Raw genomic sequence first — 144,179 nt, forward strand, 5'->3', positions numbered from 1 at the left:
AGCCACTACTTCACATGCCAGGAACTTGTATAAACTAGCAATCATTGCTGTGTTTCTACAGAGCAAGCGCGGACAAGTTGCAAGTGGCCATGGTGAGGATCTGTGTTGCTCGTAATGTTCATGGCAATATTGTGAGCTTAAGATGCCCGCAGAGACTGCTGCTTTCATCGTTTCCCCTCATCCAAGTGGCGCTTTTTCATTGATTGGTCGATACCTCATGGATGCCAAATGCAAGCAGTGTTTTATTTTTCGTATGCAAAAATCGCAATATATTTGTGGTATGGGAATCGCTTTGATGTTACCCTGGGGCGAAACAAGTTTTTGGCCAATAGCGTAGTGTACAGTTAGTAAAAGGTAAAAGGGCCTTGCGACGGATTTTAGTCAACACCCCCCTACCTGTTAACATTTTCATCACGTTATGTATTGAAGCGACTTCAACGTGTTTAAGGTACTGGAAGTGTAATGGAAGCTGGGAGGTTGTCAGCCTACCTGTTCTGTGGCTCTGATAAATGTTTTTACTCCAATATTTAGTTGAAGGACACGTTTCTTGTTTACATCGGAAAATAGAGGTGGGGTATTCTTTTATTTAAGGATTGGTTGTACCAATGTATTGTTGTGATCATCCGCAGTATGCGTGGCTGGTGAGTCTTTTGCTGTTGTTGCAGAACCGTGTCCAGTTTTGAAGGAAGTGTGTGAAACCTAAAATGTACTCTTTAGTCTTGTGAAAATGGTAAAGGACCCCCAGACCCCCCAGCTCCCATGTGTGAAGGAAGTGCAGCAGAATGTTTACTCATCGCCTTGTATGTTATCTGCTGTTTAGTTGCTTCACCTGTGTTCTTGGTCCCCACTGAGAACGTTACCCAGGCAGGACCTGCACCCCTGCACGTAAGGGTAGATTATATGGTTCACTCCTTATCCCGTCTCCTTCCCAGGTTCTCCATGCTGGCAATCGAAGCAGGAAAGAAAGGCAGAAGTCTGCCAAGGGGAGTGCATTTTGGGCTGTCGAAATTGCCCCTGATGCAGTAACCCTGTTAATGGAATGAGCAATATATAGGATTAGGTGTGCAAGAGGGGTGCAGTCCACGAAGAGTTGAAAGTAGTGCCTGCGACGGCAATGCTAACGCATGCTGCACAGCTGTTACTTTATAGAGATGGTGCTGTGCTTTTCATGGGGGGGGAGAGGGGGAGGGGTTGTCTTCTAAAGCACCCATTTGCTGAGCAAAACACAACTGATGACACGTAGAACCTCGAGTATTGTATACCACTACACAACATGTAAAAATGCATGTGTTTGTGTTACTGTGTATTATGGTCCCATAATGCCATGGGGCGTTGGTGGTGACGAGCCCCCACCCCCTAGAGTATTGTACCATAATGCACATGACCATTTATGTATTTGTTTTGTATGAAATGTATAAAAAAAAGTTTGCTTCAACTCATTGATTGAGTTGTATAATTCACAGGAATGATGTCATTCCTGTGCATTATTCAAAATAAGTCACAGGGATGACCTCATTCCTGCGAATTGTAGGCTTTGAAAACCACTGCTGTTTGTGCAATAACCATAGCCAAACATGTAACATATATAAATAAGCACACACTCATTTCTTATTAAACCACTTTTTTAGTATTTGCTATGTCAACCTTTTTTGTGATTACGTCTGTATGCTCACATGTGTCGCACTAGAGATAATGCCTTAACTACGTAAATAGCAAATGACAACAGACACGATGAAATGATTGTTTTTTTATACCACATAAACATCAAAATCTGTGACACTGGTTTGTAAATAAATGTCACATGTTTTATTTTACATTGAGATTAAAAAACGTACAAAATAAAAAAAAATATTGTATTGAGTGCCATGTGAAATCCATTGTTTCTTATTTGTGTAATTGATGTTTATGTTGTAATTAATTGTGCTTTCTTCTTTTCCCAGCGTGAAGGACTCTTGAATCTTGATTTTCTTCTAAACCTTTTTTTGTTAGGTTTTAGTAACATCTGCATTCCTGCACTAGCAACGCATTTGCACACAATACAGCAAAACCTCACCAGTGGTTCAAAAACAATTCTAAAATCAGGGTAGCGTACATTGGGCCTCATTACGAGTTTGAATTTCTGATACCGCCACTTAGTCCGACAGTATTACCACAGGAGATATTACCTTCAGCGATACCACCTGGTTACAAAGTGGCGGTTTTCTGGTATAAATCCCAATTTTAAATGGAGTCTATGGAACTGCATTGTGTATGTTTGTTGGTATTACCATCTGGTAATACCAACAGAGGTAATACCGGCAAACTTGTTGTTTGGCAGTGTGGGAAAAATGGAGGTAAATGGCATTACCTCCACTTTTTTCCCACACCGCCAAACTCGTAATGAGCCCCATTGTCTATTCACATAACATTTCTATTGTGCCTTAATGCCCACCCACTCCTTTTTGTAGATAAGAGACGGGTGGTGCTGCAGGGGAGGGGCAGATAACATACAACCGACAACCAGTTCCATTGAAAGGAAACCCTCATAAGAGGCAAATTGCTCTATTACCGCTTGCAGGTCCCCTTCATGTTAGGTGTACTTAGAAGGGGCCAGCTATTTTTACATGAGCAAAAATATATGTTCGTTCTCATGTGTGTATTTACGTTTGCGACACTCCTCTGTGCTTTTCAACCACCAAGATGGTTACTGGTGCTGTATAAAAAAAATAACATAATCCATTGTTGAAGGAAAGCTTCGACGCAGGGAGTCTCCACATTTTTCTGATGCTGAAAATGGGCCTCCGCTGTTACCAACATTTCTGGCTCAATTGCCAGTATAGCCATATTTTGCACTGCCATAGCCTACCACTGCCACCTTCAGCAAAACAGCTCAGCCCCCTTCAGAGCCGCTGTTATTAAGCCTCCCTTCTCTCCCCACCAGCTGAGCCCTTCAAATGCTCCAATGAATGCTTTCAGCACATTAGCACATGTAAGACGTCTCCAAATGCATCTTCTCATTTTAAAAGTTCACGAAAGCGTGATGTTCAACTTCGTCCCTTTCCACCAAGGACCACAGTTTGTACCTTGGCCCCTACCTTAAGTCTGTCCATCTTCTTTTGGAGAGGCATATCATCTCACTGCACACTGCTGAAAATCCAAGGATGTGGTCTCTTTTCTCGTTTCTGGGTTGTCTCCTCTTTTTATCCTTGGTGCCACATGTGAGACCCAGGAGGCAAAAGATGCCAAGTACTTCCATTGTCAATACTTGTGCCTTGATTGGGTCAGTCATTGCATAGCGAATGCACAGAGTATGTCAAATGAGTTCACCCACAAACTTATCTGGAATCGTGCCTTGAGTCCCTGGTTTTTCATATGCCAGTCTCTTTTTTGTTGTTCCAATGTGGTAAGGACAACCATGGCGTACACAATCTCCTGCAGAAGACTGTTGTCCTTTCTTTTTCTCCCTTTCCCTCTTCACCTCCCTCCTATCCATTTGACCAATGTGCATGGTCTTGATCTGAAATGGGGCATTGCCACATATTATACAAGAAATTGCCTTGGAAAACCTTCAAATGTCACTTCCCCGGCTCAACCTTTATGCTAGCTTGTCAACCAATGACTACTCAAAATATCTTAAATATTGAATCAAAAACATTAAATATACAACTAAATGATCGAATTTCAATTTCCATTTGTAATTAGTATTTTAGACACTGAAATAACATTCTAAATCGGTGTTTAGACAAAAGTATCAACATACGTGTCAAAACAAAGTTCACAGTACATTTTTAAACTTCAGTAAACCATCAAAAAAGTAATGAAAACATTCAATAAGATATTCATCTTCCATTTAATGTGACCTCTAGAGATTTTCTGTCTCAGGACATTTCAGATCTGATCAGATCTTCAACTACCCCAGAAGCTCTCTTACATTTGGAAATAGAGGCTGGGCTTCAGCTTTGCTACTTCTCAACTATGGCAATCCTTGTTTTCTTGCTTGCTGGTTGAAAAGAAATCGAAAATATCAAAATAAATGACACACTCATCCACCCTCGGGTGAATTTCATATACTGCCTCTAATTGCTCAACATAGCTTTTTCCCTATGGAAGATTAGGCCTATTTTTAATATCACTGAACACCCCAGGGTGCAGAATTTCCAATTCAAGCCTGTGCCTTTACTAGCCTGGTAAATAACTAACACGGTACACGTGTCCCTATTGGCTCTGGATCCTAGCACATTATGTTTCAGTGCACAGTGAACGCTATATGGTGCAACAATGTATTCAGTTGTATCTTCGAATTTCTGTCCAGAATTTAGCTATAGCCAGGCAGGCCCAAAATAAATGGTGTACCAGATTTGCATATGCTGAGTGATACCTTGAGCAGGCCCATGAAATAATCTTGGGCAAAGGGGTTTATTATACCTCTGTAGTTTTAAATTGGATCTTATATAATTAGATTGTCAGTTCAAAATTGTGTGATATCTTAAATCGTTATCCATGACAGATGCATTACACTAGCAGAGGACTAATCCTGTCCAGGATCGATTACTGCAGCACTCTCTTCACAGGCTCAACCACGCATAGTATCAAAAAGCTCCAAGTAATACAAAATAAGAGCAGTCTTGAACATTCCCAAAAGGCAACACATCTCGTCCGCCAGACGGAATGCCTACTGGCTTCCATTCCAAGACTGCATAATGTTTAAAACTCTTTCACCCACCCACAAATGTCTGTCTAGCACTGCTCCACTTTACCTATCAAGCAAAATTAACAAATCCCAATCCAACAGACCGACCCGGGCTGCCTACTCAGACCTACTCCCTGTCCCCAGATGTAAGCAGTCAAAGGCAGGGGGCTGTAGCTTTCCTGTGGTAGCTGCCAAACACTGGAATGCACTTCCACTAACGCTTACATCAGAATCATCACTTTGGACCGTCTGAAAAAGCCTCAAAACCTGGTTATTCACGCAAAACCCATAATCTATCAGGCAGGGCAATCGAAAACCCATTCAACTGATTTGCACACACATGTGTAACCAGCAACCAGACACATGTACAATCTGTTCATTCGTGATCTTGTCCTGAATGTAGCCAGCGCACAAATGCCTCTAGGCTTGGAGTGCTCTTCAAATACTAAAAAAATACAAAAATAAATCTCCTTAGTCCTTTATTCTCTGATTACCTCAATGGCGATTGCTTCTGTGCAGATAAGTACGCCATTTTCAGAGGTTATTGTATTCTCTTGGAAGAGCAGTTTGAGTACATGTTGTGACAAAAACACAGACCTTCATGATGCTACCCCTACATAAGAAAAGGACGTATATCTGAAAATGCTAGCTGGTCAAGACAAATTGCTTAGACCGCAAGCTATGTAATGTTCATCAATATATCAAGAAAAACAAATCAGGACACAATTGCTTCTGAAGACTCTGTACACAATACACAACGGTCAACTTGACTGCAATTAGATAATGCCAGGCATGTTTCTTCCCTTATCACATCTAGGGAATTCAGTTCGTAGCCAACATTTGAGCACAAAAAACATACAGTCACAATTAACAGTGTTGGTGATGGACACTGGTACATATAATCGGTAGTCGACACTACTGTGTTTCGGCCAAAATGATCAGCCTTGTAATGAAGCTGTCATGTAGGAGACCTTCATCAGGATGGAAGAGCAGGTGGAGAGAGAGGATGTCCTGTTGATCTCTGTCAAAGCAATGACAAGAGATAACATGGTTTAGAAGGTATGTGGTTTAAAGATCAATTTACATTATTTACAGAAGCTAATTATGCTCTAAACTTAAATTGATAGTGATAATCTTGTGGGACATATCACTTTGCTTACCGAATGATGGATATCGCAACGGTGGGTGCTATTGCCTATGGTTGGACAAAACGATACCCAAAAGGACTGTTAGTCTAGTTGTCGGACTATGTATTAAAAAACACACGTGCCCACCTGATGGTGTGGTGCTGAATGTGGTAACGTAATTCTTACCAAAAAATGCAATTCACTTTGCTCAAGGTCACTGGATCCTGTTGGTAGGGCAGTGGATCCTGTGGTGTCAAATCTACTGAGCTGTGAAGTGAAATGTGGGTTAAAAATGTATTAAATCCCCTCTTGGTTGGTATCACTGAGATCGTGAGTGCCTGACAAACTTGCATGCATAGGGGCCTGTGAAGTGAGTGGGCTACATGTGGGAAGCTAGATGGTAAAGTACTGGCTGGGTCCAAAAAACACTGCAGTCGCTGAGCGGAAAAAGTTCTTTTATATAAATAGATCACTCCCAGAGTGCTCTGAAACGGACTACCGTGCCGCTGTGATCGGTTTCAAGTCGGAGTAGCTCTAAAAATAAAGACAATTGGGATATTGTGATTGTGGCCACCCCGCGTGTAGAATCTAAATGGGCAATTCAAGCGTATGTGGAATGCGGACCACGTGGCTGGTGAACAAAGAAGGCGATCGTATGCGCTTGGGTGGTTGAATATACATATAGCGTTTGCTTACCGTTGAGAGCCGCCAAGGCTCTTATTCAACCTGAAAACGGAGAATGTCTACTTCTCAGGTTGACCCAGAGGTCTGTCTTTCAGCATCTGGGTTAGCGATGCCATGCAGTGTTGCCTAGGGGACCTGACTTAAAAGAATGTGGCGGCCATTTTGGAATTTGTTTATGGTAGTGACACCGATGTTACCATGGAAACGTTCCATGGCGTGTAACGTGAGTTATAAAACTCGTAAAAAGGGGGGATGCTGTTGGTATGAGTTATGTGTGCATAAACTATGCAAAAGTATTTATTTTGGCGGCAGACAAAATGAATCAGTGTGTATAGACGTGTGGGTGTTGCTGATGCTGTTACAACTTCATTGGTGTACGGCCTTGTAACCACAAGCATAGCGTGCGTGACAATGAACATATCATGCATGAATTAGAGGCAAAACACATACATATCCATAGGTGACATATGTAAATTATGGTAACATAGTGGCCACTCTTTGATTATTCAAAATGCTTGTAACTCTCTGTAGAGCTTTTACATAGGGGTAGCATCTTGAAGGTTTGTGTTTTTTAGTCACCCTGGTCATTGTGTTATTATAAAATTGTATACCCGCCTGGGTAGATCAGGACCTAGCCAGGAGCCCCTCTTTTTGAACCATGTTGTGACAAAGACACTTTGTAGAAGATATCTCCCTGGGAATGTACTCTATTCCTAGTCCTGTATGGTGTACAGTACATCACAGAAATGCAAGGACCTTCAGTGGGGTCACTAGGTTGTAACACACACTCAGAAAAGAGGTACATATGGAATACAGCAAGTGCAGCTCATGAGTCACTGTTCACGGAACTACACACACACACACACACACACACGCACACTGCATAGCACCCAGAACAGAAATCAAATATACAGGGGGGTGGGGACAGGTGCACAAACATGGTTCATGGGGTGCACCACCAGGTATCGCTGCATCTACTCACTCAGTCTGCTTGTCAAAAGAGGAATCAAATATGCGAAGAAGCATAACCACGGCATACACCAGCACCACCACATGGGATTCGGCATCCGTGGAAGCAGGGCAGTCTGTGTCCAAGGAGGTGGACCCGCACTTTTGTGCCTTCAGTAGACCGAACAGTAGCCCGAAAGTCAGTACATGTGAATTTGCACGGGGGAATTTCATTTAATTTAATCCTCCTCAGATAAGAAGGCCCACTGCCGATTGATGCCCAGCTGCAACAGAATTCCTGCTCAGAATCCCCATTACAATCCGGGGAGTGGTATAAAAGAGAGCCAGACCAAGAGGGTTCTGCGGAAGTTAGAAGATTGGTTCTGAATATGGAGCAAGAGAAGTGGAAGGCGGAGGAAAAAGGGAGAGGACTGAGTGGTGCACGGTGCAGAGGAGGAGGTGGAACATCTAGGGAGAGCAGATGAGGAATGTGAGGAGAGAGAGAACCAGAAGGGCAGAGCAGGAGTATCAGGGTGAGGGAAGAGGAGGTGGAACAAACATACAGAGAGGCGGGGGAGTAGGTGAGGGACTACCAAGAGAGCATGGGGGAGGTCGAGCATCCATACAGAGAGAGAGAGAGAGAGAGAGAGAGAGAGAGAGAGAGAGAGAGGTGGGGAGAAGAAGAAACATGAACAGAGAGAAGAGGAGCTAGCAAAACCTCAAATGAGAAGTCAAGGGGTAGATGGTGGAAAAACACTGCAAGAGAGAAAAGACTGGAGTGTTGAGATGACAATGAGGTAACCATACTAAGAGTAGAAAGAGAGTACAAGAGGGCTGAATGGAGGAAAGAGAGCTCCAGGAGGAAGTGGTGAAAAGGAAAGCTAACAAACTGGCAAGGGGGTGGGGAGTACTGCAGAGCTAATGGAGCAAGTGACAGCTGAGGGGCCAGAATCCAATAGTAGGGGCATGCTAGTGGAGGCAAACTGTTCGTACAGACCTGCGAGTTAGGAGCTTGAGTGATAAACTGCATGGAGAGAGTAACAGCCAAAACTGAAGCTGAGTTTACGAGGTGCAGTTGGAAGACTTAACAGGAGGGGAAGATCGAAGTACCCTGGGGGATCACCTGGCCCCCATCACCGACCTACGGGTGACAGGGGGTGAGGGCCCTTAGCAGTAGTGCCGGATGACCAGCGCAACATCCTCACAAGCCCCCTACACTAGCCAAAGACCTGTTAGGGAGCACTATACATTCCCAGAGACTGTAAGTGACTCATTTGAAGCGCACAGGGTGGTGACCCTGACCTAGAAAGTGTCACAAAGCTGAGCGAGGCTAACACAAGACCGAATTGGAGGAAGATGAAACAAAAGTTTACTAATGGTAGTTGCAATGTTATACAAAGTAAACACAGCTCACAGCTAATTTCCAGTTCCAGGGAGCTTCTATTAAGTCACTAACACTAAGATCCAATAAAATAGGTTTTGCAAAACCCATTTAAATACCCTGATAGCTTCTCTGTTAGCAACAAGCCTCATGACTCTGTCACCCTCAACACGAACTGGGATAGCTAAGAAAAATGGAACAGAAAATCAGGATATCTTTTTCCAGGCCCTCAAACAGGACACGTCTCAGGGTTTAATAGATTTGTCTGGATTTAACAAATGCCTCGAGCTTTGCATAATCTTAATCTGGTGTTCCCTTTGATGCATATAGCCCTGCTTCTCAATCACTTAGGTCTTGGGGTTTTTGAGTGGTCCCATACTTCATTCTTGGCTCCTTGTTATGTAGTCTCAGGTCCTCTGCTTCTCCTCCTCAAACCCTAAAGAGACCCCTCTCTGGGATTTAAACTCTACATGCGCTGAAGTGCTAGGCCTAGATGATGGAGGAAGTGGGAGTTCAGTGATACCTGGACCACATGCTAACAATTCCACCAGTAGCCTGGCTACTTGAGTTTCCATCCAGTGTGGATTAGGGTGTCTTCTCTACCTCCGTGTCCTGGTTCTAGCAACCAACATCTCATGCTAGTCTTTCTCCTCAACAAGCTGTAATGGTTTTGTGCCTAAGGGACCCTCTTCTACAGGTATTTTCCACACCTCTGTCTTTCTCACTCCAACCTCCATCTTGCTTGCTCCTACCTCCACTCATCCTCTGATAATATACCACAGTACTACGTTGTCTCTGCTTCTCGAGATCTTCCATCATGCCTTCTCCTCTCCCTTAGTCTTTTAGTCCTCCTTAACACATCCTCCACTTAATCTTTGCCGGAAGCTCTAAACTCCTCCTTAACACGTTTACATCCTGCATTGCTACTTTATGTATGTGAATCAGACCAGCAAAGGTTTCTTTGTGTGCCGCTCCCTGCGCACATTTTTAGAATGTGGGATGTGGCACTTCCACCCTGGCTGCTGTGTTTTTCAGATTCTCGTGCTTCTGGTGCTTGGCAGATCCCGCGTCCCTGTATTACGTAGCCCAGGGTTCATTTATGCTAGGCAACAACGCTCGAGGGAGATGCAGATCAACTGTCTTTTGCATTTAACGACTATTGGTGTGGAGTCCAGGAGTTGTAATTGTTGTACCTGGACTTACAACCTGTCTTAAAGAACTTGGACATGTTCCGGAGCAATGTGAGGAACCCCCGGCAAAAGGCTGTGGCATAGTGAAGTTAGCAATCTTACATTGGCTAAACCCACTAGGGGCTAACCCACCTTCCTACTATGTGGGAAACTCACATTTATCACAAACCAAAGGAAGGGTAACAAACAAGTATCAAGAATTCTAACCTCATTGAGAACAGGAGGCCTTTAGCAAATATAAGACCTTAAATCCATCTTTAAATTATACACAATATTTCTCAATTGTATTACAGAGAGACAATGTTAAAACAGCATGAAACACAAAAACCACGTGCTAAAAACCAAATTAAACAATTCATCATATATTATTATTACAAAACATTGCACAACTATCACACTGTACATCATTTTCTCACAGTGTCTAAATGATCGAATTCACACCAGTGTTGGTTGACTACACACTATTCACACATTGGGTGAAACCCATGTGTTCTCAATGAGGTTAACATCCTTGATACTTGTTTGTTAACCTTCCTTTGGTTTGTCATAATAGTGAGGTTAGCCACAGAATCCTGCCTGTACTGCACCCGGTCCGAGCATCACGTATCGAGTGGCAGCAGCCAGCCTGCGTGTCCACCCCACACTTCACCCCAAGAGTCAGGCAGGGGATTATGTGACATTATAGATTGAAAGGCTAAGAGTCACCGCCCTAAAGGGAGTGAAGAACTAGATAAGAATGCCAGTCCATTGTGGATTTCATTCAGAGCTTGCCATTATGGGTTTGCAATGCCTAACTCGCATGGTAACGACAACATTTCTTTTAAAAAAACAGAATTGCTTTAAAGTAATCTCTTGACCCCTTCTGCCATTACAGCATACAGCACATGAAGGCTCAGACTTTATATCTTAAGTATTCAGAAATGATCTAAGCTATGGCATTGTCATTTGGGATAGGAGTTTTGAAAATTTTACCATAACTGTAGTAGACCAGATATCCCCAAATGATTGTACCCCAAAAGAGTTCAACTTACCATTGGTATAGGGGGTTCATTACAAGTTCAACAGTATAGTAAAACAGTGCCAGTCATTCCGTTATAGCACCTTTTTGGCATCTATGTAATTACATCACTTGGATCACACCGCCAAATTATAGTATTGGCATTGAGGTGGGGGTTTTGCTGTCATCAAGATGCTGCAGTTAAGTCCTCCACATCAAGGTAAAAAAAAATGCAGATTTTCTGCAGTGGAAATGCCACTCACAGGGAATCTGAAACCATTCTGATGGGGTCCTGTGGACTCCAAAATGGGTATTAAGGCCATTTACCACTACTCGCAATTCGGCAAGAACTCGGACGGATCCGGTGACAGTAACTGTAAACAAGTTGGGTGATAATAACATGGAAATACCGCAAAAATACCACCTAACACATTATGACGCCCATTAGTTGTTAGTGTATGAGAAAGTTGGGGTTGTACCAAAGTACGGTATATTTAGAGGTCCGAGATACCCTGCCAAATATGGGGATATCTCGTGTCCGGAGGCCCCTTTGTAATGCACAAAAGCCTCGGTTCAGGAAGTCTTGTTCAAGGAGTTTATTGCCGAATATACTACTAGGACGTAAGGTACAAGATGACACAAAGGGCATATTATACGTGTTGCCTTAAATCAAAAAATATGCTTGGTCTCAATTAGAGCATAAAGATTTTAGCTGCTTCCCATGGCAACGCTATTGGCCTAGCGATTGTCCCTCCTAAACCCAACAACAGACTTGAAAATGAGTGATTGAACTATGAAGAGGATCTCACCCACTTGCACATTAAAATTCAGCCAATCATACCACGGACAAGGAAGATGAACAACTGTGCCACTTGTGCTAACCACAACATGAAGGTTGGCCAATCCTTCATCAGAAATGAAGAGGGGCTTTGTAGATTTGGATACAAACATTCTCAGAAGCAACATGAATTTACTCAAGTCTAAACCAGACAAAACAGTCTTCAGCAAATCCAGGAAAGACCCGTTTAGTTTAGAACACACTCACCAATGAATAAGAAACATGCACATGTTCATTCTAGTGGTTTTAGCGGTTTAGAGACACTTATAACATTTGGTCCCAGTCGACAAATCGTTATGAAACTTTCCAGTAAAATATACAGCCAACTTTGAATGTATTTTGTAACATTTTGCGGGATGGATTAAGGGGAGAGAAAGTTGTAAGGAGCGGGGGACCCCTAATGTATTTTTTCTCATCAATTTCTCATCAGAGAAAGTTTGTTCTCACCTATAGCCCAAAAGGCCGGATATGTATGTGTTGACATTCTGTGAGGAGTAGTAGTGTGGTCCTGAAAGTGGCCTTTCATAAGTGTGGTGCAAATCTGTCCAACTTCTTCTTTTAAATCTAGGCCTAGTTGGCAGAGGAACAGCTACTGACATCTGGATCAGTTCAAAACAATCTGTGGACCCACCTACCACTTTCTAGTTTTGAGGTTGAACTATGTTTACGAGACTTGGATCAAGGTCCCTGCAGACCCAGACTGATTCTCTGGAGGCAATTAAAGAGAGCCATTGTGGCTAGTGAACTAGAGTGCAACCATTTTTACAGGACTATCATTGTGGTGCTCAATCCTTAGGCCAGAAAGAAATGCCAAACCCTTGAATATATTGCATCCTTCTTGAAGTCTCTCTGAGACAAGAGAGTGGGGGCAGTATTGCCTAAAAAGTGAACAAAGGCCTTTTTCTGGGCCACCATGCAGGTCAGTGGGCTACACCTGGGTCACAGACAGGCTTCGGGCCAGTATAGCAAGGTGGCTGCCCACAAATATTCAACAGGGTTAGCGTGGCCACTGGCCACCTTCTGCAGCATTGTGGTCTCTCAAGCATGGCATAAATGGGCATGCCCACATGTCTTAACCAATGGCCACTTCAGGGTGCACATAGTTAATGGCATGGTCAGTGACCCACATGGGTCAGTTTGGGAGACTGAGACCATGGCCAGTGGGCATTTTGAGGATCTGTCCTTTTCGGGGGGTGGGATTGCATGCCTGAATCCATGTCCCATACATGGAGACCATTGGATAATTCTATAGACCATTTGCAGTAGGCAATTCAGGAGGAAAATGGACCACTGGCCTTGGATGTCGGCCAAGGACAGAGGCTACTATGGAGTTTGGGGGGGGTACTTCTCTAGGGAAAGTGATGTCTGGACATTGGCCACAATGACCTCCAGCCATGCCCTTTGCCACCTACTCCCCATAATTGATATTCAACCAAGTTTGATCTCTTAAATAGGAATCTAAAACATCACCTTCCACTGACTCAAAGGATATTCTGTCAAGATAAAGACCTACTGAGTCTGTCAGAAGTCTCACAAGTCCCACCATGACACCTCAGATGAACTATAGCTCTTCTACTCTCACTACCCACTTGAACGATCACCCGATGGATGTTGTCTCAACTGGCTGTCCTATTGAAATGGTCTGCCTGCTCTACTGTAATACTGGTTGCTGAATTATTTATATTCGAATTGCTTAAGAAATTAATTTGTAGTAACAGGAATTCATGGTAACTAATGTGCACAGCACAGAAGCAAGTCCTAAACAGCTTTTCTTGTGTTCTGGATAATTCTGGCCTGGATTCTCCATTAGGCAGTTTAGGTGTCTGCCTATGGGTCTAAGATCTCAGGGTGCACCTCGTGCTGTATGAAGGGGTGTGGCCTGCATAGAGACCGCAGCTACTTCTGGTGCAAGACCTGTAAGCATAGGATTTCTTGGTATTTCTGTGAAGTATGTAATGGCTAACTGGGGCCAACAAACAAATGAGGGACTCCAAGCGGAAAAATATGCACCGTCGTGCTTGGGAGAAACAATTATATATATAAAGCAACTAGGAGACCGAGGTATAGGAACTTGTTTAGGTGAACAGGCAAGATTAGACCATAAATAGCACAGGTGGTCAAGAATACAAATGAATCGGTACAGACCACATCACAAAATAGGAGACGAAAAAATTCAATTCACATCCTAAATTTAATACAACATTTTCTTTTATTGAATAAAGTATCTCATAAGAATTGTAAAAACTCCTAATGTTTCATGTAACATTGAAGTAATAAAATGTAATCCATGAAAGAAATTAATTCATGGATGTCCAGAGAATCGCTCGGAACAATGTACAACACACCCAGACCCATACAATTCACCAATCACTTCATTCATACTAAAACTCATACACATCTAAAATTCATACTTCAAATACAATGGTGAAACACACCAAAAATACATTAACACAAGAGGACTGATTGCACAAGATATTGTAGCACCATATTCAAATTCCAGTCAGTGGCAAGCACTGAATTACCAGAGGGAATGTCCTGGAATTAGAAACGTTCAAGAGTCATATCATTTGACAATTTGGGCCACACCAAGAGTGGACCACTTAGATAACCGACATGTTTCTTTCCATATTCACAGTTATATTAATTATGTGGAAATTCATCAGGGTGACAGAAGTCATCAATGATTGATGGTGCTGGGGTGTTGTAAACCTCCATAAGCCAGTCTTGTCCTGGCACCTAAACAAGAAAAGAACAGACATTACTGACCTCTAATAAAATAAATTCGTGAGTTCAGTATAAATCTGAGAAACGCTCTATCAATGAGCATAAATACAAGGTCACATGACTTGGCAAGAGGACACATGACCTGTTCAAATAACACCTACAGAAGGTCACAAACAGCAAATGAGAGGACCAACAGGGTAAAGAAACTAAATATATTAGGTTCTAACCCAATGTGCAGTGCAAGAGAGTGCAAGTAATCGGAGAAACTGAATAATAAAGGCTCTGAGGACAGACAATTACATGAGAATAATTGTACCATCTCTGGAAATGCTCTGAATGCAGGAATGGGCAAAAATGTTCAAAATAACCAAGAAAAAGCACCAAGTGGCTCGAGATTGGTAATGGCATTACATAGATAATCTCATATGTGAATTGTTAATTCAGTAACTCTGTAACTGAGGTAAAGAGTGACACTTACTCTGCCGTTGGCCAAAACACGGCATGCGCATCAATAGTTGGATCAGACAAATGGAAACGGGCACAGTATGACCAAACGACAATCCTGGGAAAGTATCCCCTAGGAAAGATGAAACAGGTAGAGGAAAGTGACAAATGTCAGATCAGGTGGTGGATATGTAAACTTGTAATATTATCCAATATATGGGAATCTAGCACAGATAGATGAAGAAAGCATAAAATGAACACTCGAAAAACTTACTAGAATTCCTCAATGCCAGCTGAAGCTAGGTTAGCAGTTAAGCTGTAGCATACGCCATCACGTTACTGGAGCAACGTTCCCAATTGCAGAGCTGGTCACAATAAATGTGTCTCAACAAGGGCCATTCGACAGTTCTGACAAAAAACAATAAATACAAACACTATTAATGCATATTTTAACCTGTCTTGTGCGCATGCCGTTTGAATACATGATGTCATGGACACAAGTGAAACCCCACACCGTATGATGAAGAGATTATATTGTGAACGGCACATGATGGAAGAAATGGGGAAAAAAAGGAAAAAAGGAAAAAAACGGCATGCGTCCGACAAGCAAAGGTTGCATCCTTAAGATTTGTCAGAACGGCATCATGAAACTAACTCGTCCCGTGACTACATATAAGTCAGGCTGGAGCAGAGAAAACCTGACTAACCCAAGCCATCCGGGTCTCCAGATGTAATCTGGCAACTCCGCTGACGGAAAGGACAACAAACAAAAAGGCAGGGCTCCAAAGAACAAAACTGTGAAACAACGGCGGGTGCACTCGTATGCAGCCGGTGTGCATATGCCCATAAATCATAGAATTGTGTGCTTACCAAGGGCAGGGGCCTCCATCTGATGTCCAGTATGAAAACTAGCGTGGTCTCACGGGAAAATGAAGACAGGAACGCAAAGTGAAACTGACGGCTCAATATATACTGAAGAGCGTCACGTTACTGATCACGTGTAAATGCAGGTTTCCAAAGAAATAAGTGCGGCCATATTACAAGGGGGCTAACCATTCCGTAACGCTGATAAGAACCTCAATGAAAAAAGCATAACACACCAGAAAGACCGCATATCACACAGAATGCGGACAGTTATACAGGGTAATAAGAGCAGGTGACAGGTGAAAAGAGTTACATCATGCAGTCTGGATTTTACCCGAAAAGGATGATATAACAGACATCCAGAGAAAACAATTTAGAAAACGAGATCCAATTGTTCATTGAGACCGATTAAATGGCTCTTAGTAAGAAACACCAACCTCATCTCCTCCTTTATCAAAATACTTCTGCTTGTATTACTACCATTGGCAGTGCGCACCTTTTTTAAAACTGTCCATTTCAGATCTTTACAGTCATGATTATTTGTCAGAAAATGACCAACCATAGGGGCTGTGATGTTTTTGTTCCTGATGCAGCTCTTGTGTTCAGTGACGCGGATCTTTATTTTGCGTTCTGTTTGGCCAATGTACAATTTTGGGCACGGGCACCAGATGGCATATATAACCCCACTCGTATTACAGTTGGTAAAGGTGCGTTGTTGCCAGGGTTTAGTCAAGCCTATATCCACCATTGTAGTCCGTTTGGTGGAAGAGCAGCATTTACAGCTACCACAAGGAGCGTGACCACTCGGTCTTGTTAAGCCCCGTTGTTCAGTAATGGTAAGCTGAGAAGTAGAATGGTCACCAATGTCATTCCTGGTAACCAGTTCTTTAAGGTTACGTCCGTGTTTGAACGCACATCTAGGTGCCGGGACCGGATTGCTGTTTTTGGATAACAAGTGCCAGTACTTTTTAATAATGCTGACAATTTTGTGTGACAACGAATTGTAAGTACTGACAAAAACTATACCATCCGGGTCAGGTGTAGAAGATTTTCGTTTGTACTCAAGGAGAGCTTGTCGATGATTATTAGAGGCCCTTTTAAAAGAACGTTTTACAATTTGTCGAGGATAACCTCTTTGTGTAAGGTTGTTGCTCAAAATCCCAGCTTCTTCCTTAAAGGTATTGATGTTAGTGCTATTACGCTTCAACCTAAGAAATTGGCTAACTGGGGCTACACATGCCCCAACACAGAGGCGGGCCTAATCGCTGCATGGGGTCACAGTGAATACCTCCACAAGGAGCACAGCGGCGGGTAACACTAAAACCAGTACATATTCTATCAGTCACAGCTTTGCCACGGAATGGTTCAATATGGGGGTACATAGTTTTCTCTTTACAAAGGGCATTTTGAAACAAAGGAAGAACTCGGCACAATTCTAAAGTGCTAATTTATATTTTTATGACCCAATGTGTTTTTTTTTCTTATCCACCACGGACTATCCCTCACAATTCATCCTCTTTTGGAGGGTGCCAGCCGAGATGGTCTCATTTACACTCTCACGAGTATCCCCATGCCTTCCGTAGACATCAGTGGGATCCCCTTCCCAGCAAACCTTCCACAACCTCAAAAAAAGTGAATCAGTATTGGCTAAAATGGGATCTGGATTAAAAAAACATTTGCTTTCACCCTCGCCAGAGACTCAACAGTTTGAGAGGAATTCCTGTGACGGATTCCATTCCATTTTACTGGGATATTGTGCTGCCTGCCACAGCTGTCCTCCTTTTGGGTCAAGGTCTCCTACTGATCCCTCATGTGCCATTTATGACTTCTGAAGTAAGCGAGAGAAGAGAAGGAAACTACAGAAGCCCCCATTTGTATTTCTTCTCATTTTGAGGGGGAGAAAGGAGGGTAGGAATTACAGGGGCTCTACTGGATAGGTTCAATTTTTTTCTTGCAGAACAGACTCCTCCTTCGGCACTGCCCTGCAGTGTCCCTCAGGGGTTGGCTGTGTTCCCTCTGTCGTTTAATTTGTATTTGCATCCACTGGCAGACCTTATCCCAGAGTCTGGAGTTTTGTTTTACACCTATGCCGATGAGACACAATTAGTGTTTTGGTTGAACTCCCCTTCGACCGAACCTCCTGCCAAACTCAGAAATTGTCTCTCTACCATAGGCAAGTGGATGCCTGCCAATTGTCTAAAACCTAATGGGGAAATAACGGAAGCACTGGTGTATGGCCCCCCAATCAGCTAGCAGTTCTTGGAGCTCTCAGTTCTGGCCCGGCTCACTTGGTCCTTGTCCAGCGCCAAGTACATCTGTAAAATGCTTAGGGGTGAGGCTTCTGTCTAGTGGCTCTCGTTAAGCCCAGATTACAGCTATTTGTAATGCTGGTTTCGACAAACTTAGAGTCTTGAGAAAGATGTTGCCATTGTTACCATCTGATAGTTGGACCAAGATGGTTACCTCAACAGTAACGGGATCTCTGGATTACTGCAACGGAATCTGTCTGGGGCCGCCAAAATACCAAATACAACGGTTGCAAGTACTTCAAAATTCAGCAGCCAGACCGGCTCTGAATGCTCCTCGATTGGCCCCGTCTGCCATTCAGCTGCCCCAACTGTACTGACTCCCAGTGGCAGCTTGTATTGAGCTCAGGACTCTTTGTGTCACTCATCGGGCTCTCCACGATGCTGGTGCTAGCTATCTTGAAAGTAAAATAGTTTGTTACCACCCCAATAGGCACCTGCGTTTTTCCACTCTGGCGCTCCTTAGAGTGCCAAGACATCAGCGAGCGCGGTCAGGAGGGCGCTTCTCAGTGCTAGCACCTACTTCATGAAATAGGCTTCCGTTATCTTTGAGAGTCATTGAGGAGTATCCTCCCTTTCATAAGGCACTAGAAACCCATCTATTCTAACTGGTTTGCTTTTTTTTTTACACTGCTAGTGCTCTTCCTTCCTAGTGACCTGCCTGTGATTAGCACCTTGATGCCTCTGGGCCTTAGTTGCGCTTCATACATCTTTGTTACTTACTAGTCACTCTATTTCTTTATTTATTTATTTAGGTACCTGCACTGAAGGTCAAATAGTGACAAACCCATGTCTTGGCTGTAGGAAAACTGTAATGGTGGCAACACTGAGGGCTGCATAATGAGTGTGGTGGGAACAGTAAAACCATGTGGTATTTTAAATATCTCTATTCTATAAATGCCACCAAGTGATTAGGGATCGCATGGGTTATTTACCTCACGGGGTATATACAACGTTCTGTATGGGGGATATGTTTAGTTATTTACCCGATGCAGTACTTTTTATGTAACCCCGGTGCTAAATATCACATCCAATTCCAAGTCATAATGGGGTGGTATTTTAAACATAGGAGCCGTTGAAAATACTGCCCCTTTTTTACCCTTCTTGCCATATTCTTAACATGCCCTAAGGGGCTGCGGTTGGATCAGAGGCAGGCTTGAACCGACCTACTCTACATTAGGGTAATGCCTGAATGGTGGGCCTGGCATGCTACCGTGTGCTTTATTATTTATTTATTTATTTTGCATTTGTAGAGCGCGCTGCAGCCCACGGGCATAGAGGCGCTGTCAAGGATACTTAAGAAGGCTTGCTTGAGGGTTACAATAAGCGGCCCAAAAAGTGTATAACGTTAGCTTTGGTTGGTACAGTTACATAACAGTATTATACAATGCATCATTCAGTGCGGGAGCATATGTCAGGGATCATACATGGGGAAGCCCTCTAGACAAAAAGCCTAGTTTTTAATGCCTTGCGGAAGGCAGCATGGGATTCGATTGATCTGATCTCATTTGGGAGGTTGTTCCAGAGAGAGGCTGCCATTGATGGGAAGCTCGAGCCCCAGCATGCACTCTACGCGAGTGAGGAGTCAGGATGCGATTGGCATAGGCGTCTCTGGAGGGTCTGGACGCTGTTTGTTTGTGAATCCTTTGTTCAAGATAGGGGGGTGCGAGTCCATGAAGACATTTGTGAGTTAGGGCAAGGGTTTTGAATATCACCCTTTCTTTGATGGGTAGCAGTGTGCCTCTCTCCTGACCAAAGAGATGTGTTCTCTTCGTGAAATGCCTGTTGCGGCCCTTAAGGCGTTGTTCTGGGCAATTTGGAGTTTGGCCAGGTTTCATTGGGAGGTACCAACGAAGAGGGCATTTCAATAGTCAAGTCTGGAGCCAATGATAGCTCTGGCTATGGTAATGCAGTTCTGTTGGGTGAGGAATGGCCTGATAGCATTGATCAGTTTGGAATGGTACGCTGCTGAAGAGGCTATAGCATTGACCTGCCTATCCATGGTCATGCTAGGTTCTAGGTATACGCCCAGTGTCCTAATGGTTTGTGATACTGCGATGGGGGTGTTGTCTATATTGAAGGCCTGTCAAATTTGCTCAGTGTGACAGGGGACCCGATCAGCAGGAGTTCGGTTTTTTCACTATTTAGACAAAGCCAGTTATCTGCCATCCAGGATTGAATGGTGGAGTAGATGATGTTGAGGGTATCTGTATCAGTGCGATAGTCTCCCGATAGGGGTATGAGCACCTGGGTGTCATTTGCATAGTTGGTATATTAGATGCCCAGTGAGTCCAGAATATGGAACAGGGGTCTGGTGTAGAGCTTATATAGAGTGGGGGCAATGCAGGAGCCCTGGGGGACTCCACATTTGATCAGACTAGGTATGGCGTTGGAGGATTCTGAGAAAACCTTCATTACTCTCTCCTGCAAGAACGAGTTGATCCAAGCACAAGCCTTTGGGGAGAAGTTCGCAGTGGTTGCGAGGTGATGGCATAGGGTTTTGTGCTCTACTAAGTCGAAGGCCGCAGAGAGGTCTAGGAGCAGAAGGAGCGCCGGTTTGCCTGAGTCTCTGATGTCGTCTATTTGATTTTTTTAGGTCAAGTAGCGCAGTTTCAATGCCATGACGAGGGCGAAATCCAGATTGGCGCAGGCCAAGATGGTTTTTATCCGCAATGAATTTCTGAGCTTGCAGATGTCCAAGATCTTTAAGAGGAAGGGGACCGTAGTAATGGGTCTGTAGTTGCCAGGTATCAGCGGGTCGAGAGATTTTTTTTTAGTAGAGGTCGGACCCAGGCTTCTTTAAGGGAGCTGGGTATAGTGGAAGATTGGAAGGAGGAGTTAATGAAAGCAGTCACAAAGGGGGCGATGATTGGCGCACAATCTTTAATAATGTGAGCTGGGCAGGCGTCTCCCTTACAGTTAGAAGGCTTAACAGACTTAATGAGTGCAATGACTTCTGATTCGCTCATGGGAGAGAAATCAAATTTGGGTGCCTGGTTGAGTGTGTCCAGTGTAGGGTGTGCTATTTGGGCTGCTAGTAAGGAGGAGACAGCCTTTTGATGGGCTAGGATTTTGGTGTGAAGGGAGTCAAGTTTGTCGAGCATAGCTTTTTGAATTTGGTTACACCAGGCCTCGTCTTTGACAATGCTGGGCGGTGGGGTTGAGGGGGATTCAAGTTCCCTGAAAATAGCAAAGATTTCTTTAGTCCCGGAATCCGCATTATTAATTCTTGTGTTGTAGGATTCAGCTTTGGCCTGAGTAATAGCAATTTTGTATTCTCTGGCAATGGCCTTGAAGGCGGTTTTGTTCGGTTCAGTGGGTTTCTTTTCCATTTGACAAGTGAGGCCCTTTTTTTGGATCTAAGATCCATGAGCGCTTGGGTGAACCAGGCATTGGAATGCTTAGTTTTCTTGGCTTTTTTGGCTGTCAATGGAGCAATAGTATCTACTGCAGTGGTTATGATATGGTTGAAGGTGTTGGCTAATATTACAGGATCATTGGGGAAAGGTGGTTGCACGGCTAGAACCTGTAGGTGTGGGAGGAGGGTATCTTTAGTTAGTTTCTTAGAGCTCCTGGATAGTGTCGCGGGGAGCAGGATAGTGGGTTTCGATGGTTCAGTAGAGATGTCTTTGTGAAAGTTAATGCAGGAATGGTCTGACCAAGGGATAGGGGATATGGTGGACTGGAGAATGGGGCAATTATGTTGCGCAACCCAGTCAAGGGTCCGACCTTTAGTGTGTGTGGGCTCAGTGATGGCTTGGACAAACCCTAAGGTGGTTAGTCCTTTTTGAAGGGCAGTGGCGTTGGCGTCTTGGGGGTCGTTAAGCCCTAGGTTGAAGTCACCCAGTACTACTACTTTGGTGGTTTTTTTCAGATTGTGGGACAGAGAATGGATGAGGGTTTCTTGGAAGTCGGTGGGAGGGCCTGGTGGGCGATACACGAGGTGAAAGGCAATGGTGGAATTGGGAGACGGTTTGAGTTTGATGAGGAGGTACTCGGCGTTGTGCCCTAGTTACCCCTGGATTCTTCTGATGTCAAGGTGATGGCCACTTCCCCCCCCCCTTTGGCCTATCCGATCCTGCCTGAATATGGTGTAACCAGATGGGATGGCGAGCGAAAGTGCAGGTCCAGAGGTGTCTTGTAACCAGGTCTCACAGACAAAAAGAATGTCGAGATCATCCCTGCTGATGAGATCATGTACATCAAGTGTGTGAGCTGGAATTGAGCGGGCGTTAACCAAGGCGCAAGTCAGGAGTTTGGATGGAGGACTACAGGAGGAGGTTGAGGTAGATTTTTGGTTGGGGGTTGTGGTGGGTACAGGTTTGGTGGTGTGGGGAGCATAAACCTGCCTGTCATTGGCAATAAAGGCAGTGGGGGCATCATCGACCAACGGGGCAGCGGGGGAATCAACATTGCAGAGAATGTCAGTGGGGGCATCAACATTGCAGAGAATGGCAGTGGGGGCATCAACATTGCATGTAATAGCAGTGAGGGCATCAACATTGCATGTAATAGCAGAGGGGGCACCATTGACCAACAGGGCAGTGGGGGCATCAACATTGCATGTAATAGCAGAGGGGCACCATTGACCAACAGGGCAGTGGGGGCATCAACATTGCATATACTGGCAGTGGGGGAACCATTGACCAACAGGGCAGTGGGGGCAACAACATTGCATATACTGGCAGGGGTAGTACCATTGCATAACAAAGCGGCGTGAGCAAGAGGAACATTTAAGTTTGTGCACAATGTACTTACATGTGTGCTGCAGATAGTGCATCTGTAGGAAGCTCCAAGTCCTGAGCTCTTATGACCGCAAGGGGCGGTGGATCTGCACAGGCGGATGTCGTGGGGCGTGCCTTGCATGTGCGATCAGCTCTACTAGCTTGATGGCATATGACGACGGTGGCATTCCGCGCAGCTGCGTAAGCCATACGGCACTGGGCATTATGAGGGTTATGGACAGATTGTGGGCTGTGTCGGGCAACCCAGCAGGACTTTACAGTGAGGCAGCTGATGAGAGCGCTTGCACGGCGGTGTAAGCGGCTTTGTGCCGCGTATCTGGAGCGTAGGCGAGCATTCCTCAGTGCGAGACTGGGCTGGTAGGCGGTGGGGTTCCGTGTGCCAGTGCGCAGCGAGAGGTTTCCATTTCTCCCTCTGAGGTCTGGTGGGAGGGCCATGGTAGCTGTGGAGCAGCCATTATTGGGGGCGCAGGCATGGATTCCTGCAGCTAGCAGCGGAGAGCTGCAGAGAGGGGTGACGGACTTTCCTGTTGGCCTTCCCTCGGCGGCTTCGCCTCGCGGCGCGCCTCTCCTCCATTTAAAGCAGGAGGGGAGGTCGGCACGAGGTGTGGGACCCAATCGGGTTGGGCAGACTTTATTGTTGCTGTGGTTTCCATGGCGACGGTTACGGCGGCGCCCATCTTAGAGATCATACGCTCCTCGTGGCGTGTAGTGGGCACAGAGAGTGCACGGGCCGGCATCCGGAGGCTATGGAGCAGCTCTGGTGTTGCAGGCGCGACACCTGTGACTCCTTGCATACCCCCTCGCAGCAGAGCTGCAGAGAGGGGCGACGGCCTTTCCTGTTGGCCTTCCCTCGGCGGCTTGAAAGTAGGCCAGTTTCAGGAGTTAACGCACTGTGCAGATGGTAATTTTGACAAATATTGCTGATGTTCAATTGTGGGCTTATGTTACCCTGCTACAGAGCTCTGTAAGGCTAAACCCGACCCTGGCAAATGTGTATTCATTAATAAGGGACCTTACCACTAGTCTGGCACGATTTGTACTGGAAATACCACCAAACTGTACTGTTCCTGCTTCTCGGCCTGATGAATGCCTCCGTTTCTTTCTGGACAGAAGCAGAAGAGATGTCTCCATCCAAGTGTTGAACGTACCGTACGTCTCCGCTTGCCACGAAGCAAAGAATTTGATGTGCGTAAAAGTAGCAGTGAAGGAATTATTGACACTTTACCACCATTTTTTTCCCCGTGCTGCCGAACTCGGAGTGAGACCCAAAATGTACGCAGGCGTTCTAAACGCAATGTGAGCACCACACAAACACGAAACAAATGCAAGATGTTCAAAATAATTGAAAAGTTCAAAACAAATTCTAAAGGTGAAACTCCACTTTCTTTTAAAATGTTGGTGCCTTCTGTCAGTGGGGAAGTGAAAAATAGCCCAGGGCCGCTGCGAAATGTACTGTAATGTTTGATATTTACAGCCGCTAGTTATGTGGCCTAACCTTTTAAGCCCGCTAAGTGAGTTGTTGATTACACTTTACAGACATATTAAAGCTGTGCAAGGAATGGCGCACATACATATTTTCTAAGGAGCATTTCTATTTATAAAATGAATTGTAATTACATTTTTGGATTTGGCCTTCAAGTGACGTCTTACAACAAAAAAAATGGCATGTTTGGCGCGTGTGTGTTCGCTATGAATACGCCTCAAAGCAGCAGGAAAAACCACACGAAATGGCGGTCCAGCGGGGGTCCATATGCTAAACTGTTAAACCTCCCAGCAAATGCGTTTTTTAACAACATACCGCGGGAGTGCACAGTTCTTAATTCTAAGCACATTTCTGGTTGACCTTCGGGTAAGAGTGGTGTTTGTCCTTTAAAAAAAAGTAGTGATATTGTAAAAAATCATATATCGCAAGCAGCAACATAGGAATACAAATTGCAACCCCCTAACTTTGTATCTATATATAATTTATTTATTGAGTAATAGACTCTGCTTCAATGCGCTACAACAGCCACAATAAATGTATAAGGAAACTGCATATGCAAAGAAAACTCACTGCAGAAGAAAAGTGAGTAACATATTTCAGTTCAAGACATACAAAATAAGATGCAGGTGTCCGTGGGTTGTCACCATCCATCTTTTTACTGTGGATTGTTTACTATGTTTTCACTTGTTGGAGATATTTATGCGGCAACAATCGATACAGGGAATTCTTTCCTTCCCCGATCAAAAAAAAACACACCAATATTCCTTTTATGCTTTATGTTGAGCAATAGGTAAGCCAAGAATCAGGCTAGTAAGTAGAAAGAATATATATATATATATATATATATATATAGGAAAATGAATATTTGTACAAAATCACACAAATCACGCCACATCACTCTGTGGCCCATTTGCTTTTGCTTTCCGACCAATTCTCTTTTTACAGAAATTGAAAACACTAGTTGATTTAGGATAACACGGATCACAAACTCTTCAACCCGACAACATGTACAGTCCAAATACTTTGCAGGAGTTTCACTTTTAATAACACGTAGCACCTTGAAACTTGGCAGATCGCAAGCTTGACACTCTACTTTATATGAAGTTTAATTTATATGATATGCAACACTTTTCTATTTGCAAAAACAATTTCACACATGCAACACTCTGCATTTATTTCATCTCCCTGCGCACTAGGCAATGCTAGCAGTGTTTGAGCACAACAGACTTTATAAACAAAATGCTTTTCTATATATAGAGGGAGAGGCTCTGTCTTCCTTCACCAGAATGCAACAAAGAATCTCTCTTCTGTCTTAAGTCACTTTCTCACTCTCTGTAGAGAGTGTGTTTTTCAAATCAGGGACTTCACTTTATGTAATTTTGCAAGACACTTTTCTGCCCCAGCACAGACAACCCAGACATTCAGTTTACACTCACCAATATGTTTGTGTGTTTGTTTGTTTATTTATATTGTGCACCAGACCCAAGGGTATTCGGGCGCGAAGGCAGAAAGAGGGTTGTTCAACTAGGTTACATGTTACAAATAAACAGGGGTACAGCTACGGTTACAATGCTGTAGACATGTAGTGTCAAAAAATCACAGAAGTATGTACAGTGAGTTAACAAGAATGCAGATGTGACAGATAAATAGAGCAGAGCAAATATACAAAATATACATGAGATCCCAAATGACAGTAGGGCGAAGTTAAGCAGATAGCAGATGTATTCACGTGAATGCATGGGAGCTTGACAGAGGAATGATGAGTTCAGTCGAGAATGGCTTCCAGCATGAATCCTTTTCGATTTGCCTCTTCTGGTATGGATCCTAGCCAGCTTCTGGTATTTTCCAGGTCTCCTCTGGTAATAAGCAGTTCCAACTCAGACGATATCAGACCACTCTTCTTTGTCCCTCTTGTGTAAGAACTTATAAAACGATAATCGCACCCCAAATTATTAAAATTAGGATGTGACAGCTTATTGGCTCTTGATTTGGATTGGACTTCTATTGTGACTCCCATTGCAATGATTTGTTTCTGAAGTTACAAAGCAACATCTGTTTGAATGTATGACTCCACCCATCTGGGATGACATTTTCACACATTTCAGTTTTGCACCTAAAAACTACAGTGTGGCCGAAAACTTACATTTCTAAATAAACCTAGTAATGCATGTATTTTTGAGTTCTTCTCATCATGCCAGACTTATTTACATGGGAAATTTTGTCCCATGTCGGCACATGGTTAGAGGTTCGATTGGTTGATTTTCATAATTTATTAACAAAGTATAACAGTTATAACAGTTGGGATAAGAATGAACATGGTAGCAACCTGATTATACTGAAATTATATAAAGAAGTATCTTTCTGGTATTCAACCACAATGGAAATTAGACCATATTTGAAAGAATTCCCATCTCGGGATATGAGGACTTGGTACATGAAATTCAGTTTTAATTGTTTACCAACTTTAGAAGTTGTGGGACCTAAATGGGGTATCTCAAAGGAAATGAGATCATATAGATTATGTAATAGAAACTGTCTAGAGACTGTATACCCTGTTGTAATGGAATGTCCATTTTTAATAAGTCAGAGGATTCTGTTTTTTGGAGAACACGTGCACTTGTTATCCTCTGTAGTTTTAGTGAGTCTGTGGGAAAAGATTTATGAATGGTACACAACTCTCTGTTATAATTGCTCTGGTAAGATTTTTGAAGGACATTTTTAAGGAATTGGCATTCTTGGAACGATGTTGGGGTGATCAGGTACGGTCCCACGAGCATGAGGCATTAATGATGTGCATGCCATATTAATGACTGGGAGTGCAACGAACTGCAGCGCAGTATTGCAATTTCATATGTATCAAGTGTAGTTAATAATGGATGGGATATGTTACTTTTAGTGTTACTTTTTTAATTACAACTAATACATATTAGATTCACACGCACACAGAAAGATAAAATGTTTAAACCGCCAAATGAAATATAAACGCGATTCAGACATAATCTACTATGGAGTCGCCAGAAGTAGCCAATGAGGGTTTTTTTTAATATGCATGCGAGAAAGGGGGCCTGTCCTGCAAGATTCCACTGTAAAGGAAAGATGGTATTTACCAGACATGCATGCACACTGAGCAAACATATAAAGGGGATTTATGATTCTACATGAAATGGGCTTTTTATAACCATATTGAAATATGTTAGTCAGGGTTTGACTTTCACAAACGCGTTCTGCAGGGTTTCAAAGGCCAGAGGATGGGTGAAGAAGTAACTCCAACCTTAGCAATGGTCAACTCAGCTGATGGAGCCGGTCAAAGTTTTTATGGTCTGATAAGTATCACAGATAGCAGATGTAATCTCGTGAATGCATGGGAGCTTGACAGAGGAATGATGAGTCATCCAGTAGAAGGTCAGCTGGCAAATAGGACACAGTGGTTTATGGCTTAACACTTCCGCAAGGAACAGATGGAATCGTGCCCATTGCATTGAAGTTGCACAGATGGGTTGGCCATTTGCTTGCCCTGGCAATAAAGGTGAGATATCATGGCGCCCGGGCCATGGTGTCCGGTGGTCAATTGTTTTCTCGAGGTAGAACTATAGGACATACATGCTGGAGTGGTAGTCTCACAAATTAGAATCACTTAAGTGGAGCCAGTAAACTAGGGCAGACGAGATAATCATCATTAGTTCAAAGAGAGTCTGTTTGCTCAGCTTTTCCTCATGTTTCTAAGATATCCGTGCAGACCATGTGCAATCACACTTAAGTTGCTACTAGTAATGAATTATGTTTTGAATGTGAATGTTTTATTATGTCATGATGTCAAAACCTACCACTGACCAATTCCCAGCAAAGGTGGACTTCGAATGTGATCTGAAGATGTTAGTAAAGATTGTCAATGACCAATGAGAAGGAGCGAAATGGAAAAAGATGAAACTTCTTTGTATATGTTTTGTCCAATCATGTCTGAGGGTGGGTTGTAATAAAGTATCTGGAAGAGTTTTAACTGTTGAAAAAATGTATAACATGTTTTAACTGATGTGGTCTGTTGAGACTTGTGTTAGTTTGGTCCTGCGGTACCATCTAACTGCTCCCCGGACAATGGTACAAAAAAAACCTGCTTTACTTACAAAACATGCACTCATTCCACACATGGTGGGCCCGCTTGGATTGAGGTTATTAGGGGTCCAGCACCACAAATACATTGGTATGATATTTTAAAAACAGTTTTATGAGGTTATTTTATTTATTTAATAATCAATTGATGTGTGTTAGATTTTGAGGGCAATTGTATGTAAAGATGGTGATAATGTAATGTACTGTATTTGTTACAAACTGTGTAAGGTATGATATAAACAAAACACAGAATAAAGGAAACATTCCTCCTGATGTACATGTTATGCAGCATCACACACACAAGCACCATCTTCCCAACCTTCTCTGAACTGTACATGAGTGCCCCTCCAGTCTGGTGGAGGCACCGGAATCTACCTTTCAAGAGTCCAAAAGTGCATTCTATGCATTCCCTGGTCCTTGTGTGTGGCTCCTTGTAGGCAATTTAATGTGTCGCACCTCAGGGTTTCTTGTTGGGGTCATGAGCCATGGTAGTACTGGGCAGCCAGAGTCACCTGCAAGTGGAATTAAACTGTTAATTTGAAATAGTTAATGGTCCTGACTAAGTGGTGCCTGTTTTTCACTTCTATGGAGTTATTTGAACACATGTCAGTGCCATTGGGGTGTGTTGCCCTTGCATTTGACAATGCACAATGACTTGTGCCCATTCTGCTCTGCAGCATATGCATGTGCCCCTATAGTCTGGATTCCCCAATTGTCCCTGCACATCCTAATGGTTACTTTGAATGTTGCAGCCTCTGCTGCCTTTTACTTGACTGTTGTGCTGTATTTGATGTTCCTGTGCCAGTGTGTTTGCTTGGTGTTTTGAGTGTCTCTGGACTGGGTCGTGCTACAGGGTACGGTGGGGTATTTTCCTTTCTGCTACCATGGGTGGCCACCTGGGCCCAGAATCATTAATGAGAGGTAGAGGAACTACCACAAAAATGCATTTTCATTTATGGTGTGCTGTGCATTCTGAAACTTGTGGTCCCTTTAGCCCAGGTGCTTTAATGCGGAGGGGCATAGCATGTGGTGTTTGCGAGGACATAACGATCATGCCCCAGGTTACTTTGTGCTACATGTGCATCTTTGTCCCCTCTTCAATTCCACATTCAGCCTTGTGGATACAATCCAAGAGTTCTGTCCTCTGTGGGTCTCTGTGTAAGCAGGAAGGGTGCTGCTTCATAGGGCCATGGCGTCATGATTTGAACCTGGGAAATGGGTGCAGCAGTGGGGTCACAGTGGGGTCTGCGTCGCCTGTACATTGCATATTCAGGGAATGGTACTGTTTCATGTTTCGAAAAAGAAATGCTGTGATACCTACGGTGTCACCAATGCCACCTGTGTGCAGTTCCGAGCTGCTATTAACTTGGGGAAGTGGGCACTGGTGTAAAATCTGGCCTTTGTGACATGGACCTCTGCAAAGGGTGCTGGGCAGAGAGATGTGCTGGTACTCCTGTTTCAGTAGTGCAGGTTGGTTGGGACATTCCATGCAGCATGCCAACGGTGTGCTGATATGTACCTGTGGCACAGAAGTGCAGTACTGATACCAGCTTCAGCAGCAGTGGTATGGCTGTTTTCATCTAGATGGTGCTTTCCATGTCCCGCTCGATAAGGGTGAGGAGGTCTGCAATTGTTTGGCGGTTGAGGCGATGTAGTGTGATCAACTGTGCATCTGTCAGTGTCAGGGCGATGATCTGACTCTTGGTATGGGTGCCCTTCTTCTCCTGCCTTTTGGCCCTGGTGGCTTCCGTTGTTGGTGTTGGTGTGCTTTCTTCTGTAGGTCAATATATAGTAGGGGTCCTTTGCTATCATAGTTATATTGCCATTAGAATGATCTTAATTAGTACGTACAAATCACTGATTTATTTCAAAAGAACTGTGGGATTGCTTTCTCCACTGACCTTTTTGATTTGATGTTCAATTTTATATTTGAATATATTTATTTTGGGCAATATTTGTACGCACGTTCATTATATTGTAATACATCTGTTAAAGTGCAATGTACTTCTTTTGATTGCATGTATGATTACTCATTTGGGTCGGTTAGGTTACTCTTTTAATTAAATGGGTCCCGCCTCTTTTAAAGATGTATTAGCTCATTGGGATTTGAGGCTGTGTTAGGCCCTTTTAGGCCCTGCCCCAAATATTGTATCACAATGTGTTAGAGCCCCCTCGATTTCTCATCCCACTTAAAGCTCTGGCTGAAGATTATGTATGTTTTCTGGGTATCCCTACATATTATCCCCACCAAAAATATCGCCGTACATATGGTAGTTTCTCACCATAGGCGATATTTTTGGGGGGGATAATTTGTGGGAGCAGGGGTTGCAGGGGTATTCCCCGCACATTTTAAAATAATGGAGGGTTGCGAGGGGTGTCCCCCGCAGGGTCCATGGCTCAATATCGCCGCAAAAATATGGTGATATTTTTGTATTGAGATATTTTTGCTGGGATATTTACACATGGAACCGTTTTCTGTGGCAGGCCCGTACCAGAGTCTACACATCACAAGTAATCAGGTACAACCCTTAATCAGAGCCACCTGGTGCTGGGGGATAATCTGGGGTAGAGACGGTCAATGAGGCCAAGATAGTAGTGGGCACTTTTTACAGGATAGGACGAAAATACTGAACTCTTTTAATGCATACTCAAAAATGTATGCTTGTTTCTTGGCAAATTGTTGTACTTTTTTGCACAAATATAGATGGTAAGTGGGGATGGGTATTAATTGGGAATGGAGAATGTGGAAGGGTTCTCCCCTGCGTTTACTTGTGCAAAATACTAGAAAAGAAAGTTCAGATTTTTGGGATTCACTGTAAAGGATTCCGTATTTTCACTTAGATCCCTTTTTACAATGGTATTGATCGGTGGTAGAAATGAAAGAGTTGAATCAAACGTAACACCCAACGGCTTCTAAATGATACCCATGGTCTTTGGCAGTTGATGAATGCATCCATCTCCCGGGTAACTTACCTGCCCACAGGAACACAGTACCTACGGCCCAAGCTACTTGGCAACATATAAAAAAACACATCTGGCATCCCATGTATGCTGCAGCTTAAGAGCTCCTGACACCAAGACACGCTGGCAATGTCAAGAAGCAGTTCATGCCTCATCAATCATTCGCTGGATGCAAGTCCAAAATGTGGAACTAAAACCCAGTTACAATGAGCTCAAGCCCTGGCTGCACTCGCTTCATAAAAGAAACCAGCACTACCCTCATCGGGAAGAACCCATGCGACTAAGGATTAAAGCTCTCAGTCTGTGCGTGAGTAGGGTTTATGCATTGGGTTGCTGAAGGAGCACAATTTTGCTCATATCACCCTGATCCAATTTCTGAAAAACACCCAAAACTGTGAAATCACAGATAAATCCCTATTGGACCACCACAGCAAGGCCACTAATAAGTGACTTGTGCAGTAGCTAAATCCTGATCATGTGATCACCTTGCTTTGGGTCCCATCACATGCGTGATACAAACATCAGTGACATCACACCTGAAGCTCCTTTGGGTCACCAGACTGAGGATAGTTCAAAGGGATTGGTGGTGGCGCACAGCCATACTTTAGCCTGACACCAAGGGGTGCCTTGCACTTTAAGCAAAGATCAGATTAAATCAAGTGCACATTTTTGTTAATCCCTTTGTGATCCTATCAACGCCTGGATAGAACCAGATTCCTGCTTCACCCTCACCAAGTAAGATGGCACCAAGTAAAACATTAAACACTCCTAAAACTAACCATACCATCACCCACACATGCAACCATCTTTCCCAAACTGATCACTGAAGCACCCTTAACCCTATTGACCACATACATAACAGATTCATCAACCGAACAGACCACCCAGTGCTTGCCAACACACACAGCATCATGGCCATTACTCTCTAGGAAACCTGAAGTCAATGGATCTCCTCACGTCCCAGTTTTCACACATGTTCATACAGCAACTGTCCATCTACAACAAGTAAAGTACAGCTGAAGCACCAAAAAGGTTAACAAACATGTGAGGAATTCCACTATCCGCACCGTGGGAGTGTGCTCGCCTGAGCTTTTTGAAATGTTTATTTAAATGGTATCATGGTAGACCAACATCAGGAAAATGTGTGAGGCTAATCCACACACATTTTCCTATGCTCACACCATGACAAATACATAGACCCGTGTACACTGGGTGGACACAGCCTACAAGAACAGTACACCATGTCATATTTAGTTGGGATATATTACAGTCTGGAGTACACTATGTCATCTCCAGAAAGGGGGAGGAACAGCCTCCCCCTGCCATGATTAACTAACAAAGGCTCGATGGATCCACCCTGGTCTTTTGTTGGGCTCTGGAGCTGGTGGCAACGATTGGCATACCAATTAAAGGGCATTTCAAATGGGCCCACATGGGGCCTGGCTGCAGAGGTTAACAAAGTAGACGGGAAACCCCAACAACTGTTCAAATATTACTGTGTTATCCAGAAGCCAGCCCCTGCCCTCAGTATCTATGACACTGAGCTGTCATGTCTGGGACTGCGTGTTTACAGTAGGCAACCCAGCAGGAGGACCCTATTCATAAGGTATGATAATGTGTTTTGCAGGAGCCAGAGAGTCTGGTCTCACCACAGTTTCAAGTCAGACCTGCCCCTAAAATCAGGAACCACAGAAAGATGCATTAACCAGAGAGATTCTTTGTTCCACAACAGACGGGAGGATGGGTGTCACTGGGTTTCATCACTTAGCCTTCCTGTTGGAAAGCACTCTCTTTATGAGCTTGTGCATACAGGAGATTGTTGGTAGTGAGCCATAGGATTGGTTCATTATAGCCTACACCAATCACTGTGACCCATTTGGCTTGAAAAGAGGGCCAAGCCCCTCTTTTGGCAGATCATCTGAAGACTTCACTTGAAGTAACAAAGAAGAACTCAACCTTGGACCCTGACTGAAGGTAGAGCCTGCCTTACCGCTTCCACCAGTGAAGGAAGGCTGAGATTTCAAAGAGGGAAGCAAGATCCCTCCCCTAAACATCTCACAGGGAACAGGGAGATGAAGAACTCGGAGAACCCTCCAGCTGCTCCATAACTGGCACCCAGCCAGCACACAGCGTGCCCCGCTAGTGTGAGAAACCAGAAGGTATCTCACTGGGTAGTCCACGGGGATCTGTCATTCAGGTGACCAGGACACGGCCATCGCTTTTGGATCCAGGGTGGACCCGTGTGGGAGGATCACCTGAATGAGGGGACTTTGGGGAGTGGGAGTAGGACACTGGATGGTGAGACATGTTATCCCCTTTCCTCTAGATAAGATTAGATTAAATCGTGGAGAATCCCCCCCTTAAAATGGGGGAACGTATCAAAAATACTGTATCTCTCTGGATCAATAGCAAATCCCTGCAAGAACTGATAGCTATGATTACATTGGAACAGTTCACCAATTCCTTGCCCCCTTTTCTGCAAACTGCTGTATTACAGTTCAATCGACCTACCCTAGCCATGGCCATTGAACCTGCACAAATCTACTTGGATGCATCCAAACACTTCCACTTGGTATATCGAGGTGAGGAATGAAAAGATTACAAACCTACCCACCGGCCCCAACCTCAGGGAGTAGACAAACAAAGAGGGTCATATGAAATCAAGGAATGGATACCGAAGGAAAGAATAGAAGCCAACAGATCTGACCCTAGATGCAGAGAAGAAAGTAAAATGAAGGAACTGAAAGGAAGCAAACCACCTCCCCTTATCAGCTTTTCTTGTAGAGAAACTGGGCATTTGGCCAGGCATTGTCCACATTTTTTTAACGATGAACCTATGGAAATAGGCTGTTTAAAAGGAGAAGAGTGGTAAGAACCTGAAGATCATCTAGAGACCTTCAGTTTATGTTTATGTCAGTGTTCTGCTGACTTCACCACTGAAAAAGCCTGGGTAAAAGGGAAGCAAGTGAAGTCGTTAATTGGCTCAGGCAGTAAGCAAACCGCCATAAGAGCTGACCTGGTCACGACAACGGACCTTGAGAATGCTACCCCAATGAAATATACCTGTCCACATTAGCATCAGGGGCGAGCCATGTTTAATATCTTCCGCCATCATTCCTGGTCATTGTGGGTGGGGATTTCCCTACATTTTCCACTCTTTTGAAGGAACCCACCTCCCCTTAGAGTTTTCACCCGAGGACCGCCAGCACTCTAATTATTATTCCTAAAACGCTCCAATATGGGATTGGGAAAAGGGAGTATCCCATGAACCTCCCAGCAGATATAAAGAACCCATAAAACTAGAATCACCCCCTAGAGACTAGTGTGTTGATTGTTGTTGAGAAACCAATAACACCACCTCGCCTCTACCTACACTGTCAAAAATAATCAGTGGAATATGTGCAAGTCCTTGGATATATCTCATCCCTGTTCTTTCCCAGGTCTTAAAGATGAAGAACCTGGACAAAGACCAGTCATATCCACCTTGCATAGGGCAAGGGTATGTGAGAAACAAGAAGGTGTCTCACCGTTAGTCGCTGGGGATCTTTCATCCAGGAAGCCAGGACATGGCCATTGCTTTTGGATCCAGTTCCTGGGGATGGACCTCTGCAGGAGTATCACCTGGATGAGGGGTCTTCAGGGAGTGGCAATGGGACACTGAATGGTGAGACGCAATATCTCCTTTCCTCTAACACCTTTTTCCCCATTCAACCTACCAGGTAGGATACTTAGGAATGCAACCCCCACCCCTTTCCTGACACAAACACTTTCTCACAGACAGCTGACTGTGAGAGAAAATGGACCAACACCCGAGCCATATACCTTTTTTTTTTTTGTATGCATTTATTGGTTTAATAACATGAGGTAAACAAGAAAGAAAACAAATATCATTGATGATTGGCCAAGCATATCGAGGAAATGCCCAGAACTCCCCCCGCCCTCCTCCCCACCCCCAAGACCACGGTGAGTTCACTGTTCCTCTCTAGTCCGTGCCTGCGTCCGGGCAACTCTCTCCACTCCGCTCCGTACTATCCACCTCAGGGTGGAGCAAGGGCACCGTCAGGGCCACCCAACGGTGTAGTTCCTCACTTGAATCTAGTCTTTGCACATGGATAGCCGTATCCCACGCCGCGGTTTCAGCTATGATCCACTTCATAAGGTCTCCCCACCATAGGGGCATATGTGGACCTCTGGGGCTTTTCCACCCCATGGCAATGCGTCTTTTGGCTGTTATGTATATAAGGTCAGTGAGCTTGGTTAGGGGTTTGTTCTTCCTGTCTCGCCTATATCTGCCCAGGATACAGGCCGTAGGCTCGTCCACCTCAACTTCGATGTCTGCGCCGGCCACTCTGTCCCTCACTTGTGACCAGAACTCCCTGATTACTGGGCAGCCCCAGAATATGTGAGTCATTCCTGCCCTGGGTTCACTGCATTTGGGGCATAATTGGTTTCCAGCACCTGTGAATCTTGATATGGCTTCAGGTGTGAGATACGCTCTATTGGTGATGTACAGCTGGATAAGCTGCAAGCAGGCATTCCTGGAAACATTCTTATGGTAGCGGGTTATGTCACCCCAATCTTTGTCTTCAAAAACAAGGCCCAGTTCAGTTTCCCACTTACTCCTGCATTTAAGGTCTCCCCGGTCGTACCCCACAACAGGGCCTCGTAGATTCGTGAGGTTTCATGACCCCCCCTCGGCGGAGTTCAGTATCGTTTCGATGCATTCATTTTCCTCTGTCAGGTCTGCAGCGACCGTCCATCTCTTGTGCAAGGCCTGTACGACCACCCTGTGTAACAGGAACTGTCCTGCCGGGAGGCCCGTGGCCTCACAGAGTTCCAAGAAAGTAAGGATTTTCTGTTCTTGAATCAAGTTTCCAAGCGTGGCCACCCCGAGGGGCTCCCATTTTGTACGTGTTTCAAGTTGCCCCCAAGAGTGATTAACCATAAGTGCAGCAATGGGGATCTGTGGGGAGAACGGGTCGTCCGAGCCAACCAGCTTGCAGGCCCTTTTCCAAAGCCGGATTCCGAGCTTGGCGAGGTAAGGGCAGTGTCTCGTAGCACCCTGCCCGGGCCCACAGTATGTCTCTTAGTAACAACCGGGGGAGGGCTGGCTGGCAAGGAAGTACAGCTCAAAGTTGGGGATCTTAAGTCCGCCCCTATCGTATGGTCTTTGGAGAGTCTCCAACGCCACCCTATGCCTACCTCCCTGCCAGAGGAAGCCCCTACAGAGTTTGTTGAGATCTTTGAAGAATGATGGGGGGGTGTTGAAGGGGACGTTAGTGAAGTTATGTAGTAGGCGGGGAAGGGCGACCATTTTAAGGAGACCAGCCCTCCCGGCCATCGAATGCGGGAGCCGACCCCAGAATTCCATGGATTTCATGAGAGAGTCTTTGGCCCTTACGGTATTAAGGATGTGTTCTGTGCCAGGGTTGCGGTGTATGGTTATCCCCAAGTATTTGAAAGAAGTTGCCTGCCATTCAAGATCTAGAGGGGGAGGGATCTGTATTCATCAGTGTAAAGTGCTGCGAGGGGGTAAAGGCAAGACTTGCTCCTATTAATCTGGATCCCGGTGAGCTTGTGGAAGCAGTCCAGGGTTTCCAAGATGTAGGGTAGGAGGTGCTCAGGGTCTTGAAGGTACAAAAGGGTGTCGTAAGCGTACATAGAGATGAGGTGGGTCACCCCGTCTATCTTAATGCCTCCCTCCCCAAATTCCTGTCTCAGGTAGGCCGCCACTGGTTCCGCGGCAAGAATGTATAACATGGGGGACAGAAGGCACCCCTGACGGGTGCCCCTGTGTAGGGACCATTTAGCGGAATAGGTTTTGTTGGTGCGTACTCTCGCAGTGGGGTTAGCATAAACTAGCTGGTTCCACTTTAGGAATACCGGTCCTATTCCCATTTTGGCCATGGTGGCATACGACCAGTCCCACCTCACGGAATCAAAAGCTTTGGTGGCATCTAGTGACGCCACCACAAGTTTCTGCGGCCTTCCCTCAGTGCTATAAATGACATGATGTAACCTGCGCAGGTTGTCGGTGATGGAGCGCCCCGGGACGTATCCAGTTTGGTCTTGATGGATCAACAGAGGGATAACTCTGCGCAGTCTATTCGCAAGCAGGGCAGTAAGGATCTTGCAGTGTACATTAAGCATAGAGAGGGGCCTGTATTAACCACAATCTGCCCCGTCCCTCCCCGGTTTAGGTAAGGGTATAATCACGGCCTCACTCATGGAGTCCTGGAGGGTACCACGCTCGAAGGCCTTGTTAAAGACCTGGGCCAATATTGGGGCGAGTGTTTCCTCATAAGTCTTGTAAAATTCCCCCAGGAGACCATCCGAACCCAGGGTTTTCCCAGCTGGTAGCAATCTAACTACCACCTTGACCTCGTCGTTGGTGACGGGCTCGTCAAGGGTCTCAGCCAATTGCGAGTCTAATTTAGGTAGGTCAATGACGTCAAGGGCGTCTTCGATCCTGGTGTCAGAGGGGTGCGGGGCTTCGGAGTACAGGCTACGGTAGAAGTCGGTAAAGACCGAATTGATTTCTTGTTGGGTATGCACGGCGGTGCCGTCAGGTGTGAGTATGTGGCAGATAGGTGGCCTGGGGGTCTCCCTTTTATAGAGCCAAGCTAAGAGTTTCCCCGGCTTATCTCCCAGAGCATGGATTCTCTCTGTGTGCTTGGCGTAACTCAATTTCCCGAGGGATTCCCAATGAGTTAGGCAGGTTTGTCTAAGTACGGCCATTTTTTATAATTGGTCAGGGGATGGGTCAGCCCTGCCTTCGAGCATACTCAGGTCCCTCTCTGCACGCTCAAGCGTGGATGTAATGGATCTCTGGGCTCCCCCAACTGCTGCAATCATCTCGCCCCTCATGACCACCTTCTATGCTTCCCAGGTTGTGCTCAAGTATCTAATGCTATGCAAGTTATTTTGCCAATATTCATCAGTACTATCTTTTGTGCGTTCCTTGAATACAGAGTTGAGTAGGGCCTCAGCCCTCAGCCTCCATGTGGGTGTAGGGGGTTTAGGCGGGAACACCTCCCAGGTTACCAGTAGGGGAGAGTGATCAGACAGCACCCTAGGCAGGTAGCGCGCGTCAACAAAAATGGACTGTTGTGTTAGGCTACGAAAAATGTAGTCCAGCCTGGTGTGTACAGCGTAAGGTGGGGAGTAGAAGGAATACTCAAGTTGCTCAGGGTGCTGGGCCCTCAATAGGTCACTGAGTTGCAACTGTTGGATTAGTTTGGAAAGTATTTTGGCTGGAGGGGAGGGTCGATCGTGTTTATCTGATCTGTCTAGTAGAGGGTCAAGGGTACAGTTGTGGTCACCCCCCATATCATAATTCTGTCCACATACGGGCTGAGTCACGTATAAAGGGAATGGAAGAAGGCAGTCGCGTCATGGTTGGGTGCGTAAGTGCTGACCAGGCATACCTCTTTGCCCTCGATGGTGCCGCACACCACCACCATCCTACCTTTGTTGTCTGTTTTAGTGCAAGTGAGTTTAAGCCGAACCTATTGGGGTACCACGCCAAGTTTTGCCCAGGGCTTCCAGGTTCTTGGCAGTTAAGTGAGTTTCTTGCAGCATGGCGATTCCGACCTTGCATCTTTTCAGGTAGGTTTGGACACGCCGTTGTTTAACGAAGCTGTTCAGGCCTCTGACGTTCCAAGTAACGACCCTTATTGTGTCAGCCAAGCGTAGTGTGGTTTATCGTATGTAACAGGTGGAGCTCGAGGTCTTGATGGTGCTGCGTTGCAAGTGAATTGTTCCCGTGGTCTCGATATGTCCCAGTGTATGTCCCCAACTTGTGCAAAAACTCCCCTATCCCCCCCACCTAACAGTGAAATCCCCAAACATAGAACTGGCCCAGCGAGGTTACCCTCGTTATGCCTGTCCCGTTTCTGCTCCGTTGGACCGTGCATTGGTCTCCAGGTGCCCTACGGGCAGGCATATATACCCAAAAGGAAGAAACAATCAGGGGGTGGAGTGAACTTGGACTCTGGGTCTCTAAGGAGGATCCATTCAGCTGTGTGAAGGTTCAAACAAAAATATAGTTCCCACCATGATGACAGGAGGATCGTAATCTTGGTCTCCGCTTCCTTTCCTCAATATCAGGGATCTGTAAACCGCCCATCCAGTCCCTGGCCTGAGCCGGAGTGTCGAACAAGTGCGCCTTATTGTTATGCAGCACTTTAAGCCTAGAAGGATACAGGAGCATATAACGCAGCCCGGCGGCTTTCAATCTGGCCTTCGTGTGTATGAACTGCGCTCTGTTCATTTGGACCTGAAAGGTGTAATCGGGGTATATGGCGATTTCAGCAGAGTCCCGTTGGATTTGGCCGCCAGCTCGGGAAAAGGCCAGAATAACTTCATGATCCCTGTAGTTGAGAACTTTAGCTATCACCGGCCTGGGTGGGGCCCCCGGCAGTGGTTTCTTAGCCAGGGATCTGTGGGCCCTCTCGACGGTGAAGCCCTGGGAGAGTTTGCCAGCTCCCACCTCGTGTAGCAGGAGGTTCTCTATGTAGTTAGTGGGGTCGGAGCCTTCGGAACCCTCCGGCAGCCCGAGGAGATGTATATTATTCCGGCCAGCCCTCCCTTCCGCCTCCTCGGCTCTCTCCTCCAAGTTCTTGACCCTTTGCTGAAGCTCATCGACGTCTCGAAGGAGGTGAGTTTTGGATTCAGTGTTTTCCTAGACTTGTGTTTCAAGCGCCTCGTCCCTGCCGGCCAGAGAACGGACATCTTGACGCAGGAGGCCCAGGTCTGTGGCAACAGCGTCGATTTTGTTTTCCATCGTTGCCTGGAAAAGCTTGATGGCTTCGAGTATCTGGGTGTTACTAGGCTCTGTAGCCGCAACTACCGTGGGGTTAGATTGAGCCTCCGAGGCTGCCTTGATTGTGCCCTCAGAATTTGGGGATACGCAGGCTGCGAAGGTGTCCATCGTGGTCTGGCGCTGCTGCTTGGGCCTGCTGCTTCTGCCGGACATGTCGTCAACACAGGGCCTCGCCGCACCGAGAATGCCGGGGGTGCAATCGGGAGGCCGCTAGCAGCAGCTGCGGAGGGGAGACTCTTGTTACCGCCGCAGGGCCGACAGGGCAATGATATGAACCTGCGGGGCGGCAGGCCAATTTGGGGAAGCAACGGGTGTCTCAGTTCCAGCGGGTGCACTCTGCGCCTGGCAGCCCCCCCCCTGTTGTCGGCTGTGGAGTGGTGGGGGCCCTAAGAGTGGGCCTCACAGTCCGCCGGAGCGTCAGTCTGCAGGCAGGGGCCAGGTGTTTTCGCCCACACCTCCCCCCGATGAGGGTTCATTTAGGCAGGGGAAAAAAAGACAGCCGGGGTCTCAGCGCCTCAGGGAGGCAAGCCCAAGTTCTTGTGTTGCTACCAGCGGCGAAGTCAGGTGCAGGGGGGTAGAATGATGTGCGGCCACGGGCCCCACGCACCCAGCCGCCAATGTAGATGTCCGGGCTGGTCCTCTGCCGCGCCCGCCTACCTCTGCGGCACCGGTCGGCCACCGCTCATGCCGGAGGCCCGCGCGACCATCCAGGGCACACCTCAGCCCAGTCGCATGCCGCGGGCAGGGCGCAGATCGGCAGGGGCGTCAGGGTCAGTCCTCTCAATCGATGAGTGCAGCTGTTCAGCCCCCTCCTCCAGGCCCGACACAGGTCGGCAGTCCAAGATCTTCTTCCACCACCGGCAGGCAGCGTCGTCACTGGTGAGAGTGCGCTCCAGCCTTTCGTGGGATCAGGGTGCGGGAGCCGCCATTTTGAATCCGCTCACCAACACTTTTCGCACGCTGGGTAGAGGTGTTAGCCGTCTCTTCTCCACCTGGGAGACGGTACAAAAGTTGCTGAAGAGGTTCTGCGGCAAATGGTGCAACTTCTAGGGTTCCGGAGCACTTTAAAGTCACTTAAAACAGCTTATCATGGCACATCAGCACGGAGCTCTCAGGAGACACGTCCGCTCTACATGGCTGTTAGCCACACCCCCCCCCCCCGAGCCATATACCTGACATGTTCCAAAACAAGGGTCAGGCAGAGTCAGGCAATTACTGATAATTGCACACACCTGACCATCACACTTCCCCACATGGATAAAAGGCCGAGCACAAAAGCACACTGTGAGCAAGGCAGAACACATGAGGATGCAGCAGTTCCAAAATGGCAGTTTAATATGAGGAAAAAGACGGCAAGACCAGAGAGGGCTGCAAGGAGGGAAGTGCCCATGAACTTTCTTCGGAGCAGGACCAATACTTTGAAGAGCCTTCGAGAATAAGAAACATAAGACCGAGAATTAAAGCTGAAGTAAGGAGCAGTGTGTGTCTAAGGTACCTTGGCCATTCTGCATTGATAGCCAAGGTGGGGAGCAGTGATTACTGCTGTGGTAGTGTCCTTGGCTACTAGAACAAAGCAGCACCAGTAAAGTCAGCACAGCTGGTGAGCCGAAGAGACTGATAGCGGACCGGTCTGTGTTAAAACCAAGGTATCAAGCTGCAACATTGTATGAAGAAATCTGCAAAGAACAGACTGTGAGGCGTATGTGATGAGCAATGCAAATATAATGGAATATCCAAGGAGTGACTAAACTTTTGAAACCAAGATAAATACCATTTACAGCGTGGTATGGCAACACGTGAGTGCTCATTCGAAGGTCTCTGTTAGGTATCTAACTGAGAGTGGAACATTGTGAACTGTGAAACTGAAGTGGTCCTGCAACAGATCAAGCTAAACCCTGTGCACATTCAATGGTCTTTGATAGTTATTACGAACTGCAATTGGTCCGAGCCCGGCTGAGGGAGACTAATTGTGTAAAAGGGATCTGAGCCTGGCTGATGGAGATCCGGGGTGAACCGCGAGGCGCTCAAGAAAAGATATTCTATAAGCATTGGAGAAGAGGATCTGAGCCCGGAAGAGATCCAAACCAAAGATTGTAATATAGAAAGGGTCTTAGCCCAGCTGACGGGGATCCAGGGTGAAGAGTGACTCACCTGACTTGATTATTTGTAAAGAAACTTTTCATTTGTTTTGGTACATCAGGCCCTCTGAATCAAGAGACTTTGGTAACTTAAGAGACTTGGGCACAGAATGTTGTTAATGGAACTGTGTCCTCATGCCAAAGAAGCCAGAGAGTGTGCTATGCTTGAGTGAACCGCCTTGTCCCATGCTGAAAACATGGGGAAGGGAGGCCATTATCATTTTGTGAACACTTCTTTATTTTTCATGAACATTATCTCACACTATTTGTAATAGTGGTAAGGATTGGCAATGGGTGTTTTAGTATAGGCCCTTTTTATTTTGATGAGACTCCACTAGGACTGCGTTATTAGTTTTTAATTTTAGCTTGCTTCCATCTTTAGATTAAGGATTAGATAGGCATTCATCACAACTTTGTTAAAGTTCAATAAACACCCTTAAACTGTGGTCAGTTGTGTCTGTTTTACCCTGGTACCATGCCTTCTTTACACTAGGCTCTGCAGGGAACTTCCTGGATAGGAAGTTCCAGAAGGTCTCTGAACCTACAACAAAGGACAAAGAAGCTGCCTGCAACATACTCCAAAGCTGTGGGCTTTTGCCCTTTAAGGAAGACACAAGCCCAGAGAAGACGCTGGGAGAAGTACCTCGACGAACATCTACCGACGTCCTTCTTAAAGGACATCTTCAAGCCAGTCGAGTTCCCCGATCTGCAACCGACTGCAACGCTGACCGTTGTCAAGCTGCAATTGCTTAAAGACATCCAAGTCATCTCGACTAGTGCTTCAGAACCGCCAATCAGTACTCAGACAACGATTCTTGACCCTGAGCCACTGTGTAGGCCAGCCTGCAGCCGTTAGTCCAGCTTTGCTCGCTGCACCATCTTGCTTCCTGCTCCGGCAGCTGACTCCCATCTTGAACTCTGTCACAGAAGCCTGCAAAGCACCCTGAAGACGACTTGACCCTGTCGACCACCAAGGTACATTATGGTTCTGTCCCCCTGGTCCTGTCTAGAAGTCCCATAGAGACATTTTAAGATCCATTGCTATCTTTGTGCTAGGAAACCTTAAACTGTTGTGGTAATTAGCCATACCGACCGAGTGCATCCCTTTTCATTTGTTGAAACTGTCCTCTGCATTCCTTTACATGGTGGGTGGTATTTGTAGTGTTGCTAGAACTGTGTGTTGTGTATAAATATAGTAGATACTTTCTGATACAACCTTGACTGGACAGTCCCTTCTATCATTGAGTAATAATTGTATTCTCGCTGTATTGCAACTAACCAACAATCCACAACCTTTCTGACATAAACCTGCCATTCAGTCCACATTACCAAAATTGGACAAGGAAATTTATAATTTGTTTGTTATCCCAATCTGGGTGGATCCCTTCTGGCCTATTAGAGGTGTGTGGCTGATTGATGATTTAGAAACCGATATTCCCCCCCTGGACCGCTGGTACGCTGAAAGTTGATTTTTCACAAACCCACTGCAAGCCCCGAGCAGGGGGGGCATCACCACTTCAGGTAATGCCCCAGGGCCCATAGGTACAGGCCTGAGTGAAGCGAAGTCCTTAACGAAGGCCCCATGGAATTACCTGAAGTGGTAATGCCCCCTGTGAGGGACCTGTTGCTATTAATACCCCGGCCCGTAAGACCGGGGTACTTGGAGCATTTCCTTTCTCTTCCGAAACACCAGAGCCTTTCAAACAAAAAGAAAATTAAAAAATGACCATACATTTCGCTACCTGCTTAACGCAGCTGAAGTTGTGTTGTACATGTAATCCAAGGTAATCACAACCATCCACCTGCTCCAGTTTAAGATCACCTATAAAAACAGAGCAGGATTTATTGCAGCAATGTTCATTCGGTGTGAAAGTCATTGTTTTAGATTTCTAAATATTAATTCTTAGGTCTTTTTCCCCAGAACTAGTCATGAATGCAGTTAATTGTTTTTGGAGAACCGATGGGAGTCTTTGAAATCAGAACAGCATTGTCTGCATAAAGGGGAGTACCCCATTTATTCCACCCAATAGCGGGGCGTCGGCCTCCAGGTTTTTTACACCTTCTGCAATGTGATTTATAAATTTGGAGAACAAAAGGGGAGCCACCAAACACCCCTGGGTCACCCCTTTTGGGATGGGAAATTGGGAAGTACACTCCCATGGATTTTTATAATGGTCTGAGCAGGTGTCCTCCCGTCTCTTGGTCATTGGTGAAACCCAGTTGAAGCTACTCAGAGAAAATCAGAGCCAATCATGCTTCCAAGTGATGCTAGATTTTTTTTCCTCCTCCTTTTTTGACCAGTCGATCACTTGTTTCTGAGAGAAATATGTGTCCCCTTTTTTACCTGCTTATTTTCCAGTTTTTTATGTGTGAATCAGATAAGTCTAGGCATCATCGTGCTGTAGATAACTAATGGTTGAGGCAACACACGGTAAACATTCAACATTCATATTTTAGGTCAGAAGATGCAGGTTCCTGCAACGAACATTTAGCAGATTTGGTTTTATGAACAAATGTTGGTATATAGAGGTTTTTCTGTAATGCAAGTCCATCTTTGTATCAATGAAGAACTTTACAAGGCAGGGGAGCGTTACAATTGGGTGCTTACTTTAGGTGGATAGGAGGGTGCATGGGAGTGTGTGGTGGCAGGTGGAGTTTGATGTGATTGTTTTTCGATGTTTGTAGGTCTGATAAACAAAAATACTGTTTTTTCCAGCCGATTTTAGGCAGCCTATAAAAAAGGAAAAAGAATGTCTTCGCCCCTCACCCACTGGCAAGATTAATTCAAAATCAGAGGTTTAACCCCCGAACTCCTGTCCCTCTGCCCATGACACCCCCTTCCCCACCCGACTCCCCCAATCTAAAAACATACACATACACAAACACCAGACACACAAACACACACGCACACATACACTTACCCGTTCTCTCTCGATGCCGCTTTCGGGTCCTGGCATGCCTGTCAGCCCCTGCGCGCACTTGTGTGTAGAAACGACATGACAGTTTCATTTAGAAAGACTGCTCTGTGAGGGCACGTAGTGCTCTTTCTAAATCAATTTTGTTTTTTTTAAGTTGTTTTTTAAAAAGAGATGCGTCTGTCTTATTCTATAGTGCAAGGGGTGGCGGCAATGATGTCAGAGTATACATCAGTTAGAAGCTTGAAATATGACAGCTTGGTACCAAGACCATTTCCGCCTAGTGTGTATGGAAATAGCATGAAACAACACTCAACTCAGATGCAAAGAACTTTTGAGGATTAGACTCATTCAGGTAGCTCCTCACACAGCCTTCCAAACTAAACCAGTACTGTCATAAACCGGCACGAGGCAGCACACCAAGAGTGAGCCCACGAGTACAGGCGTAACATAGAAACAAGAGATTGCTATCACAAGGTTACGCTAGGTACGTTTTGTAGGGTTGTCCTCAGACTTTCAAAAGTCCACAATATAGAGTTTCTTGTTTTAGAGTTCAATTATATTTCAGGAAAAGGAAGTTCCAAAGTTCCAGCCAACATGTGTTTCGGCCCTGCCAGGTCTTTGTCAAGGCTGATCAATTTCACAAAAAGAAATAAAGCCACACTTATAACATTGCAGTGTAAGAAAGAATGCCATGTGCGTGATCCTTGTGATAACAGAGAAAAAGAAACCAATTTTCCCAGTGTATTGTGTATTTTAATAGTGGTGAACTATGTCATTTTTCTATAGTTGGATCATTTACCAAACTGGACTCATTTGGGTTGATCTCTCCAGAAACCTTTAATCTAAAACCAAGACAGGATGAAACTTTGCCAAAAGAGACCTGTGGAGAATTTGCAATGGAGGCTAGGGAGGTGCTCCCCTCTTGGGAAAAGGTCACCCATTCCTGTAAGGAACTCCTTGTCCAGAGTATATTGCCTACCTAAAACGGAATTGGAAATACTTGTTTCTTCTGTTTTGGATTCTCCAAGTAGTGACATTTCTTTAATCTCTTTGGCTTCAGGTATTGCTGGATCCCGCCTGAACTCCACAGTCAAGAGGAACGACACACTCCTTTTGTTTGTAATAACATATATGGAACGACAAGGAACTTGTAATGGAGGAGCTAAAGAATCTTACACAAAAGCAAGTCTCTGAAGGCAGGACGTCCTGGAGGGGCCGAGCCATGCTGGACCATGGGGCTGGCGGTTGCGTGTGCAGCAAGCCGATCGCTAGCAAGACGCTGGAAGGTTGGCTTTCTGAACAGCAATGATGCCGAAGTCGAGAGAGAGATGAAGACAGTGAAGGGACCGTCTCACCTGGTGGCGTGGCCACGCAGAAGTTGTGGTGGGCCTGGGGCATATTAACTGACGCCGAGACCAAACCGCAGAGGAGAGATCGGATCCCCGATCTCCGCATGAAAAGTGCATCAGCTGCCATGCAGGACAGAGCAAGGGAAGCAAACGCTCCCTGAGAATGAACACCTCTGAGAGGGGCGAACAATTGTATCTGAGGCTAGGAAAGCCAAAAATGTCACAGGAGCCAGAAAAAAACAGAATGCTGCATACGGACAGATGACCAACCAAGGCCCCGCTGGTTGGGCTAGATCTATTAAGGCTTACTGGGTTGAGGAAAACAACTATGGAAGAAAAATGCTTAGTTGGAATTATGAAGTACATTTGGGCTGCTTGGGTGTTATGGGTGACATTTTTAAACTTCACTGTATGATTTTTATTTTTAATATCATGGTGTTGACCGTATTTGAAATATTTCTTTTTAAATGTTATATGGAATTTGCATTGTTTTATGTTTGTAACATTTTATGGCACGCGCCAAGTAAAATGAAATGGTGATGATAAAAATCCATGTTGAGCTGTGTCACAGAACTCCAGACAGATTATGCAAAGGTTTATTACCAAAAATGAATTTATAACATTAGCACAAAACAAATAAAATGCCTCACAACCCCTTCCTGAAATACGTTTCGCTTTCCTTAATTACTTGACCAGGAGATTGGCAGAATGGCCTCTTTGTGCAAAACGAACTCTAAACTAAGGTTCAGCATCGCTTCTCCGTTTGTTTATGCAACTTTCATAACCCTCAGTCCCGGTCAGAGGCATAGCCAGGATTGTCTAACAAGTGGGGCCCTAAACTAATATAATTGGGCCCACGGCAGTGATATTAACATCTGAAAATGTCCACAGAGTGCTGCTGAGTGGGCATTTACAGATTTTGGGTGGGAGTTGCCTACTCAGGCCCTACCATAGCTATGTCTCTGGTCCCGGTCAAGCATTCCTGGAAGGTGATGAAACAAGACCGGGTGCACCCAGGTGGTAAGAAAACCACAACAATTTTGTTCAGATATTACAATTTGCAAAATGGTGCAGAAATAGTTTCTGAGGAAATTGTGGAGACCAACTGCAACAACCAGTGCATTTTGGATCGCACCTGGTCCTGCTTCAGGGTGTGAACAAAATAAGAATGTATGAATAAATGCATGATACCTATTAAACGCAACATATTATTCAATCATCTAATGCAGGTGAACACGTTTCTTAAAAAATCAAGACCCATCTGTTCTCTGGTGCATAAAAGCGATTAACCAAATATGAACAAATCAGTAAAAAACATTAACTGTAAAATCTAAAAGCACTAAATTAATGTGTGATTTGTTTTTTGTGATATAGAAAGATATTCGAAAAAGGGCAAAGCACACCTGTGACTCAAAGAAAGTAAACGAAAGTTGTATGCCACATTTAGAAAAAAAAGCACAAAAAAAAATACTCCTGAAAAAATAAACCCCAAAGAATAAAGATCATCTTAAGGCTTTTCTAATATTCACTTTATTAAGATTTTTAATTTAGAGATTGTAAAGCAAAATTAAAACAAAAAGAGCATTGGCTTCCACATTCAGTAAAAGTCTAAACAGATAAAAAACAGAAAAAAAAACAGAAGAAAAGCTTACCTCAAGGTATTGTATTCATTGAATCGTGATGAGGTAATTAATTGGAGAAGTATTAAGCTATTAAACTTACCAAACCAAGCAGAGTTAATACAAAATGACAGCGAAAAAGGAATTTCTTAAGCAGAGCAAAAAGCATTTTTTTTTTTATCAGCGATATGTACATGTGTACAATGAGTCTCTGGAATGTTCCAATGTGGGGGCATGAGAGCTCATTGACATCACCGCTCAACACCACACATTGAAGTCATCATGCCACAGAAATACAGAAACTGATACAAATCAATAACTAAAGTTCTGCAGTTTGAACATCTTGGAACTCAGGGGTGTCCCGGTGCAGTAAGGTCACTAAAGTGCAGAATCAGATGAAAGTGCCTACATATTTACTTACTTTGAGATATTTTTTAACACTTCTTAACCATACGACACTGGGCAATTTTACATACTACAACAAAACAGTTTTGCAATGGCATAAGAGGGTGAAGGAAGGTTTGAGTAAGAAGCACAGCAAACAACTGAAGTATTTATTTTATTGAAGGCCTTTAGTTAGAGCCTCTTTGGGATGTGATATGTGTGTGAGCATTTGCACTCTGAGAAGGGTGCTCAGCCAATCCAGGGGGGCTGGAAATGTGGGTGAGAACATGCAGTGTTTCTGCAGCCACTCAAGGCCCTCCTCATCTTGATTGTTGGGAGGCAACACAGAGCCACTTTCTGTTGCCTACCCACGCCCCACACACACCCTCCACCTCCCAAGACATCACTGTGCCATTCCCGCACCACTCTCCCTCCCCACTTACCTGCTGGACCTGATCTTAGGGTTGGCTCTTATACTTGCATGTGTGCTGAGCCAGGATTGATGTCACCATCAGAATGTAGGCTGTGAGTCTGGAGTGTGAGATTAGAATGTTTGGAGTTGAATGGGTTCTAACCCAGGCAGTTAGATTAAGTGGGCCTGGGTGGTGGGAGCCAGTGGGCTCCTGTCCCTGCTCCTGTCCCTTTCCTCTTTATCTCCTAATAACTATGATGACATCTGATCCTTGTAACAGAAGAACCCTAATAAAGTAACCACTATGCGTACCTGGCCTGTGTATCCTGAGTGTCCCTTGGAGTCAACCCTATGACCAAGAGCCGGTCATAACACCTGAGCTATGTGCTCCCATCCCAGCACTCTATCCCATCTGTGGCCACTCCCATCAAATAGTCTTTTTTTCTATTTGTTATTGCAGCAGCAGTCTGTTTGTTTAAATTTTTCATGGGAGGTTGGGCTTGCGCAATATGGGCAGAGCCTGTGTACCGAGAACATAATAAATAAAGCTATTTGCACCGGTTCTATGTGATTTTAATGAGTATGATAGTCCCTCATGATTTGAAACCCACCCCAGCCTCCTCCCCACCTGTTTTAACCCCTTACCCCACCGCCCATATATAAAACCCAAAACAATCAGTATTTTTAGCTATTTTCGTTTAGGTAAAAAATCTGTCTCTGAAAATGATTTTGTTATAATCATTGGATACCATTTGCACTCCTGGACAGAGTCTCGGGAGTGCTAATAGCAATCCCCACTAGCTTGGCAGGGGTGCGTACGTGGCCCGTCGCATCACCTAAGCCCTCACCAAGGTAATTACTTTGCTCCGGCCTGCATATCCCCAGGCTGCGGGACATTACCTGCCATGAATGACCCCCACCCCAAGAGGGGGGTGATAGCTATAATATCGAAGTTAAGACTTATGAGAACTGTCAATGGCATGGTTCCATTACTTCCAGACTGTCCATATTCCTAATGCTGAACTGAGAATCCCTTTTCTTTGATATTGCAGAAATTCTGCAGTGTTTTATGAGCCCGGGACCAAAGGATCATATGTAAACAAAACTGTACTGTACTCAATCATATAAGTTAGGAATATAATATACAGGAGAGCCAATGATGTCATTCATAATAAGCACAGTTTCAATTATTATCTCTATTATGGTATGATAGTATATCCAAAAGTTAAAGTTTATCGCAAACAGCACCTCCTCCAATTGTATTTTACTCCTCATCTTTGGGGTTGAGTTTAAAATGATATTTAGGGAGTAAAGAAATCATTCCGATTCCATGCAGGGCAATTTTTGGCAGATCAAATTCTATTTCAGATTTAGAACAGTTATCCTTTTGTAATCCGCACTTCTTTTCACTTTGTAATGCATGCAAATTAGAAGGTGTAGTCATACATTAAGGTTACTCTTCAGATCATGCGGTCCTAATAATAATAGATCCTCTTTACGGTGGCACTGCTGTCATGGCACCACTGATCTGAACATATTCCTGGAGCTGTGTGGGTGCAAGCAGGCGGCCAGCTCTTTTTGTTCATAGCCGGTCAGATAGCACTGCGAGTAGAGCGCCCCTTTCGGACATCTATGCGCAGCCTGCTGATGCAGGTTCGAGTCCCAACATGCAAGTTTGAATCCCGACAGGTCCAATTCAACCTTTCATCATTCTGCGTACTATGCAATACCACGCTGTGGGATAATAATATCAACTGTTATCTCAGCGCTCAGATGTCTGCGGGCTTGTAGCGCTATATAAAACTAGATATTATTATATTATTATTATTATTATTATATTTGTGGGTAGTACTTGCCTATACTTGGGGAGTAAAAGTGGCTTCAACACTGCTGATCTGTAGAGCTGGTTATAAATATTTGAAACTCTTTTATTACTTTTATCAGAAGAAATAGTAAAATGAAAGATGAACAGGCAAATAACTCCTAGGAGACTGTACTGTGGAGTGCAGATTTCAGTGTCTTCAATGACACCTGGGTGATCCTATTGGCCAAGAAAAGAGCCTGTCTATCTACATCCTCGGGTCTTCCTCCAAGACCATGGTCCCATTTGTGAAGCATTTTAGCAAAATGTGGTGGTCCAATGTGTCACATGCCTGGATAGATTGAGCAGCAACAGGAGGCCACAGCCACCATCTTCAATATGTGTAGAAAATGGTCCAGCACATGTGACAGAACTGTTTCAGTGCCCTTATTAAGACTGCCATCCTCCAGGTGATTAACACTTGCAGATACAAGTTTGCTGCCATATTCAAGGTTTTTTTTTAAAATAAAAAGGCTGAATTAGTGAGCTGAAGAGTGTTTCATTAGAGCGCTGGAGGAACTTAAGCCTTTTGAATGTGGTTAGTGTCCCATGCCTTTTCCAAGATTGGTTGTAACTAGAGACCGTCGAAAGCTGTAGTGGAGAATTCCCTTCAAAAAATGCAGATGTCTCTTTGATGGGAAATTCCAAAACGCTGCTGATTTTAGAAATCACACACAGATTTGGAAGCTGTTGGCACTTTCCTGCAGAGTTTCCCTCTGTGCAGATGGATCTTCCCGGCCTTGCTTAAAGTCTAGACCAGGGTTGTCCAACTTCAGGCCTCCAGGCCCTGATCCATATCGGGTTTTCAGGATATTCCTCATTAATATTCATGAGATAAATGTGCATACAATGATTCTAAAAGTATGCATATATTTCCTCATGAATATTAAGCCTGTCAGGATTCCAGCCCCTGAGGACTGGAGTTGGACAACCCTGTTCTAGGCAGAGTGAAAGCTCGCAGAAGCATTGCAAAAAAGACAGCATGGGAGGATCCGAAAAGGCGCTCCACCAGCAGCAGCTATGAAGAAAAGCTTACACACTGCAAGCTCTGATTTCCAAGCATTCCCCATTCGTTTTTTGTATTCACATTTTTATTAGTTTTACAAGCACAAACCAAAAAGAAAAACAAACACAAAACAAAAACACATCTTAACAACATCTGTTTCATAAACACAAAAACCATGCAAACAAATAACATCAAAAACATCACAGTAGAGTTGAAGTCAAAGGCAAACTGTAGCGATCATGGAGAACCTTTTAAGCAAAAAGATCTAGGAACCTAACCCAAACATCTTCATATAAATATATCTTTTTCCTTCTGTAGAGAATAATTTTCTCCATCCTGACCACCTGTCTAAGGTCCAAAACCCATTCTGCAAAGTTAGGTAATTCCACATCTTTCCATTTTCTGAGAATAACTTTTTGGGCAGAATTAGAGGCTCAGTAAAACCAACATCTTTGAGGGTAAGTGCGCTCAGACACCAATTCATCCTCACCCAGAATCACAGTTACATAGTCAAATTCAACATCAAGCATGAGAACCTCATTCATTCTCAATGACACAGAAAGATCTTGACTTATAGCACCCCCAAATCAAATGTTCAAATGTTCCTTTAGAATGCCTGCATCTCCAGCACATTTCCGAAACAAGAAGACCTCTTTCATGAAGCCTTTCAGGTGTCCAAAGACCCTATTCAACACCTTAATCTGACGACATCTTTCACCCAGATTTAGAGATGTCAATGCCACATTATTACATATATTTAGCCACCTATTTTCGCTCTTTTCAGATTTTAGTATACCTGACCATTTGTCCAAAAGTTCTGAATTTGGCTTCTTGTATTGATTCAACTGTTTGTACACTCTTGAAGCTGTGTGGCCTTCTTTGTGTTCCATCAACCAGGTTTGCCACCCAGTGTCAGCAGTAAGAGTTTTGTTCAGCAAGGCCTTTTTCAGCTTTCTGTACTCCCCCCTGAGTGCAACCCCATAGGTCTTTACTAGTACCCAATTGTTTGAAATTGAACCATTTTTGTGCATCCATTAGATCCTCAAGCCAATGAATGCCCCTAACAGCCAGTTCGGCCCGAGAAGAACTTTCCTGTTCACCTTAATGTCAGGATTTAGACAATTTGAGGTGATGGAGTTCTCCATTACATCCTGTTCGCTCTTCCTCATGAGTGCCCTCCAACAGTTCTGATAAAGGTAGTTAGTGGAGAAGATTTGAAACCTACTCCATCCATAGAGGTAAGAAGAGCTCTTGGAGAGAGATTGGAGGATTTATTCATTGCTGCCCGAGTCCAAGCATCTTTCAAGTTCTCGATGAATGGAACTAGATGTCTTGCACCAAAAGCCAGATGATAGTTGTCAATGTCCGGAACACCCAGACCACCTCTTCCTACAGTTGCAGCTTCCACAATTTCAATATTCTCGTCACATCCTTTGTCAACCAAATGCCTAAATACTGCATCCTTTCAGGACACCAATGAAAAACATATGTATTCATACTCAAGGATGAACCGGAACTCGACGCTGGCATTGGCTCAGATTTCATCCAGTTGAATTCATAGCCTGAAACTCTATGAAAGGCTTCAATTTTGTTCATCAATGCTGGAACAGAAGATTTGATGTTTTGCAAGACCAGCAACATATCATTAGCGTAAAGCCAAACTTTCTGGCAGGTCTCTCCAAACTGTACTCCTTCGACCTCCACATCCTCCCTAATTTGGACCGCCAGCAGTTCCATCGCAATCACAAACAAGAGTGGAGAGAGCAGACAGCCCTGTCTCGTGCCCTTTTCAAGACTAAACTGCTCAGAGACATATCCATTCAGCTTCACACAGGCTGTAGGCATGGAATACAAAAGTCTTATCCAGTTTATATAATTATTTCCAAATCCAAAACCATTTGAAATTGAGGCATGCCTTGTTGTCACTGGTAATCGTCCCTCCTTAAGAGAATCCTGTAACATAGCCAACATCAGATTGACTACTTCATCAGGCAGAACTTTATACAATTTGCCCGGAAGGCCATCCGGTCGTTGACATTTTCCGGAGTTTAACATACTTGCTGCTCTTTTAAGTTCCTCCACACTTAATTCTTTTTCAAGTTCATCTCTGTTTTCTGAGTCCACCTTTTGGGAGTTACACCCATTCACATAAGTCATCACATCCTCCTAAGTTACTTGGATCTCAGAAGAATACAACTTTGAGTAATATTCTTTGAAGATAGTATTAATCTGAAAGGAGTCACATGACACTAGTCCATCTTCATTTTTAATTGCACAGACCATTTCTTCACTTTCTAATACACGCAGGCGATGAGCCAGGAGCATGTCACATTTTTCACCTTTCTCGTAGTATTTGCATCTTGATCCGAAAAATAGACTCTCTACCCTTTATGTAAGTAAATCCTCCAGCTTTTCTTTCTTTATCTTCAGTACTTCCTCTGTAGACTCTAAACACAGTTGCATGTTTTGTCTTTCAAGGTCCTCTATTTCATCATTTAGTTTTTGGATCTGCAGGTTTTTCTTTTTCTTCTTTTGGCTTGAGAGTCCTATTAACATTCCTCTCAAATATGCTTAAAACGCCTCCCAAACAATTTGGACTTTCACTTCCCTTGTCCAGTTTTCCAATACAAACAACTTGGCTTCTCTCACTATTTTATCAACGATGTTGTTGTCTTCAAGAAGAGTCACATCCATGCACCAAGTATTGGTTTTAGGTATTGGGTGAGTCATTTTTAGATGTAACGTGATGGGAGCATGATCTGAAATTGTAATGCTCTTGATAGCTTCTCTGCTGAACATTGAGTGCACTAACCTGATGTCAAGAGCAAACTGATTCAAGAGTAACTTTTATGTCTTGCTGAGAAAAAGGTGTACTGTCTGAGAAGGTGCTTCTGTAGTCTGCATACATCAGAGAAACTCCCCTCTGACATTAACTTTTTCAAAGCTTCCTTTTTAAAAATGTTATCATTGTGGATGGTCCCCCTACTCTTTTCCAGCTGAGGATCAATTACCATATTAAAGTCGCCCCCCACAACGACATTCCTTCCATCCATCCTTTGTAAGAACTAGGCAGGTTTCAGGAAAAATGCACCACCCCCCCATTAGGAGCATACATATTACATATACAATAGTCAACATTTTGCAATGTCAGATTGACACATACAATTCTACCTTCTTTGTCTTTATTGCAACACATTTTTGAAATAGGCAGATTTTTCCGGATTAAGGTACAAACCCCCTTTGAACTCGACGTAAAGGAAGAACAGAATACATTGCTAACCCATTCTCTCTTCCACTTATCCACATCCACCTCCAACAAGTGGGTTTCTTGGAGAAGGGCTATATCAGCCCCTAATTCATCAAGTTTCTTCAAGATCATTTTTCTCTTACACAATTTGCCCCGGTAATATTCCAAGAAATTATCCTCAAACTCTTCTTTTGTGTGGTTGCCATGTAATTATTGTCAATAGCATCCACTGGGATGAGACTTACAAACGCACTAAACCTTACACCAAATAAGAAAACACTAACCAAAATGAAAAAAACACACAATAACCTTGGATTGGTTCAACCCAAACCTCTGGAACTTCCCTTCCACAATAAGGTAGAAAGAAAACACTAACATACTCCCTCTTAAGAATTCCCATCTTCAATATACCTATTCAAAATAGTCCTAAATAAAGATTTTAAACCTTCCTCATCCTATTTCTGCAGTACCTACAACAAATCATATCAAATCATACTATTCTCTTTATGTACTTTCCTTCCCATAGCAAATATAAAGAAAGTATCCCTGTATTCCCATTAAACTTAACATTCTAATTAAGGTGTCTTAAAAAGTACAGACCTATCCTGATCCCAATGTGTAGCTACCCTACTCACTTAGGCACCCCTGACCACTATCACAGAGCAGCCGCCTTCCTTGTCACAGAAAGATATCCGTCCGCCCTACTACACTGACAGTCCCAAACAGTCAAAAATAAAATATCACCCATATGTAGACTTCTCAATGTCCCCTTATCCCCATATACCAGAAATGTAGCAGGAGTGTGCAAGCTTCTGCCATATAAACTCTGTTCTAGTTGCCAATATCCAATATTTCATCTCCCTTTCATTATTAGCCCATGAAATTCCCCAGAAATAAATGTGTAATCGGCTCAAAGGAGACCCATAGCAACACCACCAATGTCAAGTAAACCAAATTGGTGCTATGGCTAAACCCTTCACAAAGTTTCAAGCCACCACGATCGACGCAAGAACTCTACCATGTGCCGGTACAATTAAGCATGGAGACACTCAAAACATAACGAAAACCGGTTCCCAACAGGAAATACAGCATACTAACCATACATAGCACTGCATAACTTCTTGCTATTGGACTCTCTCCATGTTACCCAGATTATTGGCGGAAGCAAACATTTCATAGATTACAATCACAAACATTAACACTATTTATTATATAATGCATTTTATATTTATTTCCTTACACAGTTCTGAATAGACGGACGGTGTTACCGGCCTGGTGTGACTGTGTGCATGCAGAAACAACTCCACTGACTATATCATTCAAATGTTTGTGTTTGATAAACAGAAGACAGAATGCATTTGATGCCTTGGGTCAGGAACCTAGGTGACATGACTTGTTCCCACACCAGCAATCACATACATGTAAAGACACATGCTATCAAATTAAATATTAATTATCTGTGGGGTGCTTACACTCCTTCAAACCCACTTTCCTGGCGAGTCGTTCCATACACCAAAAGACTGTATCAAACCACACCCTATACCAAACAGGCTACATGCACATGCATGGGTATGAAGAGAAGCAAATTCAGTGTGCATATAATACGTATTATCTGAACACAAACTTTTCATGAGCAGTCCGACACACACACTCAATAAAGATCATGTTGCCTATTACACGAACACTTGAGTTTCATGAGAAATAAGACACACCCATGTTACTATTGCCTATTACATGAAAACTGCTGTTTCAAGAGCAGACACATACTCTCAAGAAGCTCCTATTACCAAGCGCTGATATGTATCAGAGCCGCTCGGTAATATAACGGTACTAGAGTCAAACCAATTAACAGCTCTTCCTGCACCTCATAGCTTTATGAGTGATAAGGAATGAAAGCCTAGTTTATGCACCCCCATCCTGCAATCTCTCCAACCGCTGCAAGCTACAAATATGCCCACTGCCGGCCATTGTATTCCACAGCACTTCCCGGAAACCCGGAAGTGAAGGACAACATAATGAAAACGTAATCACGCCTTCGTCCACTACGGCAAGTCCATCATTCATTCCCAATATACCACATGACGGACCCATTATAATGATATCTTGGGTCGCAATGAGAGTCCACACGCATATCCCCCAAATCCTAAGCATTATTATTCCGGATCTTGTAAACATATATCTGCTCTGCCACGTAGTCTTTCCGCAATCCATTAGAAAAGGGCACCTAGTCCCTGCAAGCCCAGACTATCAAGAGCCTTGCACATCATATTACGAAAAATACTGTTGATAATAACGGTTACAGCAGGTACATTCAGACAATAAAAACCATAAGAAAACTCTATCAAGATTATAATTATAACCATAAATAGTAGTAGAACATTAAAACAACACATTTCCAATTTAAGATGTCATATAAAGTAAAAAAACAAACAGAGCTGTTATCATTTAAAATTAATTTCCTTTCTGCTCTTAGCCAACATTCAGCTTTAGAGGGGTCCTCAGTGGTTTTAACCTCTCCTTCCAAGAATATCTTCAAAACAGCTGGTTTAACCAAAATAGTTTTGATGTTCCTCTCCTGTGCCAAGTTCTTTGCCAACTTGAACGCTTTCCTTAGCTCCACAATTTCCTTTTGATAGTCTGGGTAGATGGCTAATATGGATCCTTCCAGCCAAAGGTTCCCTTATTCCCTTGCTAGACTCAAGATGTTCTCCTTCACACTGACTTTGGTTAATTTCAGAATAATTTGCCTGGGTTTGCCCTCTGCCATGTTCTTCCCAGCTCTGTATGCATTATCCAAATCTCCTTCATTCAGCACTCTCCTTCCCAACACCTTGGCTAAACTCTCTTCAACTCTTGTAGCCAGGTCCTTGTCCAGGATAGGACCTTCCTTAACTCCCACTAGGTGCAGATTATGCATTCTCCTCTGCGCCTCCGCCCTCAAATTCTATTTTTTAGGTCGGAAATCCTTGTGCTGAGCTCCTTGTATGCTCTGTAACTTCCCGCCACCTCAGAAGTCAAACTTACATTTTCAGACTCCACTTTAGTCATCCTAGTTTCAAGGTGTCCAACTTGAGAAGAAAGATCATTCAAAGTGACTTTCATTTCCCCAACATCCTGTGAGACCTTCTGCATCAGGGCGTAGAGGTCACTAATTCCAGGGGTTTCATCCATTTCCTTTCCCTGTTTTGGTTTCTTGGAAGTAGGGTTCTCTGGTATCTCTATCCTTTTTTTTAAGGTTATTCATATTCAATCTGGTATCCATAGGCCAAGAGGGAGCAGGAGCAGGTGGCTTAAGATGCTGCTCTGGTCACCAACATTCCAGATCCCAGCATTCCCGATTCTTGAACATGAAGATCGCGGCCCCAGTGTGATATCGTTTGTTTCATTGATTGCAGCATTACATTGAGGAAATAAATGCCATTTTCAACATTGTTCTAACGATTTTCAGGGTCCCGCTCAAAGTGTTAATGCCCCCTTTCCAACTTTTTGTAAGAGATTCTGCAGATGTGTGCATATTTTGTAGCACCTTTGCACTGCTTCTACATATGACTCTTATCAAGAGGCACTGGACACCTTGGAAAGTAGCGGCGCGCGTGCAGCGCTCCTGCACCACAGCTACAGGGCAGGGACCCACAGGCAAGACTTCATGTTTAGGTTATTGGTGATAGTAGTGGCTTTGAAATGGTGCGACTTTATCCCCGAATCAGTGTGTTTACTTGGTGTCTGTCAAATCAGCTGTATCAAGGCAAGCCCTATGAAGCAATACACATGTATGATGATAACATGCTGATAAATGATTAATAAGGGATCCTTGGGGATGGCAAACTGACATCTAGGGTGCTATGAAATAAGCATATCACCCCTGGAAGTGCAATTAGCACAATGGCAAACAGCACAATAGTGCAAAACCATATTCCTACAATGCATTTGTGCACCAGGGCAATCATTCTCCTTGGTGCACAAAAATATTGAAAATGATTTTTGTACTGCAGCTATTGTTGCTTTAATGCCAATTACTCTTGCACTGGTGCACATTTCCTGTAATATGGTGTAGGAAGGAAGGAAGGAAGGAAGGAAGGAAGGAAGGAAGGAAGGAAGGAAGGAAGGAAGGAAGGAAGGAAGGAAGGAAGGAAGGAAGGAAGGAAGGAAGGAAGGAAGGAAGGAAGGAAGGAAGGAAGGAAGGAAGGAAGGAAGGAAGGAAGGAAGGAAGGAAGGAAGGAAGGAAGGAAGGAAGGAAGGAAGGAAGGAAGGAAGGAAGGAAGGAAGGAAGGAAGGAAGGAAGGAAGGAAGGAAGGAAGGAAGTCTCATAAATGGGGCAGGGTATGGGGAGGATTGGATGGCAGTTTTGAAAGCTGGTAGTGGGTTGCACCATTACACCCTTTGTGCTGTCAACGTTCCCCTTTCCTCTGAGCTCAGGAGGCTCAATTGCTATTTCACCTTCTTTTTTCCCCATTAGATACACCTTTCACCCCAATTGAGAGGCCATTTTGTTTCACAAGCATGCTAATCATTGGAGCAGTTGAGCCTTTGGCTTCATCATAGAGGGTCTATTGATAATGCTTGGGCAGGCTTTTGTCCTCTGCCACTTTATGCTTGTTGCTGTCACGTTCATATAGCAACAGTTTAAGTTTATTCTGATTGTAACAGTCCATTAAATAGCAAATATAAAAAATAACAGTACATCATGAAGTATAAAAACATGTCCATCAGCTTGAACAGTTAAAACACAACCACAAAGTATCACAGAATTTAAAAAGATTTTAAATTCAAGGAAAACGGCCACTAGTCAGTAAAACACGAATTCCGTAAGAATAGCCGATACAGAGAAACATCAATCGATAATATAGCAATAACATCCACTCTGACGGGCTGGATCGTGTGGTAATGGCCTGAGGCCCAAGTCATATTGTCAGGGCTTTAACGATGGGCCCCTGCGCCCTTACCACCCAATCTGTTTGGCCGAATTGGGTGTTATTTCTATTAGCAACCTGTGTTTTCAATCCAGAAACCAGCGGTACTAACAGCAATGTATTTTGTTTGAATGAACGAGACACCGCATTTAAACAAAATACCTACTTAAGATCGCTGCCATTAAGCTGAAAGGCTATCCAAGCAACCTGATTGGTTGGCTCTCTGCCCTCCGAGGTGAGACATTTGACAGGCTCTTACCATGTGAGCCTGAGCTGGGCATCACAACAGAGTGATACCGCCTGCCTCAAAGTAGGAGGGCTTCAGCCCTCCCCAGCCGGGGGCTGGAATAGCCCGTGTGGGAGGGCAGTGTCCATTGAATCAAGTACCCTCAGTTCATCTGCTCAGAGCTCTTCCACGATTGCTGAGGCACCAGGGCTTAAGGGAACTCCTCCTCCCTTCTGCTGAAAGCCAGAGCCAGTTGTGAAAACAGAAAAAGAATATCGAGGCTGAGTACCCCAAAAGGAAATACACCGAACACGGGTTACAAAGGAAAATACAAAGTACTTTATTCTATACTGAATCCAATTATAAAAAAACAGAGCAAAATCAGATAGCTATCGGCCCTGAGTACAACACAACAAACTCCAGAGTGGTTCAGTGTGTTCAGTGAGAGACGCTGTACATTAGAATGCATTCGCTTTTTATACATTTAGTGGGCGTGATGCCCAGCCCCACTTCGGGTTAATATTCCTTTTAATATATCACCGATCTAGGGTTTGTGCCAAGTCTCAAATAACTGCATATAACTGGTTTGCCTTTAATACATGTAGCAACAAGCATATACAATAGCTGTGTATTCTAAAGTTTTCCATGCATGCCTTCTTAAACATGAATACAATGTAGTTAAATAGATATTCTTTGTTCAGCATTTGAATACATTGTCTCAACATATGCTCGTGGATTAGTTTTCATTGCACGAGTAATCCTTCTACACATAGGTCAGTGAAGGACAAGATCTCAGTTCATGACCTCAACAAGTGGCCTGCAGGCAAATTACACATTAGCTATGTACAGAGGTCAAGACGGCCATGTTGTATTTTGCAATGACATCGTCCACCATTTTAGCTCACAGGGTGACTTTTACACAACAAATCCTAAAATGGCGATTTGACCTAAAATGGCGGCCTACATGGATTTAAGGTCAGGACCTTGCAACACAGATTTCTTTCGCAAGCGACTTTCGAGCAGCTTGGCGTAGGCCAATATTAAATATATTATTACAATAGGAGGCACGATATACTTTCTATTTCGACAAACCCTCCTTTTGGCCTATGCCAAGTGCTAAAATGACTTTGGATCTCCTTGCAAATAACTCCATGCATCATTGTCCATGCACCCTGAATCACTATCAGTAATATCTATTGCCATTAGGTCTTTTGCTAAAATATCATTCAATACGTATTCTTTGGAAGTCTTATCTGGGGCATATACTTTATGTCCTATCGAACCTATCGCTTGTGCGCAACATCCCCCTAGTATCGAATACATACCAGGCAGACACTGAAAACAACAACAAAGAAACAACAGTATTCCCAAAATAATCAATAAGACCAAAAGCACCTTCCAACCCCAAGATAGCAAGAAGTCCCAGAACCAAGCGACCAGATACCAGTTTCCCTTGGGAATATGCACTTTGGAACTAAGGACGTGCAGATTCTGTATTGCCTTGAAGATAATTGGGGAGGAATCTGGTGCAAAAACACAGCAAGCGGACCCCACTAATTTGCATACTCCACCACGCTCAGCTAGAATGACATCTAATGCCATTCGATTTTGAAGTGCTACTAATCTTATCGCCTTTTGTTCTAACGTCATATTATAGAGTATGTCTGTGGTCCAGTTGGTGGTTCTCTCCAGTACTCTCGCTAGTTTTCTGATATCTTCTGAATTCACTATCTGCCCCCAAAATGGCACAACTGATTTTGCTATATCTCCCAATACTTGTGCCGGGGTGTCACCATTCTCATCCCGCCGTGGACGAGCCTTCGAAACTTCTTTTGTACTAGCTATAAACACCCCAGGTAACAGGATCCCTAAATAACAGGTTCCCTGCCAATCCCTGGGCAACCATGGGAATGCTACATTACCGCAGACAAAGTAGATTCGCCTACATACAAAGGTCTGTTCTCTCCAGTCAAATTTGCAACGTTGGCACAACCTGAACATTTTCCTATTGACTGAGTTCCATTCCTCTATATGCAAAAAGAAACTGAATCGGGGCTATGGTTAACAGTGTAAGAAGGAGTCATGGCATCCTTACTGCCTATCGGAGCCATTTTAAAGGAATCATGTTCCTGCGTTAATACAGCCAAAGCACATCCATCACATTCATGCACAAACAATACAAAGGCCTTTTCATAGTTTGGTGTGCCCAAAACTGGTGCAGAGCATAATGCAGTCTTAACCAAGTCAAACGACTGCTGGTGTACCGCGTTCCATGGCAATGGCGAAGAAATGCCCTTCTTTGTCAAAGCCACCATTGGTTTGATCACTAGTGAGAATTTCGGGATCCACAACCTACAGTAAGAAGCCATACCTATCAAGGCCCTAATTTCCTTCTGTGTATTTGGGACAGGCATGCCAGAAATGTGTTTTATTCTTTCAGGTGTCAATCTTCTTCCCTCCTTTGACAGGAGATAGCCTAAATAGGCGACCAGCTGACAACAATATTGACATTTTTTAAGCAAAGCTTTGTGACCATGCTTAGCTAGATGAATAAGTAATAACACAGTACCCTCCTTACAGGCACTCTCAGAGTCAGCAGCTAGAAGCAAATCGTCAACGTACTGAACCAAAGTACAGGTAGAGGGCAATTCAAGGGTATCAAGTTGTTCTTTCAAAGCCCTACTATAAATACTAGGACTCTTTGTGTACCCTTGAGGTGCACGAGTAAATGTAAACGAGCGTCCCCCTAAGGTGAACTTGAACAAATATCTACTATCCTTGTGTATAGGAATACTAAAGAACACATTCTTTAAGTCCACAACACTAAAGTAAGTAGCTGTAGCTGGAATCATGGTTAGGATCGTCGTTACATCAGGCACAATTGGAAATTGTGGTGCCACGACTTTATTAATGGCACGTAAATCAATTATAAAATGGAATGGAATTACATTATTGCCTTCCTTGTACACAGGTAAAATCGGACTATTACACAAACTTCCTGAAATTTCTTCAATCACACCGCGATGCACAAAATCGGAAACAATACATTTCAATACATTTCAAAGCTCAACCGAAATCTTATACAGGGGGATGCGTGGCAGCTCAATTCCATGTTTCAAAACTATCTTAACCATCTCGATCTGTAAACCACCGACATCATTGTCGTCGACAGCCCACAAGCTCTCTGGTACATCAATGAATTCTGGAGGCAAAGGTCTAGTCAAAAATTGCGAGGCAGAAAATTGCTATGGTGAAATCGTCAAGCACACTCCATCAGAAGAACAATAAATCATTGCATTTAATTCTTTTAACAAATTCAACCCCAGCAAGTTCTCTCCGCAATCCGAAGTCAACAGAAAAGGACACTGGTCCGTAAAGGGACCCAAAGAAATAGGTACCGGCATAGAAACCGGACAAACAACTGGTGTACCGGAAAACCCTACAGAAACATTTGTTTGCCCTGACAGTGGAATGTTTGGAACCCGCGAATGATCAATGGAACACTTCTGTGCTCCAGTGTCTATCAAAAACTGATGTTTCCTATTTCCCACCACCATTTCAATGTAGGGACCTTTCTGATTGACAGGAATAGGTGTAGGTTCCAAACCCTGATTCGGGTAATCCTAACGAAACAGAATATCCTCAAAAGGAAGCTCTTCAGATAAATATGCAGCAGAAGGATGATCAAATATATTCCTAGTGTCCGCACTCGGAGTCTGATTGTCCTGCAAAAAAGGTTGTTGAGGGTCCTGTGTAAACTGACCTCTACCAGGGCCCCCTACGCCCGGGTGAACTCTTGATCGCCTACCCATATAACCAAATGTATTATTCGACCTTTGTTGAAGGACGGGGCATTGTGCTCGCCAATGACCCTCTCAACGACAATAAGCACACTGGTTAATATTCACAGGACCCAAGGGCACATTCCCCTGCGGGACATACTGACCTCCAACCTGAGAATTACCCCCTCTGGGGCCCCTAACAATTTGCTGCAATAGCACTTTAGTTTTTAAATCGCCTTTCTGTTTTTCAATCCTATCTTTTTCATTATTGACACGGTTCTCATAGTAATGAGCCATGTGCAGTACTTCTGATTCTGATTTTGCCTGCCAAGCGCTCTCAGAAGACATAATCTGTGACTGGATGTCAGGCAATAATCCACGTACAAATGTGTCCACAAATAATCTTTCCCAGACTCTGTGCCTAAGTCTTGTCCAGAGAAATCCGAGAATACCTGTTCGAACTGATTAAAGAACTCGGTAGCACCTTCAGACTTTCCTTGGACACAGGCCGTAAGCTTGTCCCAAATAATTCTCTTTTCGGGAATTATGGTTTTTAATTTAGCAATGATTCTATCAGGCAGAGTTAATATCACCTGTTGCGGTCTTTCGCAAGCTGGACTTTTCCCTTTGAGTCTGGTTATATTTGCCCATGTTTCTCCCAACCAGGGTACATCGTCAACAGTTCTAGCTTGTTTCCATATATCTATGGGCAGGAGTACAGGAAACAACAAATCAATGTCACCTAAGGTGAACACTGAGGATTGCAAAACAGATTCCATCAGACAGGAATAGACTGTCTAATGGTGTTCACTTCCTGCCATGAAAACGGGACGTGAACAAACTGTGATACATAATGTGCAGGAATGTTCACAGCGACTAGATTATGTGCAGGATCAGCCGCAATCTCAACCTTCGGGACAAATGTCGGAGGAACCTCTCTCATAGGCAACTGAGATGTAGGCAACTCCGAACGCTTACTAAGCAACAAAGCCAGGTCGAGCGCTAAAACAGTCGAAGAAGTGTCAAGTGAAAAAGCTCTCTTATAAATGCTCAATAACTCTGTGGGACAACTAATCTTCCTTTTTACACACTCATCCTGCAGGTACTCTACCATTACCTGTATCACTTTCCTCTGCATTTACAATGTATATTGACTATATGTGTCATATACCTCAGCTGGAGTTGTCGATATGTCTGAAATCCATCTAATCGCGTCTTTCTTACAAATTCGCATTTCCTCCGATATCGGTTTACGACTCGGAAGGAACCGTTTCTGTACATACATATTCTCCTCTTCATCATCCTCATTCTGTACCTTTTCTAACTCCTTTCTATACCCAAATAACCTCTCAACATGCTCATTTACCTTCTCCACAGTGTCTCTGGAAAGTGCTAGAGTATTTAGATCCCTTAACCCTTGCGGAACATCCGCATTATTTAATCTTCCCCACATTATACATAACTGAAAACCTAAACCTTCAATAAAAATATTTTTCTCAAGAAAATTATCCGTTTTACAAAGTGTGGCAAAAACACTAGCTTGATCATCCTTCTCCATACAATGCTTAGCCCATGCAATGAACTCACGTTTCTTCTCCGGCGGTACAGTACTGCGAGTGACAACTTTTGTTCCCGTACCTCGATCGATTACAAGCAGCTCAGGACCACTTGGAAGAGAGGGAGCAGGCAAATTCGATGGAGGTACTATAACTGGTGCAATAAAAAGAGGCAGAGGAGCAGGTGGAGGGACAAAAATCGGAGGAGTAGGAACAACAGGTTGAGCAGGAAGAGCAGGAAAAACAGCAGGAAGAGGTACAGCAGTGGGAAGAGGAACATACGGAGGTGGCGCAGAGGCACCAGGCCTTCGTTCATTTAATATTTTGTCAATAAACTCATCAGAACTATGAAGATCTTTAGAAGGATAGATTTTCTGAATTCCAAGTGAGAAAGCCCTATCAATATTTTTAGTCGCCTCAGCCTGTTTGTTTTGGTCATATAACAATGCTTTTTCAGCTTTCGTTTTATGACGACGTGCATGTTTCTCTCTACCTTTAAGTTGTTTTTTTTTCCAATTCTGCAAAACATCAAATGCTGCAGGTCTAGCCTTTTTCTTTAACAAGACTGACTCCAAATATTCAGTGCGAGGGATCTCAAAACTACCATTGATTGGCCACTGAAGTTCAGAGGCATGTCTGGTTTGTCTGTGCCAAATATCATTAAATACTATACTTCCAATGCCGTACTTACAGTACATAATACATGCCGGCGACCCCTCCTGTGGTGCAGGACGGCTAAATTCCAACGATTTTCTATCACTGCGGAATAATGCCCTAAAGCAGGTAGACAATTTCCCAGGCATATCTCAAATTCTTAGTATTACCTGGTCAATAATTGTATCTGCAGATACAATGCGCCAAAATTCAAATTGTCAGGGTTAAATTAAGAATCGGTCACGACTCACCTGACCAAACCAAAGGAGGACCGATCGGTACTTCTAAGAATCTTACCTAACTAATCTTACCTCGTGTATGGTGACTTCGGCAAATCTGCCTGCCTCGATAAGTGGACCCTTGTCAAGATGCCGTCTCAGACCACAAGCTAATCGTTCAGGGATCGGGTCGTGCAGCGCTGCTGAGGTGTCGCGTCTCATTCAGGGGCCCCTTTATGTCACACCGTCCGATCCCGGTCCGATAGCGTGTGTCAACCTTCAACAATCCGGCATCAATCTTGAGAGTCCCTATTCGGGCGACAACTGTGATAACAGAAAAAGAATATCGAGGCTGAGTACCCCAAAAGGAAATACACCGAACACGGGTTACAAAGGAACATACAAAGTACTTTATTCTATACTGAATCCAATTTAAAAAAAACAGAGCAAAATCAGATAGCTATCGGCCCTCAGTACAACACAACGAACTCCAGCGTGGTTCAGTGTGTTCAGTGAGAGACGCTGTACATTAGAATGCATTCGCTTTTTATACATCTAGTGGGCGCGATGCCCAGCCCCACTTGGGGTTCATATTCCTTTTAATGTATCACCGATCTAGGGTTCGTGCCAAGTCTCAAATGACTGCATATAACTGGTTTGCCTTTAATACATGTATCAACAAGCGTATGCAATAGCTGTGTATTCTAAAGTTTCCCATGCATGCCTTCTTAAACATTAATACAATGTAGTTAAACAGATATTCTTTTTTCAGCATTTGAATACATTGTCTCAACATATGCTCGTGGATTAGTTTTCATTGCACGAGTAATCCTTCTACACATAGGTCAGTGAAGGACAAGATCTCAGTTAATGACCTCAACAAGTGGCCTGCAGGCAAATTACACATTAGCTATGTACAGAGGTCAAGATGGCCACGTTGTATTCTGCAATGACATCATCCACCATTTTAGCTCACAGGGTGACTTTTACACAACGAATCCTAAAATGGCGGTTTGACCTAAAATGGCGGCCTACATGGATTTAAGGTCAGGACCTTGCAACACAGATTTCTTTCGCAAGCGACTTTCGAGCAGCTTGGCGTAGGCCAATATTAAATATATTTATTACAATAGGAGGCACGATATACTTTCTGTTTCGACACAGTGACCCCTTTAGATCGGAGTGGCCCGGCCTGGAAGTCGCACCTGAACCTGTCTGTGTGGATGCCCCTTGCCCCTACAAGGACTTTCAGTGCTTTTGAGGCATGTTCCCTGTCATTTCTTGGACCCCAACAAGGAGACTGAGCGACTCTAACCGTTGGTCTTGTGCCTGGAGTCAGGGCCGGCCTTAGCGGCAGCAGCGCCCTCGGCGAATTGGTGCCCCCCCTCTCTGCGTGCCCCTGGTCAACAGGGAGAGGGGCGGGGGCAGGAGAACCACATTTTTTCCAACTCCCCACTCCAGCGCCTGGCAGGGAGTTAATCACTGGAATAGGGCGCTCATGCTCATGCATGAGCGCCCTATTCCAATGAAAACCGCCTCACTCCCGCCTCAGAGCGGGGAGGTAGTCATCTGAATAGGGTGCAGATGAAAAGCATCTGCACTCTATTGTTATTAAATGCGCCCCTCAGCACAGGGCGCACTTAATAACAAAAGGGCGCCTTCCGTGCCTTCTCCCACTACGCCAGCTCGGGGGAGTCCTTGAAAGACTCCCCCGAGCTGGCATGGCAGGGGGCTAATGGCGCCCTGGGCGGTCTCCCGGCCTGCCCTGTCCTAAGGCCGGCCCTGCCTGGAGTGCTGGTGGCATACATGGCGCCAGAGACGTGGACCGTACAGCCTCTGCACAGCTGCACCCTTCGCCCCCACACCCTACTCCATACAACCCTCCCACAGAGAAATGGCTCAGACCATTGAATGTTACCTTTACTACAGCCCTTAATTTAAATATATATTTTTTACATGCAGCAGTTGTGTGGAATCACTACCAGTCTTCCGTTCTGCTGATGGTGTGTAGAGAAACCCATCCAAGGTCAGTCATGGGGAGGGAAAGCGCCCGCCCTATTTACAGTGCTGTGTTCTCAAGGTACCTGGTTCTGCATGGGTGGTGCTCGCGATGTGCTTGTATGCCATGGAAACACAAAGCGAACTGAGTGAGCTGCATTGAGAAGACGGGCATGCACACAAACACTCAACCTCCTAGACAGCTTTTGAGAGAACGTTTTAATTAAATACACTAAAATGTGGAGAGGAAGCAGCCGACTTTGAAAAAGAAATGAGCCAAGCCTTCAGACAATTGAGCTTCAGTTTTCCCTATACATTTCGTCTTCGAGACCGTAGGGGTGCAATTCATTTTATGCATGTGATGTTTGCCTGTATAGGGCTAACATGCTCGTTTGTAAGGTCCAGAGAGCGGATTCATTAAGATGCCTGCTTTATATCGCTGGGGTATTTGCTTATCTAGATAGGATCCGGTCATGTATTATGGCTTTCTTTTCTCGGCTTCTCTTGCTGTTCTCTCTTTCCTCTATTTCCTTCAGACTTGTAACCCTGGGCCTCATCTCAAGTTAGGTGGTATCTTGGCTGTAAATATGCCGAGAAACCAGCAAGCAGAAATACTGTTACCACCACTTGGTCTGGTGGAATTACCGTCGGATTACAAAAGTTGGTAGGCAGTGTTAGTCCCCATTAATTAGAGCCCATAGCACTCCATGGGGGATTTCCGGCAGTATTACCACCAATTTGGCCGTTTTGGGGTGGTAAAGCAGAGGAATTAACTCCAGCTTCTTGCTGGAGATTTTTCCTCCACCTTACCGCCTAACTCGTAGTTGAGCGGTGCAGTAATGAGGCGGTAACGATATTAACGCTGCATTACCGCTGATTTTTTACTGCACCGCCCAACTGGTAATTATGCTGTCTTCTATTTTTTGCCCCACGAGCGATACCATTTTTATTTGTTTATTATTTTATGTTTTCGTGTTAAACCTGCGCTAAAGTAAACTGTGAATACAATGCCATGGTAAATGGCCCAGCACCTTTAGACAGTTTCTGAATTTCATACATTGTTGTCCTATCAAGTTTCCTTCTTCATACCTGCCACATTGCATGAGCTTTTGAAAGAACAGGGGTGTGAAATTTTAATTTTCTGTGGGAAAGATCGTGTGGAACCTTATGACCGCGCTAAGGATGTGGAAAGCTACATCAAAAAAAACGTGTATGTGGCTGACACTAGTTAGGCCTCTTTTTTTTAAAATAACAGTTTGTTTTCCACTAAAACTAAAAAGTGATGGATAGAAGGTTTTAAATGAATTATAAGAGAACAGTAGATGGGTTTCCCCTACTTCACTGGCTGAAGGGAGCAACAAACAGTAGAAAACCGGGGTCAAGCTAGCGGGAAAGAAAAAAGAGGTCACTCAAAGGACATCATTCAACCTGGGGGAGAGGGAAAAAGCCCCCCTAGGTGTAGCCCAGATCACCATACATACAACAAAAAATAGTTAAAAATACCATATTTATTGATTTCATTTTTAAATCTTTTAAAAAAAGAGTATTGAATCATCTAGAATTCTTGTACAATGTACAACAAATATATCAAACAACTATAAAAAAGTGCGTACTTTGTTAAAGTGCTAATGTTAAATAATGGCTGCTGCAGGAAATCGCAACACGCTAAATCACATAAATCCTAGAAACTAGACTGGGCATGCGTATGGGGGTACCCTGAGTGAGTGAAGGGGATCACTCAGATGGGGGAGACCCCCATTCACCCTGACCAGACCAGCTGTCTAGCCAAGAGATTACATATCAGTAACACAACCTGGACAATAGTAATAATGCAAAAATAACTTTCTTTGCTATTAGTGATAACAGTTCCAATGATCAACTTTAGAGGCAGACAAATTACTAGAAAGGAAGAATATATGAATTCAAAGGAAGACAGTAAAGCACACACACTAAAATCTAACTAAGGGACGCTGTGCGTCTTTAACAAAGTACACACTTTTTTATAGTTGTATGATATATTTGTTGTACATTGTATAAGAATTCTAGATGATTCAATACTCTTTTTTTAAAAGATTTAAAAATGAAATCAATAAATATGGTATTTTTAACTATTCTTTAAATGAATTATAACCACTAGCATTGCTCTGGGCAACGTTAGATGCCACATATTGGTAGCAGGACCAAGAATGGTTTGCAACTGGCTGGTCCCCTTGTGTAATGGGGCAGACGGAAAATAATGTCAGGGAGGGCTGCCAGATATTGGTAATAGTTCATTCAAGTCCTAGCATCCATCGCTTTTGGAGTGAAAAGAGGCCACACAAATGGAAGAAGTTGCACGATACAAAACCCACTTCCATCTGTGAGAAACCTGAAGGTGTCTCCCTAGCTAGTCCCGGGGATCTGTCATGCAGGTGGCCAGGACACGGCCATCGCTATTGGATCCAGTTCCTGTGGGTGGACCAGTGAGGGAGGATCACCTGGAAGGGGGTTCTCATGGAGTGGAAGTGGGACACCAACAGGTGAGACGTGGTATCCCCTTCTTTCCACATCTTTTTCCCATCCTATCATGTAGAACATTCAAAGGCACTGTCCCCACACCCCCTTTTTGGACACAAAGACTTTCCCAATACAAGGGTCAGGCAAAGTCAGGCAATTAATCAGAATCACACACACCTGACGGCCCTTTCCCTTCCCAACGGGGATAAAAGGTGGAGCAAGAGAGCAGTGTACGAGCAAGACATACCACGCAACGAGACAGCTATCCAGGTCCGGCAGTTTAAGAGGAGGAGAAAGGCAGCGAATATCAAGAAGCTGACAAGGAGGGACACAACCTTGTCCTTTTCGACGCAGACCCACGAAACCTCTGTAGAGGGAATCATAAGAGCGAGGACAATAGCCCCAGTGTGCTGCAACAGATGTCAATGGTGCACAGAGTGTATCAACGCTGATAAACGGAAGCAAGGGAAACTCCTGCTACCGTGGTACCAGCCTTGACTCCAGTTATGACGAAATCCAAGTGGTTCATCACAGCCACTGAGTCGAGGAGAAAGCCGATAAGAGCCGGGCTGCGGTGAATGAAATGGCAAAGATGAACTAAGTTCAAAGAACTATAAAAGTGTTAAGGGGAGACCAGCTGCAGAGAGAATAGGCACCATGTGGGTGCTAACTTGAGAGACTCTGGTCGATCCCTGGCTGAGTAAAACTACAGAAACCAGAAGGCTGTAGGAGAGCTGCCAAGTTAGGTCAAAGTGGTCATACAGGAGATCAAGCAAAGGGAAGTGAATCCCACAAACATTTGTGAATGTGAAGTTGGCAAGAGTGAACCCGACCGAGGGATGCTGACAAGAAGGGGGCAAGTCTAAAGTCCCAAGAAATAGGGTGCTGACAAGAGAGAACCCAGCTGAGGAAAGTCCACTGGAACTGTTTAAAAAGACATTAAGTTTTGTTTAAAGCCATAGTGAACCCAGTGGAGGGAAGATGAGAGTAAAGAGGGGTCAGCGCCTGGAAGAGGGGGAACCAGGGGTGTAGAATCTTCACCCTAAGTGAAAGCAGGAAACAAACTTTCATTTGTTGAAGAACCATTTGTTCTTTTGTTGGTTGAATACGTCAGGTCCTCGAAGGCAAGAGACTTTCAAGAGAACGAGACTTGGCCATCTAGGCTCCTGATAAACTGGAACAGAACTGTTGACTCGTGCTGGGGAAGCTCGAGTGTGTGCTGTGCTCCATGATCCCATCTTACTCTGTGCTCAAAACATGGGGAAGGGCGAACCAAGATACCGCATCCTGGCATATTAGTTGAGAACACTGCTTTCTTTCCTTGAAAACTATCCCACATGCTTTTTGTATTAGTTGTAAGGTTTGGCAATAGATTTCTTAGTGTAGGCCCTTTTTATTTGAAACAACGCCACTAGTACTGCCTTATTTTCATTTGATGGTCGACGCTTGCGCCTATCTTAGATTTAAGTTTAGATTAGATGTTTTTCCAACCTGCATACAGTTTAATAAACACCCTTGAACTGTGATCACTTGTGTCTGTCTTTACAGTTGCCACCATGAGTTCCTTCCACATTACATTGCATTACTTTTTAATTTTACTTTGATTTCCTGTAGAGGAGCAGCTGCATGCCTCTGCATGAAACCCTGCCCCTCTAACTCCCATATGTTGGAGACCTGAGATCGGGCCGTGTTTGACACCAGCAATTGTGCCAATACTGCAACGTGTGTTCGGGAAAAGATACCCATTGAGACAACCATACCGAAAGTGATGACAACCTAAGGGAGGAACTCTCAGAAGGAATATGAAAAAGAGCAAAGTAAGAAGCTTATGACATCATAAGAGACATGTACAATGTCCCGTGATTCTGGCTGAAGAGGATGTATGGATCCGACAGAAATGAATGATGAAGTAAAGAATCAAGAGAACCTTTGAAAATGAAAAAGATTACACGTGCACAAAGTTCTGCAGAGAATCAACCATTCAATAACTGTACAGATTCTGAAACGCATGTAGATTAAGTCATCATAGAAGCTGGCTACACGTAGTGAATAGAATGCAGGAGAAGCCACCATTATATAGAAGCTGGACATGGGTACCATGAATTTAGTAAACCAGGACCCATGAAGAGAGAAAGGAAAATTGTGTCGCAGCAAAAATGAGCTGAATTGTGAAGCCGCATGGCGAGGTTGTCTGGCCTGGAGTCAAGACTGAAGCAGCCATGGTCAGCTATCTATTCTGGAAAGGAGGGAACGTGCAAATTATGAATCATCCCTTGTTAAGGTGCAAAGAAAGAACACCAAGAGTGCCAAGTTTTATTCATGTAGAGCATTTAAAGCCTGAAAAATGGACCAAATTGTGGTCGCCTGTCACGTGAGTCAAGGATGAAAATAGAATTTGAACTTGGAGTCCCAGAACACGATAGTGAGTGCCCACACTCCCATGTATTCTGTAGACAAGGATACTTTTTTCAAGGCTAAATTCAAAGACAATCTTCATGGCAGAAGGCATGTGCAATGAGAGATGCTGGGCTAATTGGGTGGAGAGGTGGTGCAGGCCCATCTCCTTACACGTGGGTCTGGGCGTACGTGCTGCTAAGTGAACAGAATGTTCAGACAGGGCACAAGTGTGCTAACCAATTGTAGTGGTCCATATAACGAAGGACCTTATAGTTTGAAAACCAATGAGAAACCGTGTATCTAATGTTTCTGAAGAAGACATGTTTTAGATGTATGCATATGTAGTCCACATGACAGTGGGCAGCCAATTACAATCCTAGTTCCTATAGATAATATTCTTAGATGTTCCCCTTAAGCCTATCCCGACCCCGAGTAGGTTTTTCATGATTTGCCACGTAGTATGACATCACCTCCGACATATTTTGGATATATAACCTTTGTTTCATGAAAAGATCGCTGAGAGAAAACGAGTGTACGTCCGTTGATGTTCGTTGTAACCCCCTGTTTTAGATAATTGTTAATAAAACATTACTTTGCCATCTTCCTGAGTTGGTTCGGTCATTCAAGTTATTCTGTGTGATCCCATCCATTACATGCACGTTCCTAAAGGACCCTAAACTCATTCCTCTCCAGAATTGTGTTTGTGCATCAAACCTTATTTTTCACATAGTCTCAAGAAGGTAAACATATAGGATCAACTGATTGGAATATAATTTGTAACGTAGCTCAGTTGGTTGATGCACCTGCTGCTGCAATCTCTGTGCAAGTTTCGAGTCACATTTCTGCATCCTGGTTTTGCCAGTAACATGTTTCATCTTTGCAAGGCCGATACAATAAAGAATATGGAGTTGGCTCATACTCTCCTGTCAGTGAAGGGATGTAAAAGCAGTAAAACAAGCTGCTAGTGGGCCCAAACCCTAGGGGAGCTTCTGCGGTCCCCCAACAGGCAAACACAAGAAACTCAGGTGGCACCCACATGTCCTGGATCTCAGGAGAGAAAGCAGAATACCTAAAGCATTGTATGGAAGGTAGCAAGCATCACGGTTAGTAGCCCATCCCCAATACTGGAATGAGTTTCCGCTCTTCCATCACCCAACTCACAAACTGTAGAAGATTGAGATCCCAAGGCCACTGCCACTAGGCTGATGGGGGGGGGGTGCAAAGTCAAGACCCAGGTAAACCCCCTCGCCAACAAAATGGTTCTAGTGCGTCATTTATTTTACTTCATAATTAAGCGGGTACTATGACTCAAAGGTGATGGTGTTATGCACAATGATCAAGCCAAGAGAAAATTCAGTGTGTGATATTCAGTTTATTATCATTATTATACATTGTGCAAACACTGCAGTCTAGTGAGCCATGTATAGTGGGGCTGTTTGTGTAGTTCTGTTTCTGAAGTTCATGCGTCACACTGTAGTCTAGTGAACCATGTATCAGTGCGGCTGTTTGCGTAGTTCTGTTTGTGTAGTTCAAATTGATTTTATTTTGCTCAGTGGGGTTGTTTCTCCATGAGGTTTCTGCTGTGCATTTCGAAGTCTGTAGGTTTTTCAGATCTGGAGTGAGCCAGTTCTGTGTGTGGGCTATGGGTTTTGCTTTGCGATTAGTTAATGGAGCTACTGTGTCCATTGCTAGAGCCAGGGTTTGGTTGTAGTTATTGACCAGGACAGTTGGGTCGCTGGTGGGATTGGGTTTCTCTTTAAGAGGCTTCGAGAAAGGTAAAATATTAGCAAGAGTTATGTTCCTGGAACCTGTTGTTGGTGCAGAGGGCATCAAAGGGGGCCGCGGGGAGGTAAGGGGGGCTTGGTGTGCTGTACTTGTTTAGGTAATTGGAAAGTAACAATGTTGTGGTCTGACGGTAAGGCGTATTGTATAGCATAGTGATACTGCAGTTGAGGTTGGTAATCTGGGATCCAGCCTTTGTTGTGGGTGGGGGTTGTGATGTGTTGAGTGAAGCCTGCAATATGTTGGGCGTTAGCTAGGGTGAGAGCATGAGCGTCGGAGTGGTCATGAAATCCTAGGTTAAAATCTCCAGGATTATGATTTTTGAGGTAGGTTTGGAATAATCTGAGAAGATAGGTGCTATGTCATCCTCAAAGGATAGCGGGGGCCTGTAGATCAGGTGAATGGTTGCTGTATCTGTGTGTGATAGTGTACGTTTGATTGTTAGTATTTCTCCTGAGTGAATTGTGTGGGAGTCAGTTTCTCTAATGTTTAGTGAGGTTTTGGCTATGTTGGCAACTCCACCCCTCTTCCATTAACAATGTCTTTACGGCAGATAGAGTATTGCTATGGAAGCGATAGAGATAGGGCTGGGCCTGAGGCAGTATGCAGCCATGTTTCGGAGATTGCTAGAATATCCAAGTGGTTGGCGCTGAGAAGGTCTGCAATGTCCAGGGCATGGGCTGCCATTGACCTGGCATTGGTTAGTGCTCCTCTTATGGCGTGTGAGTCTGGGTTTTGTTTTTTTTTGATTTAGGATTGTTTTTGGTAGGGTCAGTTTGGGCTGGGGTGTGCCTGGCTTTGCATGGTGTGCCTGGCATTATAGTAGGATGGGTTGCTTGGAAGGAGTGTTGGCTACTTGTAGTCTAAGCGAGTTGGCCACTTTACTTGGTGTGCTATGCATTGCGGTAAATTGAGATGCTTGGAGCAAATGCTGACTTCTTGTAGGTTGAGCGAGCAGACCTCTTTTCTCAGGAGGGCAGCGGTGCATGGTATGAGTGCAGTCTTATTGTGGATAGGGACTGGCAAGGTGCCTTCGATGAAGGTGGTGGGGGCGTGGCTGTGCCTGGTGGGGTTAGCTGTCACAGAAGAGATTGACAGGGCTAGTGAGGTGTTTACAGTGTATTTTTTCAGCTTTGGAGCGGATTTGGGAAAATGCGGGCTCCTTCCTGAGATAAAGGAGGCATGAGTGCTGTGGGCTTGGTGCAGCGATATAGTGATGTGTCGCCATGTGGGGGCTTTAATTAATGGCCGCTTAGTGTGCCGGTGGTCAGAGGTTGTGCGCAGGGAACTGGTCTTTAGACTCCCTGGGTCTGACCGTGTGGTATTGCTGGTGTGATCTGTGGAGCTAACCACAACATTCAGTTTGTCAGGTATGGGGCAAGATGGAGCTCGGAGCTTTTGTGCGGATAGTCGAAATCACCTCTTGGCGCTAGTGCAATGGACAGTTTGCATGATGAGGGCAAATGCTAGCCTGTGGATAGAGACCGTCCTAATTTGCGACTCTGGGTCTGGGTTTGGCATGCCAGCCATTACGGCGAAGGTGCAGAATTGTAGGAAGGGGCAGAGCGTGATGTTAGAAGAGCAGGGTAGAAAACGTGACATTCGCAAATCATGTTGGTAGTAGATACATTAGTATGGCCATACCTTGAGTGGTGGTTTTGCTGGACTGGACGGCCTTCCGTGGCCTGACGGGGCCAGACAGGGTTGACCCTTAAAAGGGGTCCTTGACAGGGGGCCGGCAATGCCTGCCAGCATTTCTGTGTTCCGTTGATGTAATTGCATCTTGGCCAATCCGCACCATGAGGAGGCGGGATATCGAGACTGCAGGGCTCTGCTGCCTGTGTCAGCGCGGCAGCAGCCATTTTATACCGGACCTTCTGCTCCATTCTCGGGGATGTGTCCCCAGTAGGTGAGCCTGCTGGAGGGTAAAGGAGGCACAATGGAGGTGCTGGAGGAACAGCTCGGGGCCAGTCAGGGTTGATCCTCAAAAGGGGTCCTCGATAGGGGGCATGGAAACGCCTGTCAGCATTTTTGGGTTCTATTGATGTGATCACATCTTGGCCAATCTGCACCATGAGGAGGCAGAACAGCAAGGCTCTGCTGCTTGTGTTACTGAGGAGGCGGCAATCTTATTCTGGAGCTTCTGCTCCATCCCCGGGTCTGTGTACCCAGTAGGTGAGCCTGCTGGAGGGTAGAGAAGGTATAATGGAGGTGCCGGAGGAACAGTTCGGGGCAATCTGCACCATGAGGAGGCGGGACAGTGAGGCGACAAGGCTCTGCTGCCTGTTACAGCAGCGGCGGCCATCTTATCTGGGAGCTTCTGCTCCATTCTCGGGTCCATGTCTCTAGTAGGTGAGCCTGCTGGAGGGTAGAGGAGGCACAATGAAGGTGCCGGAGGAACAGCTCAGGGCAAACAGGGTTGAACCTTAAAAGGTGTCCTTTATAGTGGGCCAGCACCGCCTGCTGGCATTTTTGGGTTCCGTTGATGTAATCGCATCTTGGCCAATCTACACCATGAGGAGGCAGGACAGCGAGGCTGATGGGCTCTGCTGCCTGCGTTACCGTAGCAGCTGCCGTCCTATCCTGGGGCTTCTGCTCCATTCTCGGGTCCATGTCCCGAGTAGGTTATCCTGCTGGAGGGTAGAGGAGGCACAATGGAGGTGCCGGAGGATGTCTGTTGTGGATCAAAGGGTCTTTCTGGTTAATGGAGCTCTCTGTGGTTCCTGATTAAAGCGGAAGGGCTACCTTGAAGATGTGACGAGACCTGACTTTCTGGTCATAATTGTGCCTTCTGAATGGGGAGGTCTCCCTGCGGGGATGACTACTGTAAACACGCTGGTCCAGACATGACATTTCACTCTCAATCGACACTGAGGGTGGGAGTTAGCATCAGGTTGACACAGTGCATATGAAAAGGTGTTGGGGTTTCCTGTCTCCTTTGTTAGCCACATGCAGCTTGACACCATGTGGGCCTGTTTGATTTAAACTCTGATTAGTATGCAAATCCTGCGACCAGTTACATGGCTCAACAAAAGGACATGGCAGATCCATGAAGCCTTTGTTACTTAATTAGGCTGGCCAGGGCAGGGGGAAGGCTTGGCCACAGTACACAGGTCTATGCGTATGTCGTGCAGTGAGCATAGGACAATGTGTCCGGATTTGCCCAACACATTTTCCGAAGGTTGATCTACCATCATTTAATGTCATTATAAATGTGTAAAAAGCCCAGGCGAGCGCACACTCATTGTGCGGATGGTCAAATTCCTCACAGCTACCCTGCCTGGTTCTATTGTCTCACTCAAAAGTCTCTGTTTTTTGTCAGCCCTGTCTGGTTATGTTTTCTGGGTCACATGTCTCGGTTTTGCAGCAGCTCTGTCTGGTTCTGTTCTCTCACTCACATGTCTTGGGTTTGTGGCATTCCTGTCTGGTTCTGTAAACTCCCTTCCATTTCCCTTATGTATCAGCTTCTCTCTCTGGTTCTATATGCTTAATCGCTTCTCTTGGATTTGGGGGACTTCACTCTGGCTCCTTCATCCTCCTCATTTGTCTCCAGCTCTTCAGTCTCCTTGACATCTCGGGTAGTCTGTCATGCTCACACGTCTGAGGTTTGTGGTGTTCCTCTCCGGTTCGATCCTCTCCCTCACATGTCTCTGATTCATGGGCTCCTCTTTTCGGTTCTGTTTCTACTCTCTCCCTCTCTGGCTCTGTCTGATTGGTTCTGCTCTCTTGTCCCTCTTGGTTATTCCTCTCCTTCACCCGGTGCCCTTTCAAGTCTGCCTCGTGCTCTTGGAACTGGTTTGGGCTCGCTTCTGCCCTCTGAGTCTGGCAGCGGGGCTGATCCACTTATCAACCTTTCCATTACGGGCTCACTGTAGGATATCCACCGGCAGAACACTTTGGTTCTTCTTCTCTATGTTTTGCCGCCCTGCTCTCTGCCCTCTCAATCTCCCACCATATTTTGGCTTCCACTGGCTTGTTGTCTATGAGACATCACCACCCACTCAGCGCGGCACTTTTTCCTCTCCTACACTCCATATACTTATGAGCAGTGTGGTGACTCTCCTACCATAGAATGAAAAGAAAGCTTGAATCCAGGCAGTTTGGACTTAATCACTGAGTTACCAAAATACTCTGTTAATAATATCTTCAATCAGTGCATTGAGAATAGTCATTTTGTGCGGTCTGCTTTGTAACAATTTCTCATCAGCTTGCAACCAGCAGAAATAAAAATCAAAGTTATATGTTTAAGGGAAGTTCTGACCGACCACAGTGGAGTTAGGGAAACCAGGCAAGGTTCTGGACTTCTCTTTGAAATTTTCTCCCGGTTCACTTTTGATCAAAGGCTGGCCATTAAATTCAGGAAAGGTCTTTCGCCTAACAACTTCTGCTCTATCTCGGGTAAAGAGGTTCTTTGCTCTTCCTTCTCACGCACCTCTCTACCTGATCACCACTGTTCTCCATGCAATATCTCTGCTTATCACTGGCCAGATGCCTAAGAGAAGTGTCCCCATAGGGTTCTCCCTCAATAAGACTTGTCTTATCCTCATTCCCAGACTGCATCCTGCACACTCTCTCTTTTGCCCTCTGTTAACAGTTCGCCTGATGGAGCTTCGGAGTGGAGCCTGGGAGACCCAGGAAGCTTGCAAACACCACCCACACTGTGATGCTGGCCCCAAGGCAGTAAAAGGCAGACCCGTAAGGGCCCTCAAGTGCTCCCTAGCCTTGTGTGTCAAATTGCTCATCAGACCCAAAGACTCACATTAGGGACCAAGATCTATTATGAATATTGTAAGGGGGAAAAACTAGAACATGTAGGGTGAGCTGCTCATGGACCAACAAGCACATAGCTATCCAAGCTGCCTAGTAATATTAGCAAGTCTCATTTGATATTGGAAAGCAAGTATGCAAGTGTTGCTCACAATCAAAGCTGCAAGCTTGGCTCACTTCAAACTGTGGAAGCATATGGCCAGTTGAGGGAAATCATCCCAAAATCAGCCCTAATAACCTGAGGGTACGTCACAAGCAAACCTCAGCAGTATATTCATGGGATCAGGAGGACAGGAGTGAAAAAAATCCTTATTCCCAAATAGTAAGTGGTGTTTTTGTAAACTCTCTGTACAGAGCCATGGGGTAGTCAGCTGTGCAAGCCTGCCCACTAGAGGGTCTCATAGCTTGCACAAGCCCATATCAAGCCACACCCAGTTGCCACGTATTTCCCATTGATCGGGCCAATTACAAGTCCCGCTAAAATATAAAAGTGGAACAAGTCAGTGGGCAAGTGCTGTAGATAGGAGGCGGCCGGCGCAGGTGCAACAGAGAGTGCAGAGTAGGGCATGGCACAGAGGCGAGGAAGGAGAGAGAGTGGAGCAGAGGAGAGGAGAAGCAGAGAGTGCTGGAGAGAAGGTGGGAGGACAGGTGGTGGAGAGGAGAAGCAGAGAGTGCTGGAGAGAAGGTGGGAGGACAGGTGGTGGAGAGGAGAAGCAGAGAGGCGAAAGAAGCAGGGAGAGAAAGAAGGGAAGAAGATGTTGACTCAAACAATGAGAGAGAAAGAGAAGGAAATGCAGGAGGACCATCAGAAAGGGGAGAACGAGCGTGGAGAAGGTGACACAGAGAGGGGGCGGTTGCCTATCAAAGGAGACAGAAGGGAGAGAATGTGAACCCGAAGGCTGTTAGAAGAAGGGGAGGAGGTGACAGAATGAAGCAGAGGAGGCAGGATAAGGACATCATGAGAGAGAGGGAGGCAGCAGGGGATCATCAAAGAGGGTTGCCAGAGGGAGAGAGAGAGATGAAGAGAGACAGAGAGGAAGGACTAAGTATGAAAGGGGAGGGACAGCCTTTAAGACTTGGGCCGAGTGTTTACTCTAGTGGAGGAGGTGCTGGATGATGGGCCAGAGATAAGTGATGGAGACCCAACATTGGAGTCTCTGTACACCTAGATTGCTGCTGGTGTTATTTTTATATTGATCTTAGCTGTTTGTTTTCATGTTGATTGTTGAAAGGCTATAGTTCCTCACCTAGATTCAACTATTATTAGTTTTGCATTTTTACGCAATTTTTAAAATATGCTTTTCATAAATTTCGTTTTAATCTTGCTTAAAACTGCCATGGGTTCCCCCCCACCCCCAGTGCCAAGGCCTTTTTTGGTGATTTTGGTATATCGCCATTCAATTCCTTCCAACGTTTTCTGTTTCATTAACCCCTTAAGTGCCAAGGACGAGCTATCTCGTCCTTGGCAACAGGGAGGTAATCCCAAGGATGAGATACCTCGCCCTTGGCATTCAAGGGGTTCTGTAATTGTAACATTAAGCTGATTCTGTGCTCAGATGCTGCACGCCTGTGCCTGTGAGACCACGTTGCTTTGATCCCTAAGAACGCTGGTAATGCAACGAACTACATTTCCCATCAGTATTGTAGTTTGTGCGCGTATTTAGGAACTAAACGGGTTCATCAGCGCCGGCGCATAAGGGACTAGCAAGTCTGCTAGTGTAAAAGCACTGCTTCCCGTGCTCGTTTTTACTTTAAACCAGTGGTCGAAGTGTACGAAAAGAAGTAGTGGAGCTATGTTCCCTGCTGGCCTGCACCCACTCCCCACAAACCCCATCATCACACCGCCTCCCACACACAATACAAACCCCCAAACACATGCACCTGTTGTTTAAGGGAACATTCAGTGTAGTGCACTGAAAGTGCAAGTCCCAATTCTTCCTACACTGTTATTTCAAAACGAAACCGTTCCGGAACAGTTTCTTTTTAAAATAAAAGTACAGGAGCAGTAAAACTTAATTTTAAAAAAATAGAGGTGCACCGCTCCCGACCGCTCCTGCTCACTGCTTTAAACTTTCTGTACACCTAGATTGCTGCTAGTGTTTTTTTTAACTGATCTTAGCTATTCTTTTCGTGTTGATCGTTGAAAGGAAATAGTTATTCACCTTGATTCAACTATTAGTTTCGTGTTTTTAGGCAATTTTTAAAATAAGCTTTTTGTAAATTGCATTTTAATCTTGCTTAACTGCAATTGTAACATTAAGCTGTTTCTGTGCCCAGACGCTGCCCGCCTGCACATGGAGACAGCGTTGCTTTGATCCCTAAGAACGCTGGTAACGCTATGAACTACATTTCCCATTAGGACTGTAGTTCATGAGCGTATTTAGGAACTTTCAGGCGCATCAGCGCTGGCGCATCAGGGACTAGCAAGTCTGCACTAGTGTGCGATAGGACGCACAGTTTTTGCTGAGACCCGTTTGCACTGGGCTGCACCGGCTTGTTATTGTTTTCTTAGTGTTGAGTATGGATTTGGCCCTGAAACTGGATGCTCTGCTGGTTGTCCAGCAGGCACATCAGGAGGCGATCGCACAACGTATCGTATGCCAACAGGCACACATCGGAAGGCGTATCGGGAGGCTATAGTGCAATGTTACTTAAGCCATCCTTTGGTAAGTACAGAACCGGGGGCTGTGTGAAATGCTCACTGCCTACCAGGTCTGGAAGTACCCTTGCCTCCAGCAGTGCAAACGTTTATCGCCTCCTTGATTTCAAACAAAACTCCATGTTCCTTGGCTCCATGTACAAATACTGCAAGAGTGATAGAAATTACTGTATTTGCTTGGGTTACAACGGCCTCACAAGATGGCTCACCCAAACACTACCATATGGCTCTTCAGACTGAAAAGGGAACATAATATTAACAGCGGGTGACGATAAAGCTCGCTCTCCTTAATACCAGGTCTCTTCTCAAACATGCCAATGACATCCACGACTACATTGTGGAAAACCAAGTGCACATCATGTGTGCTGGATTCGCATTGGGCCAATGATAAAACAAGTGACCCCTACGGATTATGTCTTTTTCGCAACAAAAAAAAAACAGATTGAAGGCCTTGGGGGTGGTGTTGCTATTATCTGTAGGAGAGACCTTGGAATGTACGAGGTCAAGATAGATTGTGATGGGTGTGAAATTGTACATACAAAGATCACACCGAATCACAATAATAGCATCAACATCATCCTGATTTACAGGCCTTCCACAGAGATGCCCTTCTTTAATGAACACCTTGTCCAACTGTTATCTCCTCTACAGAAACCAAAATGATCCACAATATTTCTGGGTGATCTTAATCGCTGAAAAGGAGAACCGAGAGACAAGGCAGTCCTGGACTTAGAACTTTCACTAAAAAACATGGACGTCTGTGTACAAAACTCAGTTCCATCTCATAAAGGGACACATTTTAGATTGGTTCCCTAGTAGAAACATTAACCTGGTTGATGTGATCACAGTGCAATGTATATGGCCGTATCATTTCTTTATCACAGGTAATGTGAAGCTTCCATTACCTAATCAGCGCAAACACGATATTTCCCGTAAGGTTCATAGTAGAAACTTCCAGAAAATTAAAATTTTGGAACTAGCTAGCTGCTTGAGGGAACTTATGTCTCAAACAACTGACCACGACTCCCCTGACCACCTAGTGAAGAGCTATAATACCCATTTGGAATTATTCTTGAACAGAACTGCGCCATTTAAACTTACAGATGATCTGAAAAACCAGAGTTGGTTTACCCCTGACCTAACTCTGCTTAAACAGAAGGAAAGACAGGCTGAAAGTTACTTACTTAAAGAGAAAACACAGGCAAACAAAGATGTTGGGAAACTTACTGAGAAGGAATATAAACTCAAGATTATGGCGGTCAAACCATTTCTACCATGAACAAATAACTAAAGCTGGAAACAAAATGAAAGAACTATTTAAATTGTTTAAAACCTGGGAAAAGCTGAACGCTTTGAATCGATCTTTCAATCCGGATAGAGGCGACTGCACCCATGCACAGAAAGCCTTTGCGGACAAAATCACCGTGGCATGTGCTAGAATCTGCAAAGACTTGGATAAACAACTTCTGCCAGAACCTCCTGTCACCATAGTGCAGGAAAAGGGTCGGGACTCTGAGGTCTCTTTTAACTTTACCTTTGTATCAAACAGTGATATAGCTGACTTGCGGAGAGATATGCACCAACCAGTTGCCCTGGGGACCTTCTTCCCTCAAAAATTATTTGGGAGAATAGAGACATGTTTGCGCCTTTCTAATTGATGAAACCGCTACTAACCAGACGCAACATCACATGCAGGCCATGGGCCTTCTTCACAAGAAGCAATCTGGCTTTTGTAGTGCTCGTGGAACTGAGAGCGCCCTTCTTGATCTTCGCACTCACATGTTAACCGCTCTATAAAGGAGCGGGTCGGGGCTGCTGATTCTTTTGGATCTATCAGCAGCTTTTAACCTCCATGATCATAAACAGCTGTTAAATACACTGACTCATATAGGCCGCTTATCAGAGAAAGCCACAGTATGGATAGAGTTTTGTCTTTGTGGCCGTAACTCCAGGGTCTGTTGGGGAGATGCCTCATCCGATCTAGTTCCAGATCCAATTTCCTGTGCAGTTCCACAGGGGACTTGCATGTCCCAGTCTCTGTTCAACATTTATATCAAGTTGTTATGCGTTGAAATAGAAAAATTGGGGGTTTTCTTCCCAAATGATGTTGATGACTTCCAGTTAGTCATGGAATTGAGTGGGATTTACGAAACTGACCAGGAAAACCTGAATACAATCTACAAGCTCATTAAAGATTGGATGACCTCAAATTGGCTAAATTGGTTTAAATGCTGCCTAAACAGAACTTATGGTCTATGGGTCAAAACATGCCAGAGAAAGACTGAGCCCGGTTTATAGGAGTTTTAGCATAGATGGAGGTTGCATTCCTGTGGTCTACATGTAGTCCCTTCTCCCATTCCATGGTGGCCATTTTCTTTGTTAACTTTTTTTAACTGATGTAAATGGCTGCCATGGAGAGGGAGAAAGGACTTTGTTTCTTGATCCGTGGCATGCATTTTCTTTTTTTCAGTTGCGCAACGCAGAACAGGATTGGCATGAACCGCAGGGTGCTTGTCTTCTTGGAACTTACAAGTCTCCCCATTATTCTGTTGCGGGTGGCTGCTTTAGTTAGGGAGTTGTTAATCACATTCCTGGAATTGCCGTCTGCCTTTGCTAGCCATAACCCCATAGGAAGCATTTTGGAATCTCTCTGTGTGGTTGTTCGTCTTTGAGTCAGGTGCAAGAAGGCCATCTGTGTGCATTGCGTCTTGGATGGTGAGGGTCCATGTTGGCTCTTGCACCCGGTGAGTACCTATCCATGCTGGTGAGTGCATATACTGCATAACAAAACCCACAGCAATGTGATGTTGTGGCACAATCCTGCCGCACTCATCTCTGCTTCCTATCGCCCTACACAGAGTCCCTCATTATGAGACATGCAGGAAGGGAGCATATTGTATGGTGTAAATACTGCGTGACTATGAGGTCAACTACGTCATGAAAATGCCCTGTAAGCAGGGGCGTTGCTAGGGGGGGCTAAGGGGGCTATAGCCCCTGATCTTTTGGTTGTAGCCCCGGATAGAATCTCAGGAGCTACAGCCAAAAGGCTAGCTAGCCCCCAGTCTCAACAGTTCTGACATCAGTTTAGCCCCTGGTCTTTTCCAGACCTAGCAACTCCCCTGCCTGTAAGGAGGGAAGTAGAGTGCCGCAGCAAATACTGCACATTGCACATTCACTAATAAATGTGGTACTTTTTAGAGCTTGAGGGTGTGTGTATTTTCTTTCATCGCTCGCTTCACCGGTGCCGTCCAACGATGTAACCCCACCTCTCTGGGCCCGTGCTGTGCCAGAGGTTACACCTGCTTCGCCTTTGCTCTTCCGGGACACCTTCTCGACGGGGACTGCGCTCCTCTTAGGTGTTCCAGCTGCAGGCGCGTGACAGCCATGTTGCTGCGCATTCTCCCCCTTCACAAGCAGCTGTTGCGCAGTCGTGTCTGTCAGGCTGCTGACAAGAAGAGCCCCTTCCCCGGGGCTGGCAGCTTTCTGGAGGCCTTTGAGGGCAGGCTGCTGTAACTACAGATGGGTTCAGCGATCCGAAGGCACGGTAGGTGGTTAGTGAACCTTACCTTTGGTTGTCAGTGATGACTGGTTGGAGGCGCTAGAACTCCATTCGCAAGTGTGTTTATATATTTATTTATATTTGCACTTATAGCAGCGCACAAAGACAATCGTCCTCTAGCCGCTAGTTATAGGAGGTAAAGTAATTCAGTGGAAGTTAGTGGAACAAGCGGGTCTTGAGTTTTTTTTTTTTCTGAACGAGAGGTTGTTTAATAGACTCAACTGTGTTTACAGCAGCATCGCGGCGACGTGTTTCGTCTGCAGCATCAGCAGCGAGCAGTGCACAAAAATGGTGTTATTCTGAAAAGTGAAGATTCCCTGCATACTCGCACATTCTGTGGCTTCGCATCTTTCCACAAGCATCGTGTAAACACATACGTGTCTAATAATACAAACAGCTGTTTTTTTTATTCAGCACTTTATGCTGAATTACATCCTCTTCTAAGCACATTAATAGCAGCTGTTATCCGCTCGTCGACCTTGTAAGGCCCCTGGGACTAGACCTTTCTAATTCAGTGCTTGCCCCCCTGTCCAAGGTGAGTGCTTAACCCCTGAACTACCCCAGAACACTGTAATAAAGAGGTTCAGTCTGACTTCTGCGACCATTCACTCACTGGCCTCTGCGCCAGTACAGCGAACAATAGAGGTCACTTGGCAGTGTTGTCCCGAAACGCCCAGTTTAGCTTACCCTTAAAGCAGAAGTCCAGTTTATTTCCTTGTCGGCCCAAGTTTGCCAGGGAAGGGAACTCCTTGCAAGGCAATGAAGCGATATTTCTAGGGTTGCCATGGTAGCAGGCTCGGACTGGCCTATAGGGCAACAGGGCAATGCCCGAAGGGTCAGTACATGACTCTAGTGTGGGCCAATTCTTTTTGGCCAGAATGGGCCACCTTTTGGGCTAGAGTGGGCCGCTTTCATAAGTTGCCACACTAGTTTTATTAAAAGTTACAAAGCAAACGTGCTTGCAAACGCATTATCTGCAGCACGTGTTACCCCAAACTCCCCATTGGGGAAAGTCTGTTTGGGAACCAATGGTGGGCCACTTGGGCATAAGTGATGCCCCAGTCCGACCCTGCATGGAGGTTAAATAGGGGAACGTGGGGCATAAACCTTATCTTACCTACTAGGCCCCATATCCCGCTTAGTGGCACTGATCCCTGCTTCCCCTGAACTGGCCTGTGGGACCACCAACTTTCAGAGGGCACCAGCTGGAAATGTTTGTTGCTCCACCACTGGAAAGGTCTCTGGCTCTGTTTTGGGGTTTTTCGGCCACCCGTTCTTTCGGCATTATGGGTTCAGACCCCGCAACGATCATCTGGTCGCCAGTGAAACAGATCCCTCCCTTGCGCCCTTTGACTAGCAGGCCAGTCCCTGCTTTGATCACGCTTACACCGTTGCCCCTGGCGCTGACCTTCGTAGACGGGGTCTAATTTGGCATGGTTGTCAAGGACATTCGTTGTGGTCACTCAACGGAGCCTTGGAGGAGCCCAGTTATTCTTTAAACCTAATTACAGACAGTTTTGTCAGCAAATCTAGGATTTCTCGTCAGTGAAACATGAGGGGTAGCCATTGACGAGGAGACCGCAGACTTGACTCGAAGGTAATTGACATCGGTCTATAGACAGACTACAAGTCACTAAACTTCTAATAATCGGCGAGAGGACAGGCCCGCGTCCAACTGAAGGGGCCTTAAAGCACCAATCCTCAATATTAATGAAATCACCCACCCGCTAAAAATCCATCTTGTCAAGTGGAATTCCATCCAAATCCAATGAGCGCATCCTTCATTGGCAACGTCTTGTTGTTGTATTGTCCGCAACATGACCCGATTGACTGAGCATCTCCAGAGGGGGGCTAGTTAGTGATTCATGAAAGGAATTTTTGAAAAATGAGCAGTTGGTTTCACGCCACTTTGGAAGAACTTGAGCCTAACTCCCCCCTCACTGCTGTTGTTGTTGCCACTAACTGCCCTCGGTGGGTTTTAAATCGAATTCTGTGAGTCATTTACTTACGACTTAATTTGTTTATGGAATGTTAGCTGGGGTTGCTTGGCAATGCCGCGGACAAGATCCAGAATGGTAAATGGTGAGCTAATTGGCATCTAAGAGAAAGGGTTTGCATGTGAGGGGTCTTTTAATAGTATGTTCCAATGGTAATAGAGCATCCTCGGGGATAGTTAAAAAGATGGTGGAAATAGGCACATGTTTGTACGGCACCACATCGCACCAGGGGCACCAATTTCTGGTTTTCCCAGGGGCGGGGGTGCTGTGGACCCACCCCCCCCAAAAAAAAAGTCCCATTGAAAGTATAGGGACCCCTACGCAGATGGCCTTTCCCAGTACACAGATGGCCTTTCCTGGAGGGGCCCTGGGCCCCCGGAGCACCCGCGTACTTGGCGGCCCTGCATCGCACTGTACTTGCCTCCGAGTGTGGTAGACCTGTAAATTCAAACTGCCCGTAGCCACATTGAGGGGTGACTGCACCTCGATGCACACCACCTTGAGAAGACCTACACGCAGAGCTCATAATATTCTCGAAAAATACTTCTGGTCTGCATGCACCAACAACAAAGGAATCTTGAGCGCTCCCTCTCTCGCACGGCCCTAACCCATCCCCCTCTCTTTCAGACCAGCCAGAGCACCTAGAGATCCTGCAATGGCAGTCGTGCCATAACATAACACATAGCGACATCTGCAGCTGCTTTTGCAAAGTCAAGTCAACAGACTTATCTTCGATAGTGTTCCAGAAGGCAGTTTCCTAAGCAGAGACTGCTGCGCCACCTACAGTATGCAAGTTGTCCGAAAGTTCAGCACAACAGATAGAGCTGATTACACCAGAACCTTCCAGAAAGTTCTGCACCACCTTCCTGTCTTCCCATTTAGCACCATTGCCAACAGTGTCTGGAGGAATTGCACCCTCAGAGCCGCTTTCCATGCAGCCAGTGGGCTCTCTGAATATACAGCACTTCCACTGTTCACCGCAACTATCCATGCTATCCTTTGCATGTGGTGGCACCCGGGTAGCAGGTGAGTCAGTTTGTGTAGTGCTTCTTTGTGGAATGTGTGTGGATTCCGTCAGGTGGTTCTGTCCATCGCCGCTGGATGTTGAGTTGACTTAATATTTAGAATGCTCCAGATTGAGGGTGATTTAGTTCAGACCAGGTAAGTGGGCTGGGGATTAAGGGTCTTCTGGCTGCTGTGCAACATAGACTGAAGTAAGCCCCCGTAATGTGGAGGGTCAGCAGGAGGCCCCTTTCCCCCTATCTTAATGTTATGCCACAGCAGCCTTGCCAAGCACAGCTTCTGCCATTATCATGACTCTGAGGTGCTCTGATCAAACTCCTGCGGTGATGAGAAGGGCCCTGTTGAGCAGTCCCATCATGACAGCTGTTTTCTTTGGCTTTCCGCGTCCCGTGCGCATGTTTCTAAACCATAAAGATAATATAGCCCATGAGTTGGTTTGCACCGACAGATCAGTGGACGGTTTTGGTACAGTCGCCCAAGTATCCTAGGATCAGCTCTCGGAACCCAGCGCTTACGCTTGGCCGTTCTTAGCTGGTAGAATGCCACATCTCGGCCCTTGGCATCCCACAAAGGGCGAACTCCCCAAACACCCGGTGTCCTTGATCTCCCTGAAGCCCTCTCAGCCAAGGGAAATTTGGTGGGGTTGGCCTGCTACTGCCCCCAGCTCTTGTTCCCACTCACCTAACATAGCTCTGTGCTCTCTGCATTGTCTACTGCACATCAGAGCAGATGGGGCCTTTGCAAGTCCCCTGTGGAAGAAGAACGATGTCCATTAGTGTCCCTCGCTCATCCGCATTGTCTCTCTGTACAATCCATGTACATGGGGTTGGCTCTCGGAGCCAACTGCAGCACACATGTGTATAATTGCTGTGCCAACAGCTTGAGGATCATTGGCATGATGGTAGTTTGGGAATGCTAAATGACACATGCTAGTGAGGCATAGAGAAACCTGGAGCCCTCCCTCTACCCTGTCACTGACATAGGTTGGTAATCGGGTCAGCCTTCTGTGAAGAAGTTTGATTTTGAGAAATTTGCAACACACACCAAAGGGTTACGCGACCACAACTTGAGCTTGCTAAGATACTGAATGAATTGGTTAATCTGCCGTAGTACACCTGGCAACTATTTAAATAGGTGAGTTTTTAGTGCCCTACGGAACGGAAATATAATGATTTAAAGTCCCGGATTTCCTGCGTTAGGTTGTTCCAAATTTTAGGGCCTTACATGCTAAATCTCTGGTCGCCTCGAAACACGTGCTTAGACCCGGGAATTTCCAAAAGCAGCTTGTCGCCTGAGCGCCATTGTCAGCTTGGAAGATTCTGCCAAATTTTCCGATATAGATATGCAGGATCTAGGCCATGTAAGCACTTAAACACCAGGCAAAGAACTATAAAATCTATCCGACCCTTCACCATGAACCAGTGCAGGGAAGGACGGAACTCAGAGATTGGGGAGGACTTATTTATTTTAAAAATTATCCTGATATTTTGAGACCCTCGCATACAATACATTTGAGTGAGTGGTATGCCTGCAAAAAAAAGAGAGAGAGAGATATATATATATATATATATATATATAGAGAGAGAGAGAGAGAGAGAGAGAACAAGAACAAGAATGCATTAATGACTGTATTTTGGCATTTATAGAGGGCCTCTTGGTGATGTGGGGATACATATTAGCCCCATGAGGGTCATGGGGGCACACGTGGGTCCTGGTAGTGGCAAAGAAGGTTAGCTGGATCCTGTGATTTACCTAGGGTAATACAAGGCACTGACAGTGACTTGTGGGCACTACTAAGCCCTGATCATAAAATAAGGACTGGACCCTCAGACTTTCTGGGGGTGGGGGGGAATAATCACCTTGACAGCAGCCCAGGGACAGAGAGTGGCTTGAGAGTGCCATGGGGGCAGGATTTGGCTTTGAGGGCTACAAAGGGGCAGAACGTGGGCACAAAATAGCAGCAAAATAATTTAGAGCAGCAATGCTGGCATACATTGTTGAGACGCAGCATCATTATTATCTTTGGGCACAGTCAGTATAAACATGTGTTCTACTGTGGAAATGATGGCATATACCGAGAAAGGTCTTCGTTATCTTTTGGGCTAGACAACACGACAATGATGTGAAATGATCATTTACATTGAGTGGCTTGGCACATAATGGATGATATAAGGTGTTTGCCTGCAGAGCCAATTGCAAACTCAATGGATTTGCATCCAGTGTTTATGATAATTCTGAGTAAAGGGCACCATATCAACCCATTATTTTCCAAATGATCATGGTCGGTGAACGCCCCTGAACCTGCGTGAATTCAGTTCGGCTCACTTGGGCCAATCTTGGGAACAGAGCAGTTTCGGTCACTTTAAAAAGTCACCAGCCGCCACTGGCAGTAACCTACATATACCCACCCCGGAGCGAGCCAGGGAACAGGGGGACCTAGCGCATACTCCATTGGAGGAAGAGGTTGAGACCCCCCTTACCAGGACGGCTCTGTCCTGGGCCCCAAATTAGCTGAGTCCTAACCGATTGCCAGACCCTGTAACTTTCACTGTCACCCCCTGATTTCTCTTCCTCCCTTACCAATGCCTCCCATGGACTCTCTCCTATTTCCCCATTTCCTCTTCCCCTGCAGCGCTTTGAATATTAATTATAATATGATAAGACTTCTACTTGGCCCTTCACGCCAGATTCCTCCTACTTCTAATTGCTATAGTGATGGCTGGTATTAATGCCCCATTTAATGGTTCTCGGGTTTGCCACCTTGGAAGGAGAAAGGGTTGATTTGTCCGATTCGGGCATTCGAGCTTGCGATGTCTCGCCCCTGCTGTTGTAAAGACAGCGTTAAGCACCATATAAGAAACCCACATACATAAATCCAAACGTGCATCCATTGTGTATTTACAATTCTCTTCCCCTGCGTATTCCCTCCCTAACTCCTGTTTTAATCAACCTCTAATAGGGGTTTCTCAGAGCTAGACCTACTCTTGGGTGATATTTTTAATTTTATTTTCGTTTTATTGTTTATAGCGCAAACCTAGCTCGAGAAGTAGTAGTACTTTATTTCGGCTTGCGCAAATTTACAAATAAAAACATCACCCACACACGAACACATACAAAATTAAAAGGCGTTTAAAAACTGCCATGTATACGCCAGTTTTAAATGTCTATTAATTTTGTACGTGTTTGTGTGTGGGTGATGTTTTTAAAAAAGTGCCGGCTTAAAATCTACTAATACTCAAATAGATAACCTGCCTACTAAACGCCACGTAAAAGATTTCTATCCAAACGTTTAAAAGAGGCATTAACATATTCGCAGAGCCCAGTTACAAAATGTCCGTCAGTGCAAGACAAGATAAACAACATGGCCTCTGAAACTGATCTAATGTTATTACGCCCAATGACAACGAGCAGATTAGCAGAATGCGAGGTAAATCCTCAATAGCACCCTATCACAGGTACAGTACATGTTCTTAAATAGCCAAGACAGTCCACCCCTTAATGATTGTTTAATCTGACCATTACTATTATGCGTCTTGGGGCAGACGACTGAATTATGCTCATTGAGATGTCCACATACCATATGCTGCGTGCAGCAGTTTACTTAAATATTTCAATGGGCACAAATTTGCCAATGCTATTCATGGCCTGGTCAAAGTCCAACTCTTTTGCTTTCCTTTTTAACTGTTGTTTATTAATGATACCTCCGACCCCCTGATCTGTGTGATGGCAATGCCCACTTCCTACATGGAGCTCCAGAGCAGCAGAGGGCTTTAGAATGTGTTGGAGCCGGCGTTGGGCAGTGCGCTTGTTTAACAGCAGCACAGTACTGTTGGCAGAAGGGCAGAAACACATAGATTTAGGAATATTTAAAAGCCCCTTGAATCTCCTGCGGGGTCTGCCTAATTTTCCGCCTTGTTGAATACACTCAAGTGCCACAGAGGGGACCTTGCCCTCTGACCTGGGGAAAGGGTGACCGGGTTTGGTGGTGAATGAATGGGTCAGTGAGGGCCCACGTGTCACTGTCATCAGGTCACGATGGCATAATCACAATGTGTGCAGCCATCCTATAATCCCCCCCCCCCCCCCGCCGGCCCGGCTCTCGGATAATAGGAGTGTCAAGTAATGACAAGATTATTTGCCACTCCTGATTATAGGAGCAAGAGGGATAGCCATGAAATCCGCCTTTCATTGAATTACGCCCAGCCCCGGAAGCAATATAAATGCAGATGGGGTCCAGAAGCCTGGAAAAGTCTACCTTTGTTCCATCAGCCAAGAGCGGCCGGATTGGCTAAATTGAAATTGATAGCCTGTATTGATATCTGTAATCTCGGATGGCAAATAAATAAACCCTACACCTGCCTGGGCTCGGGCCAATGGCACACAAAAAAGCTACATAAATGATTTGAGCAAAGGAGCTGAGAAAAGACCCCTTTGAGACCAGGCAAGAGGAAGGTGTGTAGATGCGAAAACCAATACAAATCCCTCAACATAATATGTGGAAGCATTGAGGCAAGATCCTTCAGAAATGTGCATTGTGTCTGCGGTTGAATGCAGAAATGAGGACAGATGAGGCCAGGCGGGCGGGGATCATGTTGTCAAACGTCTCAAGCCCCCCTTTAATCGAATCCCCGTAGACACAATTGCTTTTAGAAGGACAATAATGCCCACCTGAGTCGATATATCAAACAATGTGTTCTTTATAACACTCATGAAAATTCAATAAGAGTGGCCTGATGGACCCCTACCATCTAAAAATGTAATCTCGTATCCATTGGGAATTTTAATAGGATTCAAAAGTTGCCATCAAACCTAATGCTTGACGGATGAGGCCGTGAGAACATTACCCCCGAAACAACATAGACCCATGCATTTGAAAACGTCACAGAGAGTGCGAGTTTTAAGGAGTTTCTTCCCTACAGCTTATGGAGTAAGCATAGCTGGCAAGTGGCCCTGTGTCATGTGTGACATCAGGAGCCAGTCCTGGTTTTTCCCATTGCATGCTGGGGCGTGTTTGTAAGCACGGGCCTACAAGTCCCAGCATGCAAAGTTAAAAGCCAAGACTGCTGCACATTGTCACTCATGACATGGGGACACTTAGATTACACCATTTGTATTTTATAGTGCATACAGCACCAGCACAGTGGTCTTAACGCACTGAGTATTCTACGTGTAGAGGTGAATTGTGACACAGCCTTGGGTGCGCCACCGAACCGTGGTCTGTGGGCTGGAAAGGAAGCGGGGCCAATGAGAGCGGGAACGGGGAAGTGTGGAAAAAGCCGGGGAGACACACATGTAGAGAATTAACTCAACACGTGCTAGGGTTCAGGTTCTGTCAACCAGACTAAAGACCCGTTTTGACCAAACTCTTTCTCTCTATGGCTTACACTACGACTGTTGCATCCTCTTCCGCTTCCGTGTTGTTTGTCTTGTCTTTGTTTTCTGTGCGCGTTGAGGCCCATGGGCGAGTAGCACTTCATGAGAATTATACATAAATAAATAAATAAATACCTAAATAAATAACTGGTCTATGTCTCTCAACCTCTGTACTGTGGCCTGTCTCGGCATCAGCGCACACTGCTGCCAATCTCCTGGAACATCAGTGAACTCCTGTGTCACTAGTACTGTAGATTTTTTCTTTTGATGTCCGTGCAGCTGCCTGCCTCTTGTGACATAAGATGTCACTACTTCTCTCAATGCATGCTGCTGCATGTCTCGTGTCACATCAGTGCATTCGGCTGCCGGTGTGTTATTATATCAAAGCAAAGCATACTGCTACGTGTCTCTCAAGGCATCAGCTTTCACTTCCCAGCTTGCATGAAATCAGTGCACACTATTGCCTGTCCCACTCTTACTACTCTCCATCTTCCGAAACATCGTGCATGCTGCAGCGTGTCTTTTGGGACATCAGTGCGCATGCCACTTCTGGGATCGGCTGGCACTGCTTTCTGCCTTATGTGACATCGATTGATACCATTCCCGGTTTCTTTTAACCTACGTGAATTCCACTGTCTTTCTCCTGTGACATGAGGGCATGCGGTGCTATTCTCTCATGGTGCCCGCATAGAATGCGTTGTGTCTCCTGTGACATCATCACTACACTCGCAAACATCTGCCTTCTGTGACTACAGACGGCTGATACTGCTTCCTGTCTTTTCTGACATGAGTTGATTCCATTGTCTTTTTCCTGTGACATCACTGCGTACTGGTGACATTCTCCCATGCCACCCACAGAGACGACGTTCTGTCTCCCGTGAAATCTTAGCGTCCCTATCAACAGACTTCAAACAACAGAACCCTGCTACAAACAACCACAGTCGCAGCTCACGCATCCTCGCACCATGGGCAAATTACGCCCGCCAATATGGACATACCTGCCTCTAAGCTCCAGACACAGAACACCTGGAAACAGACCTGCACGGAGGTCTCAGGGTACTTCTGATTGCATGCATTGACACAGCTGCAAAGCTATCTTGCATTTTTCCTCTTTCCCATTGAACTAACTCGCCCCCCTCTCTTTCAGAACCACCAGAATGAATGGAGACCATGCAAATGGCAGCCGTTGTTGGTTTAAAACCCTGTAACGTAGCATTTGTGAAGACTCCTACGCATCTCTTGAGGCATCAGTCTATGTTGCCATTTGCCTCTTGGGACATCGTTCCATACTGCTCCCTTCCACGTGTGACCAGAGGACATACCTCAGCCCGTCAACTGTGACATCAGTGCTGTGATAAACCTTAATATGTGACAAGGAGACATCATTTTCATTTAAGAGTTCCTATTCGATTTGTTTCCCATCAGGAAAGTCGAAAGAGTTAGTGAAGGGGCTCCAATGGTGGTGTCCTGGGGAAAACATATGTGTTAAGAGTATCAAGGTTGTCCTTTAGTTAGAGTCTACGGGCTTCCTCCCTCCACTCTCCACTCTTGGATTTCCTTTCTCAGATACTAGTACAGTCTACCTGTCGCTCTCTTAATCCCTCTTTCTTTCTCTCTATTTCTTACCCATTTAGTCTCTCTCTCACCACCTCTCTCTTTCTCTCTCGTTTATCATCGTGAAATCAGATGTTCGTTTTGCTCTGATCAGGCCATTGGTTGGCAGCTGAGCTATTGGTCCACCACTTTCGACTGGGTGCGTGCTCTTAGGGTGCCTTGATGATGCTTACCCTAGGTGGCCTACGCCTTCTTCCATCAGTTCCCCAGTCTCCTTTTCTCAGTGACCCCTCTTGTTCCTCCTCCAGGGTGTCCTCCATGGCTCTCGTTCCGGGGATCAATTGCCTCCCTCTCCGGACTCCATTTACTTGCTCTCCTCTCTGGGATTCTTCTTGCACCTCCCTTCTCTGGGGGTTCCCTTCAGTTCCTTCCTCCGGGATGCTCTACTTCTATCCCCATTTTGGGGTTCCGGTCCTTGTTTCCTTTTTTGTTTTGTCCTGTGGCCTCATTTAGGACTCCATGTGCTTCCTTATTGTGTCCTGTCTGGCTCATCTTTTTCTCTCCTTTCACACCCTTTTCAGATTTCTACACCTGCCTTCTGCAGTCCGTCATTGGTACCACCTCGTTGCTTTGTTCAACATTTTCTTTTATTCTTTTAAATACCGTCATCACTTTCTTTGTCAGGCCCAATTCACCCCTTTCCCCATTCTGCAATGATTTGTCTGGTTGCTTGTGCTCTTTCAACCTCCCTCCCTTCCTTCCTTCCTTCCTCAGTGGGTTTCTTTCCCTTTTGCCCTTTCACCACATCTTTCCCTTTCTTCCAATTCTCCAGCAAGTTGTCCACCTTATAATTCAAGGCCTCGATTCCCAGTTTTCACTTTGCTTGCCCTTTTCCCTTTTCCCTTTTCCAGAGAACTCCGTCACCAGCCCTTTGGTCGGCTGCCCCTTTCTTCGCCTTCAATGCCACTGCATGGTATCAGCTTTTATTTAGAAACTTTCACTCTGCCTTGTCGTTTCACTAACCCACTGTTCTGCGACTCCTTGGTTCCAAACTGTTTTCTGCTGTTGGGTTGTAGCCTTTTGTTCCCCGGTGAAAACCTAAACCTCAACTTCCCGTCAGGGTCAGGCTGACAATCTCTTGGTGCTGACTGAAAACGCAACCAATGCATTCTGAGACCCCCCTTTCCAAGGCCCACACATCCATGATTGGTTCCCGACCAGGTTTCGATGCCGTTGTGGGCTCCTCACTCGTCTGCCCCCTTCTGCATTTCCCCCAGGTGTCCTTTCCTCTGAGCGCAGGGGTTTATGGGGTTTGATTAAAAAAAAAAGATCTGAAAACAAAAAGTGTCCTTGGATGTCTGAAAACCCACATGACATCAACTGAGCCTTCAACTTTAATATCTATTAAATAGTTAAAATATGCTATCATATTAAAAACGTCATATTCATTCAAATTATTACTGTTTTGTTGCAAAGGTTGTGTCATAGCCTGCAAAAACACGTTTTGAACCCCTGTCTCTTCATCAGGAAATTACTGTTATTGATTTTGGTAACAAAACATAACAATTTACTAACACCTCCAAAAAAACCTAATTTGTATAATTTTAGTTGATTTATAATCAATTGAAACAGTTAACAAAAAAGCCATGCTGTAAACATTGACATAATCAATAAAATAATATCATAAGTGTACATTTAAAGGATTTCTATTTTCTTTTCTATAATTCCCATTTTGTTACCTACCTCACGGCTCCAATTGATGGTATAACCTACATCCATTTCAATAATCTAATTCATTACCTCCAAATAAATAGGCCATTCTGCGAGGGCTCATTAAAACTAATCTCATTGCACCAATTTAACGTGTGTCTCAAAGTGGAGCCCTACAGTACATTCTTAGTGTGCAACAGTTGTACCTGCTAATTAAGAGATGTTCGCTTTTTATTTACGAATCCCCACACACATATCTTATTCGATATATAAGTAGTTCTAAGCATGTTATTCTAAAATGAACGCAAAGGGACATTAGCCATGTAACAATTTGTATTCCCACTTAAGATAATCAAACACGCATTTCTTCAGTCTTGCTTAATTACTTAATTTGGGAAGATCCCTGTAAAAAAAATAAGTAAAATCATTATAAGCCTTGTAGTCCTTTAGATCCCCTTTATGTTCACAACATAGTTTCTTGCCAATGAATACATTCATAATTACTATTAAATAATCACATGTCCATATAACCATATTACTAGTGTAATATTTGCTATTATTTGTACCGTGTGCGTGTGCCTTTGGCCATCTACTGATGTCTTTTGTAACTCCTAAACCTAACATTTACTCAATGTCGCCCTTACGTTCGGTCCTATATTTGCTCGAGACTGTGTGGGAGCGAGGGGCCAATAGGCCCCCTCGCTGCCATCACTTCTCAGTACAAAACTCGGACCAAGTGCCTCTAGTGGTGGGTACGCCCCTCGCCCTTACGCGATGTTAAGTTTGGGTTACATTCGCGTAGATGGGACCACCGAGCAGGACACGGGGATCCATTTTTTGTACCCCCTTTCGACTCCATCTTGGTGACCAGGCCTCACTGCGATAGTACAAAATGCCTCTCTCCCTTTTCCCTGCCACAGCAGCTTGAAGCACATGGCCCCCACCCTCGTTCCCACTCCAACTGGAAAACTCTGCAGCTCCACTCTCACGCTGAAGCCGGAGCTGCTTGCAACAAATAATAAATGTAACACATCTCTTTTCCTCAGAGATCACTGTCCTGCATGTGAACCAACATGAGCCAAGCACATAGCTCGCCCATCTCCACAAAAGTGTCCTTGCCCTCTTACCCTCGCCAGTTGAAACGTATTACCATTCTAACCCTGTGTCCTTGCAAGGCATTCCTTTCATGTGCCAGACTGCTTACCATGCTATGAGGCCCACCCAACAGACCCTCAACTAACATTAGACCCCCGCTGCAGTATATCGTGCCCAATACTAACAAATGCCACATACCTGAGATTCTTGTGCGACTAAGCCTACAGTTCAATGACAGTATTATAGTGGTCAAGACCCGTAAATCTGTGACCTGTATAACCCAAATGTTATAGATGATATAAACCCTTGAGTGGTTTGTACAATGACATGATACACTACTGAGGGTCTTTTCATCAACGATATTTAGTGCATGCATTGTTTAGAATGTATTTTCTTAGCTTAGGTAGTGACCACCGTGTTTCACAGCGACCTGACCTTCACCCATCTGGAGCACAGATGTCTGACGTCAATCCTCCCGCCAACCAAGCAACCAACCCGGAGGAAGAGATGATGCCCACACCTAAGACACCACCCCGGCTGACCAATCCAGGTCCAACGGAGCATCATATGTTAAATATGTCAATGTCCTATATAAATGTGTTGTAACCTTGATGTGGTCAGAGTGCTCTCAGAGGTCTAGATACACTTTTCCTTGAACTCTCGCAGCCTGCTCTTTTGTGACTTATTCCCTGTCCAGGGAGTGTCTGTTTTATTCATTTTTACACGTCTAGTCAGGGAGGGCACAAACATTTGGTGACCTCGACGTGATCGCAGAGGTGCCTCGAGGCCGGCACCGTGCGGTGAGATCCGGGACGCCCCCTAGCAAAACCATCGCCTCCGCGACCGACCAGCCTGTGCGCACTACGAAGAAGGGTCAAGGGTTCCCGGTTGACGAACACCCAACTGAAAAGCTGCTCGCCGAGGCGGGCGACAGCTTGGTTGGGGTGCGAGCCTGACTGGGGTCGGACTGCGAGCCGTGACCCTCGAGTCACCTGACTGAACACGTGAGTGCCGGTTGCGAATGTTACGAAGGAAAGGTAAGGGGGAAATAGGGGGGGCAGGTGGTAATGGTTTATAGGGAAGAGTAGGGCCTGTGTGAGTGATGATGAGGCTTTTCTGATCTGTCCTTTATATGGCCATTAGGTTTTTGTAAGAAATGAAGAGAAAAAAGAGAAGTGGTATCCTAGCCCAAACGGGGTAGAAGGCAGCGCCGCATAGCATTGTCTTGTCCAGTGCAGAATAAATAAGTGAAGATACAGAGAAAATAGTAGGAGTCTTGTATATTGAGTAGACTCGGAGTAGTTATTTAGAACATTCTTTTTCTGGGTACGAAAGGATTCTTGGAAAAGAGTAAGAGGGTGTAAGAGGTGGGGAGTGAATGAGAAGAGTAGGCGAAATGGGGAAGAGGTGCTAAAAAGAACAAAACGGGGAGAAAAAGCGAGCAGGTAGTGCATGTGCATGATAAGTGTTATATGTGCTTTTGTGTTCTGTCCATTTTTGTCAAGGATATCCAAATACTGTGATTGATTTGTTGATAAAAGTGGCAAAATATGCAAAAATTAACTGATGAATTTGAACATGCAACCAGTATAAGGGTACCATTGAAAATTGATTTATGTATATATATTGATACATATATGTGCATACAAACTACAAGTAATTGAGAAGATTCGTGGTGTATTGTCCAGCTAGAAGGAAAGAAAGACCAGTGAAGAAGTGATTAAAGGGAAAGAGAGGTTGAAGGGCAAGTACAGACAAAGGGAAAGAAGAAAAAATATCGTCATGGGGGGAATAACACCACTAGCACATATTTGTCAGCACCTTCCGTTATATAGTGAGAAGATACAAAAATCCCACGATCAATGGTTGACAGAGATAAAAGGAGACAGTGTGACGCCAGTTTGGCCAGAAGGTGGGTCATTCGATAAAAGGGTGTTAGATTTAGTATCCACACACTTGTTAGCAAGGTATAAGGGGAAACAACTACAGAATAGAAGAGACTTGTGGCAAATGTTTGAAGAAGTTACGCCTACAGCAGAGGTAAATAAAGAAAGAACGAAAGAAACACAGAACACGTAGGAAGAGGTAAGCGGAACGCCAAAGGGCGAGTGCACAACCACTACAGCTGAAGGCGATACAACCAAAATATATCCTTTAATGTCAAGGCCAGCAGTAGGATACAGTGAGCCCCTGTACATACCAGCATGTCCCACCCCCGCACCCTCAACCGGAGCAGTTGCCACGGCACTGCCACCCTATGATAAAGGAGTTTTGTATGGCCCAACAAGTGCACCCCCTGTGAATTTGGCACACTTCACTGGAGAATTAGACCACCAGCTAGCGCATGCACAGATGGAAATAATGCGGCTAAGAGCATTGTGCGATAGAGGCCAAATGCTGCCAGGGGGAGAAGAGGTGCCACCATTATCCATGGCGGATCTAACGCCAACATTGAGCACAGCAGGGGAAGTGGCGTATGCAATCTCAGAGCCAGCGCGATCAGTGTCATTACAAGGAACACGCATACCACAGGGGCAAGAGAAAGAGTGGCGTTCAGGGGAGTTCCTGTTTCATCTAAATGACAAACCCATGAGGATTATACGCCCACCCACCCCAGAAAGTGAGAGAGGGGAAGGATGTGAAGGAAACAATGAGCAAGAATCAGAAATAGAAGAGGTGTGGAATGACTTAGACGAATATGAAGAGACAGCTGCCGAGGCCGGGTCCCCACTGCCAAACCACCGTTACCCAGATACACCATTGCCACCACTATGGCAGTGTAGACTAAGACAGCGAGGGTGAAATATAATGGTAAGTAAAATAAAGAAAGGTGCGGTAAGTAAGGTAGGAAAGAAACACAAGTTACAAATGCCATTGATACATAAAGGAGCAGGTAGGCCACACTACATTCCATGGGCTCAAATGGATAAAAACAACTTGCTAAAGGTCCTCCCCCCACTATCGGGAGGAGCTGGGAAATGGATACACGCCTTTGAGGAAAACACAGCAGGAGTGCCGCTAGCGATAGGGGATATGAAAAGTTTATTAGTGTCAGCAATTGGTGACCAAGCAGACGCAGTGTGGGAAAAGGCTGGATTCCTCAGAGTAACGGTGAGTTGTGACCGCCACGATGGGTCGGCATTCAATAACGTTCGAGCACAAGTATGGGATGCATTGCGGCGCACGTTTCCAGATATTCCAGATTTACATTTAGTGATGCAGTGCACAATGGAGGAGAACGAGGATCCTACGCAATTCACACTGCGGATGCAGGATTTATGGAGAAGCGAAACTGGCACGGCATGGAACCAGTCCACCGCCTTGTTTTATTTTATTATTAAAAAGGGGCTCCCGAAGGAGGTGCAGAAGGCCTTAGACAAAATAGCTGGGATAGAAGCCAAGGGCTGGCCTGAAATACAGAGCATAATTGTGCACCAGTGCAGGAGGATCAAAGAGAGAGAAAAGGAGATAGCACAAAAAAGGCTGGCAGACGAGGCAAAGCTGCTACAGAACAAATTAGTGAAGGTCGCCGCCGTCAACGCTCTCGTAGCCACAGACAGAGAAAACGAGGGGGATAAAGGAGCGGGAAACAGACCAGCCCCAATAGCGGCACTGCGGGCCACAGGAGGACAAGGACAGTGGAACGGAGAAGAACAGTACGGTGGACAACAGTGGCAAGAAAGACCAGCAAGAGGAAGAGGTGGGTACCGTGGCCAGAGAGGGGGGGTTTGGAGGTATGGGGAATAAAGGATTTGGTTGTCAAGGAATGATTTTTGATTTTGATTTTGATTTTGATTATTTCTAAACGCGCACCAGGCAGACCAAACTGCATTCGGGTGCAGTTGTTAACTAAGAAATGACATTTGGCTGTGGGGAGCTGAGGGGTGCTGTATATGCCCTATAGTTAAGTTCACTTGAATAGGTAGGTTTTCAACTCTTTCCTGAAACCCTCTAGAGACTTACATGATCATATGGCAACGGGTTGCTCGTTCCATACTTTTGGGCCAGATACAGAAAACCTCGTATTGAATGAGAGGCAGACCACAAGGGTCATGCTGGAATTGTGGGAGATGGGGACACTACTCCAGAGATTGTAGAATGCGGCCTTCAGGGTATTTCCAGGGGCAAGAGCCCATGGAGAACGAACAAGGTTGGGGGTGCCCACACCCAGGTAGCCCCTATGGACTACCGATGGGAGGAGGGAGACAGCAAGACCAATGCTATAATGAACCTCAGATGCAGCAAGGACAGCAACCACCACAACAACCTATGGCAAGACAAAATGCAGTTTGAAACGCAAACAATAATTGTTATGCAACAGCCGCAAACGGTACACCCGCACCATACCGTGGCGTGACCGTGGTTGGAAATAATGTCTTTTCAGTGCCAGGGCAGCAAGAAAGACATTCAGATTAGGACAGCCCACAGGGAACACTTGCATGTCCAGTCCTATCCACCACCCTATGTGCAGAAGAGGAACCACTAGTGGGGGCAGAGATAGGAAATAAGCAGTTTATCTTTATGGTAGACTCAGGAGTGGAGAAATCATGTCTTATGGAAGGGTGGTTTCCGCTCTCAGGCAGGAATTTAGAGATGCAGGGGTTCTCTGGGGCTATTTTAAAAGTTCCTTACACTAAAGATCTTGATATAACGGTGGGGGGGGGGAAACCGTGCGCACCCTTACTGTACCACGAAGACGCGCCGATTAATTTGCTGGGGAGAGATTTGTTAAGCAAATTAAATATGACTATCTCGTTTACAGAAGGGCCATATGCAGATTATTCACCTATAGGTAGGAGGGTCCGGGGGCCAGGTCAATTCATTTGCAGATCTAATAGACAGGCAGCGTTCCAATGGGGGTCAGGGAGGACAGTGGTAGTATAGAGAGGAGATTGGAAGAACAGGCTCGGAAAGAAGGTTAGAAGGGCTTGGTCATCTGCCTCTGTCTTGGCTGACCTCTACATCATTCATAAGAGAGCCCAAAAGGACCTTCAGAACAACAAGGACTGATTGCGCCTTGGGGTACGGGACCCCAGAAAGCCAGCCCACAACTAGGCTCAAAGGAGCAGGCAAACTGCTTGTGTCATTGTGAAGCCTGTATCATTAGGGAGCAGTGAGGTAACTCCTCTGGAAGTTTGGAATAACGACACAGACTTGAAAGCTTAACAACTCGGTCTGGGACTGGCAAAACTGTGTAAGAGATATTTGTGGAAGATGGCAATCCTTGGTTTTATTGTTTCTTTAGGAAGGTCCTGTTTACATTTAAGTTGGTCCACCCCTGTTTACAGTTCCTAATAAACATCTTGAACTTTGAGCCAACAGTCTTAGTGTCCTTCTTGATTCCAAATGGCCAGCATGTGACAGTGGATTGGGATGAATCCTGCAGAGTCATCACTGATCCACAGCCTAAAGTCTCCTCCCATGTGGCCAGGCGAAGGTAGCTGCTACCTGATCCTGAACCTACGAGGGATATTCTGAGGGTGAATCACATGGTAGGAGGTGGCTGTCAGGGAGAGGTGATGGCTCCGACAGGGGAGAGGGAGCATTCTTCCTTTCACTGTGTAGAAGAAACCCTAATCCAAAATTTCTAATGGCCTGCTGTCATTATTCAGAACTCTTTAATTGTAAGGACTTGAAACCTACTTCTGTTAAACATCATAAATAGAACCTTATTAATTCTTCATATGTGCATGACCTTTCTAAAACTCAATTTACATCTGATGTTCATGATGATTGTTACGTAGACAAAAGTGTTCAACAAAAGGACTTAAAGCCCTATGGAAATACCTTGGACTTCAATTCCTAGAGAGCTTTTAGTACTGGGACGAAGAAGAGGAGTAAAGTGTCAGTGAGTATCAACAGCAATATGTGAGAAACATAAGGGTGTCTCACCCGCTGGTCCTCGGGGACTTGTCATGTCATCCAGGTGGCCAGGGCACGGCCATCGCCTTTGGATCCAGTTCCTGTGGGTGGACCAGTGCGGGAGGATCACCTATGTGAGGGTCTTTGGGGTGTGGGGGTGAGGCAGCCGATGGTGAGAAGCAGTATTCCCCCCTTGTCTTCCCTGTCCTATTTTGTAGGATATCCCGAGGTCCCATCCCCCCCTTTTTACACAAACCCTGGGCCGAGCAAGAGGGTTACGGAGAGTAACAAGACTAACCCTCATACATCGTACTGGACATGGCCCGTTAATCAGGTCAGGCAACGTCAAGCACTATACTTCAAGTGAATGCACCTGATACCAATTAGCTCTCCTCTCACAGATAAAAGGCAATATCTAAAGACACACTTTGAGCAAGGCAGAACATGATTACAAGCAGGCCTTCTGGGGCGAAGGCAATCCTACTGGAGCAGAGCGACCGACCAAAGGATGAGAGCAGCAGGTCAAAAACCCCAAGAGTTTCCTACTGGGGGTCGTTGCCTCCGACAGGCCACGAAAGATACATGGAAGAGGCCAGATCCCACAAGTGAAGACTGCATTGTGTTTCAAGGATGCCAGCAACCCTTCTGGGTGAACGCTAGAGTTGGGGAGGTGAGGCCAAGCCTGTGGTACTAACCTTGAATCATGAATGGGAAATTGTTAAACCACGAGAGAAACACACACAGCCGTTGAGTTGGCATGCGATCTGAGAGACCAGTGTGTGTTAAAGAAAGTTTGAAGTGGCGACATTGTATCGCAAGTGAAGGCTGCACATGTGTGGATGAGACGCAAAGAAAGGTAGACCTGTGAATGAAATTTTGAAGCAAAGATAGCTGGGAAATGAGCGATACTGATTAATGGAGTGGTCTGCCGCAGGGAGGTAGCCCACTCGAAGGTATCTGTGAAAAGTACATTGTTTAAAGCGATAAAAGTTAATGAACTGCAAAAGCAAAATAAGGAAAATGAACCCCGAGAGACGGGGAGTGTAAAAAGCCAAAAAGTAAACTTTGAGTCGTCCTGTGGAGGTCTGTATAGAAATCCACACACATTTGGAAGTCTTTTACATCCAAAACCAGTCTGTGCCTGATTCTGGGAGACCCAAAGTGTAATAAGCTTGGGGAAGGGAGCCGCCTTGTAAGCTTGTTGGATTGTGTAATGAAAGGTCTGATTCTGACAGAGGTGGACTGGCATGGGGTCTGAGCCTGACAGAGGGGGATCTACGTGAACTGTGTTTGTGAAAGTCTGAGCCCGAACAGATGGGGACCTACGTGAACTGTGTTTGTGAAAGGGTTTGAGCCCGACAGAAGAAGGCCCATGTGAACTGTGTTTTGAAGAGGTCAGAGACAGAGGGGGACCATTGTGAACTTTTTGTTGAAATATTATTTGGAAGTAGAAAGAGAGACTTGACCCTGGAAGGCCAGGCGCGCCTCGATTCAGGTTTTGGAACGGTTTAGGATACTGAGAACCCGAGCCAGAGTTTGTCATCCTGTCTACAAGGACCGCCTTACTCCATGTGGTCTAATGTGGGTAGGAGAGCTGATTCAGCTACCTTTGTTATTTTGAACACTGATTTTACCTCTGCATATATTTTCCCTTTGTACACTTTTTGTACAAGAGATGGGGCAGGCATTAGGTTTTGTTAGCATAGGCCATTTTGATTTGACTGTCTCTACTAGGACTGTTTTGTTTATCGTTTGATGGTCGAGATTATGCCCATCTTAGTTATAGGGCAGAATAGGAGTTTTCCAAAACCCAGAGAATTCAATAAAGATTTTACAAATTGTACCTATTGTGTCAGTGTCATACTTGTGATACCATGCCTTCCCTACAAATACCAAGAGTAATGTCTGGTCTAGTTGTTATACATTCTATAAATTACGAAGGATATTTAAATCCAAAAATCACCTGCACGTGGGGAAAAGTGAAGGAGAAGTTGTATCAGGCTGCAGATTATCAGAGCAAGAAACAGAGACGTGGAGAGAGGCATATGTGTTGGAGTGAACCCAGATGAAGAATATAGGTACTCCCGGAACACCACTGGTCCACCCGGCATAGCGGAGTGGCGGGAGACCCAACGGAGACTGATGGCTCCAAGGAAGTGCAGCAAAGAAACTGGCAACAGCAGACAGGTTGTCTACGAAGCTGTCAAATCAGAAAGCAGCAACCGTATCGGCAAGGGACCACCAAGCTGGCAGGGGACATGAAAGGGGTTTGACAAGCTACAGATGTCATACCTGAGGAAAGGCTCTGCCGCTACAATGAACCACAAGTTGGAGACACCAGGAGGTAACAGTGAGTTGGCCCTTTGGTAGTGGTGACCCCGGTGAGTTCCGACAGACACATGGACTATTAAGTGAAAGTTTTGAATAGCAACCAAATAGGTTTACGGAGAGAAGAAGAGGGCAATGTGATTAATCAACTTTTGGGGCACCAGTGGTCTAGGGATGAATATCGGTTTCTAAACCATCAATCATCCCCACACCTCTAGTACACCAGAAGGGATCCAAACAGATTGGAAACACAGGAAAATGATAAACCTCATCCAATTTTGGTAACGTGTATGGAACGCCAGGGTTATCTCTGCAAGGTTGTGGATCGTTGGTTAGTTGCAACACAACCACAACACAATTTTTACCCAATGATGAAAAGGACTGTCCAGTCAAGGTTGTATAGAACTATTTATTTTATTATTATCACAACAGACAGTTCTGGCACACTACAAAATACAACTCACCCTGTAAAGGAATGCAGAAGACAGACAGTTTCAAAAAAGGAAATGGGACACACTCTGGATACTGACAGGATGGCAGCCATCGTAGTCATTCATCGCAATAGTTCAAGGAGACTTGGTTTGAACACAAAGGGAGCAATGGGTTGTAAAATGTCAAAGGGGCCTTCAGAGAAGGATCCGGGGGACAGGACCACAATGTACCTTGTGCTGTGGGAGTTCTTGGTGCTCAAGAGTGTTGAGTCAGTTTGAGGGGGCTTTGCAGCTTCACTGACAGAGTTCAAGTTGGGAGACAGCTGTGGGCATCAGGCGGCAGGCAGTTCGGTGAGCAAAGCAGGATGGATGGCTGTAGGCTGGCCTACACCGCAGCTCATGGTTCAGAGCCATTGTCTCAGTGCTGGTTGGTGGTTCTGAAGCACTGGTTGAGGAGGCTTGGATAGCTGTACTGACTGCAGTATAACCACAGTCAGTGATGTGGTCGGTTGCAGCTCAAGGGGTTAGACTGGCTCAAAAATGTCCTTGAAGTCAGACGTCGGTAGATGCTTGTCGATGCACTCCACCTAATTACTTCACTGGGCTTGTGTCATCCTTTAAGGTGGATGGCCCAAAGCTAAGGAGAGTCTTTGCAGGCAGCTGCCTTGTCCTTTGTTTGGTTCAGAGACTGTCTGGCACTTCCCACCTAGGACCCTTGCAGCAGAGCATAGCACGGCACACTATGTGCTGACTGCATACCGGTTCTGGAGCTGCTGGAGGGTACTTTGGAGGTGGTATCTCTCTCTGTTCCTTGGGAGATGTTTAGGGGAGGGATATTGCTTCCCTCTTGGAGGTCCTAGCTTTCCTTCACTGGTGGAAGATGTATGGCAGACTGTACTTTCAGCCAGGGCCCAATGATACGTTTTTCCTTCTACTTCAGTTGAAGTCTTCAGAAGATCTGCCAAAAGATTGGCTCCACCCTCTTTTAAAGCCAAATGGGCCACAGTGATTAGTGTAGGCTAAGCCTAGCTTAATAAACACATCTTGGGTCCCCACCAACAAACTCTGGCATGCGTGAGGCCAGAACTGGAGTGCTTTGTAACAGAAAAGGTAAAGGAGTGAAAACATGTAATACTAAGTCCCAGCAATCTTCCAGTATGTTGTGAATGAAAGGGTCCCTCTCGTTAATGGAACTCTCTGTGGTTCCTGATTAAAGTGGCAGGTCTGCATTGAAGCTGTGGCAAGACCAGATTTTCTGGCTCCGTCAAACCACATACTCGTACCTTCTGAATGGGCTCTCCCTGTCGGATGACGTCTGTAACCATGCAGTTCCAGACATGACATTTCACTGTCAAAGGACACTGCACATGGTAACAGGAATCAGGTTGACACAGTAGCATTTGAAAGGGTATTGGGATTGCCTGTCTCCTTTGTTAGCCTCTGCAGCAAGGCCCCAGGTGTGCCTGTTTGAATTAAACTCTGATTAATATGGGAATGCTGCCACCAGAAACAGGGTGCAAACAAGGACAGGATTGCCCAATGGAGCCTTTGTTAGTTAATTATGCTGGCCATGGCAGGGGGAAGGTGTGGTCCTCCCCCTTCTGGAGAGGCATTGTGTACTCCACCTGTCACATCCCAACTAAGGGGCTGATTCATGGAGTTATTTGCGCCGAAAAACGGGGATTTGTGCGCCATTCTGCCTGCAAATCCCTGTTTGACAAATGGGGATTTGCGGGCAGAATGGCGCACAAATCCCTGTTTGGCGCAAATAATTCCATGCATCAGCCCCTAAATATGACAGGGGCAGATTGCAACTGTAGGCTGTGTCGACCCAGTGTACACAGGTCTATGTGTATGTCGCGCTGTCATAGGAAAATGTGTGAGGTTGATCTACTATCATTCAACTTTATTTAAAATTTAAAAAAAGTCCAGGCGAGCACACACTCACCATGCAGTTGGTCAAACTCCTCACAAGCAAATATGGTGCAATTCTCCTGATAAGAGATGTCAGTTGGGGGAAACTTGAAAACAGCATTGCCTTAACCAAAAGACATTGTAAGAGAAATAAAGAGGGAAAAATTGTAAGATGTCAGTTGGGGGAAACCTGGAACAAGCTTTGCCAAAAACCAAGAGACATTGTGAGAAAGGTTGACAGAAAGATCTTAAATGAACCCTCATACAGGGGATGTCAGTATGGGGGAAATTGGTGCAAGTACTAATTGAAGGCAACAAAGGTATGCCACTGAGGAAGTACAATTGTGTAATATTTATGAATTTTGCAGAGAAACCTGATAAGAACATCGGGGTGGTGAACATTTTTGGAAAGAAATGCCTGGCAGGAGAGGTAACCAGGGGATCTGGGTGAGCCAAAACGTGGATATACCTGGCAGGAGAGTAAACCGGGATATCCTTAGTTTTCAGTTAAACATTTTTGGAAAAAGATACCGGGCAGGAGTGTACACCGGGAATCTGTGTGAGCCAAAAGGGGGATATTCCTGGCAGGAGAGTATAGCAGGAAATTCAAGGTTCTGTTGAAAAATAAATTTGCCCTATTAAGTCTTTGTTGAAGTTGGATATTTCAATAGAGCAGTTCATGGAAGGAGAGTTCAACAAGCAATCCATTGTTTTGTTGAAAATAAACTTTCTCATATTAAGTCTTCTGTTGAAAGTGAACATTTTGCTTTGTCATCCTGAAAAAATGTTAAAACTATTTATTGCTGAATACCACCAATTTTGAAGGAAGTTTATTATATCAATCCTTTATGAAAATTGAACATTTTGCTTTGCGATCCTAATGACTATAAAAGACTGTATTTCAACCTGTATTGTAGAAAGAACATTGGCCTTGCCCTCTTAAGAAGAATACCCAGGAAAGAGACATTTAATTTCCATCACCTTTAATGGAACTTTGGAGAAACAAAGTACACCAAATAACTATTCCTGAAACAGTTCAGGTGAAGGGAATATAAACCCCGGAGATAAAGATTGTTTTGTCTGAAATTATATATATATATATGGTTTTGCACAACTTGGTTTAAGTGAAATTATGTTGTACCTCTTGATTTTGTATGTTAGGGTGAGGGTCAGGTGTATTTTTGACACAAGGACAGCTTACTTTAGTTTTAGTTTCATAGATAGGGGCATTTGCCTTTGGTTGGGGCAAGATAGGCCTTTTTCCACACCCATTTTCTTTTAATACAATTTGCTGCTGTTAAGAACATTGCAACTTTGTCTCTGCCTCTCATTGCTGACCCCTCATAGGATACTGCTGACTGGTCTGTCACAACAAGACATACCACTGTGTTTATCATCTGACATTAGTGCACAGTGCTTCCTGTCTCTTTTGACAGTAGCTCATACTGTCACTTGTCTTTTGTGACATTAGCAAATAACGCTGTCTGTCTCTTGTGACATTAGTGTAGGCTACTGTCGGCCTCCCGGAAAATAATAACATAAAAATGACTGTCTCTGTGACTTTAATACATAATGGTTCCTGTGTATAGAGTAGTAAGTGAATCCTGCTGTCTCTTATGTTGCCAGTGCATAATGCTAGCTGTCTCTTCTCACATCAGTTAATGCTGCGGCCTGCTTCTTCGGACATCGTCGGACACTACTAGTTTACAACTCTTGTAAACATCGAAACCTGTTGCTTCCTGATCCGTGTTGCACCAGTGCATGCCTGAGCCTTTGTATTGTGACATCACTACATATCGCTGCCTCTCAATTGTGCCACCAGTTCATACTGTTAATTTTCGCTTGTGATGTCACCAGAGGGTTTTCTAGGGGAAGACTAGGGGCCTCGGGTCCTTTGGTAGTAGCCCCAGATAGAAGCACAGGGGCTACAACCAAAAGGCTAGCTAGCCCCAAACCCCAACAGTCTAGACATTAACGTAGCCCCGGATCTTTCCCCAGACCTAGCAATACCCCTCGATACCACTGAACTGCTGCGTGAACCCTATCGTTTAAGCACATACTGCCGACTGTCCCTTGAGGCATTAGTACACTCCACTTGTCTATTTCTTGGAAGATCAGTGCATGTTTGAACTATGTCTCTGGTCTTGACAGTGCATACTGCAGACTGTCTCTCATGGGAGCAGAGCATACGGCTGGCCATCGAAAATAAGAGTGCAAATTCCTGCCTGGCTCTTGACATCAATGGATTCTACCTGCCTTTTGTGACATATGGGGGATCTGCTGTCTGTGTCGTGTGATATCAGCACATACAACTTTCTGTCTCATGTGACAGTGGTGGGTGCCATATGCCCACTTGTCACCAGAGCATATTGTGACATCATTGCATACGGATGTCTGTCTGGTTTGACATGAGGACATACTGTTACCTATCTCTTGTGATAATCGTGCACACTGTCTCATTTTTCATTTGCATTAGTGCATTGTTCTGCAACTGTTGGCTCTCCAGATGTGTTGGACTACAAGTCCCATCCCCCCTAACCAGCATGGTCAATAGCCAGATATCACGGTAATTGTAGTCGCACACATCTGGAGAGCCAAGGGTTGCAGACCGCTGCTTTTAGTGCATCCCGTTGCCTGTCTCCTAATACATTAGTTCAACTCCCTGCTCCGACCTTTTAATGTCAGTGCATGCATACTACTGCCTAGTCCCTGTCACATCAGTCTATTTAGATAGGTTTGTTGTACAGCACTTGGTGCCACCCTCAGCTCTATAGCACTATGGGGACAAGGAGAAATGGGATATGGGGTTACAAGGGAAATGGTGAAAATGGTTGCCTTTCTCTTGCTACATCTGTGCACGCTGCTACATGGGCTTATGCTTTGAACAAAGAAGACGAATAGAAAGCATGCCTATAATGGAATGGTAGAATGTTTAACGAAAGCCTATGCCTTCCTCTTTGTGCTATTAGACGAAGAGCTGCAGAAGACAATCTTATTGAAGGGAAAATATCCCAACAAAGAAATCCCCCAAACTTCTCCGGCATATACAGCGTTGGGAACAGCGGGTGGTCCCATCCATAGGGTAAGACGGGAAACACAAACAAATAATGTCATCTTGCAATTGTATAGGGCCTCCTGCCATAGGTTATGGGCTTGAAGCACTTTGCTCTCAGAGAGGCAAAGGAGGAGTGTGGTAGGATATTCAGTAGTGGTGGGAAGGAGGAATGTAGGGTAGATAGTTGGGATGTGGGAGAGCGATAGATGCAGAGTTCTGTGCAAGCGGCTTAGTGTAACCATTAGCGGTTAAGGATGTAGGACTAATGGATTTTCGTGCACCACCACCCCACGTCCTCCACTGGTGCCTGGTTGGGGCTCTGAGTACTCCTGCCCCTGTGTCATCTCCTGCTCCTCCACAGCATCTACTGCCTCATCACCTGCACAAAAAGAAAATAAAAGTAATGAAGACATGCATGAACAGCATAGCCGACACACATAGGGCTCACAATCTACACATCCAATACATTAATGAAACATGTCACACATGACACAAACTCTGGCATGCATGCAGTGGCAATGAAGTGGAAGGGGACCCTGAACGCAGACACTGAGGACTCCAAAATGGAAAAGCAACACATGTGCTGCATGGTGCATACCACCTGCATCACACATTAGCCTGTGAATGGCATGGACAATCCACAAACGTGACACATGCCAGCACACAGATGGCACGTAGCATAGCCATGGCAGAACTGACAAGGACACCGAGATGGTATTAAATCAGTACTGTCCCCGATCCATGTGAGATGCACATCATCAAATAGAACATGCAAAAGAGTGTGCCAAAACACACATGCGTCACACGCTGCAACAACACCAGTGTGTTGAAATACAGTGATAGGAGGCACATGGATACAACAATGGCAGGTCACTTGGACATGACACAAGTAAATTGTCATGTTGAACATTCAAACGGCACAGAAGTGATCGGGTTGTACAGGAGGGCGGAGCAGCCTCTGACGGGCCCATGGGATCAGAGCTCGGCCTCAAGTACTTTTAAGACGAGGTAGCTGCACCTTGAGGAGGATAAGGTGCAGGATTCTCTTACTCCAACACCAATCAATAAGGACAACTCAGTAGTTTGGCAAAGGGAAGTCCGTTTAATGACAGGTACAAAAAACGGGGAAACAAATGGAAATCACAGTGATGCGATCGCCTGCCTCGCTTCAACTCCCCCATTCTTCATTCAGTCAGCAATTCTTATAGGCAAAATTCATCATCATTGACGTTTAACACTCCAAGGTTTGTCATGCAATTCTATTGGTCGGGAAAGGTAACTTAAGTATAGGTACTACATCTGTATATGGTAACAGAGTGTGAGGATTGGATAACTCTTATCGGGTGGGCGTCCACGCCCATCCCTCTACATCACTCGTGATAGACATCACTACAAGTACGACGTCTCATTGGTTCTACTAGCTATAGGACCCCAGATTATTTGGTCCATTGTGATTGGGTAAGTTACACCCCTAGACATAAATCTCCACTGTAATTAGCAGCATGCAGAATGGACACCCAGATGCGGTGTGCCCCAAGTTTCACCCTGCCATCCTTCCATCAATCAGTACTTTAGGGCTATTTGTCAATTAGTTGGCTGAGGTTGGCCTCGAAACTGTAGCCTCAGTTATGGCATCCTCGGGTTCTGGGTGACATCAGACTTTGGTACCTCTTTGCGCCTGGCTGGTCACGTGTCTGTTCACCGTGAATCTGCTTCATTTTCCTTCTTTTCCTATATTTGATTCTTCCTTAGCCTTGCCACTTGCCTGGTGCCTCCTTATCTCGAACTTCACGGGGCAGGCTGCTATGCTCTGAAGTTTCAATTCTTCGAAGTTGCCGCTCTCCTCCCTTCCTTAGGTTGACCTCGAATTCCCAGACATCAGCTGCTTTGTACTCAGTTTCGATTCCGCTCTTTTGGCCCCTTGCAGCCTGGGCTTAATTCTGCTTTTGTAAAATGGAGTCGCACTTGTATAACATGCTTTTGAGGTAGATATATAGTTGGCGCTTGTCGCTCTATTCTTCTACTAAGCATTGCTAGCAGTACCGTTTCCTTAGCTTCTTGCGTTACAAGCCTATTTACATGCGTCAGCTGGTTGAATACTTCCATTCCGTTTTACAGCTGTGGTTCTTTATATTCCGACATCACCTCTTCTTCTAAGTCCATTACATCTTTGTTCATAACTTTTCGTCTTTGTGTGTCATCCTTTGGCTGTCATTTCGTTAATCTGTGGGTCTGTCCGGGCCCGTGTGTTGTCACCATTCACCTTCCATTAAGGCTCTTTGGGTCTCTTCTGGAACAGTTTGCAAGTAGTCTTCATTTCGTGTTAACTGCTGGTACGGTTGTCTCAGTGGGTACTGGGCTGCCCATGGTTGTCTGGTTATAGGCACTTCAACAGGTATTGCTCTTCTGATGGGCAATGGGCAGAGTCCTAGTGCCACTCTCTGTTGGTTTATTTGTTCCTCATACATCACATATTTTGGTGAGTATGTTCCTGGCACCTTAAAATGGGGGGCTGGAGTGCAGGCCGCATCTAGGACCTCCTCTACACTCCCCCCTCTGGTTGGTTCATCGACCACTTCTGCTTCCTCCCTCGGGTTCGTCCTACTTGGTTCTTCTGTATCTTGTTCATCATCTTCTGGGTTTGTACATGATGGTGTGAACGTGTGTTTCCTTGGAGTCCATATTTTTATCACTCCTTTCAGGCTTCCTGCTGTCTTTACATGTTCATCCTTGTTCCAGCTCATAAGCTGGCATTGTCCATTTGGGCTGCATTAGATCCATTTATCTTCATACCTTCTTCGTTTTCTGGGATACACAAACTTTGTTCTTTCTGGTGGGAATTCGCTGGCCTTCACACAGTTCCTTATTTCTTCATCAGTTAGGTCTCTGGGCTTCCATTCTGGTTTGACATTGATCATGATCTTCATCCCTATGGCTTTCTTCGCGGTTTTCTGGCACTGTGTGATGATTATCTTAATAACACAGAATCCTAGTAGTATCATCAATAGCAAGGCTCCCAGAAACTTGAATATGTCTGCCATCCACTGTGGGACCCATGAGAATAGTGTTCCAAACCAGCTGTCATCATCCACTTCATCAGTTTCGTCGATCATCTGGTTCTGTAGGTATGTCAGCATACTTTTGGCTTCTGTTAAAGTTCCATTTTCTTCATCATGCGAAGGTATAAATGTGCAACATGATTCTCCGATTTTTGTGCAAACAACTCCATCCATTGCGGTGATCATGTCAAGTACATATCTGTTCTGGAAGGTCATCAATCGGATTGCTCTTAGTTCTTCTTTAATCGCGTTGAATGCTTTTATGGTAGTGTGGATGGTCTGCAATAACTCCCATCTGGTTATCTGCAACCATTTGGTATTTACTCTGACTTGGATTCTTGGCATGAAGATTGTTGTGAACACTGATGAAGTGGGGCTGAAAAGCCTGTGTTCATACGGGATTGCATAAAATGCTTCTTCCGATTTGGCAGAAAAGTAATTCTCTCTCTTCATTCGGGATACCAGTTCCACAGATCTCCTTTTCCTCAGGTGAGCATCTGCTTTCAGGAAACTGTCAATATTCAGGCCACTTTTAGGGATCACTAGTGCAGGAACGTGGACGTTCACTATTGTGCATATGCCTCCCCAGTTTTTCGCAGTCTTCTGTGTGCTTTGGATCCACATGCCCAGTAATGATCCATAATTACTGCTGTTCCCCGAGTCATTCCGGGAGCTTCAAAGATTCGTCCGCAGTTTTGATTCTGTCCCATCCTCCTTTGTGCGTTGTTCCTGAAGCATAATTTCGGCTTTCCAGTGGCACTATTTGCAGGGGCTCCCGCCTGTCTTCGACCCAGGTTAGTAACTTTACCAACTTCAGCCATAGAGGTTTGCACAGTCTTTGTGAGTTTTCTATTGCTTCTTTGCAGGCTCCAAGGACCATCCAAGCTCAGCAGATTACCACTCCTTCTTCCCATCCGTTTGGGGAAACCACTGTTTCCCAAATCTGCATTTGGCCTCTGTTTTTCCAAATTTGAGCTTCTTCTGGAGTTTTTCCTTGGATGTTCAGCCTCAGGTTTATTTCCCATCTTGTTCCTGTTCCTTTAACTTCAGGCTTCTCATACCTGGTCAGGTGATTCTTAGTATGCGCTCTGTTTCTTGTCTTGATGTCCTGGACGTAACCGTCTTCATCCGGGTACTCCGTTTCAGTCGCCCATATCAATGAGGCATCCCTCCCCATAAATTATCCTCTGGTGTTGCACATTGCCACGTGTGACATACAGTGTGCTGTAGGGACATCAATTTCTACAGCCACAAAGATCTTGGATTTTCCCATGCTGCACGGTAGAAGTGCACAGACAAAGCATTCTCCTTCTGAATTACTTCTTCCAACTTCTTTCATGTGTTGGTACCAAATGTTGTTTCCTAGATGTGCTGTGCTGTCCAGGTAATCGTTTAGTTCATTGTTATCTTCATGTGGGCTTCTCTTGATTCTTAGTCTCTTTCTGTAGTTAGCTATAACTACGTCTCTAAACGCGTCTGTGTGACTTTTCCTTGCTGGAGGACTCTCGGGCATTCTGGTCGGTGAAGCAGTTTTCATTATCTGCATCGATGTTATAGGAGGCGGTTTTTGCGATTCTCTTCCTCTATTCTTGTATTCTTTCGTAGAGTGCCTTTAGTCACCACCTGTCTGCCATCAGCCCAACGTAAGGCTGCATCGTGGGCCTGGTGCTTGTACCTTGTGTTGGAACTGGTGTGCTTGTCACTACAGTCTCTGCGGTTCTATTTTTCAGTTCCTCTTGTCGTTTCCTTGCTCTAGCTATTAACGGGAATAAATGATCTGTCAACATTTGTGTCCTTGCAGTGAATTCTCCCGTAGCCGCTTCTGTCTTCTTGAGGGCTTTTGCAATATCTTCTTTAGTTGGCCTTTCACTTGATTCCTTTTGGTCACCTTTACTATTTTCTGGGACTGGTTGTTCGGTATGCAGTCTCGTACTTTCTGTTGTCTTTGTTTGAGGTTCTGTTACCATTGACACTTGCCCTGGTTCGTATGCATTCAGTGTGTGACTGCGTGTAGTAGTCAGTGCTATGTTTTCATTCATTCCGTGCTGACCCTGTCTCCAGCTTTTCTCTTCATTCCTTACCTCAAGTGTGTATGCATCACTGCTAATTACATTCAATTTTAGCTTGTTTACCTTACCATCAGATTTTCCTGGGGCTGGGATAACTATATAGGGTCTGGGTGCTTTTGTGGGACTCATGTGTACATTATTCGGTGGATGCACTGAAATTGGAACGCTTTGTGCACCAATAAAGAATGCAGTTCTGATTGTTAATGACAGAAAGACAATGATAATCACTATACATATGCACATAATCGTGAGGTATGCCAATTGGCAGCATTTCCTTCCAGGGAAGCGGGGGCGCCCCACTGTTTGTGGGAGGACCAGGTTACTGTTCTGGGCCCCAATTTCAATCATAGCAAATGTCAAAGTTCATTTCCTTTCACTTACTCCATTATTGTGCCCTGAGGACATGCTGGAACCTGTTCAATGCGCGGAAATAGAACCGTAGCAATCAATCAAAATCAAAAATAAAAGTAAACAAAATAAAACAGTAAAGATCTCGTCTCCGCTCCCTCGATCTGTCCCTCGGCGGAAAGATTAAGTGTTTTGACTATGTCTCCTGGATCTGTCCCACGGTGGAAAGATGGAGAGCTGCCTTGGCTTCCTCGATCTGTCCCTCGCCGGAAGGTTTCACTGGAATCTCCTCAGATACTCTCTGTGAAAGTTGGATAGCTCCACTTGGAGCATAATGCCATGGAGTAGCGTCCCCATATGCGCAACATTAGCTGGATCTCTGATGAAGGTGATGACGTCAACCTCGACAGGTCTCCCACCATTTCTGGAAAGTCAGTCACTAGGCGAAACAGGACATTGTGTGCCAGTCGGCTGTCCTCGGGCGACAGGGACATTTGTCCTTCTTTGCTGGGCTCTGGATCACAGGCCCTTCTTTTGACGTGAACAGTCCTTGCACTTTCCTGCTGCATGGATTGCGACTACGTAGTTCAGTTTGACCCACAGCTGGTTCAAATGTTCAGTGTTTGTTCGATCTCGTATAAATGTAAGGGTGTCTGTGGTTCTCCCGATAAAAGCTGGGCACTCTTTGAATATGCGAAAAAAAAGTGTATAAGTAAGTTCCTCTATAATCGCCTGCGGTGGAAGCATTTGCCACCTTATCACTGTATTCTGGTAACACAGCGAAGGCTTCCGTGATGACAGTCAGCAGTTGCCGGATTACTTTCTTGTTGGCAGGATCTTGAATAAAGTCTGTGACACAGGTTACTCTACCTACAAGTGACGGATATGTCTCTAGTACTAACTGGAAACAAGACAGCACATCCCTTGTGATATTTCTGCTGGGGGAAACCATAAATGCTGCAAAACAACGTCTTGATCTTTGTCGATTCAGGATACGGTGTTAAGCTCTTAAGATAAAAGTCCTTGAAAACAGTCTATTTGGATCTTGTTGTTCAACAATGCTTAAGTGTGGCTTGGTTCAAAAGTTCGTATCAACACACATGTTTTGGCTCAAATGCGCAATTTTCTTCTTCCCCCTGCAACTAGGATGCAGAGAGTGTCTGTTATTGTCCTTATCCCCTTTTTTGCTTAGAGGAAATGTCCAATTTAAGCCACAACTTTCAAAAGGGTTCTCTTTGTCTTGGCTTTGCTGCTTATGTGTCCCTCTTCCTCGTCATGGATCTTGTCTGCACGTGCTGAGGTTCATCCCCGTTGTCTGTGGTCTCTTTGCGGTGGGGTGCTGCTAGAGGGCTTTCTCCGATATAGGGCATAATGTCATTGAGAAAGATCCATGCTATTCTGCCTTGCAGTTTGACAGCTGAAAGGAGTGCAGTCCACTATGATAAAAGGGCCATTGAATCTTGGCTCGTCCCACCTTTTCCTCGTGTGGTTTTTCACCAGCACGGCCTCTCCAGGGAATATGAGAGGTACACGTAGACCTTGAGCTGCGTCTGTCTCAGTGTCTCTGCTGTGTCTTGTGCTGCGCTGCACCCTTTTCGTTGTCGCTGTAGTTGGTCTGAAATTACAGGAAGGCTGGATGTCATGCAGTTCAGGTATTCCTGCAGCTTGGTTCCCAAGACCTCTCGAGTTGATTGGGCATCACATCTAGCTCTGTCTCAAGGGGGGTGTTAATTCTCCTTCCTGTGACTATCTCATTCAGCGTAAGATGACGGTCGGAACCTGGATGGTTTCCGAAGAGCATACAATGCCAGTGGTAGACAGTGCAACCATCCCCTCTTTAGAGTCAGCTTCAACTTGGCTATCCTTTCCTTTAATAAACCGTTGAGCCTCTCAGAAATACCATTACCTTCCGGATGGTACGCCGACGAGAACTTGTGCTTTATACCAAGCAGCAAGCTGATCTCCTCAAAGACTGCATTAACAAAATGAGCCCCGTTGTCTGATCTCATCACCTCACATACCCCCCATCTAGAGAACACTTGCCTCACCAGGAATTTTGCAGCACAGGTTGAGTCTGGGTGTGTGCAGGGACCTGCTTCTATCCATCTAGAGGATGGACACACCACTACAATTAAGTACCTGTACCCGTTACATATCGACTACATCAACATGATTCAAGTGTATAAGTAGTGAAAAGGCCCACTTGGTCGGGGGATGACTCCTCTCACTACTTTTAATTTGTGCCCAGCGGTGAATTGCTGGCAGATTATGCAGTTCACCATAAAGAATGCAACATGCTCAGCTAAATTCGGTATAAACCTGTCTTCTGCGAGCATTGCTGCTAGATTCTCTTTTGACATGTGAAATGGGTAATGCAACTGTTCCAATGCTATTTTTAGTAGGGCTACAGGCATTACTGGTTTACCAGTGCTGTCTTGCCGCCACAAGCCGTCAGAGGGGTTTAAAGAACACCCTTGATGCTTCCATAGGTTCTTTTTGTCCTGACATGCCTCCCCTTGAAGCTCCATCCGTTGTTTCTGCCCCATATTGCTATAGGCTTCTGGTGTGGTTTGTGCTATCATCATCCGTTCATGGGTGCACGCCATTTCTACTTCCATGATCGTTTCACTCTTGGATGCCATACGCCTGGCTTCCGTGTCTGCTGCATGGTTTCCGCGTGACACAAAATCTGTCCCTTTGGTGTGCCCACTGGGAGCTGTATGCCTTTATCAGCCTGTCCAATAAGGCTGCGTGCTGCACTGGCGTGCCGTCTTCTCGGAGGTAGCCCCTCCTTTTCCAGCGTGCTAAGTCTGCGTGCACTGTTGATGTTACATAGGCGGAGTCACTGTACACCGTTACTTTCTGGTCTGCATGATTCTCAATGGCGAGTATCAACGTCACTAGTTCTGAACCCTGTGCTTAATAATGAGATGGCATTTGTGCACTGATGAGTACTTGAAATTCTCCATTCGCTATGTGTTTTACTACGGCCACGCCTTTGTATCTTTGTCCATCTTCTTGGTCGATTCTCGAAGAACCGTCAATGAAAACGATCTCACCACCCGCCAGGGCATTTTCTTTTACCCTGGGGATTTCATCATAGAATTCTTCATAGTTTACACAGTCATGTAACGGCTCTCCTTCAGCGACTGGCTCAGCTATGAACGTAGCTGGGTTTACTGTTTTACATCAAACTATTTTGATCGATGGATTAGATATGATCACTTCATAGGCAGAAGCTCTCTGAGATGTCAATGTGCCTTTTGCTTTCTCTAAAATGGCAAATAATGAGTGCTCGACGTATAACATCGTGGAGCATCCCATTACAATTGATGATGCCTTCTCTATGGCGAACGCTGTGGCAGCTAAGCTTTGTTCGCATGGGAAGTGGCCTCTCATGACTGGGCCCAGTCTCCCACTGTAATACGCCAGGGGCTTGTACACCAACGAGGTTCTCTGAGCGAGTACTGCCGTCATAACGCTGCCATCTGTGTGTGAGAAAAGGTAGAATTCCTCTGCATAATTAGGAATCCCGAGAACTGGGGCCGTACAGATCTCTCTCTTGAGTTCTGTAAACCCTGTTTCCATTGCCCCAGTCCATTTGATTTTTTCCTTCGTCACCTGGGCCTTCTTTAGAGCCTGGAGCAAGGGCTTGGTATAAGTGCTGTAATCGAAAACCCATGCTCTAACATAATTACACAGGCCTAAGAAGCTCTGCATTTGCTTTATCGTGAGTGGCTTAGCCGTGTTCACGATAGCTTCAGCCCTTTCTGGGGTCACTTTTTTCCCTTCATGCCAGATGAGCTGGCCTATGTACAGCACTTCCTGTTGACAGTATTGTAGCTTTTCCTTGTCAACCTTATATCCCTTCTCAGCCAGTATAGTCAGTAGCTGGACAGAATCGTGCCTGCATTGTTCTTCAGTGGTGCTGCAGATTAGAATGTCATCCACATACTGCAAGACCACACTGTCTAATGCAATATTGCTTAGGTCCATCTGTAGGACTCTGTGGAAAATGGACAGGGACTCACAGTACCCCTGTGAAAACCTCGTGATTTTCAGACGCATTTGTCTGAATGTCTGAATGTAAATGACGTCAGGTCTTGTGAGTCACGGTGTAACGGGATTGAGAAAAAAGCATTTTTCAAGTCAATCACCGTGAAATATTTCTCCTCGATGGATATGTTACACAGGATCGTAGATGGATTAGGGAATAGAGGGAACTCGGCTTCAACAATATTGTTTAATGCTCTTAAATCTTGGATTAAACGCCAAGACCCTCCTTTTGATTTCTTGACGGGGTAAATCACTGTATTAAAGGGTGATTCTGATGTCACTAGGATGCCTTGATACATCATGGCGGAAATTGTCTTCCCGATCCCTTCATCCGCGTCTCTGGACATGGGATATTGTCGCGCTCTTGGTAAAATTGCTCCTGGTTTCAGTTTAATTTTCACTTCTCCTACCCCCTTCAGGAGGCCTACGTCATGAGGTCCTGTAGTCCATACTGTGACAGGCACCTGGGCCATGTCGTCATCAAAGCATGCCGGACGTAACAGTGCCAGCATCATTCTCTGAGGCACTTCTCTTTTGATCATTTTTACCCAAAATATGAGACTTACTTCCACCCTCGTCTCTTCTATATCAGGGTGTTCTTTGAATAGATCGTCATCGGTGATGTCAGTCACTCGATACCCTTCTTCAATGGCGATAATCGTGCACCATTGTCTGCCTTCATCATCGTACCCTTCGACCAATGCTACCTTCCCCCGTACTGCTGCAGTATGTATCGTCAAGGGAAATACTTGTCTCTCTTCTTCATGCATAGGTATTCTTGGTCTGAATAGAAACTCGTCAGGGGTTCTCATAGTCTTATTTGCAAGGCCTGGCAATCCCGCCATAAGCACACGCATGCCGTATGCGAGACTTCTGGTTCTAATGGTATAGCTCTCATGGCTATGCGTCCTGAGTATGCTTTGATCATTTCGCATACCATTGAATAATGCATTCCTGGAGTGGAGCATTCTATGCCCTCCTCCGTGAACGAGATTGTCATGTTCAATTTTGTCATTAAGTCTTGACCCAAAATGTTTATTGGGGTCTGACGCAAATACAATAAGGGTTCATTCATTTTGCACTCTCCTACGGAGACTGGGAGTGTGTCTGTAAAGGGAACTCGACTGTGACCTCCTGTAGAACTCTGACTATCTATGGCCTCGCCGGACAAGGAAAACTTGCTCTCCCGTATACACAAGCGTGTTGCACCCGTGTCAACTAGGATGCATGACGACTCTGACGTCACTAAGATGCCCTGTTCCATCATAGCCGAAATTGTCTTAATAATTCCTTCATCTGCCTCCCTGGACATGGGATATGTCATGCTTTTGGAAGAATTGTTCCTGGCTTCAGTTTAATTTTCACTTCTCCGACTCCTTTCAATAAGCCTACGTCATAGGGGCCTGTGGTCCACACTGAGACAGGCACCTGGGCCATGTAGTCCTCGAAATATTCAGGACGATTCTGTGCCAACATCATTCTCTGAGGCACTTCTCTTTTGATCATTATCACGCAAAAAGTGCTAATGTCTCCCCTATCTGCTTGCTCATCAAACAGATTGTCATCAGTGACGTCAGTCAATCTGTGCCCTTCCTCAATGGCGATTACTCTGCACCATTGTCGGCCTTCATCATCACAACCAAAGCCATTTTCCCTTGTATGACGGCTGTGTGTATCATCAAGGCAAATACTTGTCCCTTTTCCTCGTGCATAGGTATTCTTGGCCTAAATAGAAATTCATCTGGGGTCCTCATGGTTTTCTCAGCAAGGCCTGGCAGCCTTGCCATTAGCACACGTATTCCATACGCGAATATTTTGGGCTCTAATGGTACAGCCCTCATAGCTGTGTGTCCTGCGTATGCTCTAATCATTTTGCATACGTTCAAATAGTGCATTGCTGAAGTTGAACATACTATGCCCTCCTCCGTGAACCAGATTGTCATGTTTAACTTCGTCATTAGATCTTTACCCAAGTTGTTTACTGGGGTTTGTCATGAATATAATAGCTGAACATGCATATCACATTCTCCTATATATACTGGAAGTGTATCTGTAAAAGGAACATGACTTGTAGCTCCTGTGATACTCTGAGTATTTATAGCATCGCCGGATAAGGAAAACTTGCCTTCACGTATACACGAACGTGTTGCACCCATGTCAACTAAGAAGGAATATTCTTTACCCCCTATGACGACATTCACCCTTGGTTTCCTGTTAGGGTCTGGTGTCACTGATAGGATAGAGCACATCAGGGTTCCCAGTGAGCTGTCCTAGTTCATATATAAGTTCGGTCCACTGTACACTTGTGGATTTCCTCCATTCCCAGGGTTTCCTCCCCTGCCGGAGTTTGTGCCCTGAGACATTTGCGGTGGTGCCTGTTGGAATTGCCCTTGTGGCAAGTTCCCCATGTTCGGGGGTTGAATCCCTTGTTGTGCACCTTGCTGCAAGCCTGGTGCTTGCTGCTGCACTGTGTGATTCTGTGCACCGCCCTGTTTTGAGATTGCAGGCGGATTCGCTGTGCCTGCTCCCATTCCTTGGCCATTTTGCCACGCGCCTTGGCTTCTGCACGAGCATGCCAAATGCCCTGTCATTCCACTCAGCCAACACACTGGCGGTGGTCGGGCTATTTGTCCATTTGACATATCTGGACTGCCCATCTGCACGTTTTGAAAGCCTCCTTGATTACTCTGGAAACCTCCCTAATTACTCTGCCATCCTCTTCCTCTAAATCCCCTTCCCCTTGGGTAAAATCCCATGCTATCCTGGTTGTTCTGCTGTGGGTTAGCCACATGTTTTACGTTCTGTTCAGCAGGGCTTGTCAGCATGGCTCCTTCGGGAGCATACTTTGATAATTTCTTTTGCACCAGCTTCGCTTACTCATCCTCACGAGTTACCTCCTTTTGTCAATTCTTTTCTTGCAACAATCTACAGTAATGTGCAATAGTCAACTGTATTTCAGCCCAAGGTTTAGCCTCTACCCCTACCAATTTCTTGAGCTGTTTCTGCACTGGTTCTGGGAACCCTGGGCACAATATGTGGTAGAATACAGGTATAGATTTTGTCCAAGATTCATGCATTTCGAGCACCCACACGTCTTGGAAATTCTGGATATAAATCAACAGATCTTCTGACTCCTTCATTTTTTGAGTCTTTGTAGCGCCCATATCGGAAGTGTCTGGGTAAAGTACTCGTAGCACTTTCCATACTGCTGCTCTGCAATTATTAAATGGTGCTCCGTCGTGGGCAGTGTTAATTATGGTAACACCAGGGCACCCCGCCCTTGCCCATACATCGTCCGCTCTCTCACCGAGTATGGCAATCAGGAGATCTTTAATGTCCCCTATAGCTAATGTGACACCCCCTGTCATTTTTTCTAACTCGTGTATCCACTTCCCAGCTCCCAATGTCAGCATTGGAAGCTTGTTTTTCAAGTTCTTTCGATCCATGTGTGGCTATGGAATATATTGCGGTCTTGCTCCCCCTTTTCTAACAACGGAAATTGGAATGCGCAGCCTTCTTTCTCCTTCCCCATATCTCTTCTGTCTATCGCTGGGGTAACATTCCCACATCGCCGTCTGCCTAGCAATGTCCTCAACCTGTATACATAGGCGGGTGCTGACACCCCCCTCTGACCATGTGGTGTTCCTTCATGCTGGTCAGGCTGCGCGGCAGACTCTGATGTCCTAGGTGCGGACTCTCTAGCATCTGACCATCATACTCCTTTGTCCCTTGGGAGCCGCTTTTTGCGCCGTCTCCCTTCTTCATTTGTCTCACCCTCCGTCTCCTCTCCGGAGTCGGACATTGATTGTTGCCAATTCACGCAACTCCTTGTGTCTTCATCGTTCCTAATAATTGCTAGCCTATCTAGGGACAGTCTCCTGCTCTCACTACATTGGGTCACGTCTTCATTGTCATACAGCTGAGTGCTTTCCAAGCGCTCGTCTTCCCTTTCCCTTTGGGATATTGGTTCCAACCCCATTTCATTATATATTTTATCAATCGTTTCCCTGATGCTTCTGGTGTCGAAGTCATCTTCAATATTGGTCCCACTCGTGCCTGGTACTGAATCGTGCGCAGGGAAGAATTCTTCAATGTCTTCCCATTCTGCAACTGGATTGGGTTTTTTAACTTCCCACTCCAGATACTCAAGATCGCGTACCCTCTGTCTATGCTTAAGTTCAATATCATCATCGAATTCCTTGCGCTTCCTTGCTTCTCCCCTGACCTCATCTTCTTCCCATCTCCTTTCGTTTCTACGTTCATTTGCCCTTCTAACTTCCTCCTCTTTTCGTCTCTTTATTCTTTTTTTCACGTACTCTTTGCTCTTCTTCTGACCTTTGCAGGTTCTGCCTGTACTGGTCATAGGCTGCTATCTGTTTGCGACTGAGCGGCTTTCCTTGCTCTTCGCGATATAGCTGTTCTCGCCTCAGCCTATCTTTCCTTTTTATTCTCTCGTCCCTTATCTCCCTTTCCTTCTCCTTTTCCCTTTTCTGTGCCTCATCAGACTTCTCTCTCGGTCTCACAGCATCACTTCCTTTACCATTGAGTTTCAACAATATCTGTCCTCCCATCCATTCGTCTTTCGCGAATGCTATCTCATCATTTCTGTCTTCACTCTCTTTCCACTTCTTTCCCTCTCTCTCTTTATCGAGAGGTGCACTTGTCTGTGCCTGATCCCTCCTCTCATCATCGCGTCTCTCCTTGTCCCTCGGGACTGCGGAGGTAAGATTAATTTCCGGATCCTTCCCTTTATTGTCGTCACTACTGTACGTAGGTGACTCATATGTGGGGTTGCTATACCCCGTGGCTGCCTTAAGCTCTCTTAATGGGTAGAGTCGCTCTGACTTACTTCCCTCAATTTCTGGCTCAGGCGGGGCGGGTGGCCCGGTAGGCGTCTCACCCCCCTCCGTACATACTTTTAATATCCAGTCTGCGGGTAGCTCTTCCTCCTTCGGCTGTTCAAACATCTTCCAAAGTTCTAGAACAGCAAGGTGTTTTCCTAATTTCTTGCCTGTGTATGTGGCATGCAAGTAAGTGGTCATATGTTGTAAGACGGCTTTGGTTAAGGACCCATTCTGTGGCCACGGCATAAACATCTTGTAGGCGGTACCCTTAACCCACTCGGTACTGTATTTCTTAAGCTTGGGTGCATGTTTAGGCAGTTGCTTACATAAGTGTGCTAGTGGGGTAATATCTTCCATGCTTGAATTCTGTTTCTAACAATACTTTCATGCCACTTCACCACTCCCAACAATATGAGCGAGCACCGAATACCACAAGCTCCAATCCAATCTTTTCCCGCCAAAATTTTATATCACCAATTTACTCATGAACATCAGTTCAGGTGCGATTCCCTCTCAACTATAGAGTCACGTAAAATCCCTTGATCAATTTCAAACAACAAGAAGACAAATTTCCTTACGTGTGACACATCAATATAACATGTATAACAAAAATCAAACAGGCTAGACAGACACCAGCTGGACACAGATATCTCTGCCTTCTAATCAATTGTCCGACATGGAGTTTAAACAAACTCCTTTTACGACGCCCTTAATCGTCGGAGTAGCCAATTCTTTCCCTATTATGTGGGACTATGAGTTCACTTCTGACTGCTATATTAAAGCGCAGGAACAAGGTGTATCCTCTCTCTTCTCGGGTGTCTACCCCGGTATCCTCTCTCTTCTCAGGTGTCCACCCCGGTATCCTCTCTCTTTATTCAGTTATTCTAGAGTCATTATCCCCATATATATATATATATATATATATATATATATATATATATATATATATATATATATATATATATATATATATATAGTCTTCTCTACTTCTAACTATTTTTGTTTTTCCGCCTCCCTCCGTTACCTTTCCCTTACTTGTTCTAATGCCTATAAAAACATTTGCCAAAGCATTGAATTTTTTGTTTCACTCACCGGTCGTATCGTTCCTCTCTGAATCCTCGGGATCACCGCCTTCGTTACTGCCTTTTTTTGGTCTTTTGTCTGATTCACTGCCCGTAGGAATGGAAGGGTTTATGTTTTTTAAAACTGGTGCCTTCAACCCACTGTAATTTTTTAGGACAAGTTTATACTATCATTGTCCATGGGAAGCTTCACAGTCTACTTGGCCAAAATGGCGAAGGACTCATGATATTGCCGAAGACCTAGAGTTACTTCTTGTCGATGGTCAATAGGTGTCTAATCAATAATCGATATTCAATAGTTGATGGTCAAAACCATCCTCTGCTACCAAGTGTACAGGAGGGCAGAGCAACCTCTGACGGGCCCATGGGATCAGAACCTGCCCTCAAGTACTTTTAAGATGAGATAGCTGCACCTTGAGGAGGATGGGGTGCAGGATTCTCTTACTCCAACACCATAAGGACAACTCAGTAGTTTGGCAAAGGGAAGTTTGTTTAATGACAAGTACAAAAAACGGGGAAACAAATGGAAATCAACAGTGATGCGATCGCCTGTCTCGCTTCAACTGCCCCATTCTTCATTCAGAAAGCAATTCTTATAGGCAAAATTCGTCATCATTGACGTTTAACACTCCAAGGTTTGTCATGCAATTCCATTGGTCGGGAAAGGTAATTTAGGTATAGGTACTATATCTGAATATGGTAACAGAGTGTGAGGATTGGATAACTCTTATCGGGTGGCGTCTACGCCCATCCCTCCACATCACTCGTGATAGACGTCAATACAAGTACGACGTCTCATTGGTTCTACTAGCTATAGGACCCTAGATTATTTGGTCCATTGTGATCGGGTAAGTTACACCCCTAGACATAAATCTCCACTTTAATTAGCAGCATGCAGAATGGACACCTAGATGCAGTGTGCCCCAAGTTCACTCTGCCTCCCTTCCATCAATCAGTACTTTAGGGCTATGTGTCAATTAGTTGGCTGAGGTTTCCCTCGAAACTGTAGCTTCTTATCAGGAAAAGTTATGGCATCCTCGGGTTCTGGGTGACATCAGACATTGGTACCTCTTTGCGCCTGGCTGGTCACATGTCTGTTCACTGTGAATCTACTTCATTTTCCTTCTTTTTGTGTATTTGATTCTTCCTTAGCCTTGCCACCTGCCTGGGGCCTCCTTATCTCGACCTTCATGGAGCAGGCTGCTATGCTCTGAACTTTCGATTTTTCGAAGTTGCCGCTCTCATCCCTTCCTTAGGTTGACTTCGAATTCCCAGGCATGAGCTGCTTTGTACTCAGTTTCAATTCCGCTCTTTCCTTCTGGCTTTAGCTGGAATATGAATCTCGGCCTGGTTGGCCTCTTGCAGCCTGGGCTTAATTCTGCTTTTGTAAAATGGAGTCGCACTTGTATAATGCGCTTTTGAGGTAGATATCTAGTTGGCGCTTGCCGCTCTATTCTTCTACTAAGCATTGCAAGCAGTACCCTTTCCTTAGCTTCTTGCGTTTCAAGCCTATTTACATGTGTCAGCTGGTTGAATACTTCCATTCCGTTTTACAGCTGTGGTTCTTTATATTTCGACATTGCCTCTTCTTCTAAGTCCATTACATCTCTGTTCATAACGTTTTGTTTTTGTGTGTCATCCTTTGGCTGTCGTTTCGTTTATCTGTGGGTCTGTCCGTGACCGTGTGTTGTCACCATTCGCCTTCCATTAAGGCTCTTTGGGTCTCTTCAGGGACAGTTTGCAAGTAGTCTTCATTTCGTGTTAACTGCTGGTACGGTTTTCTCAGTGGGTACCGGGCTGCCCATGGTTGTCTGGTTATAGGCACTTCAACAGGTATTGCTCTTCTGATGGGCACTGGGCAAAGTCCGGGTGCCGCTCTCTGTTGGTTTATTTGTTCCTCATACGTCACATATCTTGGCGAGTATGTTTCTGGCACCTTAAAATGGGGGGCTGGAGTGCAGGCCGTATCTGGGACCTCCTCTACAGGGTCCAGTGCATGTGTAGGTACACAGCACTCAATCAGCCGGATTGATGAAATCATTTGCATAAAAAGTGAACATATGTGGGGCTTTGTGGAGTTAAATCCCTGTCTGAAGTATGGTGAATTTGGGTCAGAACGGCACACAAATGTGCGTTTCTCATGCAAATGATTACATCGATCAGGCAGAATGAAGAAAAAAACAGTAATAAGAATGTTCTGGCATGATGCCAGTTTAAGGGCAAGTGCAGTCATAATGTGCAAAGTGTTTGCAGCGGTCAGTAGGGATACTGTGAATCCCAAACCCAAGGGTGGGGGATGGCTTGGAGGCACTACATGGGTCACATATAGCAGTCATGACTACACAGCCTGACCTGGCACTCAATCAGAATTCATCACCCAAGCAACATACACATGGTCTGGACACACACGCATGGGCACTCACCGGACATTGACTCAAGATCTGCTAGGTCTCCCACGCCTTGGATCTGATCCTCTGCGATGAACCCTCCAGCGATTGCCTCATGTTCTGTGAGTTCATCCTCCTCTGGTGGAGACCCACTGCCAGTCACCAGAGTAGAGGCTTAGTTGGAAGCCAGCTTGTTTTTTGCTCAGTGTTTGAGGTCATTCCAACGCTTTGAGCAATCAGCTGTGCGCTTCACAAATCCAAGGGAACTAATCTTGTCCGCGATGCACTGCCAGTGGGCCCTACGCTGAGCAGTCGTAGTCTTGCACCCTGCCGTCACCAGCATGTCGCGGCCATGTGCTGACACGTAGCCCACAAGTACGTCTCGTTCCACATCATTGAAACTCCGCTTCCTTGACGTGCCGAAGGGGCGAGCCGTGTCTGGGGTCTCAGCCTGTTCCGCAAGAGCACGCTTCTTCCTCTTGATAGGTGGTGCGGACCATAAGTGGCTTACGCCAGTCTGGTCTGTAGGGGCTGAAGCGCAGGTGGACTGGCCACTGGAAGCAGTCAATGGCACGATGACCAAAGGTCTCACTGCAGGCATTGGCTGCTGGGTGCTGTTGCCAGGACCAAGCGGCACAACTGCCTTGGTGTGATGGTCTGGGACCAACACTGTCCTGGCTGGGTGACTCAGACCCGGGGAGGATCGAGCTGCAGCTGCCCCTGCAGCCTCCTCACCCTGGCCACTCAGGGCAGCATATGACAATACTGCCCCAGATCCATGTGGCCTGGTGACAGCAACCTTCACTGCCACACGTGGCTTTGACTTTGTGACATGGAAGTCGGCCTGTGAGTCATCCCGTGCCAGTTCCGTGACCAATCTGGGCCAGGTTAGCAGGGCCTGAGCTGGGATGGTGTCAGCTGCATCTCCCTGACCCACTTGGGGGGGGGCATAGGTGTCCCTGAATGGTCCTGGACACACTGCCCTCTTGGGCCACCCTGCCCACATTGCCCACCACTGCCACCTTGGCCACCCTGGCCACCTTGCTCATTCTGGCTACATCCCCTACCGCGGACACCTCTTGGAGGTCAGCCACCTTTGCCTCCCTTACCACTTGGTCGCCTCCCAACCATGGCACTGATGTTCTTGTGCGAATGGGAGGTGCAGAAAACAATTGTCCTGGGCAATTGGGGTGAAGGGGGCAGGGTATTAGATGGAATACGTACCCCTGTGCTCTTGCAAGGCTGTCTGTGATCCCTGGGGGAAAATGACGGATCACGCAACACTCAGGCACCCCAAAAAAATGTTTTTACGTGCACGCGACCCCTCGGTAGCCCACGTGCATAGAATGAAGGACCCGCAGTACGCTGTGGCACCCAGAATCACAAGAAATGCATACGTGTTGTAAACGCAGGCTACAATGACCTCTAAATGGGTACGCGACACACCGGGGCAACCACAGTGGAAAAATACGTGCGCGACTCACCGTTTGCCTGGAAAAATAATGTGAAAAAAATGCGCATGGGCACGTTGGCAACAACCCCCACCAAAAGAAGAATTGAACGCTGTCTCAGTAAACAAGGAGTATGCACTGCAACCGTTGTGAAGTGATTGTGTGTGAACCGACAAGAAGTACAAGAATCACCCGCTCTCTCTCCACTAAAAGCATGTACAAGAAAATGGTGTCCTACGCTGACCTTTAACCCCTGCCCACAGAAACGCCCATGCATGCCACATCACTTACGCGCAAACCCGCTAAGGGCCTTTCCTCGAATTATACGCAGTCACGCACGGACGTGCTGTTTTTGCACGTGCGCATTCACTATGCACCGTGTGAGGGAAATGCCTGCGCACGTAACGTCACTGGCGCACCTACGCGCTAAGGCCCTTTCCTCGAATTACACGCTGACGTGCTGTTTTCTCACGTGCCAATTCACTCTGCATCAAGCTGCTCACGCGACAGCACACGGAAGACCACACTCCTGCCCAGAAGGGCATTCTCCTGCCCCCCAGAGCCCCGGGGAGCCTCCTACAAGCCATCTGCTGCTGCCTGCCTGCCAACAGTGCCCTGCCCTTTGGTGCCTGCACATCATCCATCTGCAGGGGTCCAGTTGCTGTGACCACCACTGCTGGTAAAGAAGTCTCCCGACTGGTATTTCATCACTCCACAGCCCAGCACCAGGACCCAGTTGTCCACCCGCACCTGCCTCGGGGGTTGCCATGTCCAACGCAAGACCATCCGGCACCAGTGACAACCCCCCAGCAGAGAGGCAAAGGGCTGCCAGCTTCAGTGAAAAGGAAGTTGGCATCCTGGTGGAGGAAGTCCTGGGGCATTATGATGCCCTCTTCACACCATCGCGCGCCGACTAGGAAGGACGGAAAGGATATGGAAGGACATAGTGGGTGCCATCAACGCGGAGGGGGTGGCACCCCGCAACATCAAACACGTCCAGAAGCGCTGGGAGGACTACCAGTCCAGGACCCTCAAGAAGGCCCGGCGCCTCTTGGAAGCAGCGGATGCAGTGGGGCGCCGAGTCCACCTTACCACCCAGCAGATGAGCGTCCTGGAGCGCATTCGCCTGGTGCTTCACCACCAGATCCTCAGGATGCAGGCCCGTCTGGAGTCGAGCGGTAAGTGCCCATGCATTCCCGTTTAAAACAGTGCATGTTGCAGTATGGTGGTAGTTAGATAATTGGCTGTATGTGTGACATGAGTCATGTATGGATGTGTGTGTGCAGGGACATGATGGGGCTGCATATGAGTCCAGTCAGGCGTGACCCACATGGATGGTGTATGTGTTACAATGCGTCATGCAGAGCAGCATGCGGAATGCACACATGTATGCATGCCTGTGTCTGTAGTTGGACATGTTTGGAGTGTGAGAGATGGGTGCTGCTGTCATGGACATGCATGGTGTACATGTCTGTGTGTCACAGTAGTGTGTGAGTGACTGGTAGACGCCATGGATGCATGACACATGTCCGTGATGATGTGTTGATTCACTGATACAGACCCTACGGTGATGCATGTGATCACCATGTCCCATGATGCATGTGAGTTTCAGCCCACCATTGGATGTTTCTATGGTGCCTTGGACATGGATGCAAATGTTTGTTGCATGTGCCATGCCTGTTTCTGCATGTGTGTTGCCTGCAGTGACCCATGTGTTGTGGGCAGGGACATGATGGAAGTGACGTTTGACGGTGCCATTTATGTGCTATCGCTTTGTGTCTAGGGGGCTATTGTACAGTACCCTGATTCCTGTGTTCAATGTCTCCCTTTACACAGCGGCGAGTGAAGAAGAGGGCGGAGACGGCGCTGTGGAGGAAAGCGGCAGGGATGCCTCCACGGGCCGGCAACGCAAGGCCCAGTCACCCTCACAGGTAATTCTATCATCTGGGAGCGAGGGGACTGGTGCTGTGTCCGACACTGCGGCTGCAGCGGAAGGGGTGGGTGAGCCCCCACAGGGGCTGCCGATGGCGGAAGACGGTGCAGAGCCATCCAGGTTGGTGGTGTGTACGGAGGAGGCCGCTTCAGAGCCGCACATGGGGCCTGGTGGGGGTGGTACCACTGGTGCAAGTGGTGCAGTCCAGGGGCAGGAGGCAGCATAGGTCGCCACGGAGGGGCCTGTGCATGTCACTGTCACTGACACTGTGACTTCATCACCATGCACCAGCAGGGATGCCCCGTCCCAGGCCCGTTCGCAGGTAGGGGGGAGGTCCACGTCATCTGGCACTCCTCTACCTGCAGACGTGGGGACCTGTGACAGGATTGAGTCTGTCCTTATTGGTGTCGCGTTGCGCACACGTGTCATTCGTGATGACGTGCATGCTTCCTGGGGGATTTCCTCCATGTGTCACTCTGTCTTGCAGCCCTCTACTCCTCTGTGCACATTATACGCCAGTCGTTCTATGTGCCGTCTCCTGGCCCAAATGCCACCAGGGTCCCCTGTGGACCTGCCCCAACCAACGCAGCCAGGGTGGTGGAGATCCCATCCCTGCCACAGTCGGGAGTCGGAGCTCCAGCACAGGTGGTCACCCCAGCAACTGGGCCCCTGGCAACGGACGATGTGCAGGCACATACAAGCATGGCACCTGCACGACGGCCCCAGCTGTTGCCATCTACCGGAGGCAGTCGTGGTGGCGGCAGCAGGCAGCAGAAAGGCAGCGGCAGGCTCGGCGTAGGAGGCATGTGGCCTCTGGGGCCCTCTACATCATTGGGGCAGGCATCGGCCGGAGGGCAGGAGGACCCAGGATTGGGAGTGTCTTCCGTGTGGCAGCGGTTAGGCCAGCGAATAGGTGCGGAGCGGCGGTGGGCGGAGAGGGCACGGCTCACAATGGTCAGGGCAGAGGACTCCATGCACCGGGCTTTGAGGCAGGCTGAGTGCTTCGAGGCAACTCGCAGGGAGTTGGAGCAGGCCATGGCTGCATCACTGCAAGACCTCGAGGCCAGGAAACAGGCCCGCCTCGGCGACATCTACATGGAGTTCAATGATGCCCTGGCCCGGGACATCAATAAGTGAGCTGTGGGACTAGATCGCTGCCTTTGTAAATAGTTATGTAGGTGTAGGTTTCCTTTCTTTTTTATTTTTCTTTGGGGCGCATGGACTATGCCACGCCTTTTTGTAAATAGTTATTTATTGGGTAGGTTTTTGGTTAGGTTTCCTTTGGATTGTTGGACTCATGGACCCTTGAATATTCATTTGTATATAGTTATGGACCTGGATTTACTTTATTTTTTGACCCATGGAGGAATGCTTTGCCTTTTTTGGAACTATGGATTTTGTTTTATGGACTGACGCCGTGGATCCATTTTACTTTGGATTTTATTGATTTCAGCCTTAATTTTTGTTGCTTAATTTTGGACATCTGGACTTGGATTTTTTTTTGTTTTCTTGTGTGCTTTCGTTTTATTCATTCAGTTTAGTATTTAATACATTTTCTTTTCTACTTTATTTGTGTGGTCTTCTCTCATTGGTTTCGTGCATGTCACAATGTGGGTTTTCTCAGTCATGTGTCGCCATTGTGTGGGTCTGACGGGCATGTATTCATGGGCATGCTGGTTATTTGGTATCTATCATGACATGGGGAATTCAATGTTGAGTGGATGGAATGCTTAGTTGGGTGTTTGGACTGGGGTGGTGTGGGGTGGGATTTGTGTGGCCATAAGGGCAATGGGTCTGGATTGTGATGACGTGTTGGGTAGGGGGACATGAGTTTGGCCTGCTGCCAGGTTGCCGTCACTGGGGGTGGGGGACATGTGTTGGGGCCTACTGCCAGGTTGCCGTCACTGGGGGTGGGGGACATGTGTTGGGGCCTGCTGCCAGGTTGCCTTCACTTGCGGCGGGGGACATGAGTCAGGGCCTGCTGGCAGGTTGCCGTCACTGGGGGTGGGGTGGGGGCCATGAGTCGGGGCCTGCTGGCAGGTGCCCATCACTGGGGGTGCGGTGGGGGACATGAGTTTGGGCCTGCTGGCAGGTGCCCGTCACTGGGGGTGGGGACATGTGTCGGGGCCTGCTGCCAGGTAGCTGTCACTGGGGGTGGGGTGGGGGACATGTGTTGGGGCCTGCTGCCAGGTTGCCGTCAATGGGGGTGGGGTGACATGTGTCAGGGCTCCCAAGTGCATGGTGCCGTTTGGCCTGCCTGCGGGGCATGGTCAGGGGTGATGGGCTGCCTGCAGGTCATGGTCTGGGGTGATGGGCTGCCTGCGGGGCATGCCCAGGGGTGTAGGGTGGTCCCCTGTGGTGTGGGCTGCCTGTGGGCATGGGGAGGGGCACACCCGGGAGGGCCCACACTGCCAAATTGCGTGTAGAACTCCCTGCGCACCCCTGGAATACGCGTACCCCGCTCGCGCCAGGCCAATCGCGTGTAGAACTCCCCGCGCACCGCCGGAATACGTGTACCCCGCTTGCGCCAGGCCAATCACGTGTGAAACTCCCCGTGCACCCTTGGAATACGCGTACCCCTCGCGCCAGGCCAATCGCGTGTGAAACTCCCCGCGCACCCCCAGAATACGCATACCCTGCTCACGCCAGGCCAATCGCGTGTGAAACTCCCTGCGCACCCCCGGAATACGCGTACCCCGCTCATGCCAGGCCAATCGCATGTGAAACTCCCCGTGCACCCCCAGAATATGCGTACCCCACTCACGCCAGACCAATCACGTGTGGAACTCCCCGCGCACACCCGGAATACCTGTACCCTGCTCGCGCCAGGCCAATCGCGCGTAGAACTCCCCACGCACCCCCGGAATACGTGTAAACCGCTCGCGCCAGGCCAGTAGCATGTAGAACTCTCCGCGCACCCCCGGAATACGCATACCCCGCCGGCGCCAGGCCAATCGCGTGTAGAATTCACCACGCACCCCTGGAATACGCGTACCCCACTCGTGCCAGGCCAATCGCATTTAGACCTCCCTACGCACCCCCAGAATATGCGTACCCCGCTCGCGACAGACCAATCACGTGTGAAATTCCCCGCACACCCCCGGAATATTCATACCCCACTCGCGCCAGGCCAATCGACGGTGAAACTCCCCACGCCCCCCCGGAATATGCGTACGCCGCTCGCGCCAGGCCAATCACGCGTAGAACTCCCCGCTCACCACCGGAATACGCGTACCCCCATCGCGCCAGGCTAATTGCATGTAAAACGCCACGCGCACCCCTGGAATACACGCAGGCAGCCCATCCACCCTCCGCACGCCCCGCAGGCAGCCCATCCACCCTGACCATGCCCCACAGGCAGCCCACACCACAGGGGACTACCCTACACCCCTAGGCATGCCCCACAGGCAGCCCATCCACCCAGACCATGCCCTGCAGCCAGCCCACACCACATGGGACCACCCTACACCCCTGGGCATGCCCCGCAGGCAGCCCATCACCCCAGTCCATGACCCGCAGGCAGCCCATCACCACTGACCATGACCCGCAGGCAGCCCATCACTCCAGACCATGACCCACAGGCAGCCCATCACCCCAGACCATGACCCGCAGGCAGCCCATCACCCCTGACCATGACCCGCAGGCAGCCCACACCACAGTGGGGACATTTACCATGCAATTTGCCTGGCGCAGGCGGAGTACGCGTATTCAAGGTGGTGCGCGAGTTGATTTCCAGACGTTTTGGCTGCCACGAGCAGGGTACGCGCATCGAAGGGGGTGGGCGGGGAGATTTTCACACGTTTTGGCTGCCGCAAGCGGGGTACCCGTATTCAAGGGGCTCCGCGAGTACATTTTCACGCGTTTTGGCTGCCTTGAGCCAGGGACGTCATTTCACCAAAATGCCAGGGGTAGCGGAAGTGACAACACACGGCCCTTGACCTCTGATGACATCACAGGAAGTGATGTCATTTGACCCTGCCCCCAAGTGACATCATAGGAATTGATGGCACATGACCTTTCACCCCTTGACAAAACAGGAAGTGGGATCACATAGCATTTTTCCAGTACACTAAGAAAATATGGTTGCAATATCACTGATATGATATACATTTCATACAAGAATGGATCATTATATGTAGCGTTAATATCAGTGTGTATAGGCCCATTTTACCAAATTACCGAATGTAAGCAGACGCCTAAGGCCAAATTATGCCATGCAGTGGAAAGAAAACACATGTGGCTGTTGCATGAAATGAAAGGAGGTGTGTCAACAAATTCAACCCTTAGAAACTGAGCCAGAACCAAGCAAATCTACAGTCATCCCCTGTTGGGATATGCAAAAAAACAAATAGATTACAGCAGGTTATATATATTTACAGGTGCCACATATTGAGTGTGGCAAGGAATGCAGAGAGAGAGAGACGTCATTCATTTCCTCGTCTTTGGCTCCAGGCCACATGGAGACTGGACCAGCATAATGAGCCGAGGCCTGGAACAAGCCCACATTCCTCACTAGCCGTTGTATGTGGTCCAAGGGGGCTGCACACATATATTCTGTGCTCCCATATAAGAACATACTGATGTTGGCTTTAAGCCAGTAATACTATAAGAAAACATGTCCAAGCTGGCTCTGCCAGTATGCCAGTAGCTAGCGCCACATAACATACTCTTGTCGCATTGGCCATTAAGAATTCAATGCCATGAAATGTACAGTCCAAACAAAGAATGGGATCTTGGCTCCCTCCCCAAAGTAGCCTGTGCAGTACCATATGAGTTAGTCAAGAGTGGAAGGCAACCCCTTAGGTGCACAAAACCCAGTGGTAGCAGTGACACACCCTCCCCGCAAGATCATTTATTTTAAAACAGAGTCTGAACTTTGCGACTCACTGGACTATGTTGAAAAAAGATTGCTAAAAAAATCACAACTAATTGAAAACCTCTCAGCTTGAATTCCTCAGTGCTATACATGTAAGGAGACCTCACATGGTCTGTGAACGCTAAGCCCTTCCTCAGTAACCGACAGGAGCAGCAACCTTCAAATGTGCCAGTGACACACTTGTTAAAAACATCACAATGTGTAGCAGAGCAGATGTAAGCCATTAAGTGCATTGTAGAACAGCAAAAATGCATTTTGGTTGCCTGTGTGTGGACATCATTGTCACAGTGTGAGTAGCCCATGAAAGTGCAGCTTCTTTTGACTACTAGGAAATGGATCCATTTAAAGCATATGGATTTGTATAATGGAATTCACCCGATGCAATAAAATCAGGAGACCTTTCTTGTTAGAAATTCAGTAGATTAAGCCATCTGTGAGCAACTGGAACCAGTAAAAGCCATTTCCCAATAGTGATCTGGAATATAAACAAGGGCCCCCTTCCCAAAGCAAAAAGCATGGGATAGAGGAGGCTTATTCCAGGAAGTCAAATTTCTCAATGTACTTTTACATGATCCAGTTGGTGACACAGTTTATTCAGCAACGCCCTTAGCAAAACACACACACACCCTGCCAGTCCATTGTGTCTCTGTAGAACTTAAGTGAGCATTATTAATCTACAACTTAAATTAGCTGAGGAGGCCTGCATGCAATGCGGCTAATGCACCCTTGTGAACCTCACCAGTTAAAATAAAACTATATATATATGACTGGTAAAAGCTTTCAGAGTGGCCTGCTTCCCCGAATCCTCGTTGGCGTGGTCTTCTTTCCTTTATGACCCTATGTGGTGGTTAATATACATGTAATGATGTGTGTGTGGTTCTAGGATGAAATGCAACCCACTCAGTCAGCTTGAAGTCTTTTCTTGCTTTTTCATTATCATCATGACCTTCTGCATCTCGACCCTCTGCACCAAATCCCTTTCACACGCACACAGCACTGTTGGAAACACTCCTACGTTTGGAGTTGACTTGCCAGCACTGTTATCCAAGCATGAATGTGTGGTTCAAAGTGTTCTAAGTTTTGTGCATGCTGCAACAGTGCTACTTTCACAATCTTTTGGTTGTTGTGCCACATACATGACTGCGGGCCCATTTCTGCAAACGACACACCTCATGTAGCATGCAAATGCCGAGCCCCACGTGTGCTCTCCCAGAAGAGGCGCAGCAGCAAAGACCCCAAGAAGCCTTGCGGCATACATGGGTGATCTGCAGGCCTACAATGCATAGGCTAAGTTTTCGCAATCTTATCTCCACTTGCCTTGAATGCAAATGCACCATCATTTTTAGGAAATGGGCCATTCTCCCCCCAAACTCCAATGTCTTCCTCGCAAACCCCCCATTGCTGTTGTGGCCTGCTGCCCTGTAGAGGCCCAACAGCGCTGCCTCTACAGAAATCCCTGTGTGGATGTAAAGGTTGCCTTCATCCAGCCCCGTCATAGAAAACAGGGAACCACAGGACTGTTACAAGGCATTGGTAACAGGCGGATTTGAATACATCCACTGTGGTCAGGTCAAGCAGGTGCACTGTGCACAACTTCCATTGTCAACGAACTATCGTATTGTGGGAGAATAATGAATGGAGATGCGAGCTTGAAGGGGTGCCCTAGTTTTATAGTATGGTCCGCAAGGCACACTGGGACTTCTCGTGAGGGACGACTCCCACACACTCCTGCGCCCTCCCTACACACACTTCAATAGAACAGACTCCTCACGGATAAATGTTCCCTTCATCCACAGAAAACGTGCACAGCGGAAATGTGTGCACCTCGCCATTCACACCGGTCTTCTGGTATTCAAACCAGCAAGGTGGAGGCGTGGAGGTGAAAACACAGGGCCATCACGTCACGTGCAATTATGTTATGAGGTGGTTGTGGAGAGCAAAACTATGAACTTTCGGCTAACAGTGGGCTGGTGTGCGTGAATAATAATTCTACACATTGTCACCTTGATGACGTCTCCATTTACTAAAATATTTCCAAAGAGTAAATACAGCACATTGTAACCTGCCAGAAACACAACCTGTACCAAAGGCAACTTCACCAATACACATACGCCTGTCCTGCCCGGCTGCCCTGTCTGCTATTCACATGGTAACATTCCTCGGGCCCCTGTTATTCCAGTTCTAAAAACCAAACGCAGCTCGACTAGTGCTACTCAATCCAGCCCTGCACCACCTATCCCAGCACTCAGTATCACACATAGCTCTGTGAAGGCAGCTCGACACTTACCTACTCCACTCCAGGATTAAGGTAAAACCAAAACACATTGTCCGTGCACCTCAATCCTAAATTATGCCACTCCACACCAAAGGCGTCTATCCCCTGACAACCAGCAGTGCTCTAGTACTGAGAACGACATGCAGCTCTGACAACACCCCTCATTTCTGACCTGTGGCAGTGGCACGGCACCCTGCACTCTGTGTTACTCCACAGCCCAGGCTCTGATGCGCTCACGGAAATCGCATTTCCCCTTTCAGTTACAGTCCTCAGCAGAGACAGCATGAGAGGCCAGAGGCATGGGTGACAGAGTGGCGAGGGGACAGCCCGCCCAGAGCTGCTGCCTTGGGTGCCACGAAGCTTCAGCTCATATTTTGATTCCCACTTTGCCACCAGCGCAAGGGGACTTGTGATGCCATCTGTGCTACCATCAAAGGGCCACAGAAGACTCGGACAACTCGGCAGGGTCCACGAACGCCAACTGCCACGTTGTAAAAAAAAAAAAGAAATGCCATACGATTGAATATTTGGACCAAAAATCCACGTTCTGTTCCGACTAGCCATCTCAGCGAGAAATAACCATATGTATGCGAGACTGGCCACCCCGGTAAGGACAGTCCAGCACAAAATGCCAGGCAATTTTCTTGGCCACCAGCAGCAATCTTAAACACGTATGCCTTGCTGTCGCTGACCTGCCTGGATGGCCACGGCCGGCGCCGCAGGCCCTGCAGGCAGGAGCAGTGGCCCATGACCGACCACCAGCAGGCACACCACACGAGAGGACCCACTCAGCAAAGCGCACTCTCCCACTGACTCACCCCGCTTACCGTGTTTCAGCAGTGAATGACACATGCTGCTGCGTGAGAGACTAAATGGAGGATGGAACCCACATGCAGCAGCGTGCTTGCTATTGCCACGCCCCCCTCAGAAGCCATGCCCCCTCAGAGGTCGCAAGAGATTGGTAGAGGTCGCCAGCCAATCGGCAGAGGTCGCTCTTGCGACCTCTGGCGACCCCTGAATGACGTCCCTGCCTTGAGCGGGGTACGCGTAGTTTTTCATGCGATTACAGTGTAGCAGGCCTGTAAACTGGTCCAGGGTTAGCACATCCCTTTGCGCCATATTGGGGATGTCGATGGGGATGTCGATGGCTATTCCTTGTGCAAAGGGCCACGGCTCAAAATGGCTTGGGAAATCCAATAATGCGCGGTGCGCCAGAATGCGTTAGCGCACACGGCTGGCGCATGCTGGCACACGCTCCCTCTGTGCGCTGCCCGCGTGCGCTGCTTCTGCGCTGAATTCTATGAATTACATTGGCGTCAGACACTCCTCGGCCGTCCTTTCTCTTAGGAGGTGGGGTCCTTTTAACAATTCCAAAGGGCAAACTCTGATGGCAATGGGGTCACAGGTTTTGAGTGTGTGAGCCTAGTTATGTCTGGGTCCCCTTCAAGGGTAGAGCTTAGCGGGGCTTGGGTCACCCTGGGACAAAACTGGGGGTTTGGCCTCACCCTCCTATCGTGTCAGTGCCTGGCCAAAGTAGGGGCTGACTAATGACGTGAACATTTTATTTTATTTTTATAAATGCTCCTGACCCGCTGGCAGCACGTACAGGCGTACAGGACAGGACAGGAGCACTTCCTGGCACGGCGGTGGAGCATCTGGTGGCAAATTTAAAAGTCAGTGGACCGCCTGCTTGATTTGCCCCTCTCTATCTCCCATAATCCCCACCCATGACCCTTCTAAAAATACCTGCACTGTTCCTGTCCCCGTCAAGCACCACCATCATCTTTTCCACCGACTCCCCTCTTCCCTCTTGCCAGCCATAAAACACCAGCGCTGCTAGCCCTCTCCCCCCAACCACCACAACCTCCTTGTTTTCTGCTCTATACCCTCTCCCCATAAAAAAAAAAACACTGGCATTGTCCATATCCTATCTCGTCTAGGTCCAGATTCCCCTTTCCCTTCCCATGGCTCAAGAGAGAAAATCCACTAGTGCTGCCACAGGCCTTTCCACGTGCTGCCAGTCACCACCCCCCTTCCCAGCCCTCTCTCCAGCCACCATGTGGCTTGTGCTCGGATTGCGCCCTACCCCAGAGTTCCCTGATTCTTCCAGCTTTATACAAGGGGTCCTGGGAAACTGGTGCCCCAAAGTGACAAATCCTTGCCAAATGTCTGGGCCCTGGTGGGGTTGGCCAGGGGCTCTTGCCCACAGGAGCTCAGAAAGTAACAGCATACAGTGAACCGTGATATTTAGCCCCCATGGCTATCACATCCTCTACCCCAAGGGCCAGGCAGGAGACCTCTTCACATCTGTCAAATAGGAAGCAAAGGATGACAGAAATAGCGCGAGTCTGGGGATCCTAGTGAACCCTCGCCCTCCTACAACATAATCATGAGGGAATGTTTGTGGGTCTGTGTAGCCCGTGCCCTAAATGTGGGAATACTAAAGCCTATGCACTTTTTGGTGTGACCAAATAGGGCCTAAGCACTCCTGACATTACTAATCTACTTGTTTACTCTGCACTCCTCTTTCCAGAAAGCCTGTTTAGTCCTTACACACATTTCACCGTTACATAACATCGCCATGAACTATACTCCAATCTTTTTCCCTTCTTAAAAAGCTTGCAAGGGAAACTGTAAGCTAAACAATTAATGCAATGGGCCTCATTACGAGTCTGGTAGTAACCCGCCAGTGCGACCAGACTCGTAACACTTTTCCGGCGCCTGACTTCCCGGTTCTGCGGGGACATTACAAATCCCGGTGGATCAGGAAGTCAGGCGCCGGAAAATGTTAGTCCCCATTCCCATGTCCTATAGGCATCCATGGGAATGGAGACACAGAAGCACTGGCACCATTGCTAACGGTACCAGTGCTTCTGTGAAAACTCTGTGGCCAGGTGCCATTGCGCCAGGCAAGTCAGACCTGTCAGGCGCAACGGCACCCACCTGCAGAGTTGTAGTGTGGTGAGCCGGAACAGGTGCCGGTACGGTATGACTGTAACCCTTGTTTCCAGACTGCCACACTTGTACCGAGGCCCATGTCTGAGCTGCATCTTGGCGGGGCTCCTTCTTGGGGGATTTTCTGTAACCCCTTACTAGAGGCAAGTGCTCTTTTCTGCCTCCAGTCACCCATACCTCTCATTAACCCAGCTCTCATCCTCAACTGTGAACACTCATTTAGTTTCACCTCTGTAATTTGTTCTGTCGCCTTTCAATCAGCTCAGGGTCCT

This window comes from Ambystoma mexicanum, chromosome 9 (assembly GCF_040938575.1).
Source record: "Ambystoma mexicanum isolate Mex_15411 chromosome 9, UKY_AmexF1_1, whole genome shotgun sequence".
NCBI classification, from domain to species: Eukaryota; Metazoa; Chordata; class Amphibia; order Caudata; family Ambystomatidae; genus Ambystoma; species Ambystoma mexicanum.